General features: G+C 51.7%; 1 protein-coding gene and 4 long non-coding RNA genes across 8 annotated transcripts in view; 3 read left to right on the top strand and 2 right to left on the bottom strand.

Annotated features, from left to right (window-relative positions):
- Window positions 1-12,055: 12,055 nt before the first annotated feature.
- SDC3 (syndecan 3) lies at window positions 12,056-106,228 on the top strand. 2 transcript variants are annotated; one of them, XM_009000780.4, is made up of 5 exons: window positions 12,056-12,356; window positions 40,784-40,901; window positions 42,353-42,966; window positions 44,947-45,238; window positions 46,256-50,071. In XM_009000780.4, the coding sequence occupies exons 1-5, from the start codon at window positions 12,219-12,221 to the stop codon at window positions 46,420-46,422; spliced, it is 1,329 nt and encodes a 442-aa protein (XP_008999028.2). In that variant the 5' UTR covers window positions 12,056-12,218; the 3' UTR covers window positions 46,423-50,071. The 2 variants fall into 2 exon arrangements, with proteins under 2 accessions (XP_008999028.2, XP_035164352.1); XM_035308461.3 differs by lacking the exons at window positions 12,056-12,356; window positions 46,256-50,071 and adding an exon at window positions 105,375-106,228 and having other exon boundaries at window positions 40,842-40,901; window positions 42,318-42,966.
- On the top strand, window positions 57,611-63,545 carry LOC118155387 (uncharacterized). 2 transcript variants are annotated; one of them, XR_013519902.1, is made up of 2 exons: window positions 57,611-58,757; window positions 63,203-63,545. It is a non-coding gene; the product is annotated as an uncharacterized LOC118155387 (long non-coding RNA). The 2 variants fall into 2 exon arrangements; XR_004745858.3 differs by lacking the exon at window positions 57,611-58,757 and adding an exon at window positions 60,686-60,750.
- LOC108592549 (uncharacterized) lies at window positions 85,792-92,323 on the bottom strand. Its single transcript, XR_001912716.4, has 2 exons — window positions 92,216-92,323; window positions 85,792-88,042 (listed from the first exon to the last, which is right to left on the bottom strand). It is a non-coding gene; the product is annotated as an uncharacterized LOC108592549 (long non-coding RNA).
- LOC108592548 (uncharacterized) lies at window positions 101,090-105,684 on the bottom strand. The gene is made up of 3 exons (XR_001912715.4): window positions 104,981-105,684; window positions 102,424-102,536; window positions 101,090-101,385 (listed from the first exon to the last, which is right to left on the bottom strand). It is a non-coding gene; the product is annotated as an uncharacterized LOC108592548 (long non-coding RNA).
- A 6,607-nt stretch (window positions 106,229-112,835) lies between the features above and the next one.
- The window catches only part of LOC118155386 (uncharacterized), a 16,566-nt gene continuing 2,311 nt past the window's right edge, over window positions 112,836-127,090 (top strand). Inside the window, exons 1-2 of one of the 2 annotated variants that reach the window (XR_004745857.3) lie at window positions 112,836-112,871; window positions 114,150-114,608. This is a non-coding gene — a long non-coding RNA (uncharacterized LOC118155386). Of the gene's footprint in view, window positions 112,872-114,146; window positions 114,609-127,090 lie in introns of both variants that reach the window. The other variant, XR_004745856.3, reaches the window with a different exon arrangement.

Genomic DNA, 127,090 nt, shown 5'->3' with positions numbered 1-127,090 from the left:
TCTTTTCCCTTAAACTGTCTACAGCTAATAGCAATTCGATAAAATATATCTTTGTAAACAACAATGAAATGTTTATCTTTCTCTCCCTACCCGACTACTCCAGAATTTGGCAACTTATTTTTATTGCAATATGAGTATCAGCACAGGTTCAATAAGAATCTGCTCTTCTTATAAAATAACATAATGGGGCAAGTTCTTAGTTTGGCTTCTTCAAGTTTTTTAAATTTTTAATTAATTTATTTTTTTATTGCATTTTAGGTTTTGGGGTACATGTGAAGAACATGTAAGATAGTTGCATAGGTACACACATGGCAGTGTGGTTTGCTGCCTTCCTCCCCATCACGTATATCTGGCATTTCTCTCCATGTTATCCCTCCCCAACTCCCCAAGAAGTTTCAAAATATCAAATCTGAGATTTCTCATGCTATCTCATTATAGACAGTTTTTTTGTTTTGTTTTGTTTTGAGATGGAGTCTGGCTCTGTCGCCCAGGCTGGAGTGCAGTAGCATGATCTTGGCTCACTGCAACTTCCACCTCCTGGGGTCAAGTGATTCTCCTGCCTCAGCTTCCTGAGTAGGCGTGTGCCACCACAACGGGCTAATTTTTAATATTTTTTAGTAGAGACAGGATTTCACTGTGTTAGCCAGGATAGTCTCTATCTCCTGACCTCATGATCTGCCTGCCTTGGCCTCCCTAAGTGTTGGGATTACAGGTGTGAGCCACCGTGCCCGGCCAATCAGATAGTTTTTTAAAAACTAAAGTTCATTGATACAAGTCACTAAAGCCCCTTGGATATCACCAGAGTTTCGATTAAAGTATCATATTTTAAAATATAATAGAAATTACCATGTTACATTTCTGTAAAGATCAGGTCAAATTTAATAGAATTAGACTTATTTTGAAAAAAGGAACTATGATTATTTTTGGTAAAAACAGGAGTGATGATGTCAAAAGAAAGATCGTATTTCAGTTCAAAACCATAGTGCGCCCATTACCAAATCCTAGTTCTGTTCCTTTTCTTTTAGGGTTTGTTTTATATCTGTAAACGGAACTGAACTCTAAAACTTTCTAGTTGCACTAAAAACTGAAACTGCTCCTTTCCTAAGCCCTGCAAGCTGAAACTCAATGACTTTAAATTTTAGAAATATCACTACAACAGTTCACGCATGGACAACATTCATGCCTGCTACTATACGGGTCATGTGGAGAGTCACTGGGACACTTCCTGATGCCATAGCCAGAGGCATTCAACACCACCTACATTCCACCATCTAAAGACGTTTCCAACTCTCATCTAGACATCACCTAGCTGCCCTTCAGACTCAAAAACTAACATCATGATTTGCTCCAGATGTTAACCTTTGTTTTTCTTTTGTTTTCATAGAACAAAACCTTGAATTCTCTTCAAGGGATACAATCTGAAATGAACAATTTGCCTCAATAGTGCTCCAAAATACTTTTTGATAACTTCACAGCTTAATAAGGAGGAACTTGTGCTTTTATTGATTAAGAAATGTTGTGGTCGGGTGTGGTGGCTCACGTCTGTAATCCCAGCACTTTGGGAGGCCGAGGCAGGCAGATCATGAGGTCAGGAGTTTGAGACCAGCCTGGCCAACATGGCGAAACCCTGTCTACTAAAATTAAAAAAATTAGCCTGGTGTAGTGGTGTATGCCTGTAATCCCAGCTACTCGGGAGGCTGAGGCAGGAGAATTGCTTGAACCTGGGAGGCAGAGGTTGCAGTGAGCCAAGATTGTGCCACTGCACTCCAGCCTGGGTGACAAAGCAAGACTTCATCTCAAAAAAAAAAAAAAAAAAAAGAAAGAAAAAAAGAAAAAGAAATGTTGTTTCAGCTGAGTGCAGTGGCTCATGCCTGTAATCCCGCACTTTGGGAGGCCAAGGTGGGTGGATCACCTGAGGTCAGGAGTTTGAGACCAGCCTGGCCAACATGGTGAAACCCTGTCTCCACTAAAAATATAAGAATTAGCTGGACGTGGTAGTGCATTTCTGTGATGGGAGACTGAGGCAGAAGGATCTTTTGAACTTGGGAGGCGGACTTTGCAGTGAGCTGAGATCACTCCACTACACTATAGCCTCAGCATCACAGTGAGCTCCATCTCATAAAAGAAAAAAGAAATGTTGCTTCTATGTTAATAAGAAATTGTGGCTCAAATTTTAAAGGCTCTTTTTTTGAGACAGGGTGTCACCCAGGCTGGAGTGCATGCAGTGGTGCGATCATGGCTCACTATAGCCTGGACCTCCTGAGCTCAAGCCATCCTCCTGCCTCAGCCTCCTGAACCACAGATGGGGGCCACTATGCCTAGCTGACAAAGGCTCCTAAGAAACAGATATAAGTTTTGTGGATAGGTGCTACCTCCTTCACAGATATATATTAGCTGGTGAAATCTTGGCTCCTGGGAATCTTTGCTCCAAGGCATTTTTCAGTCCTTGGCTATTATTTTCCCTATAGTTATTGTATTCACCCACTTTGTGCATTGTATCCTCCCATCACCTCACCCTATAATCCCAGCACTTTGGGAGGCTGAGGCAGGAGGATCGCTTGAAGCCAGGAGTTCACCACCAGCCTCGGCAACAAAGCAAGACCCTGTCTTTACCAAAAAAAAATTTTTTTTTCGTTAGGTCAGTGCAGTGGCATGTACCTGTAGTCTCGGGAGGCTGAGGAGGGAGGATTGCTTGAGCCCAGGAGTTCAAGGCTGCAGTGAGCTATGATGGTGCCACTGCACTCCAGCCTGGATGACTAAGACCCTATCTCTCATAAATAAGTAAATAAATAAATGTGTTCCAGCAGCCTCTTGCATATCAAATGATTCCCATCAGGATTTGACAACCTGCAGAACTCAACAAGCCCACCACTCCAGCCTATAGTGACTATGCCATTGTGGATACCGGTGACCACAAGACCTTACATCCTAATGCAAGGACGTTGACGATGATAGCATCTACCTGACTGTGTTCCCGTGACAGTGTTAATGGTGGTTACTGAGAATATGGCTGGACTCTGATCACACTCTCAGCTTGCTTTTGAAACCACCCCTATAAACTTTGTAAAATCAACCAGGGAGGAAGAGAAGGGGGAGAAATGAAAACACACAGAGCTTGGAGCACATCGGCCTTCATGAGGTCTGTGGACTCCTTGACCTGTGTCCTCACAGCTGCGTGCAGCTATCGACCTAGAATCCCTGGGTCTTGTCACAAGATGATGGTTCCTCTTAGCTGCTCTGCAGATAACAAGTTGAACATTAGGAAGCCTTAAGTTCTCCCTTTGAGCTATTTCTTCAGGTCCTGCAAACTGAGGAAACTGCTGACTCAGCTGGTTTGAAGGACTTGACTTGTTTGAGGAACTGACTCACCCAAAAATGCAGTTTCTGTGTCCTGACAGTTCATCCCCCTAACCCCAACCCATCAATGACCCAGATTTTCTAGCCCCTCACCCTCAACAAGCCCCTTAGAAATTCCAGCCCAGAGCTCCGCAGAGGGATGGTTTGAGGATCTCCTTGCTTGGCGCCCTGCGAACAGTACTCTTTACACTTCTGCAGACCCTGTTATCTGCATGTAATGAGTCTGCTACTGTGTAGTAGGCACAGGACTCATAGTCCTGTAACAGTTTATTTGATTTATTTTTTAAGGTGGCCACGCTGTTGCCCACGCTGGAGTACAGTGGCATGATCTTGGCTCACTGCAACCCCTGCCTTCCAGGTTTTCAGCAATTTGCCTGCCTCAGCCTCCTGAGTAGATGGGACTACAAGTGTGTGTCACCTCACCCAGCTAATTTTCGTATTTTTAGTAGAGATGGGGTACACCATGTTGACCAGGCTGGTGTTGAACTCCTGACCTCAGGTGATCTGCCTGCCGCAGCCTCTTGAAGTGCTGGGATTACAGGCATGAGCCACCACGCCTGGCCCTATAACACTTTAACTTGTTAAATTAAAATGGAGACCAGGCCTGAAGAACACTAGAGCAGACAAAACCAGTTAGGCCTCATACATGACCTCAACCTTGCTTGATTTGCAAACATAAGCAAAACTTGAGCTGTTTCTTATAAAAGCCTCTATGAAAGAAAAACAGAACTTAAGCTCAACCAATCAGAAGTAGTCCACAAATTTATAATTACGTAACCGGAAACTTTCTAATGGGATAGACCAAATAAACAACTATAGTTGCAACCAATCAAATACTTGATTTTACTTCTGCTCTTATTCCATACATAATTGCCTCTGATGATTTGTCTCGGGAACATTAAACCTCTTCTGGTTTGGTGTTTCCCAGTTCATGAAGTGCTTTTCACTCAAAGAAGCTCTTTAAACTTATCTGTGGGATCTAACCATCAAAACAATTGAACTCATGGGGATAGACAGTGGAAGGATGGTCACCAGATGCTGGAAGGCCAGTGACAGGGGAGGGGAGAGGGGGGATGACAGTTAACGGTAACGACAAAAAAGAAAGAACAATCAGACCCAGCATTTGATGGTACAACAAGTTGACGACAGTCAATCATCTTTTTTTCCTCACTCTCTTGCCCAGGCTGGAGTGCAGTGGTACAATCTTGGCTCACTGCAACCTCCACCTCCCAGGTTCCAGCTATTCTCCTGCCTCAGTCCCCCTGGAGTAGTTGGGAATACAGGCACACATCACCACCTCTGGCTAATTTGGGTATTTTTAGTAGAGACAGAGTTTCACCGTGTTGGCCAGGCTGGTCTTGAACTCCCAGCCTCAAGTGATCTGCCCACCTCGGCCTCCCAAAGTGCTGGGATTACAAATGTGAACCACTGCACCCAGCCTAGTCAATAATAATTTAATCACACATTTAAAAATAACTAAAAGTGTGTAATTGGATTACACTTCCCGGTGCTCCCAGACCCCAGGGTGGAAACATGTCCTTAGACAGGGCTGGACCAGCGACTCTCAGGGGCTGAGCTGACCTGTTCTAGGGTCCCGGCAGCCACTTGCCCCCTCCCTGCAGAAACTCAGACTCTCACTTCCAGTGGGGCTAGGTGGGGTATCCCTGCCCTTCCACCTCAGGCCTGGGGTGAACCAGACAAGGAATGACTTAAAAATAGTGGTCTGGGGTTCCAGCTACTCAAGAGGCTGGGGCAGGAGGATCTCTTGAACCCAGGAGATAGAGGCTGCAGTGAGCTGTGATTGTGCCACTGCACTTCAGCCTGGACAACACAGGGAAGCCCTGTCTCTAAAAACAACAATAACAAAGGCACAGTGGTCTGCTGCGTGTGACTGTGAGCCCCAGTGCCGGGTGCTGCCCTGTGTTGCCTTCTTTACTTCCCTCTAGCCCCGGGAGCTGCCACTGACCCTAACTTTCATGGGAGGAAACTGGCCCTGGCCACTGGGCTAGAAGGGGCAGACCCAGCATTTGAGCCCGGAGTGCCCCAGGTGTCTCTTCGGAGCCAGTGCTGCCAGGGCAGCTGCTCTTTCCCTCCGCCATGGCCAGCAGCAGGGCTGCCCGAAGGGAATTCACTGTGGCTGCCGGGATCTGATCCCTTTACAGATGAGGAGACTGAGGCCAGGGGGGCACCTGAGGCCAGGGGGAGCATCCGTTCAGGGCACACAGGGGGTGAGGGCAGTGCTGGGGTGCCCCCTGGGTGCAGTCGCTTGCCTGTTGTCTGTCTCCCACCCTTGGTGGGTGTTCTCAGTGTCCAGATCTGTGCCCAGCCCTTGCTGGGTCTCAATAACTCTAGGTTGAAGTTTGAATGTGGGTCCAGCAGTCTCGAAAATCTAAAAAGCCAAATACACAAACATGACGCATTACATATCTCAATGACAGCTGTGCTCAGAGAGGGTGACCCAGTGGTCAGGTTCCACAGCCCTGGGGAAGAGAGATCTCCCCCCACAGGCCCTGGTCACTCCCATTCTCCCCCTACCCCACCTCCTAGAGGCAGCTGAGCTGCTCTAGCCTCAGGGTGAGGTGAGAAAGAAAATGTATTTTTAGGGAGGCTTATTTTTGATTCCAGGAAAATGATTCCAAATGAGCAGTTTATTCCCAGGCACGGGGGTGTGTTCCTGGAACGGCTTCTGGGGCAGTGCCCTCCTCCTGTCCTCCCCTCTCTCCTCCCCTCCTCTGTCCTCATCCAGCTTCCCTGTTCCTGCACAGAGAAGAGGGCAGGTGTGTGAGCATAGCTCCTGGGCCTAGGCTCCGCCAACGGTCATTTCCTAGTCCTGTGACCTTTGATGGCCAGGGTGGGACAGCCTGTGGGTCTGAATGAAGATCTTGCGGGGGAGGGGGCTTATCCTAAGAGCTTTGTAAACAACAGAGCAGATGGTCCAGGAGAAAGGAGTGGAAGAGAGAAAGCCCCCAGGACAAGGAGTGAAGCGACCTGGGTTCTAGTCCCAGTTCTGCCACAGGCTGACTGTGTGACCTTGGGGTTAATCACATTTCCTTTTCAGGCCTCAATTGTTTTCTCTGTGAAATGGGCAGTTAAAGTAGGCCCTGCCTGCTCTGTCCATTCTAGATCACAGGGAACAAGCTTCCAGAATGTTCTCAGCCTCATCCATGCATGATGCCAGGATGAAGCATCAAGCTGGAGCTCAGGACCTTGGAGTCTCTCCTGCTGGGTGGGGCTCAGCCACTGCAGGACCACTTCAGAGCACCCAATTCTCCAAGGCCTGCCTGCGTGGCCCAGGAGAGATGTCACCACCACCACCATGCAGTCTTTCTAGATTCTCTCTGAGAGGAGGTAGGTCCTCTCTGGCCAGACTCCCTCTGTTTTTTTCTTTGTTTTTGTGGGACAAAATCTTGCTCTGTTGCCCAGGCTGGAGTGCAGTGGCATGATCTTGGCTCACTGCAGCCTCTGTCTCCCAGCTTCAAGTGTTCTCATGTCTCAGCCTCCCGAGCAGCAGAGACCACAGGTGCCCACCACCATAGTCAGCTAGGGTTTTATAGATTTTTTTGTGGAGATGGGGTTTTGCCATGTTGCCTAGGCTGGTCTTGAACTCCTGTGCTCAAGTGATCTGCCCTCCTCAGCCTCCCAAAGTGCTGGGATTACAGAAGTAATCAGAGGTGGCACTGCCCAGCCCAGTCCACCTCTGACTTTGCTGGACTCAGGCGATGGCATCTGGTGGGGTGGCGAGATGGTAGGGTGGCGGGGTGGTGGGGTGGCGGGGTGGTTGGGTGGTGAGGTGCTGGGGTGGCGGGGTGCTGGGCTGCCATTCAGAGGCACATTTGCTGTACAATGAATAGAGCTGATGCTTCAGGGCCGCTCACTTGCCTAGCCCCTTTCCAAAGCCTTCTTCCCAACTGTATACTCCAGATCCCTTCAAACTGTATAAGCACCCCACAGAGGTGGGACCCATCTTGTTTCCACCCCTACCCAGCTTAGGGTCCCAGAGCCCTCCTCTCCCATCAAGCATCTCCTCTCCCCCACTGCCAGTCTGGTGCTTCTTTAGAAGCAGGCCCTGCTGAGGTCTACGCAGCCTCTTCCCTCCTAGAAGGCCACCCCAGGCCTTCCTCTGTGGTCTACAGTCCACTGAGCTTAAACAGAATCTGATTACTCCCCCTCCTCACACACCAGCCCTGAGGGACCTCTCAGGAATGCTATGGATAGTTTGCAAACCCTCAGCTCGAAGACCTAGGAGAGGCCCGAGTTCAAATCCTACCCTGTGCCTGGCAGCCAAGTGTCCTGGGTACCACCCTCTTATCCTACAAAGACTTTCCCAGCACACAGGGTTGTTAGGGAAGTCTGGCCCAGCCCAGCTCAGTACCAAGGGCAGGGGTGTGGCTCTGTGAGACCCTTCACAGGCCAGGTCCCTTGGGCAGGCAGGAAGCTCCCCACAGTAGAGGCCCCCTAGGTGGGGAGGCCAAGCCTTCTCACCAGTCACCCTGACCCTGCCACAGGCCTTACAGATCCTTCCTCAGTGAGATGTCTACTCACTGGGCAGCAGATGGCCTCCGAATCTCCCCAGGTTCCCCTAGGAGGACTTCGGGGTCCTCCTGATCTGGAGCCCTCTTGTCAGTTTTGGTTCCTGAGTTTTGGGGGTCACTGACCTCCAGGACTGTTGTCACTTGGATTTTCTCAGAAGCAAGCCTGGGCTGTGGCCTCCGTCCTGACTCTTGGGAAAGACTGGAAGTTGTGATGGGAGATGGTTGGGATCGGGGGGAGCGGGATGCAGATGGGGTTGGTGAGGGGAGGCAGGGACTTGTTTTGCAAGCCCTGTGATTGCCTTGAGATGAGAAAGCACTTGTGTTTGGGACGTCTGGTAAGGATCACAAAGTCCCCTCTGCCCATGGGGGACAGCACAGCACAGGGCAAAAAGCCAGGGCTCTGTCATCACATGCCTGGTTCAAATCCTGGCTACTCAATTCCTGGTGTGTGACCTGGGACAAGTTACCGAACTTCTGCGAGCCCCAGATTCCCCAGCTATAAAATGGGATGAGACAGAGAGCAAGCACACGGATGGGGCTCACTGTGTGCCAGACGCCAGTGCTGGCAGCTCATTTTGTCCTCATTGTAGCAGCCCTGGGAGGTGAGTTTCCTTTTTGTGCCCAAATTATAGGCCTGTGGGGAGGAGTAAATGAGGGTGTGCTTGGCAAGTGCTCAGAACAGTGCCTGGCAGGTAGTAAGTTCTCCATCAATCTTGGCTCTTAGGATGCCATGGGATTGCTGGGGTCCAGAGAGCTGGTCGGCTTAGCCAATCCCCTGGGGGACAGGTAGAGTCAGGTGACAGCAACTGAGCATCCACTCTGCCAGGCCGGGGTGTGCCACTCGGAATAAGGCAACTCGGGCTCATCAGAGCAACTCTGAGTTCCACTCAGATACTTGGTTAGAGCTAGGAGGCCCTGCCAAGGGCAGAGAAGGCTCTGACTGGGGTGGGGGTGAGATGGAGGGTTGAGATGCAGCCACTAGGCATGCCTTGTGGGGTTACCCAAGGGCCAGACTGCATCCGAGTATGTGTGCATGTTGGTGTGTGACTGTGAATCCCTGCAGCGACTCTTTAATTCATTCATCAAACACCTCACAATGCACCTCTGGACCTGGTATTGCAGTGTAGCTGTTGGCCTGGGTCAGGATCTCGGCTCTGGTGGTCAGCTGTGGCACCCTGCTGTGTCTCCTTTCTTCTCTGTGCGTTGGTTTTTCATCTGGAAATGGGGGTAATATCAATGTGCATTTTGTAGAGCCATCAGTACCTGGCTCACAATCAGCTCCACTTGAGCTCTTCTATGGCTACTGCTCATTTGGGACACTGAATGCTTCTACTTTTGAACAAGACAGACAGTAGAGACTGAAAGCAGGGTAAGGAGTGCAGGATGAGTGTGATCAGGGTGCCAGCAGGACAGGACCAGGCCTGATCACCCGGAGGACAACAGGAAGACTTCCCAGAGGAGGCAGTGTATATGTGTATTCTAAAGGCCAGAGGGGGCTGAGTGTTGTGCCAGGAGGGGCCAGCAGTGGGTGCCTGTTGGTGAGGTTATGGTGCTGTGAAGGGAGACCCTGACTATGTGGGGATGTGGCTCCAATGCACAAGGAGGCCTGGGGGAGGGTGACTGTGCAGATGCCCATGTGCTTGAGGGCAGGCAAATGTGTGCATTGGTGAACCCCAGGGAGACCCGGGATGGAAGGAGCAAGATGAGAAGGACCTTCCGGGGCCCAGACCTGTCTCAGTTCTGGCTGTGACCAGTGTCTTTGAAGAGCAGCAGGTGGCGCTCCTGGCCTGTCCAGGCCAAAGAATCTCCACTGCCCTGCCCCCTACCTCCTCCCTAGGATGTCGGGGAAGTGGGGTTGCTGCTTCCAGAAGTTTCAGAACTGTCAGGAACCTCTGAAGATGAGCCATGCTCACTGCCCACCTCACTCATGGAAATCATCCTAATGGTCTCCCTGCTAGATAGTTCTCTGATCCTTGAATATCTCTCAAGATAGGGTACTCACTACCTCTTTAGAACTGCTACTGCTGTCTGTGGCCAGCTGACATCTGGCTCCTCTTAATCCCCACTCTAACCCTGTCGGCCTTTGGAAGCTCCACAGGACCGGTCTGTTCCTGGGGTCTGCTCGGCCCCTCCGAAAGATGATGTTATCCCTACGTTATAAGCTTCGTCCTAGCCACCTTTGTCAAACTCCATTGCCATGGCAGGAAGAGCTCATGTAATCCTCACAACCTGGCACCTGGCCTGGCACACAGCAGGCACTCAATTTATATTTGCTAAATGAATGAATGAATGAACTTTGTGTGGTCCTTATCTCTGTAGTACAGTTGGGAAACTGAGGCTCAGAGATGTTAAGTCACACATCCAACACAACACAGCTCATAGCTGGCAGAACTGGGACTGTACCCAGCACCTGCCCGACCCAGAGCCAGAGCTCTTCAGTTCCAAGCTGTGCTACCACAACAGAAACCAGCTTCCCACCTATTGCACCCCATCGCCCTCTCCCACGGTGCCAGTCAGAATTCCAAAAAAATTGGGAATTGAATTTTCAGAGGCTGGGACCTCAGATTTCCTAGTTGGAAAGTTTCCCTGTCTTCCCTCTCTAGGATTCCTGTCGAAGGGTGGTGAGCTGGCCTTACATACCCTGCAGGGACGTGACTCTCCCTCCCTTACGGGGAGCCCCTTCTAATTCATCTCTACTTTTTGTTGAGTTGACCTTTTTCTTCTGGTCCTCCTCCCAAGGGCCCTGCAGGACAAGTTCCCCCAAACACGGAAAACCCATGGCTGGTCCCCCAGAGTCTCTTCCCCCAGGCCTGCGCCTCCATTCAGCCTGGTTTTGGTTCCCCTTTCCTCGAGGGAATTGTTACAGTTTCAACTCAATTTCATTCCTGTTTCCTCATGGCAGGCCCTAAGCTGGATGCTGGGACACAGGGGGGCCAGAGAGGAGAGTGGGTGAAGGTAGAGACGTCCAGCCAGCTGTTATCAGCAAACAACCTCTTCTCGCTGGCTCTCAGCTTCCCCATCTAAGAAGTGGAGATATTGACAGCACCAACCTGATGGGGTGCCTGAGAATCGAGATAACACATGAAAGTGCTGGGCCCCTGGCATAGGGTCAGGGTTCAAGAAATGTTTGCCTCTCCCCCATCTTCCCCCAAAACACTTGGATGGGGGTGAACCCCAGTAAGTGGGAAACACATCAATGATTAATGCTCAGTCAAAGTTGAATTGAGCATCGATGTCATGCCAAGCCCCGTGCTGGTGTTGGGGACATAGCAGTGAACAAGACAGACACAAACCCCTGCCCCCACTGGGGCTCACGTGCCATTGGAGACTTGGGTAAGTAAGTACAGTGTGGGGTGTGCCGCTGGGGATGAAGGCAAAGAGGGAAAAGGCACCGTGACCGCACAGGGTCGAAAGACCAGCAGCGGTAGAGATTGCCACTCAGAGACATACTTTTTTCATCACCCTGCACAGGAGAGTGTGGTCCCACTCTACCATGGGGGATCTGAGTCTCAGAGAACCGGGGGCCTTGCTGGAGGCACACAGATGGCGAGGAAGCAGCTGGAGCTCAGGTCTGCCGTAGCTTTTCCTCTGCAGATCCCAGTGACAGGGCCCAGAAGTGAACACCCCTATGGTGCCCTGGGGACACTGAGGCCCAGAGAGGGCCGGGCCTGATCTGAGTTCACACAGCCCCTGGGTGTCCTGGAGACGTGAAAGCCCGTGGTCTTGGATGACCTCTGGCCCACTGGGTGGACTGGCTGAGTGTGTGAATGTGGAAATGCTAGTCCAGGAAGAGACACGTGCGTGGAACCCCACGGGGCAGACTGTCAATGAAAGCGCCCCTGCCAGCCCTCCGCTTGGAGCCTGGAGGGAGCCAGGCCCCGGCCCTGGCACCCCACGCGGGACCCTTCCCTTCCCCCCACCACGGCGGCCGCCGAGGTGCGTCCAGCCGGCTCCGCGCCCTCCAGCCCCGGGCTCCGCGAGGCCGCTGCCCACTCGGCGGCTGGGCGGCTCCCTCCCGGCGGAGGCGGGGTCCGGGCCTGGGGCGGGAGGGCGCGGAGCCCGCGGGGGGCGCACTGGTCCGCCCCGCCCCGGCCCCTCCTCCCGCTCCGCCCGCGCTGGGGGCGGCCCGGCGGCGGCGGCGCACGCTTCCTGCGGGCGCGGCCGCTGTGGGCGCGGAGCTGCGAGGCGGAGCCGGGCGGCCGAGCCGGGAGCCCGCGAGCCGAGAGCGCGTCGGTCCAGCCGCCGGGCCGCGCCGCCCGCCGCCGAGCAGCCGCCCCGCGCGCCGCGCCTCGGGAACAAAGGCGCCTGCCCGTCGCCCGCGACGCCGCCATGAAGCCGGGGCCGCCGCACCGTGCCGGGGCCGCACACGGGGCCGGCGCCGGGGCCGGGGCCACGGCCGGGCCCGGGGCCCGCGGGCTGCTCCTGCCACCGCTGCTGCTGCTGCTGCTGGCGGGGCACGCCGCGGGGGTGAGTGACACGCGCCCGGACCCCTGCCACGGCCCCCCGGTCGCCGCCGCCCGCGACCCCCGCCCCGCTCCCTCCCCCCCGGGCTGCCCACCCCAGGCCGCGGTCCCCGCCGCCCCTCGCCCCTCCCCCGAGCGCCCCTCTCCGCTCCCTGACCCCCCCGGAGTTCCCCGCTAGCTGGCATCCGCGAGGACAGGCCGCCCCCGCCGCCGGTCATCTTCGTGGGGCTCATCTCTCCTTCCTTTTGGGACCCCTCCCCAGAGGGAATCCCGGGCGGGAACCCGAGCGCGGGTCCCTCTTCCCCACCCCCCCAGTGGCTCCGGGAAATGCCTCCCCGGGGAAGGAGCGGGGACCCCTGCGCTGGCCTGGGAGGCGCGGGAAGCGCCCGGCGGCGGGCTGGGGGTCGCCGTCCCGGCTGGGTGTGTCTTGGGGTGGGAGCGTGCCTGGCTCCTGCCTCGTGGGTGTGCCCAGACCGCGGCCACTTTTTGGGAATCGGGTCATTTCCCCCTCCGAGGGGAGGGTGTGCATTTGTTTCTTCCCAGGGTCTCGGCAGCCCAGCTGGGAGGGGGAGGTGGAGGTGGAGGGTGACTTGGTGAAGGTGACCTGAGGGGGGAGTGAGGGTGACCCTGTGTGTGGGCGTGTGTGGCCACCTCAGTGAGGGGGTGCGGGGACCTGTGGGGCGTGTGCAGGTGGAAGATGTGTCTGCCACATGGGTGGGTGCCAGCGTGCCCTCCCGTTGGTGGTCGTGAGAGGGTGACCCATTGTGCATGATGTGTGCCTGCGTCCGGCTGGGCCACTGTTGGCCGTGGCCGTGTGTGCCTGCAGTGGGTGAGTGTGTGTGTGCGAGAGACCTCTGTGGTGGGCGTGTGCTTGGACCCGTGGGAGTGTGAGTGTGTGTGAGTGCACACACCAGCATGTGCATGCAGGTGCTTGGGTGACCCTCGGCATGGGACAAGGACCCCTGAGGGGGACCAAGCATGTGCAGGTGGAGGAGAGGGTGTGCATGAGGTGACCCTTGAGTGTCCCTTTGAGTGATCGCAGCAGCCGCTTGGTCCCAGCTCCATCAGGGAGGGCAGAGGAAGGAAGGAGCTCATCCTCCTTTGAGGGACCCAGGTCCCAAGTGAGTTCTTGCTGGGCGTGTGTCCCGATCCTGGCTCAGGTGGGCTGGGGGTTTCTAGGTCCAGCCTCCCTGGTTAGTTCCAGGACCTACGCCGTCCTGCATCCCCCCAGGCCTCTCAAGCAACCCTGGGTGCCCAACTGGCCTCTGCAAGTCCGTTTTCTTCTTCTGGCCTCAGTGGGCCAGTCACTAAGACAGGAGGAGGACAAGCAGGGGCTCCAAGCCTACTTCTTGGATGGACAGGCCCCTCCTCAGCCTTCCCCATCTAGGGGCTGTCAGCTGGAGGGAGGGGAAGTATTGAGTGCCCACATGTGTGAAGTGCCTGCTGGCCAGGATGTCTCATTCCCAGCTCTCCCCCAAGTGGGGTGAGAGGAAGAGGTCTCTGGGAGGGATAGAGACCCAGAGCACCCTAGCAGCTGGGGTTGCCTTCTCAGGCAGATTTCTGAAAGACCATCCTTAAAATCAAAGGCTTGGGAATCGCACAACCCTGGGTTCCAGTCCTGCTACTCCCACCGATTCATGGCATGATTTGGGCAGGTCATCTTACTTCTCTGACCCTTGGTTGTCCCTCTGTGAAGTGGGGCTAATGACACCTTCCTCAGAGGGTGAAGATTCAATGAGGTGACTGACGAGTGTCCTGAGAAGGAACTCCACAGTCACATGGTGTGCTCATGAATGAAAAGGCTCAGGACAGAAGGCTTTAGATCTGGAGGACAGGTGGAGCACGGGGCAGGCCACTTCCCTTGCTGAATAAGGCTAATATAATAATTCATGTGCCACGAGGTGGTAGAAAGACTTAGTGGGAGCATTTAATAACCTCATGCACAGTAGGGCCTCTCAAGGCAGGTGCCCTGAATTGAGAGGTGTGGCTCAGAACCAGTGTTGGGTGGCAGATCAAGCAGACCCCCAGAGTATGGGCTTGGAGGCAGAGATAATGGGCGGGGCCTGGGGAAGGGCAGGAATTGGGGCTCCTGGTGAGGTGATGGGGAGTAGAGTGTCTTCCAGGCCTCACATCTTCCCAGGGGTCAGGCTGTCAAGGAGGGGGCGTCATCTTGCCTGTCCTCATCTGGCTTGGGAGAAAAAGGGTTAATAGGTGGTATCTGGTTGCTGGGTTCGCAGGAGAGGTAGAAGGCAGTGTCTGCAGCAGGAGGGACTGAGGTTAGATCAGAAGACACCCAGCCAGGGAGGCTCTGGGGTGGCCTTGGTAGATGAGCGGTGGCTGGCTCAGGGCAGGGCAGGGCAGGGCAGGGACATGATGACCCTTGGGTTGCCTGTCAGCCTATCGGTGGTGTGTGTGTGTGTGTGTGTGTGTGTGTGTGTCTTCGTGTCTTTTAGTATGGGGATAGCTGGGATAGCAGGCCTCATTCACACTGTAGATGGTGATTGTGGGGTGTGTGTGTGTGTGTGTGTGTGTGTGTGTGTGTCTTCGTGTCTTTTAGTATGGGGATAGCCGGGATACAGGCCTCATTCACACTGCAGATGGTGAATTGTGGGGTGTGTGTGGGTGTCTCCTGGCATCTCCTTTGACGAGTCCCTCTTCTGACAGACCAAGTGACCAGGACTCTGAGGGACATCTGCCTTCAAGGCCATCTCAGCTACTGTACTTAAGTTACCACTCAGAAAGTTTTGGAGGATCCTAGAAATTTTAGCTTTTGAAACATGTTCTTTTAAAAGTCTAGGGCTGGAAGGAATCTTAGATGTTAGTCTTATTAGAATACTCCCAGTGATGGGAGACCACTACTTCGAGGCTGTGTGACGTTGTGAAAGTTAGCTGACCTTTCTGTGCCTTAGTTTCCACCTCTTTAAAATGGAGAGAATGAGAGAATGGAAGGGCTGTGTTTGGAAAGCTTTTCGCCCAGTAGCTGGTACCCACTAAGTACCCAACAGATGTGGATTTCTTGTTCTTTTACAAAGTTGCTGTACTGTGTTTGGGAAGGTGGGAGGTGTGTGTGTGTGGGGGGGGGGTGGAGGGGGTGGGGGGATTAGTAGGGAATCCTTTTGAAGTCCCAGCCCCAGGCCCAGTGGTTCCTGCTCCCTCTCCACCTTGTTTCAGTCATCCCTGCTTTTCATCATGTCCCCTGGGTGACTGTGAGCCTTGGGTTGCCAGGATGAGATTGTCCTCACCAAAAAATGGAAAGTTGGGGGCCCCTGGGCTGTTCTGGGCCAGGCTCTAGGGTGAACCATCTCTCCTTCTAGTATCTGGGGGACAGACACAGGGACACCACAGGTATATGTTGCCTGTTAGCTCCAAGGTAGCACGGCCTCTGGGTATAGACACCTACTATGTGATTTCTGGTAAGGGATTTCTCTCTGTCTGAAAGTCCTTGTCTGTAAAATGGGGACAGTAACTGTGTCAGCCTCACAGGAATGTTGTGATTTGGAAATGAGCTGCTCTAGTAGACCGAGCACACCAGCTACATAGTGAGCTCTTAGGAGATGGAAACTTTCTAGGAGGGAGCATGGTTGGGGTCAGGGAAGGCTTCCTGGAGGAGGAGGGTTTTGAGCTAAGCAATGAAAATGGTCGTCACATGACACTAGCAGGCTATAGCCTGCCCTAACCCTCAGCTTTCTTACCTGTCAACCGGGGGCAAATACTTGGCTTTTAGAACCATTACTTGGTGGTGGTGGTGGGGGGGGGTGACACTATCCTCATGGCATAGTTAGGGCTTGAACCTGAAGCCTCCTGCTCTCTGCGGAGGAGTGAGCACAGTGCATCCAGCTGTGAGTTCGTTGTTGGGGGTTGGTGTGAAGTGAACTGTGCTGGAGAAAAAAAGTGAAAGAAAACAAACGAAAAACAAAAAAATGGCCTTTTGAAACCCAGTGGTTCCTCCCACCTCATAGAATGGGGCATAGAGTCCCTGGAGGGTCCTGGGCAGCAGGAGTGGTGGCAGTGGTGGGGAGAGTGAGCGGGGCTTATCCCAAGCAGGAGAAAGAGGTCACATTTCCGGAGAGGCCTGCCCACCAAGCACTTTACATGTATTGGCTTATTTCATCCTTATGATAGTCTTTTGATGTGGGCATTATTAGAACCCCCATTTTATTTTATTTATTTATTTAGAGACAGAGTCTCACTGTGTTGCCTAGGCTGGAGTGTGGTGGTGTGATCTTGGCTCACTGCAACCTCTGCTTCCTGAGTTCAAACGATTCTCCTGCCTCAGCCTCACAAGTAACTGGGATTACAGGCACTTGACACCAGGCCCGCCTAATTTTTGTATTTTTAGTAGAGATAAGATTTCACCATGTTGCCCAGGCTGGTCTTGAACTCCTGACCTCAGGTGATCCGGCCACCTTGGCTCCCCCAAAGTGCTGGGATTACAGTCATGAGCCTATAGCACCCTGCCAGAACCCCCATTTTACAGATGAGAAAACTGAGGCACAGAGAGACCTCAGTGACTTGCTCAAAGTCACACAGCCAGAAGTGGCAGAACTGGTTTGAGCTAGGGCCTCATGGGCCAGTAGGACTGGACTGTGGTCCTAAATCTACCCCCCTCTTGCTGATCTTAGGCAAGCAACTTCACCTCTCTGGGGCCTCCCTGCCACCGAGACATGTCTGCATTAGCTACTGTTTAGTAAGTGCCTGCCTTTGTGTGTGGGGTCCCTTGTCTTTTCTCACTTAATTCTCCCATAGCCCTGGAGGTTGGTGATGCTGCCTCACCATGTGGGAGGGATTGGCCAGGGCTATTCCTCCTCTACTGCTTCCCAAGGCTCTGTAGTCTGTAAAAGCAGCTACTCTGAGGGCTACTGAGGGTGTGTAGGGGTGGGGAGAGAGCTTTATAAACTGCGAAGGGCTGTCAACAAGATTGTGTGTGCGTGTGTGTGTGTGTATGCATGTGTGTGTGTATATGTTTGTGTGCATGTGTGTGCATAAGCGGGCTTATGTGTGGTCTTGTGGTCAGGGCACAGGAGAGGGGAAACGATTGGAATCTCAGGATGAGAAGGGTCTCAAAAGCCGCCATAAGCCCTGATGTGCACCAGATATCCCCAGTGTTGGGGCTTACTCTGCAGAGGTGACCAGGCCTGCCTTTAATCCCCTCTGACCTGTAGAAAGTGTGAGGAGGCCAGCCTGGTGCAGTGGCTCACGCCTGTAATTCCAGCACTTTGGGAGGCTGAGGTGGGTGGATCAAGAGGTCAGGAGTTCAAGACCAGCCTGGCCAAGATGGTGAAATCCTGCCTCTACTAAAGATACAAAAATTAGCCGGGCATGGTGGTGGGTGCCTGTAATCCCAGCTACTCAGGAAGCTGAAGCAGGGAATTGCTTGAACCTGGGAGGTGGAGGTTGCAGTGAGCCAAGATTGCGCCACTGCACTCCAGCCTGGGTGACAGAGCAAGACTCCGTCTCAAAAAGAAAGAAAGAAAAAAAAGAAAGTGTACGGGGTCCAAACCCGTGTTCCTGCTGCCCTTTCTCAGAGCACTGGTCCCACTGCAGCTAAGATTCTCTCTGGCCTGACAGTAACTGTGGCTTAGAGATGAGGTGTGACTTGCTGGGGTCTCCCAGCTGTCAGTAGTGTCAGTGCTTTCTTGATAGACCTTGAGCTTCCTGGACAGGCTTGTGACTGCCTTGTTTTCTCGCTGAACCCCCAGGGACCACTCTTTGCTTGGCGCAGGCTTGATTGAATGGTTCAAAGGAGTGAATGAATGAGGGAATAAAGGAACAAAGGAAGCCAGGACTGTGAGCTTTGGGGCCCAGGTGGGGGCTTGTGTCCTTTTCCGTGTAGGTGGGTTGGAGACAGTGAGGCTGGCAGAGTCCTGCTGCATACAAGGCGTGTGCCCATGGGCTGGGAGGCGCCAGGGGGCTGCAGTAGGCAGGCCTTCGGTCTGAGGTCTGAGTGCCAAGGCACTGCCACCACCACGTCTGGGCGGGACTGAGGGACTGTGGCTCTGGGCTCCAGCCCAGCTGCTTGGAGCCCTGTGATTTTGTGTCTCAAGGGGCAGGGTGGCCAGAACCAAGAGCTGCCCAGGGCCCAGGCCCTTGCTCCCTCCATCCCCCTGAACCCTTGTTCCAGCAGAGAGCAGGGTCTAGCTTGGACTGCCTGACCTGTCTCACTGGCCCCTCCAGGCCTCTGTGCTCCATAACATCACATCCTGGGAACATCGGGCTGGATCTTGGTAAATATTTGTTGACTGCATCGCACCCCCCCGCCCCACTTGCCTTGGCTCCCAGCCTCCCCAGATTCCAGGAGGCCGGGTAGCCTTCACTTCCGTCCCTCCTCCCACCCCCGCCATGGCCAGAGGGGTAGCCACTCCCCTCCCCGACTGACCAGGCCATCTCAGCACCAAACAGGAAGCCATGATTACAGGGGAGCCTGAGTGGCCACGGCTGAGGGCCTGGTAGCGGGGGTGGCGGGGGCCTGGACAAGTGATCTGGCCCTTTTCTTACCTGGCTGCTGTGGGTGGAGGACAGGAACCGCTTATGCTGGCCTTTTATAGCAGGTGGAGAGGGTTCTACAATCCCTATTGTCCCAGCTGGCCGAGGCCTGCCTTCTCCCCACCCCTGGCCTTGGTGCTATGTCTGTTTTGGGGTGTCCAAGTCTGAGGGGGCAGCTTCAAGTCATAGAAGGAGCAGAGATCCTGGGGCCAACTGGTTCAGGGTTGAAATCCTGGCTTTGTCAGATTCCTGCTGTGTGACCTTGGTGACTTCACCTAACCTCTCTGAACCTTCAGTCTCCTTTTCTTTAGAATGGGACCTCACAGCTGTTTGAGAATTAGTAATGTAAAGTAATACAGTAAACAGCGAAGTACTAAAGGAAACAAGGAGCGGGCTGCTCCTACAGATGTTTTTTTTCTTGCACCTGCCTTGGTTTTTGTTCTTTTCCTGTCCCTCTCTGGGTCTTACTGAACTACTGCTTGGGGATGAGGAGTAGGGTTTTCTTTTGGAGAGAGTGGGAAACTGAGTTTGAATGATCATGGATGACCAGGAGAAACCTGGGGGGTGGGGATATCCTTAGAAGGAGACCACGGGTCAGGACTCCCAACTGGAGCCAGCAGGACTTAAGCTAGATTAGAGGAGGCACTTTCCAGGGTCCGCGGTGCAGGGTTTCTGGGGCGCTGGTTCTCCAGAACTGTTGGGGAGCCTGCAGTCCATCCTGCATGATGACTCTTCAGCCCCTTCCAGTCCTGGAGCTCCAGAAACGCCCTGTTATTTGCAGCTTGAGCCCAGGACATAGTGACTGGGTGCTTTCCATTTTCCTCCCAGCTAGGGAGCACCCGGCTGTGTTCTGTCACATGGCCCTGGCCCAAAGTAGGTGACTGTTGATGTTTACACAGGACCTCAGGGGTGGAGAGTCCTAGAGAGATGGCCAGCCCCACAGCCTGACATCCCACAGCTGCTGCTCCATGGATTGGGCCTTGCCCATGGATTGGGGCTGGGTCTCCAGCCTTAGATGGTCTCACTGAGCCTCCCCACCTCTCTTGGGGGGAGGGCTGGTGGCATTCCCCTTATTTAGAGGAAGGCTCAGAGATGTTAAGCCACCTGCCAAAGCACACACAGCTGGTGGAACCTGGTGTTCATTTGCCCCTTCTCCTACCCTGGAGCCCCATCTGATCTTGTCTTCACAACCCCTGCAGAGCCAGGGTTTTCTGGGGTGGGAGTGGCACTGGAGACAACACCGACTTGGGCTTTCATCCTGCTTCTGGATGGGCCTTGGGCTTCTAGGCTGCCGTCTGGTGTTGCTGCACCCTGGAGTTAGTGTTGGCCCAGACACCCCTAGAGATTCCTGTACCCCCTGCACTGCCGGCTGGGACCCCCACCCCCCCACCCATCCTGCCCTCCCCCATCCCTGCCTGCCAGCCCAGACTTTAATGAGGGTAATTTAGAATCAATCACCAGCGGGATCTGGGAAATCTAATTGCAGCGAACTGATTGCCAATTCGATTGCGGGCACCAGGGGGCTGCGGGCAGCTCATTAGACCTGTTCCCCTCCCTGGGCTGGGTTTGAGGGGGCTCCATAGGGGATGCAGGGCCTGAGTAGGCAAGGCTCCCGGAGAGCTGGGGGGAGGTGGACTTGTTTTGGGAGCAGGGGAAGGGCATTGTTACCGGACAGAAGTCATACACTGTTCCCTGTCCAGGCCCACAGATGGGGTATAGTCTTTACCTTCTGTCATCCACCCTTTGCTCACTGCCCCCTCCTCAAGGCTGGGCTTCCATTATGGGGGTGTCTGCAGCTGCTTCTTACCTGGTTCTTGCCCTCAAGATGCTCCCTGTGTTAGGGAGATGGACACGAGCACAGATGATGACGAGGACGATGATGACAAAGATAACGGCTGGTACTTACTGGCTGCATGCCAGGTGTTAGGTGTGGTTCTAAGTACTATCTCAGTGGATCCTCACCATGGTCTGTGAAGCAGGCGCTGTGACTCCCTTTTACAGATGGGGACACAGAGGCCCCCAGAGGTTGAGCAGTGTGTCCACGGTGAGGCAGTTAGCAAGACTCTGAGCCTGGAGCCTGGGTGCTTACAGAGATGCCCATTCAGGGGCATCAGGCAGGCCGGGGTGTACATGCAGACGTGTGGGTTCCTGCATGGGTGCCAGGCTTGATAGACTGTGTTGCTCACTCAGCAGACATTTACTAAGCACCTGCTGTATAGGAAGCCCTGTGCCGGGCGCTGTCAGTGTTCAGTTGTGTCACGTGTGTCCTGTGTCTTGTCTGGCCGTGCCTTGCTTCAGGCAGCTTTATTGGTGGCAGGTGCTTGTGCCAGTGTGAGATCTCAAGGAGGGAATTGAAGAGAAGCAGGGAGGAAACCCTCCCCCTCCTCTCTGACAGGCTGAGCCTCAGCTCTGCCATGAGAAGTGGGTGGATATGGCTAAGTGACTCTCCATTCAGCCTTAGTCTCCTCTTCTGTCAAATGGAGCCAGTGATCCCTGACCTGCTGGGTGATGGTGAGGAGTGGTGCTGGGAGCTGGAGCTGGTTAAAAGGAACCTGCTGCTGGGTGACGACCTTTAATTATTATACATTCCCCAAAGTGGTTATGTCTCAGAGGTGAATCTGCCACTAGCTTGTCAAGTGGTAGTGGGCAGCGTTTTCCCTCTCTGCGCCTCTACTTCCACATCTGTTAAATGGGAAGAATGAGTGGGGTGACTCAGGGGCCCTTGTAGTCTTCAGATTTGAGGAACTGTCAGAAAGCTGAGGCCAGAGAGGGCAGGACCTGACCTAGGTTGGCCTGGTGGGGAAGGGCAGGCAGGATGGCTGCCTGGGTGGGGAGGGGAGGCCTGCTCCCTTCACGTGGCTTATCTGTGGTCCCTCTTGGGCCAGGGTAGGGGGTGTCTCTTTCTTTACCCATCACGCTGAGCACCGCCTCCCTCCCTGACACCTGTGGTGTGATCATCAGTTCCAGGCTAGCTGGGGGCTGGGCAGGGAGTCCAGTACCTTGATCCTTATCCCCTCTGTGCGTCTGACCTGCCAGCTACTTTGGCCACTGTTTGCTGATGGCCCCTCTGTGTCTGGTCTCTGCTGAGCACTAGGGACCCCCAGGAGGCTTAGCTTGGTCCCTGACCTCAGGAAGCTCTCAGTTCAGTGAGGGAGTAGGTCAGGGAATGAGAAGTTGATTTAGACCCTGAAGACTAGGAAGGCTCCATGGAGGAGGTGTGAGATCTCAAGGAGGGAATTGAAGAGAAGCAGGGAGGGAGGAGCATGTATCAGGCCATGGCAGATGGCAGCACACTGATAAGGGGACTAGGATGGGCAAAGGCTCAGAAGTGGGGAAAGTTGCAGTATATCAGAGAGCTAAAGTGCTGGTAAATGCAGCACTTCCCAACCTGGGGAGGGAGGGCCACATGTGGAGAGGGGAACACACCTCCCTTGGTGGCCAGGGGTCACTGCTCTAGGGGGCTGCCCTTTCTAATGAGAGTTTCATGCATTTAACAGAAAGTCACTGGGTGTCTCTTGGGTGTCTGACCCTGTGCCTCTGTTCTGGGGCTGAGCATTTGAACCCCACAGGTCCTCCACACGGAAGATCTTACTGGCTCACAAGGTGGGCTTTGAGTCCAAACCAAGGCATTTGGGTACCATCCTGCAGATAGAGGGTGCTGGGCTGTAAAATAGGGCCTACCCTGCTGTCCTGAGGAGGTAGCATGAGATGCCAGAGCTTGGAGGTGACAGTATTGAGTTCTGCCCCTTGAATGCCTGCCATACACAAAACACTCTCCCAGATGTCTCATCTAGAAGCACTCAATCCTTAGCCTCATGAGGGAGATACCATTGTAATCTTCATTTTACAAAAGAGGAAATCAAGGTACAGGGAGGTTAAATAACTTGTCCCAGGTCACAGAGCTAGTAAGTGGCGCAGTTGGGATTTGAACCCAAGCAGCCTGGCCTTCCACACCAGAGTCCCATCTAGTGCATAAGCACTGCTTCATGCTGCCATGTGCACTGTAGACTGGAAAGTGTGGTACCCCTCCAGGATGAACTTAGGGCCAATCCGGCCTTGCTAGGTACCTGAACTAATGTGGCTATTGTCGGGCAGGCCCTTGCCCAGGACTTCGGGCTCCTGGCTTCCACATGGGTCTGTTCTCTGCCACATGTTTTCTATCCATATGGGGCTATGGGCAGAGGCTAACCCAGGCTGGGGAAAGGTCGGACAGCTGGAGAGAATTTCAGCTGGAAGGACCCTTGAAAATACTCTTGTCCAAATTGTTCATTGTTCACTGAACACTGAGGCCAAAGCACTGATCTTGAGTCATCATGATCTCTTCTGCAACTCAGCTTTCTTATATTACATTTGGGGAAGTTGAGGCCCAGATGTACAACAATTTCCCCAAAGTAACACAGCAAGTTGGTGGCTAAGCTGGGGCGAAGAACTCTGTCTCCTGACTCCTGGACAGGGCACTATCTCCTGTACTATGTTTCTTTTCTTTTTTCTTTTTTGTTTTTTTTGAGACAGTCTCACTCTGTTGCCCAAGCTGCAGTGCTGTGGCATGATCTCGGTTCACTGCAACCTCTATCTCCTGGGTTCAAGCTATTCTCCTGCCTCAGCCTCCCAAGTAGCTGGGATCACAGGCCTGCACCACCACGCCTGGCTAATTTTTGTATTTTTAGTAGAGACGGGGTTTCACCATATTGGTCAGACTGGTCTCCAACTCCTGACCTCATGATCTCCCCGCCTCGGCCTCCCAAAGTGCTAGGATTACAGGCATGAGCCATTGTGCCTGGCCCCATGTTTCTTTACTTGTCTCTGCTCTGTCCAGAATGAAGGCTCAGCTCCTCTCACACTCCTCTTCTGGGAAATCTTTCTTGACTACCCCAGCTGCCTTTATTTCCAGTATTTCCTATGCCAAATAAATTCCTGTCAGTGCCTTCAATGCACTTCTTCAGCCTCATTCCTTTGCCTTCCCACCCTTCTGTTTTTTTGTTTGTTTGTTTTTGTTTTTGACATGGAGTCTTACTCTGTCACCCAGGCTGGAGTGCAGTGGCAGGATCTTGGTTCACTGTAATCTCCACCTCCCAGGTTCAAGTGATTCTCCTGGCTCAGCGTCCTAAGTAGCTGGGAACTACAGGTCCATGCCACCATGCCTGGCTAATCTTTTTGGAGTTTTAATATAGATGGAGTTTTACTATGTTGGCCAGGCTGGTCTTAAACTCTTGGCCTCAAATGATCCACCCACCTCAGCCTCCCAAAGTGCTGGGATTACAGGGGTAAGCCATTGTGCCCAGCCTGTACATCCCATACTTCTACCAGCGAAGACATCCTGAGCACAGAGCATACCATTCATTATACCATTGTCTTTTTTCTTCATGCCTACCCATGTGCTGTTTCCTCTTTAGGGACTGTTCCTTTATTCTTCAGTGAACTCCTACTTATCTGCTAAAACCCAGCACAGATGTCCTCTTCTCTGAGAATCCATTAATGACCCCTCCTACCCACCCCCAAGTGCAATGAGCCACTCCTCAGCCTCCTCTCTCCTGCCTCCCTCCTCTAGCTTACCAGGTGCATCTTCTACTTGTTAGGACCCTTTGCCAAGCCCAGTTCTGTTATTTCACATAACAATGTCTGGTTCCCCATAGGGTTACATTGTTACCACCTTGGAGCTCTCACTTGGATACATTGTTGCAGCTGCTAATTCCCCATTACATCATCTCCCTGCCTAACCCTCACATATGGTACTTTGTTACATTTCCCCAAATTCTGACATTGCCGCTTTGTTTCTTTTTTCTGCTTTCACACCTCCTCAATCTGTTTCATTTCAATTTCTCCCCTGTTGTCACACCTTGTCCTTTCTCCCCAGACCATGTGACCCCCCCCAAACTGGAAGAAGAGGAAAGTGGAGCCTGGCAGCAGGGAGTGGTGGGCACGAGGGGATGCAGGTTTTCCAGCCCCAGTGAGCTGTGTAAGTGCAGGCAGGGAAGGGTGCACAGGAATCTGTTGGGCTCTGTCTTTCTGGAGGGTAGATGGACTGTGGGCTTGGAGGCTCAGGTGTGGTTTTGAGGAGACTTTCCCCTCTTCAACTTCCCTCCTCTCTAGCTCCTCCTCCGTCTCCTCAGCCCCTCTCCCTCCTTCCCTGCTCCCACCCTCCTCTTCTTACTAGCTTCCTCCCCCTGCTCTGCTTCCTTAGAGGCCCTTGTCTTGCACCCTGAGTGGCTGGAACCTCCCATCTCCCTGGCTGTGACTCACCAGGGCCAGGATCTGAGGGTTCCCCTGGGGGACAGGGATCTTGAGGGCTGAGAGGGTAATTAGGGCCAGGGCTAGAGAGATTCTTGATTCTTCTTTAGTCCCTTGCCCTCCTGGCCCCAGAACTCACAATTCCCTGCATCTGTCCCTCCAGGAGCTTTGGGGGCAAAAAGCCAGGAATCGGCCTTAGCCTTGCTGTTCAGATGAGGAGACTGAACCCAAAGATGAAGTGTGGCTGTTCAGGGTCACTCAGCAGTGAGAGGAGGAACAGCTCCTGGGGTCCTGGCTGCCACATGGCCTCTGGGAGCTGAGCCCTAGCTGGATCCTATTCTCATTTGAACTGGGGAGCTGGGGCGCTTGTAGGGACATAATCTCAGATGCAGAAGGGGCTCAGCTCTATCTTGAGGGATGGGCTGCAGGGCTGCAGGTGAGGCCAGGGAATCCTTTTTCCACGTGGAGCCAAGGCTGTGTTTCTGTTTAGGAATTGGGCTTGGGTTAGGGGTTTGCATGTGCTTGCAACATGTGTGATGGTGTGTTGCTGTGTGTCTGTGCTGACGCATGGGGCCCTGGTGTCTGTGTAGGAAAAGGTGGGGAAAGGTGTTTGTAGCCTCTGCCAGGGGGATCAGGAGTCCCCCAGCTGCTGTTCCTCCCTCTGTGTCAGCTGCAGGGGCTTTCCCGAAATGCTGTGGATTAAGGAAGTTGGGATACACCCTCTCTACCTTGGGAGGCTCAGATGCATGCTTACAGATGAAGAAATGCAGACCTGTGCACATGCCCTTATCCTGTGCACACATGTAGAGACAGAGACGGGCACACAGGCTCTGCCATGTGCACAGGTACCACTCAGAGATACAGCCCTCCATGCTCACATGAACACACTCAGACCCACACAGGCATCTAAGCCGCTCCAGACAGCCCTAGGTGTACACACTCGGATGTACCTAGATATAGATACACACCCAGAAACACCCCTGAATGTGCTTGGATATGCAGTGCATGCCTGTGTACACACACACACACACACACACACACACACTCACACACTCTGCTGGGGCTCCGAGCTACCAGAATGTGTTTGTCCTTAATCCCAACTCTTAATCCCAGGGTCTAGGAGCCCAGGCCACAGGGGAAGCTGATCATCTGGCCTCATTAGAGGTGATTAAGGCAAGAGGAAAGAGAGAGAGAGAGAGAGAGAGAGAGAGAGAGAGAGAGAGTGAGAGTGAGTGTGTGTGTGTGTGTGTGTGTGTGTGTGTGTGTGTAGAGGGCCCTGGAGCTTTGTTTTCTGCCTGACCTCCGGGGACACTTCTCCACTCCCCCACGCCCCCCATCAAAAAACCAACCTTGGATTCCTTCAGAGATTGTTATGTGTAATTTACAAAACTCTGGATGCAGGCAGGCTAGGGAGTGGCAGGAGAGGGAATGTGGCTGTGTCCCTGAGGAAAGTGACAGCAGGGGTCAGAGAGGCCAGGAGAGGCGGGTCCCTTTATTTCACCCCCTGGTTGGGGAAACCCTGATCAGAGAGTCTTTGGGGCTGAGGTCTTGTGGGGATTCTCATTTCTGGGGGGATCCTGTTTCTCTGGTTATAGCATGTCTGACTCAGTGAGAACATGTTGCCCAATCAAGAGATGCCAAAGTTGGGGCCCTGAGCAGGGAGGAGGGGTGGTCGCCTGGGGCAAGGGTGGGATGGGGACACCTCCATGAGGAGGAGACACCTGAGCTGGGCATTGAGGGTGCTGGCTCCTGGGGCATTTGGAAATGCATGGGGACACTTTTGGTTTTCACAGTAGTGGGAGTGCAGCTGACACTGGCCAGGTGGGGGTCGGGCTGCTAAATGGCTTCAGTGTCCTGAACAGTCCCACTGGTAGAAAATCGTCCTGCCCAGATAGCAGTAGTGCTGTTTTTCACAAATGTTCGGTCATGGGACATGGTTGGGGGAGTTCGGGGGCAGCTCCTGGTGGGGGGAGAGGGTGTGGACCATGGCACAGAGGTGAGATGGTCTTTGTCATGCTGTGGGAGGGAGGAACGTTCCACATTCCCCAGGGCACTGTGGAGGTGCACAGAGATTGTGCCCAACCTGTGCCTTCCCCACCTTCAGCACCTCCCTCTCTTTGCCTTTCCACATTTAGAGGGATATGTGTCCTGTGTTGTCTTTAAGGGGACGGCCAAGATAAATGGTGGAAAGAAGGCGTTCGGGCATCAGCCCAGCTTGGCTCTTGGGCTGGCCTTGCCCTGGTGGAGCTCCCTCCAGGGGAGGGGGCCACACTGGGCTTTGGATCCTGCCTGGGGAAGCTCAGCGAGGTATTCCTGGTGGAGAGGGTGGGTCTACTGAGACCTCAAAGAGTTTGAGTTAGGGAAGCTACATTCAGGTGGCACATGAGGAGTGGAGGGCAGGCCTCATCCCTGGGCTGCAGAGATGGGGACAGGGCACTCAGGGTCCTTGGACCCTGTTTGGACTCTGAGCTCAGTGGGGAGAGGAGGAGCCTGTGGCTGTGTGGAGGAGGGGCTGGCAGGACACCTGGGGTATAGGGGACCTGCAGGAGGATGTCAGGGGAGGGGGCATGAACACTGTGGTTTTCTTTGGCTCCCTGCACCCCATTGCTGGGACTGAGGGGCAACGGGTCCTTGTAGAGTTCTTGGCTTCCCCACTCAGGATATCTGTGGTCCCTGCCTGGCAATCTAAGGCACTGGGAAGGTGTCTCCCTTCTTAATGGCTGAGTCTGGAAGGGGGAAGCCAAGGTAGTGAGGCTCAAGGCAGGGCCTAAGGGGTTTCAGGCTTCATACCTGAGTTCAGCCAGGCAAGCGGGGTGGGGATGCTAGAGAGAGGGCTTACTGAGGACTTTCTAGACAAGGGCCTGGTAGGTCCAGTCCAGGCCTAGTCCAGGACAGACAGGCCTCTGCCAGGGAGTAGAGTGGAAACCAGCCCCGGGCTTGGCAGCTGCCAGATGTGCTGGGTGGGGGCTGGTGCCTGGGAGCCAGGTAAAGGTGGGGCCAGGGAGAAGGGCCTCAGGGTTGCCCTAGACAGCCATGGGGACAGAGGGCAGGTGGACTTGAGTTTAAATTCAGGCGTGTTTTACCACTGGGGCTCTGACAGGCTCTGTCCCTTCCCTGATGGGGACATGTCCTCATGCAGCCACATGGTCAGAGGGTGGGGTGGGGGCATCTGGAACTGCCGAGGGCTGCAGCTGGAACACTGAGGTCAAGGGATGGAGACAGCAGCCAGCCTGGGTCTGGAGTTGCCTCCCTTCCCTGGAGTCTCTAAAGACTCTGGGCTGAGCCTGTCCTCCTCCACTGGCCCCATCTCACAAAGTGGCTTTTGAATAGCATAGAAGAGGCAGTTGCTGAGCTGGGCCTCTCCCACTTGTGGTCTTCGGAGTAAACATTTGCCTGTCCGGGGGTGGGGGCTGTGGTGACTTCACCTGGGGCTTGGTAAGAAGATGCTCAAATGGGAGAGGAGGTAAGCAGGGCCAACACAAGCATGCTGTCAGGAAGAGGAACACTGGGCTTCTCTGGAGGACCTAAACTTGATCCAGGCTCTGCTGTGTGACCCTGGCCAAGTTTCTCGTCCTCTCTGAGCCTTAGTCTCATATTCATTATTATTTTTGAAATGACAGCTTTATTGATATATAACTCACATACAGCTTGCCCATCTAAAGTGTTTAATTCAGTGGTTTTTAGTATGTTTACATAGTTGTAAAACCATCACCAGTTTTAGAACATGTTTATTACCCCAGAAAGAAACTCTGTACCCATCAACAGTCACTCCCTATTTCTCCCTGACCCCTGCAGGCATAGGCAATCACTCACCTATCTTCTGTCTCTGGATTTGCCTGTGCCAGACATTTCATATAAATGGAATAATATAATATATAGGCTTTTGTGATCAGCTTCTTTCACTTAACATAATGGTTTCAAGGTTTATCCACATTGTATTATCAATATTAGTTTATTTATTTATTTTTGAGACTGAGTTTTGCTCTCGTTGCCCAGGCTGTAGTGCAGTGGCACGATCTTGGCTCACTGCAACCTCAGCCTCCTGGGTTCAAGTGATTCTCCTGCCTCAGCCTCCCAAATAGCATGTGCCACCATGCCCGGCTGATTTTGTATTTTTAGTAGAGATGGGATTTCACCATGTTGCCAATGATGGTCTTGAACTCCTGACCTCAGGTGATCCACCCACCTTGGCCTCCCAAAGTGCTAGGATTACAGGTGTGAGCCTCAGCATTAGTTTTTTTTTTTTTTTTTTTAAATAATATTCCATTGTATGGACATACCACATTTTATTCATTCATCAGCTAATGGATATTTGGGTGGTTTCAACCTTTTGCTTGTTATGAATAATGCTAGGTGTGTGGACATATATTTTCATTTTTCTTGAATATACCCCAGAAGTAGAATTACTGAGTCATATGGAAACTCCATTTAACATTTTGAGAGACTGCCAGCCTCTTTCCTAAAGCGGCTGTGCTGTTTTACATTCCCACCCATGGTGTGTGAGAGTTCCGATTTCCCCACGTCCTCGCCAACGCTTGTGATTATCTGACTTTTTGATCACATTCATTCTTGCATCCATTCATCCCTCAAGTATTTATAGAACATCTATATTCAACAAGGCAGAAGGCCTGCTGCAGAGCTGGGAAAGGAGTTTATCCCTTGAAGAGTTGTTTAGAAGATTCCATGGCATAATATCTAGAACAACCCCACCGCCCCGCCCAGGCCCAGCACATGGTAGGTGCTTAGAGATGGGAGACAGTGAAGGAGAGGAGCTGGGGTGGCCAGGAATCATGGAGCTCCCTGGGAATGGAGGAAGAGGATAGAATCTGTGTGTGCTGACCACTTACTGTGTGTGGGAACTGGTGTCCAGTGCCCGTGACCTCGGGCCATATCATTGTTCCATTTGCAGGTGGCAGAACTGAGGCTCAGGCCAAGCAGCTTGTCCCGGGTCACTAGGCTGAGAAGTAGTCAGTCTACTGACTCCTGTTTGCTGGGTTCTTTATAACTATGGGCGGAGAGCCTTGCTTGGATCATCTTATTTAATTCTCCCAGCCCCTGAGGTCCGGGCAATTATTATGCCCATTTAGTAGGTGAAGAAACTGAGGCTCAGAGAGGTAGACTTCCTTGTCCAGAGTTGTGTAGCTGCTGAAGTTCAGTCCTGGGATTTGGAGCCATGTAGCCTAGCTTCAGAGTCCCTGCTGTATCTCCCAGGCCTCTCGAGGTGAGGGTGAGGGCTTGGATGTGTCTACTCCCTCTCTCCCTCCCTCCCTCCCTTTCCCAACCCACTGTGTTCCACAGAGCCTCATCTTGGGTCAGAGACAGTCCTAGGGACAAGTGTGGCCCTAGGCTGGCTTTTGAGGGCTCTGCCAGCCCTTCTTCCAGGAGTTTTGTCTGATGCGTTGCCCTGTGCCTCAGTTTCCCATCTGGGTGATGGTGGTGGTGACTCTAAGGCTGCTGTGGCTCAGACCATCTGAGTCTGGCTTGTTCTGTCCTTTGAAGAGGAGCAACTGAGAAGCCAGTGGGGCTGCTCCAGGCTGGGGGTGGGGAGTGGCATCTCCACTGTGTGTGAGTTTGGGCTGGTTATAAATAACCCAGCAAACAGGAGGGTGTGGGGAACCACAGTCCGCCTCCTCAGGAGGAGAGGCCTGGACACACATGCACACTTACAGACAGCGCCGCTTCAGTAACGTGTGTGTGTGTGCGTGTGCGCCCGGGGTGTATGCTCGGCATGTGTGTGGGGAGGGTTTTGGGGAGCCATCAGAGCTGTGCAGGCTCCTGAGACAGCTGGAAGGGCTGGGCTCACTAGGGCGCTGATTCCAGCAGGGTCTCTTCAGCTCCCTGGAGGAGGCTGGGGTCAGCCCAGCAGAGCTTGAGGGCTGGTGAGGTCCCTAGAGCCCCGTCACCTGGCTCCAAGTGGTTCCAAGGTCAGGCTGAGGATCCTTCTGCTCTTAGGGGCCTTCCATGTGCTCCACCAGCCTCTTCCCACTGCCACATCCCACCCGGCCTGCTCTCCCCTTCCCACTGCCATGTCCCACCCTGCCTGCTCTCCCCTTCCCGGGGCCACATCCCATCCTGCCTGCTGTCCCCTTCCCACTGCCACATCCCACCTGGCCTGCTCTTGCCTTCCCAGGGCCGCGTCCCACCCTGCCTGCTCTCCCCTTCCCAGGGCTACATCCCACCCTGCCTGCTCACCCCTTTACTTCTCCAGTCCTGAACCCCATCCTGACTCTCCACCTGACCTAACTGACCTCTAGCAAGTCTCCTGGGCCTTCTGCATGTGTGGTGTAAGGAGGCCCATTTCACCTGGCTCCTGAGAAGGTAGAGTCCAGTCAGTGAGGAGCCTGGTGCTTAGTGTGTGCTTGGTGAAGGCTGCTTTCCTCCAGGCCCTGGCCTGGTTGAGAAATGGCCAGAATGTAGGCTCTACTGGGAGCCCACTGATCTGCATATTTGCATATAATTTACATAAACATTTTATGACAAAATATGCTGGGATTAGTGTCAGTTTCTCTTCCCTCCTCCCAGCTCATTTGGAGTCCTCCTGACTGGATTTTAGAGGGACCAGAGAGGACTCTTGTCCACCCCCTGGTTTTACACACGGAGACTGAGGCCAGAGAAGAGCAGGTCCTGGCTTAGGATTCCATAGTGATTAGGAGCAGGAGGTAGGTGATGCGGACCTCTGGGAGGGGTTCAACCCACAGGGTTCACTGAACGAAGATTGGTGGAGGCTGGCTGCAGTTCCAGAAGCAGTCTGAGCCCTGGGGTTAGAGAAATGACCACACAGAGCCAGGCATTGCCGCCAGGAGCAATTGGAGAGGGAGGCAGACACATTCCTGAGAAGCCCCGAAACAAATCAACTGGCCCATTTCAGGCAGTGGTGAGTGATTGAGGACCAGCCCTGGTTTTGCAGACTGGCTGGGCATGTGGGGAGGTCATTTGGGCAGATTTGGTGGTCAGGGAGGTGAGCTTTGGGTGGGGACACAGTGTCATGTCTCACTGCCTACTAACTGCTTATTCAGCACTAGGCACATGACAGCTGGTATCTCCCTGTGTTGGGGTCATTATTCCCATTTCATAGGAGGACAGAGTGAGGCCCAGCGAGGTGAAGGGCTGTGACTAGGTAACTGGTTTGGGAGTGGGAAGCCAGGGCAGGAACACCTGACTCCACACTGGGTTGTTCTTTGGAGACTCATGGGCCCTAGGAGTGGGCAGCCAGTCCTGTTTGCTGGCAGGGACAGTCATGGAGTCTGGAGACGGACTCCTGGAGGCACCTGCTGGTGAGTCATGGGGGGGAGGGCGGTGCCTACCTGAGCTGGTCCACCTGTCATGTGAGCGTGTCTTGTCCTCCATTTCTACTAACTCCCAGGCTTTCAGGGTGTTTTCTGTGCAGGGAGCTGTGTGTGAGGTGGTGCTGCTCTCTGACATTTGCCCTGCTTTTGAGAACCTTCTGGCAGGGGCAACTGATTAGGGCTAGGAGCAGGTGTGCTCTACAATCCAAAGAGCATGGTCTTCAGGGTTCAGCTAATCTTGGATTCAAATCCTGGCCCGTTGCTGTGTGGCTTTGGGCTACTTGCTTCACCTCTCTGAATTTTGATATACCCATCTGTGAAATGGGAATGACAATCTCTTTCTGGTATAGTGTTTGAGGAGAGAAATGAGGCAACGTGCTTATAAGGAGCCTGGTACTTCGTGAGGGCTCCCTCCGTGGGGACTGTGATCATTTTTGTAAGGGGTAGAATGGCTTAGACTTCTCCAGAAAAGCGCTCAGCGGAAGGAGTCTTGAATCACAAACGGGGGTTCCCTGCATACATTCTCAGGGGTTCAGGAGTTCACGGAATGCAGGATTTAGACTCAGCAAGGCCAGAATTTAAATCCTATGTGACTCCACTGGTGGCTTAACAGCCTCAGTCTCCTCATCTATAAATGGGCACAACAGTATCTGCTTCCCAGGGCAGCCAAGTGGGTTCACTGAGATCTGGTGGGAGGGGCCATTGGAGTGATGGGAGCGTGGCCAGAGGGCCTTCTCCCTTAGTGAATGACAACATAGTGGAGGCACTGAGTCCTCAAGAAAGGACTTTCTAATTTCTTCCAGGGAGGTGGTTGGCATGCGTATGTGACATTCAAGCAGGCCCCACAAAGGAAGCATTGTGTGAGCTGTGCCAGCTTCTTGAGGACATACCCAGTGCCTAGGAGAGTGCTTGGCACACAGTAGGTGCTCAATCACCATCAGTTGTACAGATTAACCAGCCGAGTAGGTGCTGGCCAGGCAGATGGTGGGGCAAGGTACTGCAGGAAGCAGGCAGGCCTGAAGGAGCCCATTCCCGGAGCCATAAATGGTTTTGTGTGGGAGGAGCCTGGGGGTGGGCAGCTGGGAGCGGGTATGGGGGGTGGCTGCTGGGTCTGGAAACGGGGCCTCAGTGGGTGGTCCTGCTCTCAGGCACGAGCTTGGGGACAGGCATCAATGAGCAGTGTGAGTCAGGGTGGCCGAGAGTGATGCGAGAGGCAGGTGGCTGGGATTGATGGGGTGGTGATGGAGGCGTCCCGGCCCTGGGCTGAGGAGGGGGCCTGGCTTTCCCAGGCTTGCCTTGTCAGCTTCTGTCCAGGCACGGGGGACAGAGTGGGCTGCTGTAGAGCAGCCAGCCTGCACCTCACAGAGACTGGCCAGGCTGGCTGAGCCAAGAACGGGGCTGATGGGAGGAGGCAGGCGGGTGGGTGTCTGGGCACCACAGGCCAAGGTGGCCGCCAGACAGGCTGATGCCAGGGGAGGGAGCCAGGTCCTCTGGGCCCTGCCAGCTCCCTCAGAGCCTTTTGTGTTCATTTCCTTTCCACCCCACTTCCAGTTTCCTTGCAAGGTTCCTCACCAACATTCTCAATGGGGTCTCTGCAGAACCAGGGGACCCAGGAGTTTCACAGACCAGAGAACACCATGGATGGAGACTCAGGGAGAACGTGCCCTCGCTAACAAGAAAAGTGCGATGGGATTATCCTAGAAATGCAGGCAATTCTGAAAGGTCCCGAGAAGAAACTAAAGCTGCCTGTAATCCCACCACCGAGAGAGAGCCTTAGGGAACCTTTAGTTATAATGCAGCATTTAGAAATTCACTTTGGTAGTGAGTTCATTAAAACAGGATCAAGTTCTACATATTTTTTGTAACCTATTTTTTAAACATAATGGTGATACCCATATTAATAGCCAGCATTTACTGAGCAATTTGTTAATGTGCGAACATGCCCAGCCTCCTTCTGTAAACCCCACGAGGCGAGTACTCTTATCTTTGTTTTACCAGTTAAAGCAGCCTGAGAGAGTTAAACATCTGCCCAAGGTCACATAGGAATTGAGAGAGCCAAATGCATGTTCTTATCAATAGCTATCCTGTCCGGCCTTCCAATGATCAATGTGTACATTTTCCCACATCCTTCAGTATTCCTTGAAACAAGTAAAAAAAAAAAAAAAGCCTTCTGTCTGACATTGGTGTCTTTTAATAACCTGATTTGATGGTGTAGATTTGTGAGAACGCAATTGTTGACGGCTGCATGGTATTCCATGCTGTGGTTGTGCCTCGTTTATGTAACTTGTCCCCTGTCGTTGGGTATGTATGTCATAAATGACATTGTCCTGGATCCCCCTGACCTAAGGACTGAACTTGTGGGAGCCCAGAGTATCAGAATCAGAAAGAGCCTTAGGCCACCAAGCTGGGTTTTTCATTTTGCAAATGGGGTAAAGGAAAGGCAGAGAAGGGGGAAGAGGATTTGCCCACAGTCTTGGAGACTGTGGGCGCCTGACCCAGAGCTGCTGCCTGCTCTCCTGTTGGGACTGGGGTGGGATGTGGGTGGGGGCAGGTGCCATTATGGGAAAAAAGGGATCCTGGCGGTGGGGGTGGGGGGATGGTGAGAACACAGGGCTGGATGGACGACTGGCTGGAGGTGACAGGGGAGATACAGGCTTGGGGTAGAGAGGGCCCTGCTTCCAGGATGTCTTTGCAGAGGAGTTGGCTGGGATGGGACAGGCCCAAAGGGAATGTTTCTTGCCCTCTGAGCTGCCTTGTAGGTGGGCGGGGGTGGGGATAAGTTCAGTTGGTGAGAGGCTTGAGTGCGTAAGAGTTGGGACCAGTGGGAGGGTGTGTGTCTGGGCTTGGTGGATTTTTTGTGGGAGTCCATAGTGTTCAGCTCGGCCTTCTCTGGCCTCCCCATTCTGCTGCTCCTCCCTAGGCCTCTGCTCTCTGGGCTTGGGCTCTGTGGCCCCTTCCCCAGCAGGTGCAGTCCTCGTGCCCCTCATCTCCAGCCACAGCAGGTGTGGGGCTGCTGGCTTCCTGGCCAGGGCAGCTGTGGCCGGGCGGGGGTGGGGACTGAGGCGTCCCCCTCCTGGTCCAGGCTCCCCATTGTGCAGCCCCCTTGGTTGTCTTGCTGCCCGGAGCCTGGCCCCAGCCTACATTCTTGCGGTGATGCTCTGGGTCTCCGGGGTGGATCTGGTGAGCGTGAGGGGCACTGAGTTCTCACAGGACTGGGAGCTTTTTGGGGACGGAGGCTGCAGGGATCCAGAGGGCCGTGCTGAGACGCCCTCCCTCCCTGCTTCAAGGAACTAGTCATTAAGTCGCTGTGTGTCTTTGGCCAACACTTTACCTCTGAATGCTGTGTGGCATTCAGACATAACCCTGCCTCTCTCTTCTCAGTGGATGTGTAAGCAAGGCTTTCCCCGCTCTGTGCCTCAGTTTCCACATTGGTAAGAGGGGAGAGTTAAAATCATTGATCCCTCAAGTTGCGGTTCGAGGTGGGAAATGCAGGCCGTGGGAATACAGACAAAGCCTTATGCAGCTCCGACTGTGCATGCATGATCTCACGTGATTCTCACAACTGCTCTACGAAGTATCATTGACCTCATTTAAGCAGACAGGTTCAGAGAGGTTAAGTAACAGACACAAAGTCACCCAGCGAGAAAGCAGAGCTGGATTTGAGTCCAAGACTGTCAGAACCTAAAGGTGGGTCCTCAACCCTTACTCATGTCACCTTGGGTCACCGGGAGAGTGGGGCCTAAGTCTGGCTAATTAGGGGAAGGAAGCTCGGGCAGGACTAATTACACTCGATTTTATTCTTGGCTTTTGCAACACGATTAGCACTGCACAGGGGTGCCGGGCTCCTGGCCCCCAGCCAGCTGACCTAATTTGTGTGCCTGTGTCTGTTAACTTGCCCTTTCCCCCCATCCAGTCTCTCTCTTTCTGCCTGTCTGCATACTCCCCTGCTGTGTGGCCTTGACAATGCCACTTAACCTCTCTGGGCATTCACCGTCTCATCTATTGCATGGATGTAGTTACCCTCATGAGGAGGGTGAGGCTTACATGAGATAAGGACTTGGAAATAATAAGAGAAATTTTAACATAAACTAACAGTCACCACAGCTACATTGATTGATTCATTTTTTGCATGGCATTCGGTCCTGTGCTCAGCCCCTTCCCACAGCCGTGTTATGAGCTGCACAGTCTTATCGTCTCTATTTTACAGATGAGAAAACTGAGGTTTGCCTGACAGCCAATGGGCAGAAAAAGAGGGGCTGGTTCCTTCTGCTTTGCCTCGGTGCTGACCTGTTTCTCTAGGAAGGCTCATGGTGGGGTGGGGGCTGGGCACGGGAGACCCCAGACTCTGGAGTGGGTTCTGAGGGAGGATGGGGTGGGAGGGAGCTACATATCCCCTGCACTAAGGGTGAGTGATGAGCGGGAAGTGAGGAGACTTAGCTGACATCCAACTCATTCAGACCCTCACCCATCACAGCCCTGACCAGTGCTCCTGGGATGGAGGGGGCTGGGCAACCTGGGAGGTGACCTCCTTGCCCCTGGCCCAGGGAACCTCCCCAGCAGCTGCACTAAAACTCTAGGAGAGGATCGGTGGGAGTGGTGCAGAGTGAGGGGGCCTGTGGGTCACTGCTGGGTTTGGTCCCTTCTGGGTTGGGGGCCTGAGGTGCCTCTGTGGAGTGAGGCTATGGGTTATTTCAGAAGGGTATGGTGACAAGGGGACTGTGAGGAGAAATGGAAGTGGGATGTCAGTCCATTAGGAAGGTTGCCACATTTCATCCCGACGTGTGTGTGCACTTGTGTGTAGCAGAAGGAAAGTGCATGTGCGCGCATGTGTATGTGGAAGGAACTGGATGCAGGTATTGTGGGCCTGTAAGTGGCGTGTGAGGTGGGGTATAGTCTGCTGGGGCGGCTTCAGGGAGGGACAATAGGCCGCTTACATGTGGAGCAGGATGTTGGGAGTACTCTGTGTGTTGGGTCCTGTGCTCAGCCCCTTCTCCCAGAAATGCTATGAGTTGCACAGTCTTATCACCGTCATGTGCTGGCGCGTGGGTGTGGATGTTGTGCGGGTGTGGATGGCTGTGGGTGTTGCTGAGCTGATGTCGTGCAGGGGGTGAGGGGCAGCTGCAGGGCACAGATGTATGAATTCAGCCCTGGATGAGCAGTGGGTCTGAGTTGGCCCAGGAATGTCCAGGACAAGGGTTTCAGAGGCAGAGGAACCATGCTCACCTTTGGATTCTAACCTCTGCCTCAGATCCTGCATCTGTGGAATGGGGATGATCAAACCCTGGGCGGTTGTGATGCTTAAAGGAGGCTGCACAGGTGACATGCTCCCAGCGCCTGGCCTGGGGCTAGCCTTCAGCAGCAGTGGGCAGAGGTCTCTAGAGGGCCTTGGGAATGCTCAGCGGCTCTCCTGGGACTAGATGCTCAGACCTTCAGGCGCCATTGGGGGAGCCACTGCTTGGTGTCCCCTCCCGAGATTGGTTGTGGCCAGAAGCTGAAGGTTCCGTGCTTCCACCGGGCACAATCACTGTGTCTGGAGGGTGTGTGGGGTGCAGCCTAGAGGGAAGGTTGTACCCAAGTTGTGAGACTCATGTCTGAGTCAAAGGATGCACCTGCCAGGGGCGATCCCTAGGAGTGATGTGTGTTTAGGGAACATACGTGTTCGTGGTGGTGGGTCTGTGCTGTGGGCTTTGGTGAGGTGAGTGTGGCGCATGGGGTCAGGAGAGTTTGCTGAGGTTTGTCGGGGCATCCGTGGGGTATGTGGTGAGGAAAGGGGTGTGTGTGCCTGTGAGTACCCTGGGGGCAGGTGTGTGTGCAGTAGAGGTGAGGTAGATGGGTGTGTGCTGGTGTGGATCAGGCTGAATTGCCTATAGGCTGTGGTGAGTTTACACATTGTGGTGGGTAAACAAAATTGTGTGTGTGTGTGTGTGTGTGTATGTGTGTATCGGGGTGCATGGTACATGCATGAGGATGTTGGGCTGTGTGTGTGTGTGTGTGTGTGTGTATCAGTTGCATGGTATATGCATGAGGATGTTGGGCTGTTGTGTGTGTGTGCGCGCGCATGCTCGTGTGTATGTGTGTGTATCTATTGAGGTGCATGGTACATGCATGAGGATGTTGGGCTGTCGTGTGTGTGTGTGTGTGCGCATGTGTGCGTGCACATGAGTTAGCATGTGCTTGGGGTTTTGGAGGCCTCCTATCAGGCATTGGGGGGAGTTGTGTTTACCTGGAGGGGGCACAGTGAGGGTCAAGGAGAGGCTGGCAGGGTCCTGGGGCTTTTGGATTCAGTTCTCCTTTAAGGGAATGGCATAGATAATAATGCTTATTATGCATGGATTATGCAAATGCAGAGGTCGTTTGGGGGTCAAAGGCTGCTTGTCACCCTCCTCCTCAGGCATTCCGTGACTCCTAAGGCTTTCGCTGCTGCCTCCCAGGCTCCATTCCCCACCCTCACTTCTCTGTGCCCACTGGGAGTCACAGCTACCAGCACCCTTCAGTAGTGTTCCTGCGAGGGCCTCACGGAGTCCTGGCACGCATACCTGCAGGTCCCAGGTGTCCATGCATTAAGTTCCTGCTGAGCATCCCAGGTGGGCTCAGGGGTGACTGGGTTATTCCTCCCCCTGCCCGTCCTGCAACCTGCTTGCTGTTCTGAAAGAATGTGCTCTTGGACCCAGGTTTGGAAAATCACTGAGGTGGCCCCTTCCCCAGCTTGCCTCATCAGCGTGAGGCTAAATTAGGACGTGCAAGTTCTCCCCCTCTGCCCTCCACCCTTGCCTTCTCTTGCTCTTTCCTATCTGCCAGCACACCCTCCCTGTCTCTGCCCCCTCTGCCCCCGGCCTCCCTCTGTCCTCACCTCTCTGTCCCTGTCTCTGTCTCCGCCTCCCTCCTCCCTTTCATCCTCTTAGTTCCCCCATGATCTCTCCCTCTCTTGCACCCCCCATCTCTGTGGGGAGCTGCAGCTCCTGGTCCTTAGCATAGAGAAGATGGTTGTCATGGTAACGGTTGTCATGTCGATGGCTACTGAGCTGGGGATGAATAGTATCTAGGTGAGCGCTACCTGAGTGGAGGCTGATGGGTTTGCAGGAGGCTCGATGCTTGTCTCTGATCAGAACCACACAGCAGGCCCTGCTCCCCCTGCCCCATGCATGTCGCCGTTTGTACCCACAGGCATGCCGACACAATGCGCCTCTGTGGCTGCCTTTAGGTGAGCATGTGTCAGTGTGTGTCTGTACACGTGCTGTGTCTCTGGGGTGTGTCATTTCAAGGGTCTGTGTAGCTTAGGGGCAGGTCTTTGGGTTTGTGCAGGCTTTTCTTGGAGCAGGAAGTTAGGGGCTAAGTGTCACTGGTCACCGAGGAATCTTGGGGACTCCCTTGTTTTAGCACCCACATTTACCTCAATTTGGGGCTTCCAAAGACCACAGACCTCTTAGAATCCCTCCTCCCAGCTTAAGGCCTCCCAGCTCCTGCCCGGCCTGCCTGGAAGGATAGATAGTGAAGACAGCCCCAGGCAGGGGCAGGAGTGGAGCTGGGTCCCTGCTCAGTCCCCATGCTTCTGAGTGACTCAGGCTGCTTGCCAGAGAGCTGGAGGGAGCAGGGACTCACGGTTGGTTGGCTCAGGTTGTGGAGGGGAGTGGCATGGGGAGCTCTAGCTCCTCCATGCTGGGCATTTGTCTTTTTGGGAAGAGAAGACCTGGCGGAAAGTTGGGTCCTACTGCTCGGAGCTCCTGGAACATCTAAAAAGGAGGAAGACCCAGCAATTCGTCATGGGAGCAATTACACTAACTGTTCCACTCCATGACTCACTGGTAGAAAGTAAATACTGATTAATTCATTACTTCGAGACTATGCGTGTGTATGCATTTGGTGAGGGGCACCTCCTGGCTGCCTGCCCTGGCTGGGCTGGGCAGGACTCTGGAGCAGGTGGTCGAGACTGGGGATATGAAGACAGGATTGAGATCCCCACTCTGGCTCTGTATCAACTCCAGAAGCGGGGGGACATCAGTGTCAGGGGGTGAGAGGCTGGTCCCCAAATGCAGTGCTGGTCCAGCCCCTCCCCTGCTCACGCAAACCCCAGGGCTCCCCACAGCCAGTCCAACATTGCAGATGCTTAGAGACCACCTCAGACCTACTCAACCACTGAGTTGAGTTTTCACAATATTCTGATATGCAGTCAGGATGAAAAATGACCAGTTTCCAAGAGAAAGTCATCAACCAGACACTGAAAGCCTTCTGGGATGGGGCCCCAGGTGACCTGCCTCTGCCCCACCCCTGCCCTGTGAATTATTCACACACATGCACTTTCCTTCCCGGTACACACAAGATCTCTGTCACCCACTTGGATGTCACTCAGCCCACAAGGGCACCTGCCACCCCTCTCGGCACACCCAGGCTGCCAGTCTTGGGTGTCGAGCCCTGTGTTTGCCTCTTCCTTCCCCAGGCCCAGCGCTGGCGCAGTGAGAACTTTGAGAGGCCCGTGGACCTGGAGGGCTCTGGGGACGATGACTCCTTTCCCGATGATGAACTGGATGACCTCTACTCGGGGTCGGGCTCTGGCTGTAAGTACGCCCTCCCTACCCCTGCCTGGGGGCAGTGACCAGTCTGCATCCAGAGCCTACTCTGAGGAGCCCACAGGGGCTTGCTTCAGTGAGGCGGGAGCACATTACTTTATGGGTCAGGCAAGTTCTGGGGCAGGATCCCCAGAAAAGAAGGGCAGACATCCTTCTGGGGATAGAAGATGGCCTGGGAGGACCTCTGGGCCCCAGCCGCCCAGCTCTCCAGGGGCTCCTGTCTGCATCTCTGTGTGTGCCGCGTGGCTCTCTCTGCAGACCTTGCTTGGTTTGGGTGGTCCCCTCAGGTCCAATAAGCTGTGGCCAATGGTGAGGTTAGGGCAGCAATGGCACAGGGTGGGCAGGTGCTTCAAGCAGTGCCAGGGATGGCCCTGCCCTGGGGAAGAGGAGCCAGGCCAGGTGGGTCTAGCAGAGTCTCGGGAGGGAAGGGTGCTGGGAGCCCCACTCTGCCACTTAGCAACTGTGTGCCTCTCGGTGCTCCCCCCACTGAGTCCCTGGATTCTTACCTGTGGATGGTGAGAAACACACTTTCCTCTCAGTGCCTCTAGAAGGGTTTGGGATAGGAAGTTGGGATCTGGCACAGAGGAGAAGCTCTCAAAACAGTAGCAAAAAGAAGGCAGCTGAGATTGGGCCCAATGATGGCATGGACTGGCATCTGATGAGATGTACAGAATCTGCATGCCACAGAGCTGGCTCCCCAGAGCTCTCGCCCCTGCTCTCCCCTCCTCAGCCCAGTCCTTTGAGCTTCTTCCAAGTTAATCTTTGTAAAACCCATTTCCGTTGGGTCACATCTCTACTCAAAAAACTCCCCGGCTCCCCTCCCTCCTGCCTGGTTCTGAGCCAGGGAGCTGGCTGTGGCTTCTCTCTCCCCCAGCCCCCACCCCTCTTATCTCATTTCCTCTCAGGTTCCTTCACTGTCCTGGCTTTGCATCAGCCAGATTGCCCAAGCAGTTCCCTTGTAGCAAGGGCTTGTTCTCCCTCTTAACCCTCTGCCTGTGCCTCTGGGGGAAGCCCTTAGTGTACCACTCCTTCCTTGAGCTCATGATAGGGGTGACTTTGGGGTCTGACTCTTCCCAGAATGCCACTCCTGTGCTCCCCTGCAAGCCCCAGCAAGATTTGCAGCCAGTAGCACTTCAGTTGCTCTGCCTAGATTCAACCTCACAGAAGTGTAGCCTGGGTGAGCAGGAATAGTCAAGGAGGGCTTCCTGGAAGAGGTAGCCTCCAGAAGAATATTTGACTTGGCAGAGAGAAGTTGGGGAACATCAGCAACTGGCTACCTCTGGCCAGGCTGCGCCTTCCTCCTTTATCTTTTCTGGGAAAATTGAGCAAAGAGAGGGGGTTGGGAGCTCTAATCTTGATGGCCATTGCTTACCTGGGATCCTCATGCCCCTCACAACCACCCAGCTCCCTAGCTCTCTCCCTCTCCCCCACCCCCTCAGACTTCGAGCAGGAGTCAGGCATTGAGAAAGCCATGCGCTTCAGCCCAGATGTGGCCCTGGCAGTGTCCACCACACCTGCAGTGCTGCCCACCACGAGCATCCAGCCCGTGGGCACACCATTCGAAGAGCTCCCCTCTGAGCGCCCCACCCCGGAGCCAGCCACCAGTCCCCTAGAGGTGACAGAAGTCCCAGAGGAGCCCAGCCAGAGAGCCACCGCCGTCTCCACCACCATGGCTACCACTGCTGCCACAACCACAGGGGCCCTGACTGTGGCCACAGTGCCTGTCACAGTGACCACTGCTGCCCCCAGCACCCCTGCAGCACCCCCTGTTACAGCCACCACTGCTGTTGTAAGGACCACCGGCGTACAGAGGCTTCTGCCTCTTCCACTGACCACAGCAGCCACGGCACGGGCCACTACCCCCGAGGCGCCCTCTCCCCCCACCACGGTGGCTGTCTTGGACACTGAGGCACCAACACCCAGGCTGGTCAGCACAGCTACCTCCCGGCCAAGAGCCCTTCCCAGGCCAGCCACCACCCAGGAACCTGACAGCCCTGAGAGGAGCACCCTGCCCCTGGGGACCACTGCCCCTGGACCCACAGAGGTGGCTCAGGTGAGGGTGTTGGGAAGGGACAGGGAGGAGGGCAGGGGGGTGGGTCAGGGGAGGGATGAGGAGGGAGGAAGGAGCTGGGCAGGACTGAGGACCAGGAGACTGTAGAGATGAGCCAGACAAGGTGGGGGTGAGGGGCAGGACCAACGGACAGATCAAATGGGGAGGGAAGAGGGACAGAGGTGGTTGGATCCTAATGGGACAGGACATTGGTGGGGAAGGAATTGGGTGTGTGCAGTGGTGACAGGGAGGGCCAGGCCGTGTGTTCTGGTGGAGAGCATTAACTCAGCGATCTGGCAGCTGGATTCAAATCATTCTGCTGCCACTTCCTACTTAATGGGACCTCAGGCTGGTCCCTGATCCTTTCTATACCTCTGCTTCCTCATCAACGGAAAGGAGAAAACAATAGAATGTGTATCATTTCATTGTGAGCATGAAATCGCCTGACATATCCGCAGTGCTCCTGACATATCTAACAGCCCTGGTGATGGTAGACCCACTAGGTTCTCAGCTGCTGTCATCATCACGGTTGTTATTACCATTGGTCTAAGGGTGGTTGAAGCAGGGTATGTGAGTATGCACCACTTGCCTGGCGGAGGGCTGCCTGGATGTGGCTCAGCGCTCAGCCCACCCCTCAGGCTGTTAGCCTCAGCTTCACACCCACCCCTTGGGCGGCACCGTGGTCATCTCATTTTACAGGTGAGGCAACTGCCAGTACACAGGGAGGAGAAGCCACTTCCCAAGGCTCCCCAGCTAGTGGTGACAGTCAGGATTTGAACCCAGGCAGTTGGTACCAGAGCCTGGCAGTCTCGCAGGGCCGGGGCTGCATGTGTGTGTGTTTGGGATATGATGGACGGGGTGAGGGATTGATGGGAAGGGGATGAAGATGTTAGGACTGCCAGGGATGGATGGATGAATCCCAAGGACATGAGAGAAGTGGCCTGGTCCCTGCTGGGTACACTGAGTCAGATGGAAAGGTACTAACAGGGCCTGGGTGCCAGAGCTCCCTGCAGCTGGCCTCACCAAGGAGGGCCCTTGGGCCATGGAGCTGCCTTAGGGTCAATGTCAGCCCCCACCCAGTCCAGCAGGATGCAGGCCCTTCCCTTGCCTCCTCATGCAGCTGGGAAAGCCTGGCGTTTTCACACAGACTTGGCCAAGCAGGAAAGGGAAACAGTGACGTGGCACGGCGCCCAGGAGAAGGCGCATGGAGCCCAGGTTGCGGGAGTAGCCACGGTGCACACGGTGGACACTGGGGCATGGCTGCAGCTTCTTTTCAGCCTGGACACCAGATCCACCCTTTCCATGCCCACCTGCAAAGCAGCCATGACCCTGCTCCGATGGCTCCCACAGCCCCCACTTTGGTCTCATGATTCCCAGTTCTGATCCTGCCTCCGAGTGGTGGGAGCCCCAGAGATTGGCAGTCACTGAGCTGGTTTCCTGGACACCTGCCCCTGACACCATCATACTCTGCAGGCTGTGGTCTTAGACTGGCCTCCAGGCTGCAGGACGTGCCCCTGCCTCAGGCATGGACCAGGACCAGGCCCAAGTTGACAGCAGCTGCACCCAGCAGTTCCCAAACAGCTTCTCGGCAGGAATCCCCTGAGGATTGTTACTAAGGCAGCTGGAGGGGACATGATGGGGACAGGATGTGGCCGAGCAGGAACAGAGGCAGTGTGGTAGTAGTTAGAAACACAGACTCTGGGGGCAGATAGATCTGAATTTTAGTCCGTCCCCCACTTACTAGCTATATGTCCTTGAGCAGGTCATTTATGCTCTGAGCCGACTTCCTGCTCTGTAACCTTGGGGCGTTGTTACCCTCCTTCGTGGGGATGCTGCATAGCACAGGCCTGGCATGCAGGGAGTGCTAAGTGTTAGCCCCAGGGCAGTAGGATGGTGGTGGGGGGTTATGCATGCAATTGTGGTCACCCTGTGGCGGGGGGGTGCTGCAGCCTGACTCCTGCATTCATGCCACCCTCTCTGCAGACCCCAACTCCGGAGACCTACCTGACCACAGTCCGGGATGAGCCAGAGGTGCCAGTGAGTGGGGGGCCCAGTGGAGACTTTGAGCTACCAGAAGAAGAGACCACACAACCAGACACAGCCAATGAGGTGGTAGCTGTGGGAGGGGCTGCGGCCAAGCCGTCACCTCCACCTGGGACACTGCCCAAGGGTGCCCGCCCAGGCCCTGGCCTCCTGGACAATGCCATCGACTCGGGCAGCTCAGCTGCTCAGCTGCCTCAGAAGAGTATCCTGGAGCGGAAGGAGGTGCTCGTAGGTGAGGCTTGGGGTCTGGGCCAAGGGGAGCCTGGGAGGCAGCTAGCTGGGCCTCAGTTTGCCTCTAGGAACCCAGAAGGGAGATCAGGGCGTGGTTTCCTAGGAACCAATAGGAAGGAAAGCTGGGCACTCAACCCCCCAGGACCTGCCTTCTGGCTCCTCCCCTGACTCTCCTCCTTCCCAGTATCCAACCCTGACTTCATGTCCACCTCTAGGTCTTTTCCTCAGTGCTCTCTGACCCCTGCGTGGACTTTGACTTTGATCCCCGCTTTCCTGGGCTGCACTGGCTGACCCCTGCGTGGACTTTGACTTTGATCCCCGCTTTCCTGGGCTGCACTGGCTGACCCCTTGGGACCTTACTTCCTAGATGCTAATCTCTGACCCATTGTTCAGCTTAACCTTCCCCAATTTTTGACCCCAGTCCCTGTGGACTTGCCCTGGCCGCATCTAGGGAGTCTCTGGACTCCTGGTCCAAATCCTGGCGTTGCGCTCAGGCAAGGTACTTCACCTCTCCAGCCTTCCTTCCCTTCATCTGTAGATTGGGGTTAGTCATTTTGCCCTTAATCAGTTCTAAGAGGCACATCTGTTCACATGTTAATTCTTCTGTAATTGGGGTATATCATATTTCTTTCTTTCCTAGCAGTTATAAAATATTGAGGCATCTTATGACTGATGGCATTTTAAATTTGCTGAGGATCTCAAATGACCCCTTCCTGATAGGGCTGGGATGAGGGTTCAGTGAGTTAGTGTGTTAGGTGATTAGAACGCAGCCACTGAAGTCCTATAAATGGTAGCCAGTGCTGGGAGTAGTAGTATTGACTCCATCTCCACTCCGACTCAGATCCAGGACTCCCAGCACTCTCCTCACCCTGGTCCCTGTCCCTGAGGACCCTCTGCCCTGGTTCTACCCTGCCTTTAGGCCATGACCTCTCTGCCCTCTCCCTCCACAGCTGTGATTGTGGGCGGGGTGGTGGGTGCCCTGCCTTTGGGCCGTGACCTCTGCCCTCTCCCTCCACAGCTGTGATTGTGGGCGGGGTGGTGGGCGCCCTCTTTGCCGCCTTCTTGGTCACACTGCTCATCTATCGCATGAAGAAAAAGGATGAGGGCAGCTACACACTGGAAGAACCCAAGCAGGCAAGCGTCACATACCAGAAGCCTGACAAGCAGGAGGAGTTCTATGCCTAGTGGAGCCGCAGTGCCTCCCTGCAGCCTCAGCACCACCCTGCCGTCCAGTCCCCAGCCTGGCCCCACCAGTCCCAGCCTGGGACTGGGCCTGGAGCCTGGCCCCAGTTCTTCTCTGCCCTCCCTCCCAAGGCCTGCCCAGGCTGCCAGCCTCACACAGATCTTCCCTGAGGAACAGGGGCTGCTGCCATCACTACAGACTGTGCCCTTACAAGCTCAACTCTTGTTCCCCTCATCCCTGCCACCAGTCTGGGGCTTCAGGACCTCATGTCAGATGGATGGGAGGAAGGAAGCTCCTGATTGACTGGTGGAAAAAAGAGTGGGGCTCGAGATGGGCCTGAGCCCCAGCTTGGCCCCTGCAGAGCTCACTAGGATCTCCATTTTGGGGCAGAGAAGGACTCAGGCTGGTTTCGAGGACAAACATTCGTCTGTCCTTGAAATCACATAGACACTGCAACCTCTGGCATCTATCCCACAGCCTCTCTCTGCCTGGGTGAGAGGGTGTCCCTTGTCACCAGCCTGTTTTGTCCCATCTTTCTGGGGTTGCTGAGTCTCTCCTCTTGCCTGCCAAGTACACATGCATCCCAGACTTCATTTCTTTCTGCATCTTCCCCTACAGAACAGCTTCCTGAGAGTGCCGGGGCAGCCACTGGTGACGAGAGGCTGCTCTGCTGTCTCTCCCATGAGGGGACTCTGCACGGACATCATTGCCCACACTGTCACACATATTTTCATGCAGTCACACACCAGACAAAAGCATGCAATGACAAAACCAGACACAATCCTGACTGCCCAGCCAATCAAGACATATCACAGGACACACACGTCCCTCCAAGAATGTTATCCTCTCTCATCACTTACACACCCCCAGACTCTAAGTACAGTGCAAGTCACTAGTCATGGTCCGTGACAGTGACAGTGTGGCCTCCTCCTGCCCCCAGCACACCTACACTCTGGTACCACACACATTGTCTCCTGCTTTCAGGCTCACTGGGGGAGGGTGGAATTGAGCCAGAACAATCAGCCCATATTGGGTCTCCTGGAGTTGTCCCGTCATACTCAGTCCCATGCCATGGTGCCCACACCAACCATATGGCCACCGACCCCAGCTGGTGTCAGACACAATCCCGTGTGGATGCACAATCTCATGCCACATGACCTGCTCTCAGTGCTGGAGGGAAACAGGCCCTTGCCTTTCCTGGAAAAAGTGTGGGGCCACAGCCCTTTCAGGGCATTGCATGCAGGTGGGCCTGGCTTCACCCCTACCTGCTTCCTCCCCACTGCAGTTGGCAAAGGGGGAGGTTTGGGGCCAGCCCTTCCACTGGCTGGGAGCCTGGGGGCTCCTCTAAGGCTGAGGAAGGAAATTTGACCCCAGACTGTGAGGGGCTCTTGGGTCTTCCAGGACGGAAGACCCAGGGCAGGGAGGGGGCATGTGGTTGGGCTCCTTCATTTCCCTGTTACCCCTTCCTGCTCTGAGATAGGGGGCTGACTCTGCCTCCCAGGACACAAGTCTCCAAAGTGCCTGTGAGGGCGGGCCCTTCGCACCCTCTGCCCTCTGCCTGCCAGGCCAGCCTCAGCCCACCTGCCCGGGGCCCACCCTGTGGACATCCCCTCACCTATTTGGCCAAACAGTTCTGACTGCAGCTTCAGGGCCCATGGCTGGAAGCAGCCCCTGAAGATGCCTCAGGCCAAGGGCAGGGTTTGAGGGATGAGACCAGGTAACAGTGGGGGAGGTGTTACCTCCTTTGTTACCTAGCAAGTATTTTAAGTGTGGGGTCACAGATCTTTGGGGAAGGGTGTGCTTGGCAGGGGGCCTCCTTGAGCCAAAGGGATAGATGTGAGTTGTGATTGGCTGGCACTCACACCCCCACCCCTCACCCACAACCCAGATTCAAGTCAGGAAGGCAGGTTGTATTTCAGGGCCCTTTTCAAGATGCCCTGGCAGCAGATTTCTGCAGGGTGAGGGGTAGCGGAGTGTAGGCAGTGAGGGTGAGGTTCTGGGGGCTGTCTGTTCCCGGCTGGACTCCATCTTCAAGTCCCAAAACCCTCCTTCTCAGGGCCCAGAGGCTTGTGAGGAAGCCAGGTGGCCCCAGCCTTAGAAGAGTGGGCATGGGGGGCCCCCAAGATCTGGAGGAGGTGGGTTGGCCTCAGTCATCTTTGGAGCAGAAGGGCTGGGTCCTAGGAGCAGAGACCACAAGACTGTCTCCCTCCTCCCTGGGGTGCTGCTGTCTTGGGGACTACAGCTCTGGTGAGACGGCCTGGGCAGGCCGAGGCTGAGAAACCAGGGAGGAGAGAGGAGAAAGGGCTTGGGCCTCCAGCCCCAGAAGATGCTGGCCCCTGGGCGGGAGACTCAGCAGGGAGTGCAGCTTCTGTGTAGGGCTGGAGCCTGGAGCCTGTGGCAGGGGTGGCCCCAGTCAGCCTGGTTCCTCGCATTCCCAGGGGTTGGCTTCTGATTTGGGGCTTGAGCCCCAAATGCTATCCTTAGCATTTGAGAGAAGAGGCCAGGGGCCTTGTTCATGGAGCGGGTACTCACCCAAGGCAGATGTCCAGGCTTTATCCTTGTGAGCTTGAAGAGTCTGACCAGCCATATCTGCCCTGGCTGGCCTGACCAAGGCAAGGCAGTCCGAGAGAGAGTTCAGTGAGGGCAAGCTGGGGCTCTCTGAGGTGCAATGTGGGTGCAGGGTCCTCATGTGCCCCAGCCCCCACCTGTGATAGGGTGTCCTGAGGGGCTTTGGCATTTGCCGGAAGCACAGCGAGTTCCAAATGAGAGGGAGCTTGTGTGGCTTGTGAGCCTCTGGGGCCCTGGCTGCCAGAGCACGAGGAGGGCCGGGACCTTGAGAGCCCAGGCCCTGTCTCCAGAGGGCCAGATGGGGGCCTCGCCTGAAAAGCTGGTTCCCTTGATCTCTGGAGGTATGTGGGTGGCAGCCAGGGCTGGGCAGGGCTTAGGCTGTGTGGGCCAGACCCCCCTGGAGTTGGCAAAGCTTCCTGTCAGGCCTCCAGGTGGGGGCCCTTGGACACAGGGAGCAGACCCTTAGCCTCACCAGGAGTGGCTGCCTCCCAGGTTCTCTGAATTTCTTCTTCCAGTAACTGCAGCCCTGGACTTGCCTCCTCAGGCCTCCTGCCTGTAAATAGAGGCCCACAAACTGTACAGATTTACAGAGGCATCAAGACTGGCCCTGGGAGTCACCATCTGAGGGCCAGTGGCTCCAGCATCCCCAGGTGCCTGCCTGGCATCGCAGTGCCCCTGGCCTCAGCGTGGCAAATGCATGTAAATATTTTTTGTAGGCAGCGTGGCTCCAGAGAGCCCCCTGAAGACAGTGTCCCTCCCTCCGGTGAGTCCTCTCCTGTACAGAACTGGCCTGGGGTGTGTGCGGGTCTGCTGTCCCTTCCCCCAGGCCTTCCCTGTCCCTTCTCTCCCCTATAACCTGTTTATTAACCATACCTGTCCTGAGTTCATGGCCAAAACTTTAAATAAGGAAAAGCAAAGGAAAAAAAGACAGTGGAGAAAAGAGACCAGGGCACCTGCCCCGCTGCGGGTACTCACCTGAACCAGCCTTCTGAAGGAACTGGCTTTTTTGTTTTTGTTTTTGTTTTTTTAACACTTCCCGTGCTGTGCCCATTTATAAGAGGAAATAAAATTAAGCTGAAATAATGTGCCGTGTCCAGAGTATGAGATAAATATGGTCATTTGGGGAGGGCAGCCCGTGGCTGCACCCTGGGCCCCAGCCATCTGCCCCCGTCAAAGAAATTGAGAACCAAGCAGGGAAAATTGACTAACAGCTTCTCGTGGGAACCATTATGGTAAAAGCTGCTGTTGGTTGAGAGCATTCAGGAAACCACAGAGCTGCTGCGGTGAGGCTGGGGTGGGGCTGTGGTTGGGAGGGGACAGGCAGTGGTGAGAGGGGCCTGTGCTTCACCACCAGGGGAAGAACTCTGGCTTTAGGCCACAAATAAAAAATCTTGGGACCACAGGATACCAGAATCGGAGTAGCCAAGACAGAGCCCCAAGGCCCAGGACCTCACTGTGGGACCTCAGACAGTTTGACACCTCAGTGCCTCAGTCTGCACGGCTATAAAGTGGGGTGAAGGGGCCAGATGCCACTGGGAGGTCCTCATAGAGGAATGAGCCAGTGAGACACCTGCTATGATGTGGGGGGTTGATTTACCTAGATTCAAAGCCAAGCATGCATGGCTGTTCATGCAGGGAGCTTCAGAAGGCAATGCCCGTCTTCTGAGTGCTGTCAGCCTCCTACCCTTCTCCCTCCTACCCTTCTCCCCCATCTCGAATTCTAGTGATGTGATTTTATTTTCAGCTTGGAGGAGTAGAAAGAGCATTGTCTTGAAGTCAAGCAGACCCTTTGCTCTATGTCTCTGAGCCTTGGTTTCCTTGAAGGCAAATGGGGACAATAAGGTTGGTATTTGGAGGCATGAAGCATGGCAGATATGCCATCTGTAGCTGGATTTATATTCTTCTCTTTGCATCACCTACCTCATACCAGGCAAACCTTTATCCAAATCCTAGCTCTGTCAGTGACTAGCTATGTGACCTTGGGTAAGTGATTCAAACTCAGTGCTCAGTTTCCTCACCTGTAAAATGGGGGCAATACTAGTACTGGCCTCATAAGCATAGTGCTTAGGACTGTGGCAGGCATACAGTAGGTGCTGTACAAATGTGGGCAATTATTACTACTGTTGTTGCTATCATTATTACTGTTATTCTTATTTGCAGGGCCCAGCACAGTGCCTATTGATTGAATCAGTGACACTGAGCTTGGGTAGCAATCAGACTATCAGGGTCAGCTCTAGTGTGAACTATGACTTAGGCTTAGGCTTGTTAGAGCGAAGGGCAAGAGCCTGCACGTGGGCTGGGTGCTGCATCTTGGAATATTTCCCTCTGGGCCCCTCACCCAAGATATGAGCAACAAAACCAAGAGGGAAGGAGGAAGAATAGCTGATTGTTTCCTGCAGCCCAAGAGTCACAGCCACCCGGCCCAAGCTGCCCTGAGAACAGAGTGTGCTCAGCTTCCAGGGCCACCCACCCTGCCTCTGCTGGCCTGAGGCAGGGCTCAGGGCCGACGAGGATCCAGGTTTATCACCACCAAATAACCAGTAGGGATGAGAGAGGGCAGACGGCTAAAGGAATGGGTTGAGGCACTATGCCAAGTACCTCATATTATGTTAGCTCATTTAAGCCCCAGGTCTGGGCTCCTGGCCTGTTTTTGCAAATGAAGCAACTGAGGCTCAAACAGCAGAATCCCAAAGCCCTAGAGCAACTGGAAGGTGCAGTGGGATTCTGCTGTCTCCTCCCTGCCACGAGCTAGCTGTGAGGATGGGCAGGTTACTAAGCTTCTCTGAACCTCAACTATATCATCAGAACAACAGGAGCACTTGGTGTTACTGAAATGCTCTAATGGTGCATTAACACATGCCATTTGTGGGGTGCCTTCCAATTAGCATCATTCATTCATAGACTATTTAATTCTTGGGGACAATTTTTACCCCTATTTTATCATAAACAATGTGTTTATGATGAATACATTGGCCCTATCAGCAAAATCCACACTGTGGGACACTCTGTAGGAAAAATGACCCAGTTTTTTCAACAAATAAATTATAAGGAAGACAAAAAAAGAGAAAGAGATGGAGAATTTATAGATAAGCTTAAATGACATGTTAACCAATCAATATGGGAACCTGATTTAGATTCTGATTCAAACAAATTATATTTTTAAAATGCCCCAGTTGGCTGGGCATGGTGGGTCACACCTGTAATCCCAGCACTTTGGAAGGTCAAGGCAGGCCAATCGCCTGGGGTCGGGAGTTTGAGACCAGGCTGATTAACGCAGAGAAACCTCGTCTCTACTAAAAATACAAAATTAGCCTGGTGTGGTGGCCCGTGCCTATAATCCCAACTACTCAGGAAGCTGAGGCAGGAGAATTGCTGAAACTCAGGAGGCGGAGGTTGTGGTGAGCCGAGATCATGCCATTTTACTCCAGCCTGGGCAACAAGAGCGAAACTCCGTCTCAAAAATCAATAAAATAAAATGCCCCAGTTATGACCTAGGAAGAACTTGCCCTGGCTAACAGTGAATGACACCTGTATGCCCCCAAACCCATGCCCGTTCCTTACAGCATGCCAGTGAGACTCTTTTCAGTATTTCCAGCAAGACAAGATAAAGGTGTAGACTTGGCTTTGGCCAAGCGGAGGCAAGTGGAAATTGAACACTGAGTGAATGAGTAAAAACTGTGTATATATGCACACACATACAAATATATATGTATATACAGACTGAAATACTTCATACACATATGTATGTGTGTGTGTTTTTTAATATGTGCATACATATATGTGTATACGTGTATGCATGTATATATTTTTTGAGACAGGGTCTCATTCCGTCACCCAGGCTGGATTGCAGTTGTGTGATCATGGCTGACGGCGGCCTTGAGCTCCCCAGGCTCAGGTGATCCTCCCACCTCAGTCTCCCAAGTAGCTGGGACTACAGGTGCTCACCACCACATCCGACCAATTTTTGTATTTTTTGTAGAGACAAAGTTTTGCCATGTTGTCCAGGCTGGTCTCACACTCCTGGGAAGTGACCGAGTGAATATTTGTTATTAAGCATTGCCAATGCTCTTAGATGTGATAATGATCCTGTAGTTACGTTTTTAAAATGCGTCCTTACCTTTTAGAGATACAGGCTGAAATATTTGTAGATGAAGTGACAGGGTGTCTGGAACTGGCTTCAGAATAATATGGGGAGGAGTGGGTGAGGGAACAGAAGTACGATGGGGCTTGAATTGATCATTATCGATGCTGAGCGATGGGCATGTAGGGGCTTCATTCTGTTATTCTATCTACTCTGAGTTTACATTTGAAATTCTCCATACTAAAGCACTTTAAAACAGAAGAAGCCAATTCCTGGAGGGACACGGGGAACTGCCTGAGGTTGCACCCCCAGGAAATGGAGAGCTGGGCCCCCTGCTGCAAGTCTAGGCCCCGGGCCATTCCCCCAACCCCTGCCTGGGAACTCCTGCCACGTTCTACTCTCCTTGGCTTTTCATCATCCACTGCCAGGTAGTCAGTGCCTTCATGGGCCCTGTTCCCCCTCCTTTTATGAAAACTGACTTCCATGAGTGGCTCTGTTGAAATAATTTGCATGAAATTGTCATGACTGACGTGGCTTCAGCTATTTCCGTCCTCCAAAGGTGTTTGTTCATTGCCAGAGAAAGTAGCAAAAGCAGCCCTTCCCAAGTGAGCCATGTGTTTTGCTCATGAAGCACCGTTCAGGAAGTCCTTGGCCTCACTTGCTGTTCATTCACATCAGTGCTGGGAGATGGGCTGGCTCGGGATTACTCCTCCCACTTCGAAGGACATTAGATTTGTTCATCACCATCCCCTACCCTCAGTGCCTGCCCCTGTCCATTTTCAAGACTCTGACCAAGTCTAGGCCTTTATCTTGTCTTGCTGGAAATATTGAAATAGAGTCTTACTGGCATGCTGTAAGGAAAGGGCATGACTTTGGGAGCATTCAGGTGTCATTCACCGTTAATCAGGGCAAGTTCTTAGGTCATCCTGGGGAAGCCCCTTCACCTCCCCTCTACCCACCGAGCCTTGGCTTCCTCCTCTGTGTCACGGGCACAGTGATGATGGCTGCAGAGAAGACTTGTGGGGACCCAAAAAGTGGGCAGATCTAAGTGTCCAGCACAATGACTGACATGCAGCAGGTGCACAACACTAAAAATGAAGATATGAAAGATACTGCAATACAGTCATGCGTCACGTAATGTGTTCTGAGGGATGCATCATTAGACGATTTCACCTTGAGTATATCTAGTGCCCTTAAACAAACCTAGGTGGGATAGCCTGCTGCACACCTAGGCTCTGTGATACAGACCATTGCTCCTAGGTTACAAAGCTGCACAGCGTGCTACTCTACTGGATACTGTGGCAACTGTAGCACAGTGGCATGTAATTATGTATCTAAACATATCCAAACATAGAAAAAGTGCAGGGGGCTGGGCACAGGGGCTCATGCCTGTAATCCCAGCACTTTGGAAGGCTGAGGCAGGAGAATTGCTTGAGGCCAGGAGTTTGAGACCAGCCTGGGCAATATAGTGAGGCTATAAATAAAAATAAAACTTTAAAAAGTTAGCTGTGTGTGGTGGTATAGTCCTGTAGTCCCAGCAACTCAGGAGGCTGAGGCAGGAGAATTACTTGAGCCTAGGAGGTCGAGGCTGCAGTGAGCCATAATTACACTTCTGCACTCCAGCCTGGATGACAAAGTGGGATCCTGTCTCTAAAATAAATAAATAAATAAGAGGTATAAAAATACTGGATAAAAGATTTAAAAAATGGTACACATATATGGAGCATTTGCCATGAACAGAGCTAGCAGGACTGTCAGTGCACACTGTACACACTACATTTATACAATGTTTTTCTTCAATAATAAACTTAGCTTACTGTAACTTTTTAAAAGTTTTATAAACTTTTTATTTTTTAAAAACTTTTTGACTCTTGTAATAATGTACAGCTTAAAACACATTGTAGGCCGGGCAAATTGGCTCATGCCTGTAATCCCAGCAGTGTCAGAGGTGGAGGAGGGCAGATTACCTGAAGTCAGGAGTTCGAGACCAGCCTGGGAAACATAGTGAAGCCCTGTCTCTAATACAAACACAAAAATTAGCCAGGCCTGGTGGCACGCACCTGTGGAACCCGTGGGGTGGAGGTTGCAGTGACCTGAGATCTTATCACTGAACTCCAGGCTGGGTGACAGAATGAGACTTCATCTCAAACAAACAAACAAAAAACAAAAAACCCCACGTTGTATATTTTATTAATTTATGTCCTTATTCTAGGTTTTTTTTTTTTTTTGAGATGGAGTTTTGCTCCTGTTGCCCAGGCTAGAGTGCTATGGTGTGATCTCAGCTCACTGCAACCTCCGCCTCCTGGGTTCAAGCAATTCTCCTGCCTCAGCCTCCCAAGTAGCTGGGATTACAGGCACATGCTACCACACCTGGCTAATTTTGTATTTTTAATAGAAATGGGATTTCACCTTGTTGGCCAGGCTGATCTTGAACTCCTGGACTCAAGTGATCTGCTCACCTTGGCCTCCCAAAGTGCTGGGATTACAGGCATCAGCCACCTTGCCCTGCCCTGTGCTAGACTTTGTGTGTGTGTGTGTGTGTGTGTGTGCGTGCGTGCGTGTGTGTGTGCGTGCGTGCGTGTGTGTGTGCTACACTTTTATACAACGGGATATGCAGGAGGTTGGTTCACACCAGCATATGATGTCACCAGGTGGTAGGAGTTTTTCAACTGCCTTATAATCTTATGAGATCACCTCTGCATATGTGATCTGTAGTTGACTGAAACATTGTTATGTGACACATGGCTGTAATAGTAACAACAGAAGACATGTGTATTGGACGGGTGACAGGCATGCTCTAAGAACTTTTTAATAGAGTGAGGCCTTTAGAATAGTGCCTGGCATATGGTAAGCGCTACATGAGTGTTTATTAAATAAAATTATTGTACATGTAGTAGCTTATTTAATCTTTACAAAATCTTGAGAAGCAGTAGGTACTCATTAGTCTCATGTTTACAGATGAGGAAACTGAAACACAGAGACTTCCAGATGCTGAGAATGTAGGTGAGACAACAGTACAGTCAACCTTGACTTCTTCTCCACCTTCACCTGGCAAACTCCTATGGATCCTTCAAAACCCTACTCCAACATCACCTGCTCTGGAAGCTCCCAGTCGTTGGCCAGGATGAACTCTTAGACCTGGACAACAGGAGGAGGAAGGGAAAGGAGGGCATGAGGGAGGCTGGCTGGGTGGGAAAGGTAGGGGTGAGAGAATAGAGGGATGCAGGCCTTTGGGAGACACCCTGGGTTGGCTCATGGGAAGTGTGTGAGGGGAAGTCCTTGGTCCTTCCTCCCGGCAGAGGCGCCTCTGTCTTGTGGCTTGCCCTGCAAAGGCCAGCTGAGCCTCCAGCTTCCTTGAGGTTGGCTATGTGGTATGCAAGTGAAAAGCCCCTCTCGGGCCAAACTGACCTGATTTGACTCCCGACTCTTGTTCTTACTGGTAAGGTGATTCCAGCCAAGTTATTTGACCTCATATACTTGGCTGCTTATGGAAATAGAAGGGGGATAATTGTAGTATCCACCTTGTAGAATTACCATGAGGCTTCATTGTAAATTCAAGGTACATAGGAAGTGCTCAGTAAATACTGACTTGGATGATCCAAGGCATCTTGGATTCTTGGTGAAGCTGCCCTCTCTTTTCTCTGGATTCCTGCTGTGCTTAAGTCTAAACCGCACAATTCAACCCAACATTTGTGACTGTAACAATGACTTTTTATTAGGTGTTTCTACTGGGCAGGCTGTAGGCCTGGTCCTTTTTACACAGCATCATAAAGACCATCATAACCCCATGGGGTGTATACTAGTAATATGCCCATTTTACAGATGAGAAAATAGAGGCCTCTTTGAAAGGTTAAAATTGTGTCTAAAATTCCACAGCAAGCACATGGCAGAATGAGGATTGGAACCCAGGCAATCTGACCTGGAGCCCATGCGATTCTTTCTAGTTTGTTAGTGTCCCAATACTGATGGATACCTCCTGTGTGCCAGACTCCATGCTAGGTACCAGGGGAATAAAAGACATGCAATCCTGGCCCTCAGGGAACTCACAGCCTGGCATGGGGAACACAGATGTGAAGGAGGAGGGCTGGACCTGATGTCTGCGCTGATCTGCTAGAGGCTGTTTTATTTAATCATATTCTAACGATTATTGGGCATATGGTCGACACAATAAATAATGCTCTCTCTTCCTAAAGACAAGACAGACAGGCTTCTAGAGTGAAAAAGTAGCACACAAAGCACAGCTTTGACATTATTTTTAGGCTTCCAGAAAATCTAAAGTTGTCAAATACAAGCATTACTGACGTAGTGATTAATCGGTTAAGGTTCTTAGACAATCCCTGCACTCTTGGCATACAGAGGGAGGGAACAACTCACTTTGGGCCTTCCTGGAGTAGGAAATATTTGGTTTACGTTTTGAAGTCTATGCAGGAGTTCTCTGTGAAAAGAAGAGAGGCAGATACTCTAGAGGACAAAAATGAGAAAAGCACCCTTGCATATCTGGGGAATGATGGAAATCAAGTAGGGCTGGAGTATTCAGCTCATGAGGGTGGGGATGGTGGTGAGGGGAGGAGGGTGGCTGGGCCTTCTGGGTCAGAAAGAGCCTTGACTGTCATGCTCAATGGTTTGCTGTTTCTCTTACAAGCAGTTGATGTGTGTGATGTGTGTGTGTCTGTGTGTGTGTATGAGAGAGGGTGTGTGTGTGTGTGTGTGTGTATGTGTGTCCCATGGAGATTTTAAGAGAGATATGGGGCTGGGCACAGTGGCTCATGCCTGTAATCCCAGCACTTTGGGAGGCTGAAGCGATGGATGACCTGAGGTCAGGAGTTGAAAATCAGCTGGGCCAAGGCGAAACCCAATTTCTACCAAAAAACACAAAAACTAGCCGGGCATGGTGGTGTGTGCCTGTAATCCCAGGTACTTGGGAGGGAGGCTGAGGCAGGAGAATCACTTGAACCCAGGAGACAGAGGTTGCAGCGAGCCACGATCATGCCACTGTACTCTAGCCTGGGTGACATATTGAGACTCTGTCTCAAAAAAGAAAAAAAAAGGTGGGAGAGATATGGTCAGATTTGTGATTTGTACAAATGACTGTGGCAGTCTGCAGGGAGGCAGGTGGGAGGTTGGTGGCAGGGCTGTCAGTTCTCCAACCAGTCTCTAAGGCCCCTGGGGTCAGCCCTCAGAGCCTGCCCCCACCAGCACTGTCCATGGTGCCAACACACATCATTGCAATCCCAGTGGGCTCCCTGGTGACAGCCTAAGGGTTGTGTGTGTAGTTGGATGGGCAAGGGGACTCTCAATGCCTGTGTGTTGTGATCAAGGGTCTCAGCTGCTCTAGTCTCAGAAGCCCTGCCCAGGTGCCCATGTGTCTGGAGGGCAGATCCCCACTTCATCTGGCCAGGCTTTAATGCATGGAGTTGAGGCAGAAATTGAAGCCAAGCAGAAAGGATGGGGCCTGAGTTGGGAAGACGTGAATACCGCACTTCTGAGTTTGCTTCTATAGAGTGTGACAAGGCCATATTTGTGTTCCAGGAAGATCACTCTGGTGGTAGCAGAGCAGACAGACAGGAAAGGAGAGTTGAGAGTCTCTGAGCCCCACGTGAGCCCCCAGTGCCACACAACAGGACTTTGGAGAAAGAGGAAATACGGTGGGGTTGGAGTAGAATAACCAGGGAGGCCTTGCTGGAGGAGGTAAGACATGAGGGGCTTGGAGGATTCACAGAGGGAGAGAGGCGTGTCAGGCAGGGTGAACAGCATAGGCAAAGGTAGAGAGGTTGGAACCACCTGTAGTTAAGAAAAAGTGGGAAGACTTGCCCTTCTGTACCCAGTGGCCCCCACCTCCTCTCCATGGACCTTCTGAGCAGGGAGGGGGCCTGCTCTGTGACCGAGCTCAGCTGCACCTCTGGGTGTCTCTGGCTGAGGGAGGGGGCAGGCTGGGTGCGGCTTTGAAAGGTCCTTCCATTGTGTGTGAGGCCCAGCCAGAACAGAGGAGGCGGGTGCACAGAGCCCTTTGTCCGCCAAGTTACCCACGACGTGCTCTGGCACTCTCCACGGTCCTCACTGACCTTAGACTCAAGGCCGTGCCATAGAGACAGGTTGTTCTGCCTTGGCTGGCTCTGATGTCACAGTAGAGGGAGGGGACAGGGGCAGGGGTGGACAATGGTGGGATTCAAGGCTGACCAAGGGCTGACAGACTGCCTCTTGCCCTTGAGGTGCAACGAATCACTAATTCATTAAGTTCTTTAACCCCACAAGCTATAGAATGATGGAACCTTCCAGTACCTGAGAATCCCAGAATAATGGACTCTTTCTAAGATCGTGGAAACTTTCACAATAGACTCTGTGGGAATCAGAATTCTATTCTATAGAATAACAGAATCTTAAAAATCATAGATTTTTAAAATATCTGCCTTCTGGGTTTGCTGTGAGAATAAAATGAAATAGTACATGGAGGACGGGTGTGGTGGCTCATGCCTGTAATCCCAGCACTTTGGGAGGCCAAGGTGGGCTGATTATGAGGTCAAGAGATTGAGACCATCCTGGCCAACATGCTAAAACCCCGTCTCTACTAAAAATACAAAAATTAGCTGGGTGTGGTGGTGCATGCTTGTAGTCCTAGCTACTCGGGAGGCTGAGGCAGGAGAATTGCTTGAACCCGGGAGGTGTAGGATACAGTGAGCCGAGATTGTGCCATTGCACTCAGCCTGGTGACTCTGATTCAGAAAATAAAAAAATAAAAAAAATAGAAAAAAGAAATACTGCATGGATCGCACATAGAATAAGCCTGGAATGTTGTAAACGCTCCCTAAGTGTCAGCTCTTTTCCCCATTTTGAGGAAACCCAGGCCCAGAGAGGTGATGTGACCTGTCTAGGAACACACAGCTAGGAGGTGGTGGCACAGAACATCAATGGCTTGGAGGGAGCCCCGGTGGCCGGAGGGCCTCTCACGCTGAGTCCCTCATGGCCAAGCCAGCAGGTCTGTGTCTGAATTCAGGTCTCCAAGGTGGGGGTGAGTGTGGGAGGGTGAGAGCTGGGGGTGAAGTGGGAGACCGGAAGAGGGGGCCAGGGCTCCACTGGTCCCTGTGTAATCTCTCTGGGCCTCAGTTTCTCCCTTTTTTTCTTTTTTTTTTTGAGATGGAATTTTGCTCGTTACCCAGGCTGGAGTGCAATGGCGTGATTGTGATCTTGGCTCACTGTAACCTCCGCCTTCCAGGTTCAAGCAATTCTCCTGCTTCAGCCTCCCAAGTAGCTGGGACTACAGGCATGCACCACCACACCCAGCTAATTTTTTGTATTTTTAGTAGAGACAGGGTTTCACCATGTTGACCAGGATGGTCTCAATCTCTTGACCTTGTGATCCACCCTCCTCAGCCTCCCACAGTGCTGGGATTACAGGCATGAGCCACAGTGCCCCAGCCCCTTTTTAAAAGAGAAATAGTATTTCCCTTCCTACTTCCACCCCTGGGGAGTGGTGAGGCTGCCACCCTGGTTGGGCTGCCCTGTGTGTTCCTGAGTAAGTGACATCACTTCTCTGAGCCCATGTCTTCACTGGTGCAATGGGGAGAATAAGGACTGAATCAGCATGAGGATTGACTTGAGGAGCTAATACCCTTTGAAGCAGTGTTAAGCAGACGCTCTGTACATTTGGCTCGCAGCTCTGTTGCTCCACAGGTCAGTGATTGGGGTAAGTCTTATAACCTCCAGTTACTTCAGTTTCCACAGCTGCAACATGGAAACACCAGGAATGCTCATTTAGATGATATGGGTTAATACAAGTGGAGTGAGCACTTAGAACTGTTCCTGGCAAGTGGAAGTGTTTAGCAGGCTGCCACAATCATTGTTTACCACCTAAGGCTTAGTCATTGTGAGCAATTATTATTAATGGTCAGCAAAGAGCTTGCAAAGTGCTGCATAATTGTGTGTGTGAGCACCTGCGTGTGCATGTGTGTACAACGGTGCTTATTAAAAGCAGAGCCTTCGGCCCAGAGTTGAGCCGTGTGCCTGGAATTGCTGCTGCTTCTGGCGGCCTCCCCAGGGACTGGAGTGTAATGAGTGTTTGCAGAACCCCCCGCCAGGCAGAGATGAGAGGCACAGAGGAGCCAGCGCTGGAGCCAGGCGGCGGCTGGGAGCCCAGTGTTATTATATTAATGAGAATCAGGGTGATGATTACTATTAACGAGATTAGTCACCAGGGGGCCTCCCCACTTCCCCAGGCTTTGCCTATGACAGGGGAGGCAGGCAGGCATTCTTTGCACCCACCTCTGTCTTCTCTGTCTCAGGAGAAGGGGTGAGGATTCCCTGGTGCCAGACATGAAGCCAATCCCCTTAGAGCCTTGTCTCACTATATCTTTCCAAGCCCCTGGGATTACATATTGGCACACCCACTTTACAGATGAGAAGTCCGAGCCTCAGCCTCTTTCTGACCTGGAAAAAGGTATTTTTATTGCCCCTTCATGTTACCTGCAAACATGTATGGTGAACCGAGCCCTGGCACTTTACATGGATTAATCTTTTAGTCTTCACAACAATCCCATGAGGACAGTGCTCTTGTTAACTCCTCCACATGGGGAAACTGAGGCACAGAGTAGTTAAGTAACTTGCCATCTGTATCACAATATCTCCTGCCTTCCAGCAAGCCCCTCTCTCTCCAGCAGTCAAAGTGAAGGTGTTATTTTTCAACCCTTTGTTATTCTCTACATAGCAGACCACACCCAGGGCTCTGCTGTCAGATGCTTGTGGGCAGTTTTATGCTTGTCTCTTGTCCCCACAGACCCCTCAGTCAGGCCACCTTTGGGCATAGATGCTTAGTGCCACCTGCCATGCAGAGCTGAGGCTGCCACCTACTCACTCATGCCACAAACATTATCCTGGCCCTTCTTGGGGCCAAAATGTCAATCCTTTTAGATACATTCTAAGAAGTCAGGTTCTCATTTAACTTGTAGTGGACAGCTACTCTGTCCAGCACTGTGCCTGGCTGGGGACTCAACAATGGGAGAGACAGACCTGACCCTGTTCTCATGGAGCTCCCAGTCTCGTGGACAAACTAGTACATGGCATATACGTAGTGACAGTTGTTCTGAGTGCTTCAGAGGAAGGACGGTGGTCTGTGGACTGTGCGGGGTGTGTTGGTGGGGGGGAGAGTGCTGTTGGAGTGAGGGAGGAGTGAGGCAGGGAAGGGCTCCCTCAGGAGGTGAATTTAAATGAGAAGTAAAGGCGGAGCAGGAGCTAGACGGTAACCAAAGGGAAGAGCATTTCTGGTGGAGGGAACTGCATATGAGGAGGTGAGACTCCCAGGGGAGTCTTGCCGGCCTAATCAGCACACCATCAATGCTCAGGTGTCTCCCCAGGCCCACAATCATTCATTCAATCAATCATCACTTATCTAATTTAAATAGTTCGTTTACGCATTTTTTCATTCATTTATTCTGTATTTCCTAATGCCCATCCATTTCAGGCTTGATATTGGGTGGGGGGACCCAGAATTGAATCAGTTGCAGTCTCTGTCCTGAGGTTGCTTCCAATCTAGGGTGGGAGATGAATTCTTCCTTATACATGACACCATGTCATCAATGGACACGAAGACTCTTCCTCTAGACTGGGGTGGTGGTCAAGAAGGGCTTCCCAGAATAGAGGTCATTTGAGCTGAGTCTGTTTTTTTGAGACAGTCTCACTCTGTCGCCCAGGCTGGAGTGCAGCAGTGTGACGTCTTCTCACTGCTGCCTCTTGCCTCCCAGGTTCAAGCGATTCTCATGTGTCAGCCTCCTGAGTAGCTGGGATTACTGGCACATGCCACCATGCCCAGATAATTTTTGTATTTTTACTAGAGATGGGGTTTTGTCATGTTGGCCAGGCTGGTTTCAAACTCCTGATCTCAGGTGATTCACCCACCGTGGCCTCCCAAAGTTCTGGGATTATAGGTGTGAGCCACCACACCTGGCCTGAGCTGAGCCTTTATAAATGAGCAGGCACTGAGTCTTTATAAATGAGCAGGCACTAGGCGTTATAAATGAGCAGGGAGGTAGAAAGAGGGAGGTGGGCAATGGTGCACAGCATGAGCAAAGATATGAAGGACTCCAAATGCTAGGCTGAAGCAGAGACTGATGGCTTTGTAATGGTAGCTGTTTTTCCTTTCATAGCAATAACACACGGCAGCTTGGAAGAAAGACTACATTTCCCAGCCTGCTTTGCAGCTAGGTGGAGCCATGTGACTAATGTGGCCAATAGGATGCGAGTAGAAGTGTAGGTTTTCCCCCTTGATCACGTAAAAGATAGTGCTGTGTCTGCCCCGTTCCTTTCCCCTTGCCATTGGCGGAAGGTGCACGCTGTCCCATCTTGAACATGTGAATGAGGGCAACACGGAATGACTACAGCTTAACAAGACGGAAGGAACTTGGATCCGCTATGCCAAGGAGCACCAGCCATTAATGGTTGATATGTAAATGATTATATGAGGGATAAATAAACTTCTCTCTCCTTTAAGCCAGAGTTATTTTGGGTCTCTGCTTTAGAAGCTCATCCTATATCCTAGCTAATAACCAGACTAAAGGCTATTATCTCCTAGGGCACAGGGAGCTGTTAGAGTTCTGTGGGGAGGGTAATGACATTGTCAGATTTGCATTTTTGGAAGCTCTCTCTGGCCACAGAATGCACGATGGGAAGGAGGGGATAGAAACTGGAGGCTGAGAGACCAGAGCAGGGGTTGATGCTTTCAAATGTGGCAGAGGTACCCAAGCCTGACCCAGGACAGGCCAGCCCTATTGGTGCCTGCTAACAGAGGGAGGGCCAGGTTCCCTACCCAGGCCTAAAGCCAAGCCTTGTGTGCTGCCTGCAGCCACTGTCTCTTCCCATTACTTCCAGAGCTTTCAGCCTTCAATATAACCCAGAGGCCCCTCTTGTGAAATCTGAACTTCAGCTGTTACTAGAGCCCAGGACCACCCCTTCTGGGGAGGGTTGGTGATGCAGGGCTGAGAGCGGGAGGCAGGGGCTCTGGAGGATGGATGTGGGGAAGAAGGAGAGGTAGGTGGGACAGAGCCTATGGTGGGGAGGGGGCTGGGTAGGTGATGATGATGGGGCAAGGACAGATGGGAGACAGAATGAAGAAGGGGTCTGCTAGTCAGGTCTCTTCTAGGTTTTGGTACCAGATCAAACCAGAATACATGAAAAATGGGCTGCACTGGGCCAAGGGTGGTGACTCATGCCTGTAATCCCAGCACTTTGGGAGGCCAGATCATGAGGTCAGAAGTTCGAGACCAGCGTGGCCACCATGGCGAAACCCTGTCTCTACCAAAAATACAAAAATTAGCCAGATGTGGTGGCTGGCGCCTGTAATCCCAGTTACTTGGGAGGTTGAGGCAGGAGAATTGCTTGAACCTGGGAGGTGGAGGCTGCAGTGAGCTAAGATCAGGCCATTGTACTCCAGCCTGGGAGACAAGCGTAAGACTCTGCCTCGAAAAAAAAAAAAAAAAAAAAAAAAAAAGGGCTGCCCAGGCTCTCACCCTGGCAGGAACAGGATGGTGGTGGCTCAGGCACACCTGGATCAGTTAGGACCTTACCCTCTCCACTCTGTTGGCTTCTGTCTCTTCCATTCCAGGCAGCCTCCCTCCACGCCACGGGCGGGAGGTAGACATGGCCACAGGCAGTTTGGGGTCACATTCTGTCAGTTTGTCAGACAGGAGACCCACAGCCTCTCTCTTCCAGCAGCCACATGTAAAATCCCAGGGGTCCTAGGATTGTGCCCGCCACAGGTAATAAGGGAGAAGAAAGTTCTCTAAGAGAGGAAGAATTTTTCTGTTACCTAGAGAATAGGGATAGGGTTTCTGGGTGGCCAACAGCCATCAATGCTGACTGTACCTATGGAATAGAATAGGGGACTCATGGCAGGATGGCAGACAATGGCTGGAGATGGGAGGAATGATGGGGAGGACCTGGTCCAGGGAGAGGCTGATAGGTGCATGAGGTGTGACCTTTGAGCACACTCCAAGACACGCCCTGCCCCCTCTTCCTCTCTCTGGTCTTCTGGGTCTTATTTATTTATTTATTAGAGAAAGGGTCTCACTCTGTTGCCCAGGCTGAGTGCAGTGCCACAACCACAGCCCACTGCAGCCTTGGACTCCTGGGCACACATGGTCCTCTGGCTTCAGCCTCTCTAGTAGCTGGGACCACAGGCATGCACCACACCGCCTGGCTAAATAAAGAATATTTTTTGTAGAGTCAGGGTCTTGCTATGACTGGTCTTGCCCAGGCCGGTCTCCAACTCTTGGGCTCAAGCGATCCTCTTGCCATGGCCTCCCAAAGTGTTGAAATTATAGGCCTGAACCATATCCAGCCTAGGCTCTTTTCTAAAGCCTCTGTCACTGCCTCTGGGAAGTCCTTCCTGATCTCACTCCCATCCAGCAGGGCTGGTTGCTCCTTCCTCTGGGCCCAGTGTTTCTGCTGAGGCCCTCTCTTCAGGTACATCTCACTCTGCACTCCAGTGAGGGACCCGTATAGCTACATCCTAGGCTGGGAGCCCTCGGGCGTGCGCTGCCTGCCTTTGGTTACCACCTCCCACTCTGGCCTTCCTCCCTGGGCTTTGGTCCCATCAGCTTTTGGGTGTCTGCATGTGTCTCTGTGTATGTCCTTGTGTGAAGGCATGTTTGTGTGTGTGTGTGTCTGTGCTTACGGGCATGTGTCTGTGTATACATATACATCTATGTACCCAGAAGACTGTGGATGTGTGGTGTGACTGTGACTGTGGATGCTTGAGTATATGCATATGTATCTGTCTGTGTGTCTGGGTGGGGTCTTTGTATATGGATTGTGTGTGCCTGCCTCAGTGTGACTGTGTATAGGAAGGTCTGGGGTACTCCTCCCGTCTGGGACTTAGTAATATTGAGGTGTACACCCACAAACACATGCAGATCCACACAGAGTTACAGATCCACATGAACACACACACACACACACACACACACACACACACACACCTGTCTCCCATCACCCTGCCCAGGGCTGGCTCTGGATGGGGCTACCCTCCAGATGGCTGGCTGGGGTGGATTCCCGGGGTTTCCCCTCCCCACATGAAAATGTTTTCCTGTGCCCAAACAGTGGCTAAGAGCCAGCCTCACCCTGCAACTTCTATTTCCACTCCTGAGGCCACACCTCTGACAGCAGGATAGCAGTCTGGCCCTGCAGGACAAAAGTTTTGGAAAACAATGAGGCATTGGAGCCTCATCCAGCTGTCTTCCCTCTCAGAAAGCACTCCACGAGCACCGCAGTCTTCTAGCCAGGGCATCGTAGGGCCACCATGATAGGTATTTACATTACTATACCCTGCAGGTGCTGTGGGGCACACCCACAGGGTGGGGAAGGCAGAGGGAATGGCCCATCATTTATCAGGTAGATCCTGACATACCCCCAAAAGTTTATTCATTGCTGTGTCCCCAGCTCCTAGTGCAATGCCTGGCACATAGTAGATGCTCCATAAATGTATGTGGAGTGAATTAATGAAGGAGGGCATTACTAGTCCATCTCACAGACATGGAAACTGAGGTTCAGAGAGGCAATCTATTCAACAGTGACCAAGGGACAGAGACAGATCTGGAACCCAGGAACTGTCAGAGTATTGAGCCCCACTTTGTTGCACTGTATGTCAGGTTTACTCAAGCTGAATGGGTGAAGTGTGAGCTCACTGCTGGGGACCTGGAGGTCATCCATACCCATCTTCACTGCTTATTCTAAGTCTCAATTTCCCCATCTGTACAATGGGTTCAATGACAGCATATCAGGTATGAAGTCACAACATTGATGCATAAGAAGTGTAACTTTCTTTTTAATTCTGACCTGGATTTCTATTTTGAGCCCCCATTTTGCTGAGTGTAGCAGAAACATAATCTTAATCATTTTGGGATCTTCTACCTGGGGATTATGTCTAAGTTGGGGAGTTTGGGCAGAGAAGCTTTTGTAGTGGCAGGCACTGGGGTTGGAGCTGGCCCCCGTTGAGATGCTACCCCTCCTTTGTGGCTGGCACTCAGAGTCACAGCTACACTGACTTTTGTTCCATCCCAAATCCGTCCAGCTCCAGCTCTCTCAGCCCCTCCCAGGTGCATTGAGTTTGTTCTGGACCTGGGTGTATGCTCCAAGTTGAGCCCCAGCACTTAGCAAATGTGACCTTGGCGATTCTCCTAACCTCAGTTTTCTTATCTATAAAATGGGAATAATAATTGCACCTGCTTCGCAGGGTTGCATCATCAGAGTAAATAAATTAATCCACAGCGAATGCTTAAAACAGCACCAGACACACAGTCGCTGCTCAATAAATGTGATCTTAGCTCTTACAGTACCTGTCCTGTTCTGGGAGGCCCAGCTCAGGATGGGGCGGGGGCAGGGCCCCTGCTCTCAGGTCACCTCTACACCTGCTAACTAATGAGGACATCCATCTAATGAGGACAGACACGGTCACCCAGGCTGGGGACTGTCCTGGTGATGAGACAGCACAGGCGGGTGGTCTGCACACATGCAGGGCTGCAGGCGCCATAGCAGGGCCTCAGCCCACAAGCCCCTGATCAGTAGCCAAGTCAGAGATAGCTTTCTCTCTGGGGACCACCTCCAGGTGCTCCCTGCCACCCTGCCCAGTCTGTGGTGCTGGAGGAGGGTTTCTTCTGTACTAGCCTGACCCTGTTCCTGCCCTGCTCCCATCCCCTTCCATGTGCCCCTTCACCTGCCAGGGTCCCAATCAGAAACTTTAGTGTGGCCTTCAGGGCCCTTCACAACCAGGCTTCAACCTGCCTTCCCACCTTCTCTCCTTCATCTGTACCCAGCATCCACTTCCTGTGGCCCCATGTCTCACTCCTTCCAGACTCCACATCGGTGCTGTTTTCCTGCCTGGACTGGGGTCCTCTCCTCCACCTGTGCCTCTTAAAATGTAGCCTCTCCTTGGAGAGCCCTGGCTGGAGGTGATGTGTGCAGCCACGAGCAGGCAGGCTCAGCCGTGGGAGGAACAGAGGCAAGGGTCAGGCGGGACCTCCTGAGAAAGATGCTTGGGGACAGCTGCAGCAACAGGCAAGAGGACAAGCAGACATGGAGGTGGGTTGGTGGTGTGCACTTGAGGGCTGCTGTTCAAGAGGCAGGAAGGCTATAGAGTTGAGAGCTCCAAGCCAGACGCAGTAGGTTTGAGGAGTGCTGTAACTTTCTAGCTGGTGACCCCAGGCAAGTAGCTAAACCTCTCTGAATCTGTTTTCTCCTTTAGATAAGAATAGGTGATAAGAGTAGGTGCAACCTCACAAGATTGTTATCAGGACAGAATGAGATATTTGTTTGGTGTCTACACAGTGCCTGGCATATAGCAAGTGCTCAATAGATATGAACTGGGCAATAGATATCAGCCTGGGCAACATGGCAAAACCCTGTCTGTACAAAAAATGCAAAAATTCGCTGGGCATGGTGGTGTGCACCTGCCTCGTGCTTGGAAGGCTGAGGTGGGAGAATCGCTTGAGCCTGGGAGGCGGAGGCTGCAGTGAGCTGAGGTTACACCACTGCACTCCAACCTGGGTGACAGAGTGAGACCTTGACTCAAAAAAAAAAAAAAAAAAAAAATGGCTCTTATTATTAGTGCAGCCTTTGGGAGCCCTCGGGGGCATGAGTCAGGATTTCAGACCCGGAGGAGCTGGGCACCAGGCGGACAGTCAAAGCTGGGGCTGGTCGCCTCTACTGTCGGAGGACTTTCTGGGAGTTTGACTAGGGGCTGGACGGTTTAGATAAGAATTACCTGTATGATCCACACCACATTCACAGCAGTGTTGTGACTCTGTTCCCCAGAAAATCAAGCTCACATTCTAACCCCTGCTGCCTGTGATTGTGACCTTATTTGGAAATAGGGTCTTTGCAGGTGTCATCAAGTCAAAACGAAGTCACAGTGGATTAGAGTGGGCCCTCATCCACTGACTGATGTCCTTCTAAGAAGAGGGACATTGGGATGACGCCTAGACAGAGGGAGGATGAAGATGGGGGCAGAGATGGGAGGTGTGCAGCCACAAACCAAGGAATGTCAAGATCATCGAAGCTGAAGAGAAGCATGGACCTCATTTCCCCCAGAGCCCCAAGAAGGAGCCAACTCTGCCAAAAATCTCGTCTTCAGACTTTAGGCCCCAGGACTGAGAGATTTAGATCTGTCATCTGAAGTCAACAAGTTTGTGGCAGTTTGTTTATGGCAGCACTAGGGAACTAACATGATCTCCATTTCATGGGTGAGGAAGCAGAAGCTCAGAGAGGTTAAGTCACCAGCCTAAGGCACACAGCCAGTAAGTACCAAGGTCAGGATTTGTACCTGGGGATGCAAGGCCTTTGCTCCTAGCCCATGGCATGTCAGACTGGCCATATTGAGTTACAGCTGTTTGTGCCTAGGTTTTGTGGAGTGGTTCTGTCTGGTCTCTGTGTCCCCAGGGACAAGTGTCATGAGGCTGGACAGTGGGAACATGTTAAAGACAAAGGGGTTTTGCAGGAGACCCCAAGCCTCCTTCCTCAGGGAACCAGCCAGGGAGGCGACAGTGGCTGAGGATCACATCTAGGTCATCAGGGCACCAGAGGGTCAAGCTCCAGGCTCTGACAGTGTCTCAGGGGCCCTGACTGAGAGTCCACTGAGTGCCAATGTTTTCAGAAGACTCAGGTTCTAATCCCAGCCTTACTTCTCACCAGCCTTGTAACCTATGACCTGGGGCAAGTCACCTCACCTCCTTGGGCCACAGTTTCCTCATCTGGAAAATGGGCAGGAGGCTCTCAGGGCTGAGACAAGGACAAGGTCAAAAAGCAGTTTGGGAGCAGCTGAGCTGGAGACAAAGGGTGATTGTCGCTGGTGCTTTTCTCACCCACACAGGGCCGCCCCGCCCGCCCGGGGAAGATGACGCAGGGAAGGTTGCCCCAGCGACAGTTTCCTTCTTTACAGAGGGGAGCTGTGGGGAGGGGAGGGGTGGGCTGGACACAGTGGCCCGGATTCCCTCCGGGAAACAGGAAGTCCCTGCTGCCCAGGTCACTGCCCCGGTTGCAGGAAACCAGTTGACTCTGTCCTCTCCTGTCCCTGCTCCCAGCCCAGCAAGGGATTCACTGTCCTGTTAAGCCAGGTCCAGTTTCTGAAGGCAACTCTCAGACCTGCTGGGCCCCAAGAGGGGAAGGCCTGCCTCCAGTCACCCAGGACTCAGAGGCGCACAGAAGCAGAACTCAGGACTCGTGGACTCTCAGAGCTTAGCATGGCAGCGGTGCTGATGGCTTTGTCTCTGCCTTCCTGTGAGACTCTGCTCAGCACCCTACAAGTATCAGCCTGTCTAGTCCTCCGAACCCTATGGGGCAGCTCCATGATTACCCCTATTTAAAGATGAGGAAACTGAGCCAAAGGGTTGTCCAATAGCCACCCAGGTCACACAGCTGGTAAGGAGCAGCAAGATTTGCACCAGGTAGGCAGAGCTGGATAAAGTCCCATAGTATCTGGCCCAGTTCTCCCATTTTTAAATGGGGAAATTGAGGCTAGAGAGGGGAAGGGACATGCCCCAACCACACAACAGCTTAACGGCAGGCCGGGGCTGACCTCAGGCCCCCTGGGGTGGACCCAGTTGCTCGCCACCATCTTCATTTTTACTTGTGGAGCCCAGACTTTCTTCAAGGTGGCAAGACGCCCCGATTAAAAAACCAAAACTGTGTTTCTCCCCATCTCCCTGGTATATTGGGACACGTTCTAGCCCATGCGATCTGAGCAGATTCACTGGATGTCTTCAGGAGAGTCTTTAAAGGGAGGCCACCCAGCTGGGGTAGGCTTTTGGCTCCTTGCCAGTCCCCTTCTTCCTGCCCAGAACACAGGCAAGATGCTGGCACCAGAGCAGCCTCTTTGTGGTCCTGAGGCCACGAATCTGAGGAGGAAGCACCAGGTGGAAGATGGCTGAGTGGAGGTGGGGAGGGTGCTTGATGGCTTTGGGGTGTGCTTCTCCCAGGCAGGGTCTGCCTTCTGCTGGACTTCGTGTTGGGAGGGAACACCCCTCACCCCTCTTTGATTTAAAGCTCAGGGTTTTTCTTGTTTGTTTTTAATTTTGTTGCTTGTAGCTGATGTAATTCTTCCTTATTTGTGTCTAGATTGTCTGATTCTTAAATTTTAATCAAGTTGGTGTTGCAAGAACCCTGAGGAAATATCTAGTTGATTTTCAAATTCTGTGCATCTGTGCTTTAGGGGAGCCGTAAAGCCAAAACCACTGATTCAGACAACAGATGTGTGTGCCTACCTCTCAGCTTTCCAGGCGTTACAGGAGGACCTCATGTCCTTGCTTACTAAAGAGAAGCTCTGTTTTTCTGCTGCTAAGAAATGTCTAAAAGCCACATCCAGTCAAACCATTCTGGAGACAGCAAGGAAAGTGAGGCTCAGAGAGACCATGGTGGACTGAAGCTGAGGACAGCAGGGTGGGGTAAAGGCACCCCACAGTGCCTCGTGTGGAGCAAGGGGCTGGCAGGCGGGAGGATTCCTTCTCAGGTGGCATCCAGTCCCCTGAACACAGGTGCAGACAGGGAGTGCCTGTGAGGTGCCTGGATAGAGGAATTCACTGTGACTGTTATAGGAAAGGGGTCCATTCCAGACCCCAATGCAGGGTTCTTGGATCTCGTGCAAGAAAGAATTCAGGACAAGTTCCTACGGTAAAGTGAAAGCGAGTTTATTAGGAAAGTAAAGGCATAAAGAATGTCTACTCCCTAGAGCAGCCCCGAGAGCTGCTGCTTGCCCATCTGATGGTTATTTCTTGATTATATACCAAACAAGAGGTGGATTATTCATGCCTCCCCATTTTAGACTGTATGGGACCACTTCCTGACATTGCCATGGCATTTGTAAACTGTCACGGCACTGGTGGAAGTGTAGCAGTGAGGACGACCCGAGGTCACTCTCAATGCCATCTTGGTCTTGGTGGGTTTTGAGCGCCTTCTTTACTGCAACCTGTTTAATCAGTAAGGTCTTTATGACTTGTATCTTGTGCCAACCTCCTATCTCATCCTGTGACTTAGAGTAACTTAACTGTCTGGGAATGCAGTCCAGTGGGTCTCAACCTCGTTTTACCTAGTCCCTATTCAAGATGGAGTTGCTCTGGTTCAAACGCCTTTGACATGACTGGCACGGAACACAGAGCAGTGAAGTGGGAACATGGGTTGAGACGTCCCTGTCACTGCATTCTAGACCCCGGGCTCAGTGATGGGGGTGCACTGGCGAGCAAGACAGACTTGACCCCTGCTTCACAGAGTTCTGGAAGGTGCTCAGATGCAGGGTGCTCCATAAGGGAATGGCCTGCACCTCTTTCCCTGGTGGAGCCATCATGGGAAAAACCTTTAACCAGGCATTAGGCACCATGTCTTCTCATTCCGGCTCAGCCACTGCCTTGCTGTGTGGGTTGCGCCCCATCTCTGCCGTCTCTGGGCCTCTAACGTGGCTGGGGGAAGAAGATGGGTGAGGTTCTCTCCAAGGCCTCTTTGTGCACTGACATCCAGAGAGTCTGGTGTAACAGGAATGATAGATATTTTTAATGTACCTGTGTGTTTCTGAACTGCTTTTATGCCACTTTTCCTTTTCAGCCACAGGCATCCAGGGTCTTATAGAGCAATAGGATTGGGGATCAGGAGTACAAAAGGAAAGAATTGATGTTCAGCTTTTGACGGAATAGGATCCTGCAGTCTTTAGCCAGATAATGGTCTTGAAAGCCAGGCTTTGTTGAGAGAGGGGAAAGGCTTTCTAAGTCCCCAAAGCCCTCTTTGCATATCAAGAGCCCAGCCTGGCAGACTCCGAGATCATAGGAGGAGTGTGGAGAGGATGAAGGAGATGGAAAGGGAAGTTCCCACTGGACAAGATGAGCAAGCAGAGGGTCTGCCGACACAGTGCGGGAGACAAGGATTCTGGTGAAGAGGGGCCAGGGAGAGGACACGTGTGGGTCCCAAGGAGAGCCCTGAGGGCCCACCCTCCTGGGCATCTGCCCCTGGTGGGGATGAGACCACAGATACTAGAAACCCTGGACAGGGTCCTAGAATATCCACTTTGCCACTTACCCAGTGTGGGGAAGGAGTTGGGATTGCAGGGGTGGAAACGCAACGTGAGTAGAAAGAGGGAGCTGGTTAGGTGAGGCTGATTGGGTACTGTGGGGTCCTCATGACCTGTGCCAGGTGACCCAAAACTCCAGACTGCACCTGGGATTAAGAGGTCAGCAGAGCGGGACACTTTGTGGCCAGGGGGAAAGGGGAGGAGCTCCCGGGGCCACAGTAGGAAAGGCCGGCTCAGGACCAGGTTGGTGAGACCTGGTCATGGAATGCATGGCTGATGGAGCCAGTGGGGACTGTGGCCAGTATTGAGAGGAGAAGGAAGAGGGGCCCTGAATGGGTGCTGTAGGGGGCCAGGTGTGTAACACAGCCACAGGAGACCCCACCCACTGCTCCCAGGAGACGCCCAGCTTTCTCCACCTGCCTCTTCCCTGGCTGCCATATTTGGACCTTGAGAGCTTGTTGGAAGGTTCCAGAAGAAGAGTGCAGCTACTCATGTCCCCTTGACTGAAGAACGGTCCTCCTGTATCGGGGATGGTTGTCTTCTTAGACTGAGTTTGAAGCTTCGGGAGGAACATGCAAGGGTGGCGGCGAGGGAGGAAGGGGACACCCGCATAGTTAGCCAGATCAGCTGAATAACCCTGGCAATCAGGGGGGTGACAGATGTCGCAGCCAGATCACCCACACATTTAAGCTGCCATATTTGGAAGGACAAGAAGGAGAAATCTTGAAACACTGAGCATCACCCCAGGCCATGGTGTAAACACCAGAGAGACCATATTAAACAGGAGGGACAGAGCCCTATTTAACTGGTGATGAATTTGCCAAGGAGTCCCCTCTTCTACCCCAGTGCCCCAGCAGTGGGATGGATCCTGGAGCGCCAGATGAAATCATGTGTAAGAAGTATAAGGGAGGCTGGGCACGGTGGCTCACGCCTACAATCCCAGCTCTTTGGGAGGCCGAGGTGGATGGATCACGAGGTCAAGAGATCGAGACCATCCTGGTCAACAAGGTGAAACCCTGTCTCTACTAAAAATACAAAAATTAGCTGGGCATGGTGGTGCGCGCCTGTAATCCCAGCTACTTGAGAGGAGGCGGAGGTTGCGGTGAGCCGAGATCGCGCCATTGCACTCCAGTCTGGGTAACAACAGCCAAACTCCATCTCAAAAAAAAAAAAAAAAGAAGTATAAGGGAGCTACATTTGCTCTTGTGCGTCTGGATCCTAACGTTTAATTCTGAGCTTCCTATGTACCAGGAGAAGGGTGTGCGCATCTTCACCATCTTCCTTTCCTCCTCTTTGGGCAGGTTTTGCTTTGCCAGTTATGTGGGTAGAGGCTGGCAGTAAGGGTAGGAAGCACTCAGGTGCTATCTGCCTGGTCTGTTAGGAAGTGTTGTCATGTGTTGTTTTATTTGATTGCATTAAGGATAATGATTCCTACCTGGGGGTAACCGAGGCTCAGAGAGGGCAAGCACTTTGTCCAAGGTCACACAGCAAGTTGGTGACAAGCTGGGATTTGAAATTGGATCCTCAGCTTCCAAATGTCATGTGCTTCTCCCTCACGCAGCACTCTGGGGAGCGTGATGACGATGTGATTGATGATGGTGGTCATGAGGGCATGCTCTACTTAGGGACCCTCCCAGCATGTGACAGGAGGCATCTACAGTGATTAGTCAGGGCCTCATGGGGGCTGTCTGCTGGCTTCTGGCATGTCATAGCAGTGGCTTCTGAGCCATTACTCTTCCTGCACTGTGTGAGGGGGCCAAGATGGAAAGCTTCAAATATGCCTGGCAAAATGATGTGTTAGAAAGGATATGCATCTCGTGCCAATTACTATGTTGGAAGAGAGGAGAGTCTAATTTTCTACAATTACCTTTATTTATCAACTTCCGAGTGAAGTGTGGTAATGAAGTGTCTCAGGAGAGCCGTCTGGGGTTGGAGATGGTCTGTGCTCTGACAGGTATCCCAGTCACCATGGGAGGAGAGACCAGCCTGTGGGGGCATCTGAGGAGTGTGGGCAGGGCCTTGGGCTGGCTTGCAGGGGGCTTCGAGTCTGTCACACCCCCGTCCTGGTTGCATGGAGAGCTGAGACTCGGTGTGCACCCACCCTGTGCTTGACGCCGTGCTGGACTTTTTCACACGTGCTGCGGAGCTCCTTCTACGTCACAAATGACATACCATTTAATCCTCCAAACAGGGTTGACCAAGGCGTCACTGGAAGTCTTCCTCCAGGTGGATCAAATGACTCTGTGTGCCCCCCCTCCCCAGCCCTTGGTGGGGTCTTTACTGTCCTAAGGGTTGAGCTGTCGAAAGCTGTCTTTGTCTGAACTGAGATTTCTGCAAAGACCAAGACAGTTTTTGACTCATGTTGGTATCCCCTGGGACAGAACCTCCTGAAGTCTTTCTAAATGTTTGTGAATGAGTGACAGATCAGGAAACTAAGGCTCATGAGGGGTTCAGTAACTTGCCCAAGAACAGAGAGTTAATCATTCTCAGAGCCAAGAGTCAATCTGTTTGAGAGCTTTGTCCTAATGAGAGGAGGAAGTCCCAGGGCTTTGAAAAGCATACAGGACCAAGGATAAGCTAAAGGCATTGTCACCATCATCACACAGTTACATGTCCACAATAAAGAGAGGACCTCTTGGATGCATCAGAATATGCATTCAGTGAATGAAAGAATGAATGGGCACCATTTTATACACTGGTGCTGCAGAGATCCACGAGATATGATCTCTATGTCGAGGAGTGCTCAGTTTAGCTGGGGAGATAGATCTAGAAGGACACTGTGACACGTGCAGTAAATGCTGGGCTTCAGAGTCCTGTGTGTGGTCCTGACCTGGGTGGGAACCCAGAAGGTTTTCCTGGCATACTTGACACATAGTGTGGGTGTTAGCAGATGAAGGACAAGGCAGGAAGGAATAAATAAGCCAGGGAGAACAGCCTGCGCAGAGGCCCGAGGGGAGGGAAGGCTTGGAGCAGCAGTGCCGTGGGTAGTACCGCAGTCGGAGCCACAAGTGAGCGAGAGGAAAGGAGAGGGACAAGAGGATAGATCATGAGAGGTATTGAGGATAAAGAGCGGAGGAGGTAATGGGGCATGGTGGTGATCTCAGGCCTTAGGGAATATCCCAAGGAGAAGCAGAATTGGAGTTGGAGAGCTGAGATCATTTGTCTCTGTCCAAGAGGGCACCAGAAGCTGCAGGATGTGAGGTTGCAACCCTGGGCTGGCCCGGGCCCAGCCTGCTGAGCCAGCTGTCCACTGTCAGATCTCAACCTGCAAGATCCTGAGGTTCCCAGTTGCTGACCTGCCCTGCCAGATCCAGTGGCACAAGAAAGGAGGAAGCAATTGAGGTTTGCTCAGTTTCCTATAGTCCTTCCGCAAGCCCTTGGCTGGCTCCAAAGAACAATGCCTCAAGACAGCGTTTTGCAGCAGGATGGTTGGATAGGACAGAGGTCAGGTCTCCTTTGTATTTGTATGTGGGCTGCTGCCTGGCCACAGCGCATGCATGCCCAGCTGTGGCTGAGCTGGCTGAAGGAACTCAGGAGGACTCAGCATTTGTTGAGGACATACTGGGGGCTTCACATGGTGCTGGGCGCTTTCATACATTATCCCCTTGGATCTTCATAGCAGACCCACTAATGGCACTCTGTTCTTCTTTTGTAGATGAGAAGGCTGCTCAGGTGGGTTATGGGGCTGCCCATGGAAAGGGAGCTCATGAGAGGTGGGGCCAGTATTTGGACTCAAGACCCTCTGAGTCCACTGTGCCAGGCTGTCTTACCTGAGCATCTTTACAGACCAAACATTTCTCTGGCAGGGCAAGGCCCTGCACAAGAGTCAGGGGGGCACAAGACTTTACAGGTGACAGGCACTGAAGGCAGATAACAGCCTTGACAAGTGGGACCAGGGCATGAAGTAGAGAGGGAGCATGAAGCTTGGAGGAAAGTACTGGAAAAGCTCAGTTGTCCTCAGCCAGTTCTCACCTTGAATGTCTTGGAGTGAGTGTTCTTCAGAGGAAAACAAAAATACCACTGTTAGTCCTTTATATTTAATATATGTGGATATGTATATCTCCATGAATTCACTCCTAACCATCTACCCTCACATGTCTCACAGATATCCATCCATCCATCCATCCATCCATCCATCCATCCATCCATCCTTCCATCCATCCATTCATCCATCCATTCACCCACTCATCTAACCTACTCAAGAATCCACCCATCCACCCAATTATCCATCCATCCACTCATCCATCCACTCATCCATCTATCCATCCACTCATCCATTCACTCATCCACCTACCCATCCATTCATCCATCTACCCATCCACCCACCCATCCACCCACCCATCCACCCACCCATTCATCTGTCCACCCATCTACCCACCTACCCATCCATTCATCCATCCACCCACCCATCCACCCATCCACCCACCTATCCATCCACACACCAACCCATTCATCCACCCACCCATCCATCTATCCACCTACCCATTCATGTACCCATCCACTCATCTACCCACCTACCCATCCATTCATCCATCCACCCAACTATCTGCCCATACATCAATTCATTCATCCAGATGCCCACCCACACACATTGGTTAAGTCAGTGGTTCAGTGACAAGCTTCAAGGACCCAGGCTCTTTCTACATGTTTGCTGTCTGGTTCTGAGATTGTCAGGCTTATGTCCTCTCTCTCATCTCCTCATGGTTGCAAGATGGCTGCACCATCTCTGTGCATGTTATCCTCACACATTAGTGTTCAAAGGCAGAAGAGGGAATGTCTCCTGTTTGTGTTCCTTTAATGAGGAACATATTCCTGGAGGGTCCTCAGTGGACTTTCCCTCATGTCTCCTGGGTCAGAATTGCATCCCATGGCTATTCCTAAACAACTCTGTAGCAAGGAAAAAGATGGTCTTGATGGCCTTAAACTAAACAAGATGTATTGCCTGTGGAGGGGCTTCTCCTAAGCTGTCGGAGACTGGAATAAAATTGGGATTCATTTAGCAAGGAAGAAGGCAGGAGAAGCGGGGGGTGGCTGTTGAGTAGGCAAATGTGGCAGCCACTCCTTCTATCTTCCATTCACTCATCATCCACACAGCCATTCATTCATCCATGCAGCCCTCATTTATCCATCCATGCATCCATTCATCTATCAAACGTTTATTGATGCCCACTGTGAGCCAGGTCCTATGCTCTCGGGCTGGTGAGAGCTCACAAGAAAAAGATCTCGTTAGGGAGAAATATGGAGTTTCCCATAATACCCTGATAACTGCTTTATTTAGTCACAGTAAGAATAATATCTGAGGATCGTGCTGTGCATTGCAGTTTGCAAAGATCTCCCAGGACCACTCCTTCATTCCATACAGGTTTATTGAGCATCTGCAGCATTCCAGGCAGAGCTTTTTAGTTTTACAAAGTGCTTTTTCCTCCATTTGTCAGAAGGATCCCTCCAAAGTCAGAGACCAAATGTTTTCTAAAGGCAGGAATGAAGCATCGCTTGGGTCTTCCTCAAAACCAAGAATCCTCTGGGACCAGGATTCGTGAGGGGCTTCTCCCTGGGGGAGGCAGAAGTGTTTTCCAGAGACAGGGATAGGACCCTAGACTTTCTAAAACAGTAGACTGTGTGTGTACCAGAGCTTGTGATTGGCCGTTGTTCAGAGCTGGGGTGGGGGTTTCACAGTCCACCACAGGGCGCCTTCTAAGCTAGGCATGATGGAATTGTCGCTTTGCTTAGCACCAGGGGGGCATCTCCACTAGTTCCAAGGGTGCAGGTTTTTTTCTGTGCCAAACCAGGAAGTGTCGTGGCCAGCCCTCCAGGGACTATGAAGTTATAAATGTAAACTTGCCCTTGATACAGATGCCTCCACCTGAGTTAAACCCTCTAGCCTGTTACTAGTCTGCGCAACATCTTAGGACCTCCAAAGTCACCATGATATCCCATCAAAACTACCCCTCAGCCCATGTTCCATCTTGTGTAATGCCTGTAAACACCATTTCCATTCACGTGTCAGCTAGAAAATGGGCCTTACCTCCCAGGTGATCAAATTCTAGGCCTCCCAGATGGGAGGAAATGCTTTAAATATATACATGTTATTAGAGCTATCAAGATATTGTCTGGACCTATTCGGCCATTAGGAATGTCAGTTTTTCAGAACATTCTTGCCTTTCATGTCCTCTTAAGTCTTTGAGTTGACCTTGTTGGTTTAGAGAGGAGTGCCATAAATCAAGTGACAAGTGGTTAGCCATGTGCATGGCTTGAAGTCCTCCATGCCCAGGGCTTTGGGAGTCCTTCAGACCCCTGAGCTGTGATTTCTCAAGACTCAGGACCTCAGAGTCTTCCATATCCGGGGTTTCAGAATCTGCCACAGTCATGGATCAGAGCCCTCCATTCTCAGGCGACTAAAACAGTAGCATGATGGAGCTGGCTCCTTCTGGCAATTGTAGGAGTTAATTGCAGGCATCCTCTTCCAAATCTGCTTTCAGTGATGTCACTTTGGTAACTCGAAGTCAGCCATGGTGGGAGGGGAAATTGGCAAACATCACCAATAAGCAGCTCCTCTACTCCTGCCAAGGGCTTGTTGTTAAACATTTGCCAGCACACACTGGGCTCAGACATCCACAGGTTTAGGGGTAATTTGCCACAGCCAAAGTGCAATGGGTTTTCCTGATTTCATGATGAAATATTTTCTAGATTTTGGAGCACTGTATTTTCTAGAACCCTGGGCAGAGTATTTTTTCTAATCACAAGAGAATGTTTCCTACACCTTGGAATGGAGGGTTTTCCAGAGCCCTAAATAGAAGTTTTCCCAGATCTAAGAATACAATTTTCCAGAGCTGGGATTGAGAGTTTTCTAAAGCCAGAAACAGAAAATAAATCCTGGGGTCCACAAATCACTAAGCTAAAGGGAAGAGTCAAGCTGGGAACTGTTTAGGGCCAACCTGCCCCCCCATTCTATTAAAAGTCACCCCTCTGCTCACTGTGATAAATGCATATCTGATTGCTTCCTTTGGACAGGCTAATCAGAAATGAAAAAGAATCCAACCATTTGTCTCTGATCTCTCTATGACCTGGATGCCCCCTCCCCGCTTTCTGCCTTTGCTTTGAGTTGTCCTGCCTTTCCAGACCAAACCCATGTTCATCTTGCATATATTGATTGATGTCTCATGTCTCCCTAGAATGTATAAAAGCAAACTGTGCTCTGACCACCTTGGGCACATGTCACCAGGACCTCCTGAGGCTGTGTCACAGGCTTGTGTCTTCAACCTTGGCAAAATGAACTTTTTAAATTAACTGAGACCTGTCTCAGATTTTTGGGGTTCACAACCCCAATTCATAGTCATAGAATTTGCCAGAGGTAGGCAAAGAAAAATTTCAAGATGAGAGATCATCTGTCGTTCCAGAGTCAAGAATGGCATCTCCTTCAGAGGCAAAGGATGCTGGTGTTTGGGCAGTGTCACACTTCAGGACTTCCATTCACACTGAGACCCCGTGAGACCTCTCTCTCCTTCCAGGCAGAGTGTGAGAAATCTCACAGGGTCTCAGCTGATAAATCAACCCCCAAAGATGATCAGGTTCTAGGCCCCCAAGGTCAGAGTGAAAACTCACTGAGTGATTTTACTACTGTAGACAAAAAAAGTCTGCAATTAAGTTATCTGCATGAATCCTCTGCATGTAAAGGACTCCAGGGTCTCTGTGGTGAACCAGCATTAACCTCTCTTCTTTTCATCTTTATGTTGGTAATTTCTTGATAACTTGTTATGTGCTCTAAATAAGTAGGAGTCAATAAACCTACATCACAAACAAGGACTCTGGCATCATCAGAATTACGCTTGGATCCTTGGACAAGTTACTTGATCTGGGCTTTAGTGTCCTCGTTTGACACATGTGCAAAGTTCCCCAGCATGGAAACTAAAAGGTAGTTTTCTTTTTTTTTTTTTTTCGGTGTGAGACAGGGTCTCACTGTGTCACCCAGGCTGGAGTACAGTGGCACGATCTTGGCTTCTGCAACCTCTGCCTCCTGGGTTCAGGCAGTCCTCCTACCTCAGTCTCCTAAGTAACTAGGACCACAGGTGCATGCCACCACATCTAGCCAAGTTTTGTATTTTTTGTAGAGACAGGGTTTCATCATGTTGCCCAGGCTGGTCTTGAACTCCTGAGCTTGAGTAATCTGCTCTCCTCAGCCTCCCAAAGTGCTGGGATTGCAGAGGTGAGCCATTGTGCCTGGCCAGAAACCTTCTAATAAATGTAAGATACAGGCCAGGTGCAGTGGCTCACGTCTGTAATCCCAGCACTTTGGGAGGCTGAGGCCTGGTTGGTCACAAGGTCAGGAGTTCGTGACCAGCCTGGCCAACATGGTAAAACCCCATCTTTACTAAAAATACAAAAAATTAGCTGGGCATGGTGGCAGGTGCCTGTAATCCCAGCTACTCAGGAGGCTGAGACAGGAGAATTTCTTCAACCTGGGAAGTGAAGGTTGCAGTGAGCTGAGATTGTGCCATTGCACTCCAGCCTGGGCAACAAGAGTGAAACTCTGTCTCAAAAAAAGAAAAAAAAAATACCAAAATTATCCAGGTGTGGTGGCACATGCCTGTAGTCCCAGCTGCTTGGGAGGCTGAGGCAAGAGAATCGCTTGAACCTGGGAGGTGGAGGTTGCAATGAGCCGAGATCGCGCCACTGCACTCCAGGGGCAACAGAGCGAGACCCCATCTCAAAATAATAATGATAATAAATGTAAGATACAGTAGAGGCAGTGAGGAGGAGCAAGGCCTGGCCCATTGGGACTGATAGTACCTAATAGGGTGCCATGGGAAGGCCTGGCTTCCTCCTCTGACCATCAAGTTTCCACACTATAAAATCAAGGGTTAAAACATGGATGACACAACTAATATCCACATCTGCTCAGACATGTACTAACAGTCTATGAACTGAACCTTGACCTTCAGAAAGCTGCCCCAAAGCCAGTCCTTTGAGCAGGGAGAGTGGAATCATTTCTCAATATCTACAATGACATCCTTTGTTGAAGGGGCTAGGTGAGTTTCTAATGGGGTAAATATAGTGACTTGCCCAAGGCCCTGGAATGGAAGACATCTCTTGGCAAATCAATCATCCTCCCTGGAGACTTCCCACACAGAGATGAAAAACAAATGGGAAATTAAATGTTCCAGTGACAAGAGAGAAGCGAAGCCTTCCTTCTCTCTCTGAGAAGCGCTCTGTGCTGGGAAGGGAAGTACAAGCATTCCACCACGTGAACTGAATCTGTTCCTGAAGATGTGTTGGAAGGAAAAAGTTGAGTCTATGGCATTCCAGGCCCACCCAAACTCCCAACCAATCAACTCACATATCTCAAAAGCATTGTTAAACACCCATCTAGCAATCTTTCAAGGATTTCTGCCTAAAACAAAACATTTTACATGGAAGTAAATTTAAAAAATTGTTATTTTAAAATCACTCAGTAACTTAACCCTAAACAATCAGTGGCTAGGTTTGCGTGCCTTGATATTATTCAGTATAAGACACAAAGGGGTTTTCTGTCTGCAACACTGTGAAAAAATACCGCAGTGTAAATAAACAAGTGGATCAATAGGTTAATGACGTTCATTATGAATCCATCTGAATTGGATCTGGGCTGGGAGGGCCTCCAGGTCTCTGGCTAAAGCAAGAAAAATGTATGGAAAGTAATTAAGAAAAAGACCTGATCCCCACAGGAGAACAGCCGAGATTCACTTATAGCACATGCTGCAACGTCCCACCTGGATTTGAGTGCAGTGTGAATGCTTCCAGCAGCGACCACGTGTATAGTAATCACCACACAGTCTTTTATTTGTTTAGTATGTTCGGGGCAACATTTTGCTTTGTGTGTAAGCATTCAGATGTGAGAATTCAGCTAGTGGGGATGATTACAATGACTTACATTTCAATCAATATTTAATTTCTTAAAGTTATAGATCTTAGAATCCAGCTCTTGCTTTTCCTTTTCCTCTCAACTTATGGATCTTTATATTTTATTTATGAACTTAGTAGCTTTTTTCTTATAAAAGCAAGATCACATTTACTTGTTCATTGATTCATATTCAATTAACTGTTAAATCTGATAGATTAAATTCTCATAAACTTTTAATATAAACATTTAATTAAGCAAATTCCTTTAGATATTTCAAACTACAATTACAAATTTAATTTAGCTGATTCAAACACTTCAAACACCTAACAAGGGAGACTTACAAATATGATGAACAAATTATTCCTAAGCACTTAAGCAACTTCTGTAAATCTAATCACACATATAATTTGTTGCTTAGATTTTGTTTTAAATATTATAAAAAGCAAGCAGAAACTATATAAAGCAAATTAACGATTATAAAATTTCTTACTGCACCTGTAAACATGACTTATACAAAAGTATCAATATTATGCATTTATTTCTTCATCATCTTGTTGTGGTAAAAGAAATATATGTGCATGGAGGTATTCATTTCTCACTCCAGTCAAGATGAACAAAGTAGTATTATCTTGCATTTAAGCTAAGGCTACTTGGTAGGATGCTTGGGTCCACGACATGGGTGGGGTAAATTTATTTGGTTGAATCCCGAAGATTAAGCCATGGGACACCAGTCCAAGATCCTGGACCAACAGAGGCCCCAGGCTGGGAGGGCTTCCCAGGCTTTTGACGGGTTGGCTTCCATCATGTGGTGAGATTCTATCAGTCATGTCACTGGTACTTTCTAGACTCTCGCTGTTTGCCCGAGATTTAACCAAAAATACATGTTTTGATTTTTTGCATCCTAGATCCTTTCCTTGAAATGACCAGTCTCTTGACTCAATGAGGGGGATTCCAAGCTACTGGGTTTTACTTCATTCCTATACAATGGCCCCGTTGTGTAATTTCTTACATTAAAACTTAGTGTGCTCAAGTCTCTTGCCCAATTTTCTACAAAGTTGTCTTTTTCTTACTCATTTGCAGGAGTTCCTTATATATTCTGGTTGTAAGCTGTTTGCCAGCTATATCTGTTGTAAATATCTCCTTCCAGTCAGTTGAGACGGAGATTTGGGGCCTCTCCTCTGAGACTCAATCCTCGATTACAGGCTTGAGATCTTTTCTTGAATGTCCAACAGGCATGCCAGAATTTATATGGCAAGAATGAATCTCTCATTTATGGATTCTCCATCTTTCCACTTCCCACTCCTTTTTTGAAACTCTCTCCAAATCAGAAATTGGCACCATTATTCATCCAGTTGCCTAGCTCCATTCTTTTAATCATTCTTTGGAACACTTTTTATATCGTAAAACAGAAATTATATACAGAAAGTTATGAAAATAAATGCATAATTTAACAAGTAAAGATAAATGCTCATGTAACTACCATTCAGGTCAAGAAATAACATTGCCAGAACTCAAAAACTTCTCATAAATCATATATATATATATATATATATATATGTGTGTGTGTGTGTGTGTGTGTGTGTGTGTGTGTGTTTTGCCTATATACGTATACATATATATTTGAACTTTGTATTTATGGAATCACAGAATACTTATTTTTTACATCTTTCAATATTATCCTTGTAATTCTCATCCTGTTATGTGTAACTGTACTTCATACATTTTCATCGTTGCATATTACTTCACTATACTATGTAGTATGCCACATTCTACTCTTAATGGATATTTATGTTGTTCCAATTTCCAGCTATTATTATTATTACTATTTTGAGATGGAGTCTCCCTCTGTTGCCCAGGCTGGAGTGCAGTGGCGATCTCGGCTCACTGCGACGTTCGCCTCCCGGGTTCAGGCGATTCTCCTGACTCAGCTTCCGAGGTAGCTGGGATTACAGGTGGGCTCCACCATGCCCTACTAAATTTTGTATTTTTAGTAGAGACAGTTTCACCATGTTGCCCAGGCTGGTCATGACCTCCTGACCTCAAATGATCTGCCTGCCCTGGTCTCCCAAAGTGCTGGGACAGGCGTGAGCCACTGTGCCCAGCCCCAGTGCTTCCGTACTTCTAAAAATATTCCTACACATTTTAATGGAAACACATATGCCTGAATTTGTTTAAGGTATATACTTAGGACTATAATGGCTGGTCACAGAAAGTTTTCAGCTTTCCTAGAAAAAGCCAAGCTCTTTTCCAAAGTGGTTGAAGCGTTTTTTTTTTTTTTAAACTCAAGTCAGTATTAGTAACCTATCTTTTTCTCAGGATTTATCTATTTCATTTAAAATTTCTTTTTTTTTTTTTTTTTTGAGACGGAGTTTGGCTGTTGTTACCCAGACTGGAGTGCAATGGCACGATCTCGGCTCACCGCAACCTCCGCCTCCTGGGTTCAGGCAATTCTCCTGCCTCAGTGTCCTGAATAGCTGGGACTACAGGCGCGCACCACCATGCCCAGCTAATTTTTTGTATTTTTAGTAGAGACGGGGTTTCATCTTGTTGACCAGGATGGTCTCGATCTCTTGACCTCGTGATCCACCCGCCTCAGCCTCCCAAAGTGCTGGAATTATAGGCGTGAGCCACCGCGCCCTGCCTAAAATTTCGAATGTATTGGCATGCAGTTTTCATCACGTTCTCTTCTTTCTGATGTCTGAAGTATCGGTGATGATGCGCCTGCCCTTTATTTTTGATATTGTTTGTTTGCACCTGTTCTTTATTATTCTTGGTCAGTGTTCTCAGGGCAAAAGTGGCTTCTGTGATGTTTTCCTCTCTGGGTTCTTATATATTTCCTTCTAACTAGCCCTGGTTGTTTTTTACTATCTTGTTAGCCCTTCGTTTATTTGAATAAGTTTTAAAAATGTTATCAAACATCTTTATTTGTATCTGATGAGAGGTACGGTCTCAAAATCAGAGGCCTCTGATTCTGGAAGTCCATGGTCAAGATTCCTCTTTCTCTCATGTCCAATCCATCGGAAGTCCCATCAGCTCTACCTCTAAAGCAGATCCTGATCATGCCCACTGCTCTCTAGCTGGCATGCTGTTATGCCGTATTTCACAAGTGCTCTCTTGACCCAATTTTGAGATCTGGGCTAAACACTCTCAATTCCTCTTAGTGGGCACTTTGCTGAGTCTGCACCCCAACCCCTTTCCTTACTGGGCTCCTCCTGGGTTACAACAATACACCCAACTCCCAGGGATTCTTTGCTATACATCAAGGGATGAACCCTTCTTCCTTGGGTCTGTGAAATCACTCAAAATTCCCAAACCACAAGAAGCCCCTAGACCTGCTAACCCCACTCCACTTGCCAGACAGAAACTACCTCCTACATTCTAGCTTTCTGTTCCCCTGTCCCAGGGTGTAACGCCCTACATGGCCCTGCATGGCAGCTTTCTCCCACTTGATGCTATAAGTAATAGAGTTCTGCTTTTCATCTCATCAGAGGTCAGTGAGTTTATCCTACCATCGTCGGACCCTAATGTTATAACAGTAAGCCCCCCACCCCCAGCTTCAGTTTGTCATCTCCAGCTTGAAGTCTTCAACTAGCCGCCTCTATCCCTCCTTTCTATTACAGCCTGCTAGACTTCATCTGTCACAGAGCTCAAGTCATAAATCACATACCTTCCCTTCCCTGAATAAGATGCTCTTATCATTGAAATCAGACTGAAACTCAAACTTCTTCCTATGGCTTAAAAGGCCCTGTATGGCTTTGCTCCTGCCCAGCCTCTCTGACCCCATCCACTATTCCGCTCTTGTTCAGTCTGCTACTCCTAGTTCTTAGAACATCTGGCACATAGTAGGTACTCTCGAATCTTTGATAAGTGTCAGGTAAACAGAAACCACTCTAGGTACTTCAGACAAAATGATTTAATTTAAGGAATTGGTCATAAAAATGTTGGAAGTACCAGTGAAAAAGGAATGTGGTGTCATTTTGGGCTCACAAGTCTGTACTCCCCATCAATGCTGCTCGACTATTGCCATCGCCATTGATAAAAGTTAGGAGCTTGGACTCTGTCTGATAGGAGTTCCAGGATCTCGCATGGATACATTCCATTGCCAGAACCCAGTGGAAATCCAACTCGAAGGATGTCGGGGAAATGTAATTTTTAAACTTCAGCGCTGGTGATTCCAGGAGGAATGGAGAAGGCCTGGGATGGGGTATGGGCGATTGGTTCAGTAAGAAAGGCCTTTGAATAGCCCTGGCTTCAGACCTCATGGGAATTTCGTCATGTGCCCTCTTTTTTGCCCCGATTCTACTTGTCCATGTTTCTGTCCAAAAAGTGGTTTGGCCAGGGTCCATCATTCTGCACATCTTGGCCAGGATGCCTCACCTTCAGGCTCCATGAACTATGCTGGGGTCAACAGCTCTCCATGGGGAGAACAGTCTCCATTTCCCCAACTCTTGGCCTCATGCACTGCAGAACCAAAATTAGTTCTCCCTGTTGAACCCAGAACCTCACCGAGCTGCTCATGTAAATGAAATTTGAACAATTCTGGCCTCCAACCTGTGACCATAGAACTCAAATCTAGCTCAGGTTGCTGATCAGAACAGATGTCACAGCAACCGTTCCATGCTTCCTCTTATCTTCCTATCCCTCCAACCCATCCACATTTCCCCCTCCTACTCCAGAAGCCAGGAATGAAGATTATTCCAAAGAGTCATCTAGATACAGGGGCACAGACACCTCCACGCCAAGAGTTTGGAGGAGTTAAGGTATAGTCTGAGCAAAGTGACAAAGAGGAGTCGAGAGGTTTTAGCCAGGATCTCAAAACTGGGTCAAGAGAGCACTTGTGAAATATGGTATTACAGCATGTCAGCTAGAGAGGCCCTTCAGATCCCTAGAGAGTCAATCTTTTTGAGCCAGCGATGTCAAGTCCAGATCCTGGAAGAAGAGTATGGACAGTCAGTCTTCCAGACCAGTCAGGTGGTCCTCCACCTTCACAGAGAATCAGCCTTCCAGTGCCAGGCGTAGAGTTCTTTTGCTTCACAGTCAGAGTGTCTTCCAGAAATGGGATTGGATAATCTGGAGCCAGGGTGGCAGAACAGAGCAATATTAGTGAGAAAGGGTCCTCCAAAAACAGCCTGCAGAATTTCAAAACTAGGAGCAGAAAGTCCTCTGGAGCCATGGAGTTTTCCCTAGAGTTAACAATGTTGTGGGACTATAAATGTCTCTGGAATATTTTCCAGAGCCAAGGACAGAGAGAATTCCAGAGCCAGATACAGCACAACTTTTGGCTAATCAACAGTCATAGTGTTTTCTAGAGCTAGAAATAGAACCTCTTGAAGATGTGGGATAATCCGTTTTTTTTGTTTGTGTGTTTTTTTTGCCATAAAGGATGGCATCTCTTCCAGTGCTGTGGGACACTGCCCTTCCTCCATCAAAGGCTGGAAAAGGCTGTAGAGCACTGTGCTGTGGGAGCCTCTGGTGGCAATGAAGTGAATGTAGTTGATTTGTCCTTATAGATGTCACCCACTTGGCCCTTTCCACACGATATCTTGAATCTATGACCACTTCAAGATCCACAAACTCATGCAGAGGTGTCATTAAAACATACTCTCACCTGCAACCCCAGCACTTTAGGAAGCTGAGGTGGGTGGATCACTTGAGGTCAGCAGTTCAAGACCAGCCTGGCCAACATAGTGAAACCCCATTTCTACTGAAAATACAAAAGTTAGCCAGGCGTGGTGGCAGGTGCCTGTAATCCCAGCTATTCAGGCGGCAGAGGCAGGAGAATCGCTCGTACCCGGGAGGCAGAGGTTGCAGTGAGCCAAGATTATGCCATTGAACGCCAGCCTGGGCAACAGAATGAGAATCCATCTCAAAATAAAAATAAAAGTAAAACATACTTTCCTGTGTTTCCTTCTGAGGACCCTCTACTCAGAGAACACGGGTGGTGGCACCTTACTCAGAAAATGTGCCGAAGCCTAGCTGGGAAACCAGTCTCCTAGCTGGTTCTCTTCTAGACCCGCAGATGGGACATAGCCCTTTGACTCCTACTGCTTTTAGAGGAGCACTTTCACACAACAGAGCAGGTATGTAAAGCACCGATGTGCAGAAGAGTCCAGGTCCTCTCTCGTTTTCACCAAGTAGCAGATTCGCCTCTTCTTGTTTTAGTGATTATATTGGCAAATCGCTCTGATGCCCACAAGCTCCAAATACACCACACTGAGCAGTCTTAGAGTCAACACACTGCTATGCCAAGAACGTGGGCCTTGGAACCTGACAGGCTTGGGTAACACGGTGTGATCTTGGAGGAACTACTTTCTCTCTGGACCTTTCAGATAGGAATAACAATGCCCACCCTGCAGGGCTGTCATGAATGTTTAATGTAACAACATGTGAGGCCGGGCATGGTGGCTCACGCCTGTAATTCCAACACTTTGGGAGGCCAAGGTGGACAGATCATGAGGTCAGGAGTTTGAGACCACCCTGGCCAACATGGTGAAACCCCGCCTCTACTAAAAATACAAAAATTAGCTGGACGTGGTGGTGGGTGCCTTTAATCCCAGCTACTCAGGAGGCTGAAGCAAGAGAATGGCTTGAACCCAGGAAGCGGAGGTTGCAGTGAGCCAAGATCACCGTTGCACTTTTGCTTGGGCAACAGAGCAAGACTCTTGTCTCAAAAAACAAAACAAAACAAAGCAAAACACAAACAAACAAACAAACAAACAAACCAGCATGGGAAGGCCCTAAGTGTGTCCTGGCTAGAGAAGATTCTAGTTACTGTTCAATTGCAAGACAGACCAGATTTGGAAAAGTGCAGTGAGGGGGAAACCGGGTGCCTAAAATGACTCTGCTTCTGCTGGTCGACCCAGTTGTGTGACTTTGGGCACTTACTTGCTTTCTCTGACCCTCAGTTTCCTCATATGTCAAACTAAAGGTTGAATAAGAGGATCCTAAGGGCACTGCCAGCTCTGACCGCTGAAGGTTCCTTGATTGGAAGATCTGAATGGAGTCTTTTGACATTTAAGAAGCCACTCAATTGTCCCATCTTGGCTCCTTGGGAGAGGACATCTGTAACCACTGCATCAAGGATTTCTGTGAGTTTGATGGAATTCAGGTGGTATCATGACAATCCAGGACTCTTGTCCCACCATCTCCTTTGTTTTGTGTTTTTCCTCGAGAGAGTATGTAATGAGTATGTGTACCAAATGAGAAGTCAAGACACCACTCTGTGATGAGCGAAGCAAACACCAGGTAACCCGAAGCAGGGCTGTGCCATCCTGGAGTCCCAGCCAGCCCTCTCTGTCCCCCTCCAACACTCATGATAATGTCATCACTATAGCGGATTGATTGGGCAGTTACACGTGCCAGGCAACAAAACCTTATTTAATTCTCATAACAACCCAGTGATTGCACTATAATGACCCCACTTACCGAAAATGGGCCTCATCAGTCTTCAGAAATCTGACCCAACAGATAGGCAACTTTTGCTTCCTGCTGAGGGATAATAGGAGGGGCGGACATAGTGGGGGGGGGCAGCCCCAATTTCTAGGTGGTGGCTACAACGTGACTAAAAAAGATGGGAATCAGGTGCATGGAGGTTGGGAAGGAAGGGTAGAGGCTGGGAGGGATGGGTGGAGGCTGGGGCAAGGGTCATGGGGAGGGGGGTGATGAGGGTTCAGATTTGTGGAAGTGTACTTGGGATGAATGGGATGAAGCTCTGTGCTGAGTGCTGGGAATGGAGATGAATTACAGTGCGTGTGTGTGTGTGTGTGTGTGTGTGCACGCGCGTGCGTGTGTGTGTGTGTGTGTAGGGGGTGGGGAGATGTGAAAAGAGATAGACATCTTTTCAATGCAGCATGACTCTTGAAACACAAGTTGAATACACAAGCTGACACCAATATCATATGGAAGGAGAGTGATGATCCTATCTGGTTGCCAGGAAAGCCCTCCCAGCCTCCCAGGTGAGCTGGTGCCAGCTCCACAGTCACCTGAACTGTGGCTCCACGTCCTTTACACCTCCTCCTGAGTTTGGGTCTCTCCATCTTTACTCCAGCTAGGGGCCTCAGTCCCCCCTGTACTGCCTCTCCCCAGTCCCTGTAATGACTGCTCTCCTAGTCCCCTCCCCCACATCCTCCACACAGCTGCAAGAGTGGAGATCTTCCTAAAATGCAAACCTAATCATAGCCCTCTCCCCTTCCATCAACCAACTGCCTGAGAATGTGGTCCAAGATGCCTTAGCACGGCATTCTAGTCCTTTGGGATCTCATTCCTGCTTCCCCCTTCAGCTTTACTTTAAACTTCTCCTCTTCTCCAACGCCCCCAACCCCACCATCTAATTTCCTACCTCGAGTGTTCCTTGCTTTTTACTGCCTCCAGTCCTTGCACAGACTGTCCCTTTTGCCTCGAATCCCTTCCCCACCCTTCCTCATCTGGCTCTTTCAGGTCCTGGCTCTGTATGCCTTTCTCCCAGCAGTCCCCCTGATCTGGTAGGTTGAGTAGGGACCCCTCCTCTGTGTTCCCACAGCCCCCGTGCTTGCTCTCTTTTAGTCCTTACACACTGCCTTGTCATTTTCTCCTGGAGTGCTTGCTTGATCAGACTGGGGGAACTCTGTGAGGGCAGAGGGGGAGGTGGACTCATCTTTGCCTCTCTAGAGCCCAGCGCTGCATCTGGGTGCTGGAGGGTGCTCATTGCTGTTTGCAGGATCTATGGATGGGTGTGTGTTTCCAGGGTGTGTCGGGGGGAGGGGTGGTCTTGGCAAGGGACTGTGGGCCAGGTTGAGGGAGGGGGCCGAATGGGCATTTTTACAGGAATTCCGACTCCTGGGCCAGCAGGAGCTGGGCTTTCCCCTTCCGGTCTGAGTAGGGGGTCTGTGGGGCTCAGTGGAAGGGGAGAGGTCCCTGAGCCCCACCACAGCCTGGAAAGAGGTGTGGACGCGTCTTTCCCTCCCAGACCTTCTTCCGAGCATCCCTCTGCAAGGCCGGCCTGGGCTGTCATAGCAACAGCCCGCCCCGGAGGGGACACCGGCCAATGGCAGCCGGTTCTGGTGAGGTAATGTCCCGGTCTGGAAGCCCATTGGCTCCGCTGTTGCCTGTGTCCGGGTCCCGGCCTGAGGTGGGAGCCGCGAGGGGGAGGACGGAGTGTGCGCAGGGAGCCAAGCCGTCTACACCGGTGGCGCGATTCCTCTCCCTGCGCTGCCCCTGGGTTCTGGGCGCGCTGCCTCTGTCCTTCTCTCTCTCTGCGTGCCTTACCTGTCCCTGGTTGTCTCGGTCGTTTGGGCGTCTGTGTCCCTGACTTTCTTGAGGTCTCGGTGACCCCTTCTTCCTGCTCCTGTCTCTGCTCCCGGAGTCTCTGACTCTGAGTGCGCCTCCCCGTCTTGTCCAAACAAGGGCGCAGTGAGAGTTCCTTGACTTGCAGCCAGAAGGTGACTCACTGCTTCAAACCGCAAGGCCGCCCGGCCAGCCTCCGGCACCTTCTTCCCAAATCTGTGGGAAGCTCTGGCACACACACAGGCCGAGGGATTGAGACCCCGAGAGGCCCGGGCCGGCCTTGCCCTGGTCGGCTCCCCAGACCTTTGTTCTTGTTGACTTGTTGCCCAGTCAGGGAAAGGCAGGACAGTCTGGGCTTTGGGGAAGGGAAAGGGAAAGATTGAGAGAAGAAATGGGCATGAGCTTCCGCAATGCCAGCAGGGGAGGTTAGACAGCTGGAGGGACTTGCAGAAAACGACAAAGGCTTAGGCACTGGACCGAATGAATGAAAAGGGCATTTGGACTTTGCTCTACCCACCCCTCTGTCTGTCCTTCCATCAACACAACACACTGATGCCCATCAGTGCCAGGTTCTGTGCTTGGCGATGGCTGAGTCCCCTGAGCGACTGGAATCACAGCCCAGTCTGGGAGGCAGAGACACAAATCATGGGTTTCAATGGGATTCCAGAAGAAGGCAAAACTCACCCGGTCAGGTGGGTGACTCAGGCAGGGAAGCTTTGTGGAGGAGGTGGTTTTTGGGCTGGTGTTGGGGAGGATGGCCAAGAGCTTGTTCAGATCATTCTGTTCGGGGCACAATGACAGACCAGTCTGGAAAGATCGGGGCGCTTGGAGGGCTCAGGAATGTGAATACCTGCATGGGGGAGTTTGCACTTCAACCCAGGGGTGGTTTGTGGCCACCCAGGGATCAGAGCAGGGGAGAGATGTGGTCAGGGTCGATTTTGTGCAGTCATGCCAGTGACAGATTCTTGGCTGTCTTGCTCAATGCCACACCCTAGCCAGGGTAGAGTGGCAGGCCCACAGGAAAGCGTGAACTGAAGGGAGAGGTTGTTGTGACGGATGAAGCCTGGATTGATGAGGTTGCCTTCATGTGGTGGTAGAGGGCAGGGGAAGGGTTGGGTTCAAGAAAAGTAAAAGACAGGAGGAACCAAGGGCCCTCCTGGTTTACCGGGGTTGCGGGGGTGCTGAAGACGAAGCTGCCTGGGGTAACACCTGTGTTTCTGAGGGTTGGGGGAGAGGGAATATGGATGGGGCAGATTTCAAGGGAAAGGTGGTTAGGTCAGAGTTGGAGCCTCCGCTTCTGAGATGCTTGTGAGACCTCTGGGCAGGGCCGTTCGTGGGAGAGGTCTGGGCTAGAGTGGCCTGCATAAAGGTGGCTGAAGCCATAGGTAGACATGAGTTGCTTCAGAACCGGGACATTTACAAGCAGGTTTCTTTGGTAAGGGGGTTCTTCAGAACCCCAAGGAGACCTCGGTAGGAGTCAGAAGTCCTGGCTTGGTGGATTCTGACACTGGCTTGCTGTGTGATCTTGGGCAAGTCTTTCTTCTCTGGGCCACTGTCCCCTGATCTCTTAGCAGAGCCTCTCAGAGGTGGAGAGGGGCCTGGACCACTTCTAGGTGTGTGTGTGTGTGTGTGTGTGTGTATGTATATATATATATATATATATATATATATATATATATATATATATATATATATATGTATTTTTGACCCAGAGTCTGGCTCTGTCACCCAGGCTGGAGTGCAGTGGTGTGATCTCAGCTCACTGCAATCTCTGCCTCCTGGGTTCAAATGATTCTCCTGACTCAGCCTCCCAAGTAGCTGGGATTACAGGGGTGCACCACCACACACAGCTAATTTTTTATTTTTAGTAGAGGCAGGGTTTCACCATGCTGGTCATGGCTGGTCTTGAGCTCCTGACCTAGTGATCTGCCCTCCTTGGCCTCCCTAAATGCTGGAATTACAGGTGTGAGCCACCGTGCCCAGCCTTATATTTCAAGGTCTCTGGATATGTTAAAAAAAGAGAGACGTGCCCCTGACAGGGTAACAATAATCGTGGTTATTTACTATGTTCACATTTACACATTAACATTATGAACAGACACAAGGATTGTAAGGATAATGTCACTTGGTGGTTAAAGTCCAGACCAGAATCATGTTGGGAAATTAGTCCCCGGTTCTGGCCTTGCTGGTTGCTTGGAGTAATTACCTCTTTGGATAGAGAAGCTGCCTGGCTGGGGGTAGAGAAGGGGTGAGGGTATGTGGAGGCTGGAAGGAGCGGGGTCAAGACTTAGGTCTGAGCAGGAGCTCGTAAGTTCTTGTTCTAAGCCTGGGCATTCATGCCCCTCTACTATTCCTACCAGCCCCCAACTTGGAGTCTTTTCTCCAGGAGCCATCAGAGGCCATGCCAGTCCCAAAGCAGGCAAGAGCACTGTGGCAGCTCCTGCCGCACCAGCTTCCTCTCCTGCTCATCCCTCAGTTCCTCCAAGATGAGAGCATTAGATGAGCTGGGCCCAGGCTCTGCCTTTAACTCACTCCTGGGCAGGTCACTGCCTCTCTGAGTCTCAGGGTCTTGACATCTCTGTGTCCTCAAGCTGCAGCCTGTTGGCTGGCACCAAGTACGTCCTTAGTAAATGTTGGTTGAGGTGGAATGAACGGTGAAGTGGTTTATTTCACTGGAGCATGGTTGAGGGAAGAGTGGTAGAGAGAGATCATGCTGTTGGGGGTGTCGAAATAAGATCCCGCCTGCAAATGTTCTTCGGAAAAGGGGAATCGAATATTTTAAAGTCAGCATTGTATCATTTGGCCCGATGCCCCTCAAAGGCTTCCAGAGCAAAGAGTAGACACAAAGTGAGTTTTTCTCCCACTAAACATGTTTTAAAATTTCACAAGAACTAATCATAAATACATTCTGCTTAGCCCAGTGGTCAAGAACTAGGACCTAGCCAGGTGTGGTCAGGAGTTTGAGGTCAGGAGTTTGATACCAGCCTGGTCAATATGGTGACACCTTGTCTCTACTAAAAATACAAAATGAGCGAGGCATGGTGGTGTGTGCCTGTAGTCCTAGCTACTCAGGAGGCTGAGACAGGAGAAGCAGTCGAACCCGGAAGCAGAGGTTGCAGTGAGCTGAGATTGCGCTACTGCACTCCAGCCTGGGCGACAGAGTGAGACTCTGTCTCAAAAAAAGAACTGAGGTGGGCGTGCTGTTTTCAAATCCTGGCTCCATCACTTTCTGGCTGTTTGACCTTTGACAAGTGACCCAACTTCTTTATATATCAGGCTGAAATGTAAACTGCAAATAACACCATTACGCATCTCATGGGGTTGTTCTGAGGATTTCATGAAGTGTTAGATGTAAAGAATTTAACAAAGTGCCTGGCCTGTGTGAACGTTTCAGAAATGTTAGCTTTTATTACTGTTAGCAATGATAGAGCTTTCACAAACCCCTCCCCACAGGTGCCTACTCTTAGCATCTGGTGGGTGTGACGGACGCTACGGCTGGGGTGGGGGGGGCGGGGGCACTCTAAATCCACGTAGCTCTCCCTTCCTCTACTTGGGGCAGTGGTGCTCAATTTGGGCTGCACATTAGAATCAGCGGGGAGCTTTGGAAACTCCCAATGTTGGAGCTGTAGCTCAGAATCTCTGAGAGTGTGATCCAGGTCTCAGAGTCCCCCTCCAGATCAATGCCAAGGTGCAGCCACAGCTGAGAACCAGTGATCAAGGGCAGCGCTCCTCAAAGCCTGGACTCCAGACCAGCCGCATCAGCATCACCTGGGAACGTCTTAGAATGCAAATTCTCAGGCCCCACGCCAGAGCAGCTGCAGAATCAGAAACTCCAGGGGAGTGGGGCCAGCAGTCTGTTTCAACAGCTCCCCCTCCCCTGGGGGCTAAAGCTTGAGAACCAGCCATCTAGCAGCTGAAAGGACAATGCATGCTTTTTAGAAAGCCACTGCTGTAAACTGCATTCTGTTATTCGCTGTCTGACATGAATAGGGACCAATTCCTGCCCCCTAATAACCATACCTTTTGTTATCCTCGGCTGCTTTATATGTATTCTCATATTTAGACCTCAAAGCAACCTAATACCAATCACTTCCCCTCCATTTGCTACAATGAGGAACTTCTGTGACCCGTCCAAGGCCTCATAACTAGTTACTCCAAGGCTAAATTCCTCTGACCTTTGGCCAAGCAGAGAAAGAATCTTGGATTCTGTTTGAGACCCTTGTCAGTGGAGGGGCTGCAGGTCTTACCCTTCCTCTGGGAGACCCAGCCACTCCTCCGTCCAGATGCTGTAAGGAAGCAAAGAGGTGTGGGGAAGGGAACACTCTTTGAGATCATTAGTTTTCTAAGGTATCCCAAGAAACATCTGAAAGTTGCAGACTCAAAGGTTAGAACATGAGGGGAGATGCCTCCCAGGGGTCTCCTGCCCCACAAGTCGGTAAGAAACTGTACAGCGCTTGGTGCAGCACCTAGCAGAGTCAACACTCCCAAACATTAGCCACCGTTGTTGTGAACCACACACGATTACTGATAAATGTAGATAACAGGGTATTATTTTATATTTACTATTCTTTATTATTGCTTTACTTATACTTTTGTTGTGGTAAAAATACACATAACTTAAAAGGTCTTTCATCTTGTAAGTTTTTCCATACAACTTCCAAATATAGATAGTGCTACTGGCACAGCTGAAATGCTAATGCTACCCTAGTTACCAGGTGGGGCATATGGAAGGACCACTGGCCATGGAGTGGGCCAGACCTGGGCTTAAACCTCAGCTTCATCGCTGATCTCCGGGGCTGCGAGCCTTTGGTTTCTCCTCCTTTATCTGGGAAGCATATGACAGAATGTATACTTCTCTGTAGACACGAGGGTTTATTCTTGTTGAGGGAGTTGGTGGCCATCCGATATGAATGAGGAATCAAAGCCTGTACATTCTCAGCCTGAGACAGACTCCCCGCCTTCAGATGCCTGGACCAGACTCATTTCTTGCCTTTTAATAACCAAACGTGGAAAGGCATCCACCAGGAACATGCCTGGCCTCTCTCTGTTCCTCCCTGACTCCCGCCCAGCGAGCTGATGGGTGAGTGTGAGGTGAGGGACCTGCTCAGCTTGCCTCCCACTGGGCATAGCCTGTGTCCCCAGTGCAGCCTGCCTGCAGAGGGGCTTATGTTCTGGGTGGTTCTTCGGTAGCAGCTGAGGTCAGCAGGCTAGCTTTGCCCCTCTGGGGAGGTCTGTGCTTGCTCAGCACTGCCAGGAACAGAGAGGATAAGTCTAATTCAGGGGTGGGGGTATTCACAAGCCCATTTGGCTAAAGCTGCCTCCTCCAGGAAGCTTTGTCTGTGACATCACTTCATGTCACTGGCTTTCCAGCTCACCTGAGCATAAGCCAGATTCCTCGTGGCAACCCACAGAGCACTTACCATCTTGACCCCGGTCCCCTCTGGCCTCATCTAACCTTACTTCACCTGTGCCCCTCCCTCTCACTTCATTCCAGTTACACGGGCCATGCTGATTCTGGGCTCCCCAGGCTGGCTCCTACCTCACGGCCCTTGCCTGGAATGTTTATCCAGCAGATGAATATGAATGCATGACCATACTTAGCCACTTAGTTTTTTTTTTTTTTTTTTTGAGACAGAGTTTCACTCTGTCACCAGGCTGGAGTGCAATGGTGCAATCTTGGCTCACTGCAACCTCCGCCTCCTGGGTTCAAGCAATTCTTCTGCCTCAACCTCCCAAGTAGCTGGGACTACAGGCACCAGCCACCATGCCCAGCTAATTTTTGTATTTTTAGTAGAGTCAGGGTTTCACCATGTTGGCCAGGATGGTCTCGATCTCTTGATCTTGTGATCCACCCACCTCGGCCTCCCAAAGTGCTGGGATTACAGGCGTGAACCACTGTGCCGGGCTGCTACTTAGGTCTTAAGTATCACGCTCTTGGCTTCTTGATTGCAACACCCCCTTCCCCACACAAACCCCTTGACATATCATTCCCTTTTCTCCTTAGCACTTATCACTAATACAGTTTATTTCATTTATTTACTTTGTTTATTGTGTCTCTCCCACCAAAATAACCACTCCATGGGACTAAGGGTTGTTTTTTGTTGTTTTCTTTTTTCATTGCGATATCCCCGGTGCTTAGTGCAGGCACATAGAAGGGGCTCAGTAAACAGTTGTGAAATGAATGAATGGAGCTGGTATTATTCTGCCCCACCGTCTGACTGTCACCCGTATGTTCCAAAGTCAGGAGGGGAACTGGGATGCCACTTTTTGAGTCCCCTCACATTCTGGCTGTGCCCAGGTCAGTGTGGCTGAGTAGACACAGCGTAGTTTGGGCAGTGCATCCAGAATGCCTGAGTTTAAATTCCCATTGGAACACCCTCTTAGCTGTGCTTCTGAACCGCTGTGTGCCTTGTGTCCCCATCTGTAAAGTGGGGATGATGAGATCACCTCCCTTATAGAATTATTGTGAGAGTTGAGGAAGAAATAAAGGTACAGTGGCTGGCATAGGGCAAGTGCTCAGTAAATGTCAGCTGGCATTGATCAGCTTCATGGTTTGGAGGAGGTGACCACTTCCCCTGCCTGCATTTCAGGATGGGTTGGAGACCACGGAGACAGGGCATATGGCCTGGCCTTGTGGACTCTGATGCCCAGGATGAAACAAAGGGGCTGGGGGGCAGTATCTGAGACTCAAGCCTGGGCCAGGGAACTCGAAGGGAGGTGGCAGCAGTGTGTGGGTGTGACAGTCTGTAGCTGGGCCTGCTCAGCAGCAGTGGGGGCAGGGATGCTGTCTGCATGATCTCAGGTATCCAAATGCCACAGGTGCCCTTGGAGACCTGTGGAGAGGTAGACTGGTTGTCTGGATGGTAACCTGGCCTTTCACTTCCCCTGTTCAGTCCCAGGATGATGAGACCATGAAGGGCCATTTCTTCACCCCTCACCTGCTCCATAAACAGCACAGAGCCTCAGGGGTGGGCTCTAGAGGGAGAGTTAGGGAAGCAGTGGGATCATGGGCTGGTCCCCAGGACATGGACCGTGGTGACCAGGAACATCTTTGCACTTTCCTGGGTCAGTTTTGTGTGTGGTGTGTGTGTTTGAATTTGTGAGGACATGGGTATATATATGTGTTTGTGTTTGCATGTTAGAGCATTTGCTGACAGACAGACAGACACACACACACACACACACACACACACACACACACACACACACACGAGCGCAAAGGCTGGCCCTGCTGTCAGGAAGCTCTCGGGGAATCTATTCTCCTTCACAATGCTTGCTCTCCGATGTCAGGCTGGAAATGTCAGCTCTGTGCTGCGTGCCAGTCCCTGCTCTGAGTAGGGAAAGCTTCATGCCTCTCAAAGACCCTACTCTGAAGGACATGGACAATGCCAGGCCAGGACTCCTAGCAGAGGGGAGGGATTAGTATAGGGGTTGGGGTCCTGAGTGTAAGCTCAGGGATAAACCAGGCCTGGCAGGGACTGGAAGTCCACTCCCCAGGGGCAGAGAGGCAGCACTCACTACACATGAGAATAATCTGTGACATTTATTACATGCAAGGTGTGCATCAGGCACCTCATGGACATCACCTTACTTTTCAGATGAAGAAACTGAGCCTCAGAGGGGTTTGGAAACTTACTGAAGATCACACAGCTGGAAGATGGCAGATGAGGACTGACCCATGGAGCAGGAAGTAGAAGCTTAGAGAGGATAAGTGGTTTATTTAGAGTCACTGGCATGTTCATGGCAGAGCTGGGATATGACTCAGGCCTCCCTGATTCCAGAGCCTCTGCCCTTAACACCACCACACCCCTCAAGCTCGTGGGTGAGCCAGACACCTGGGGGATGTGTGAAAGGTGGTCAGAGGAGGGAAGGACTGACTCTGCCCAGAAGGGTCAGTGAGGCACGGAGGACAGCTGGGAGTGCTCCAGGGAGACGAGGATGGGGGAGGGCATTCCAGGGGAGAGAAGAGCAGGAGCAAACCACAGAGGCGTGAAATAGGGCGCCACGTTCTGGCAGTTTATGGCTGACCCATTGAGCAGGAAGACAACCTCCTCTTCTCTCTGCCCCCACCCCCATCCTGGTTCAGAAAGCCTGATTGTCCCCACTTCCCTCCACCCTGCTCCTGCAGGCTCCTGGGATATGGACAAGAAAGGAGCTTGTCTTCCCTGGCTCTGCTGGAGTCCTGCCGCGGAGGTTTGGTTACCATGGCGACGGGCTCCATGGAAACTTGCAGCCGGCCTTTTCCAGGATGGGCCTGGACCCCAGCCCACCTGCTGATGCATTGCATCCTCTGGCCACAGAGTCCCGAGGAGGTGCCCGGGGGTGGTCATTCAGCTGCCCGAGCACCCACCCCTTCACCGTGTCGGGGCAGGGAGAGAGTCCTGAAGGGCAGCAGAATGGGATTCTGGCATGCAGGCCTTTGGGTGGCTTCAGGATCCTGCAACAATCCAGGACGTGGAGACCCACATCCTCTTATATTTAGACAAATTGGGAGCAAGTCTTTACATGGCTGCTACTCAATGTCCTGCCCCTTCTGTTTCTGTGTCCTGGTCTGTTTCGGCCCTGGTGCTGCATCCTCTTCACTCAGTTTCTCCCTGGTCCAGCTGTTCTCTGAGTTCTGATCTGTTCACTCCACCACATGCACACCATGCCTCAGGAATGCCCGGTTTCAGAGGATTGCCAGGCTATGGCCATGAGGCTTGCTTTCGGACTGGCCTGGGAGGGGACCCTGACTTGACACTTGGTAGCCACGCAACCTGAAACAAGCTACTCCCTCTTTCCCAGTCTTGGGTTCCACATCTCTAAATACGTGCTTTATGGGATTGCTTGTTCATCCAACAAACGTGCTTAATAATATCTGCATTTATTGAGCGCTTTTTATTTGCACTAAGAACTGCACTTACATCATCTCATTTTATCATTATGACAACCCCATGACACAGGATCTTTATTCCCAATTTGTTTGGCACAGCCACTGAGGGGAAGAAGATGGAGGACCCTGTCGAGGGTCACACACGTGTTGGAGCAGGAAGGCGAACACAGGTGTGTCTGACACCGAAGTTGCCCTCTTCACCACTTCATTATTTGGTCAGTTAATTTTTATCGTGCACTGACAATGAGATGACCTGGTTTCTGCCCCGATGGAGCACCTACTGGGGGAGATGGGAAAAAAGAGCAAAAATAAATACAACGTGTTATGAATAGAGCGTTGAGATAGATAGAGCATGATGGGTGGAGACGATGCTCAGGGGCAATCCCTCTGAGCAAATGACACACAAGGATGAGAGGTCCGAATAATGGGAAGAGCCAGACACGAGAGGGAAGAGAGACCCAGGCAGGGACAAAGGCCTTGTGGTGGGGACGGGTTTGCTGTGTCCTCAGAGGGGCTTGGAGGTGGTGAGTGAAGGGGAGAGAGGCCTGGGATGAGCCAGGGAGGCAGGCAGAGGCTTGATCACGCAGAGCCTCATGGGCCGGGATAGGCGGCATGGTTTATTCTAAGGGCAGTGGACACCATCAGAGGGTGCTAGGCAGGAGAGTGAGTTGACCTGGCATGTGAGAAGCAGCTGCCTCTGCATGCTGTGTGGGGAGTGGGTAGCAGAGGGGCATGATGGGGCCAGGAATACATGAAGTCTCCTGGTTGGAGATGGTGCTGGCCATGGCCGCGGAGGGAAGCTGCTGAGCTTGACTGGTTTGGACATAGAGTAGACAGACCTTGCTGAGGGACTTGTAAGTAGTGGGTGGGGAACATGATGCAGAAAGCAGAGCTCCTCGTTTCTGCCTTGAGCGACCAGGTGGTGATGATGTTTCTTACTGAGATGTGGAGACTCAGGTGGTGCTGGTGGTGGGATGCTGGACAACTGGGTTTTTGTGGGGAGAAGATCCAGAACTTGTTTTGGGATGTGCTGTGTCCGAGAGGCCTGAGAGACAGCCGAGTGGAGATACTCAGGTCTGGAGTTCAAGGAAGAGGTCCGGCTGCAGATACGAATTTGGCTATTGACAGTGTAGACATGAGAACTAAAGCCATGGAGCTTGGTGTGATCAAAGGAGGAAGTGCAGATGCAGATGGGAGGATAAGAGGAAGGGACAGGAGAGGCGGGGAGAGGAGCTGGGAGGAGAAAAGAGGAAAAGGAAGAGAAGAAAGAAGAGAGGAGGGGAGGAGGGCTGTTGGAGCCAGGAACACCTGTGCTTACCTTTTACTGGTGTGGGCGGTGCTTCCAGCGTGCTGAGCACACCCCGAGTCCAGGAGCACTAGCCTTGGAGGCATGGGCAACAGCAGGGACTTTGCCAGTTTGGCCACTAGAACCTGTGTGGGGACAGAAGAGGGTGCTTTGAGGGGTCCAAGGAGGGGCAGTCCTGCTGGACTGAGGGTGGAGGCCAAGGCTTGACAGATGAGTTCCTCATAATGAGGAAGGAGAGAGAAGGAGGGTGTGGAGGTGATGGGGTGTGGGGTTCGGATGGTAAGCAATGTGCAGGAAGCAGGTGGGGGGATGTCGAGAGATGAAAAAAGCAGACATTCGGGGCCAGGTGGATGCGGATACAAGCTGTGGCCCAGAGCAGGAGGCAAGAGGCAGCTTCCTTCCCTGTCCCCATCCTCATCCTGGTAGGAGCCTGGGCTTCCTGGAGACAGCCTGGGGGCTTACACCAAGCCCTTGTCTTAGCTGAGCTGCCTGACTGACCTGGTAACCATATGGCCCCCAAGGGAGACAGCACATGTGGGTCCATGCAGGTGCATCAGGGGCAGGGATATGACTCTGTAGGTGCCTGGAAAGTTCTGGAGCCTTGAAAGTTCTGGACTTGGAGACACTTATGAGCTGTGGGCCTTGGGCAAGAACAACTGGCTGCATGGCACCTCGGGGTCTCACCTGAGCAAGGGTGATAAAAACATGTGAAATATACCCTGCCAGTCCCCAAGCTCTGCCCAAGTGTGAGAGATTATTAGCGCTGCCCAGGCTTTGAAACGCTGTGTGGAGGGTGACCTTAGTTTTATTGAAAGAGAGAGAAAGAGTCAGAGACAGAAAGAGTTGAGACAGAGAAAGAGGAAAACAAGATGGGGATGGACAGGTAGAGACAGAGTCGGAAAACAGGAACAAGAAAGATAGCTATGGAGACCGGGTATGGTGGCTCACACCTGTAATCCCAGCACTTTGGGAGGCCGAGGTGGGTGGATCACTTGAGGTCAGGAGTTCGAGACCAGCTTGGCCACACGGGAAACCCCTTCTCTACTAAAAATACAAAAATTAGCCTGGCCTGGTGGCAGGGGCCTTAATCCCAGCTACAGTGGAGGCTGAGGCAGGAGAATTACTTGAACCTGGGAGGCAGAGGTTGCAGTGAGCTGAGACCATGCCACGGCATTCCAGGCTGGGCAACAGAGCAAGACACCGTCTCAAAAAAAAAAAAAAAAGATACAGGAGAGAAAGCGGTAAAGAGACAAAGGCACAGAACTAGAGAAATAGGAGACACAGGCAGAGTAAGAGAGAGATAAAAAGTTTGAGAGCAAGAGAAGGAGAGGGAGAGACAGAGACATGGACACAGAGAGGTGGGGTGCAGCAGATGTCATATCTGGGCAGTGAGACTGCAAGGATTTTGACTTTCATACATTTGCTCATATTATTTTCTGATTTTTCTCTATGTCTACTTAAAATAATTATCTTTAAAAAATGGTTCCTAGATGTAAATTGGGTTTTAGAAACTTTCTGCAATTTGGAAGTATCTATGAAAAGCTTTACAATTTGCATACAAATTGACCCAGAAATTTCTCTTCTTAGAATGTATTCAAACCAATAATCATGGATGTGCCAAGGATATGATTGCAAGGATGTCTTGGAGTTTCTAATAGCACCCCCCAAAAAACCTTCAAAAATGCCAACAAACAAACTCCCTTACCTAGATGTACAAAATACTTGAATAAATAAAAGAAGGTCCATTCACAGAATGGATTTCTAGATAGCCTTTAAAAGGATGAAGAAGGTAACTTACTGGTGTGAGTATTTATGACATATTAAGTAAATAAAAAAGCAAATTTAAAAAAGGCACAGTATAACTCCATCTTGTTAGGAGAAAATCTGTCTGTATGTGTGCATAGAGAAATACCTGCGATTTTGGTCTCCAAGGTGCTAGGTTTGTTGTGCAACCGTAAAAACAGCTAAAGTTATTTCCAGTGTGGGCTGTGCATTCAGCATTCTGACACATAGCTGCTGCTGGTTGCTTTCCTGTCTTTTGCTGTCCTCAGAGGAAATGGAGGACAGCTGCTCATGGCCCAATGTGTGATAATCCAGCATGATTTTGATGGTCATAATTAAATCACACCTCATCCATGTCAATTCATGCAGATAGAGCCCAGCTATTTTTTGTTAACCATCCCACAGAGGCTATAAGCAGATGCCACCCATTCAGAAAAACAACCTCTCAACTACAGGCTTTGTGACAGTTTCACTCCCTTGGTAGTTGCAGATAGAGGTTTAATATCTTTTTAGATATTGACTCTGGGGTTTATTCACTGCAACCAGGAGAACACCATTAACAGGGGTATCAGGAATGCCTACTCCAGGTAGGGCATAACTAAAAGGTGAGATATAAACCTCAAGACTCAGGGCTGGGCGCAGTGGCTCATATCTGTAATCCTAGCACTTTGGGAGGCTGAACTGGGGGGATCACTTGAGGGTCAGAAGTTCAAGACCAGCCTGGCTGACATGGTGAAACTCTGTCTCTAATAAAAATACAAAAAAATTAAAAATACTAAAAATTTACCTGTTATTACAACACCTTCCCGACATTTCAGATTTACTTACAGTCTCATTTCATTCCAAAAAGAATTTGACGTGGTTTGCCAAATTATATGAATGTAATAGGGTAGAGATAATTGAGGAAATCAGGATGAAGGAAGGCCAAGGCTGTGTACAAAGGACGAAATCAGTGACGTCAGTGAAGAAACCGCATGCCTTAAAGTTCTGAATATTTACAGGTGGGGACATCAGTTTTGCTTTGATCTTTCTAGCAGACTATTTTCAGCATTTAATATGATCAAATATAGAGCAAAATGTAAAGGAATATAAACTTTAGGCAGACACGGTTCCTTTTCTTCTAAGTTCAACTGTTATTATTGTCTATGCAAATAAAGCTTGGCTTTTCTTTTAAACCTCAGGGAAATGGATCCTTCTCTCACACCTGCAATTTCTAGCCAGTGGAAAGTCGATAGGCTGTTCACTGACCACAGCGGCGCCCCAGCTTTATCTCCTGCGTCTATGCACCACGAACGGAACGCAGAGGGAGGCTCTGTTCTCAGGCTCACGTGCGGATATCTTCTTGGTAGAAGGAAAGCAGCCCTGGTTATATCAGGGAAGGCTTTAAACTTCCTTTCTCCAGCTCTGTCCAACATTTCCAGTTTCATCTTCTCGGTCTCCAAACAGAAAAGATTCTGCTGTACCGCTGGTCTCTACCCAGATCCAGTCTGTGCCCACTGTGAGGATGATGTTATTCCAAGTGAGATGTTACCTTGGCAACCAACTTACCAACTCACTCAATTAACCAGCTTCCTCTCTGTAATCAATACTCATTAACGCCGAATCACTTCTTCGCTTTGCCTTGCAATTTCAACCACTCATCCGAGTCAATCTGTTTTTTAATGGTGACAGTCATCTCTCCTTTGGAATATGGAAACTCGCTTGAACCCAACAGAACTCCTCTCCCTGGGGCCTCTGAGGAGGCTGTCATCCCAACTCATGCTCACCTAAGGAAGTCCCAGCTGATGATCTTGGTGGCGTTGGCAGCGGAACCTCCCCAGTGGCTTCCAGCAAGTCACTGGGGCCTTACCCACAATGGAGCTGACGAGGAGGAAGGTGGCACCTGCCATTCAAAACCATAGAGACAGCTTCTATGCACCCAAGAGACTCCTTGGAGGCTCCAAGGGAGAAATACTACCATGTGATGGTTAATTGTAGACTGATGTGGTTTGAGAACAGAGAGAAAAGAAATGAATTATTAAAAACCAAAACAGTCTATTCCACTTCCCACTCTGCTTCTAAGGCAGGGGATGGGGGGTGGTGGTGTAATTCATGTCTCAGGGAGATAGAATTCTACACAACTTCCTTTGCTGCACAGGGCCCAGTGGGAGATGAGGGGGACAGTGGGTATTCTGGAGGCTTTGCAGGTGTTCTGGAGCTGCAGCTTCACAGGGGACCTGGAGTGGGTGGCCTTTGGTAGAGCAGGAATATTCTGTGGGTCTCCAGAGGCTGATAAGAGAGGAGAAGGAGGTTGAGTTCTAAGGAAGCGGAGCCCTGAACGCAGGGAAGGCAGGCTGAGCACTAGGGTGGTGTAAAGACTTCTTGTGGCCCTAAACTTCATGAGAGTCAGCTATGTACACACGTGCCCTGGGTAAGCGGTGTTGGAGATAGATTTAGGGATGCAAGGAAAAGAGGCCTGTTCCGCCATTGGAACGTGATGCAGACAGCAATATAGCACTGCTGGCTGGCAAGATGACCCACAAAAGGAAACAATTAATTAATGAAAAGCATTGTCCTAGGCACTGGAAATTCATTAGAAATTGAAGCAGAAAGATCCCTGCTCTCAAGGGCTCGAGTTCTAGAGGCAGAGGCAGAAAACAGGCCAGGAAACAAATGAATAAGCACTTCAGGTATGCTGAGTGCTGTGAAGATAATGACTCAGAGAGAACCTGGTAGGCGGCCCCTTTAGATGGTGCGGGTCAGGGGGCCTCTCTCGGGAGCTGCCGTTTGATTTGAGCTGAGAGCTGAAGGATGAGGAGCGGCCAGCTCATGAGAAGCCTGGGAAGAGTGCTCCAGAAAGAGCAAACCCCAGCTGTCCTGGCCACGCATTCATTTTCTCCACTAGAAACGTATGCTCTCTACTCTGAGTGCCTTTCCATTGACTCCAGGCTCTCTTAGGGGCCTTTCCTTTTTTTTTGAGATGGAGTCTTGCTCTGTTGCCCAGGCTGGAGTGCAATGGTGAGATCTTGGCTCATTGCAACCTCCACCTCCCAGGTTCAAGTGATTCTCCTTCTGATACAGACTCTGTTTCCAGCCATTAAAAACACTCAGCTTCATTGGTAATAATAATAATAATAATAAAACCAGCATACCTATGCAATACCATTTTCCTCTTGTACATTTAGGGGATTAAAAAAAGTAACTGGTGAGGATCTAGTGAAACATCTCTCTTATACGCTGCAGGTGGAACTCTGAACTGGGAACCCCTTTGAAAGCAACTGGAAAATATTTATCAAAGGCCATAAAAATGTTCCTATTTCTGGAACCAGTAATCTTATTGGGAATCTGTCCTAGGGAAATAATATAAACTATGGAAAAATCTGTGCACAAAGATGTCCAGTTGAACGTTATTTATAAGAATGCAAAGTGACACTGCTTCATTGTGCAATAACAAGAGAAAGGTTGTGATGGGTTAACCCAATGGTATATGGGGTCACCATGAGAGCCGACACAGCAAAGCTGTGTCTTTGTAGTCACATGAATCTTGGCTCAAATTCTGACTCTTCCGGTTTCTTTTTTTCCCCTCTTCTTTTTCTTTTTCTTTCTTTCTTTTTTGTTTGTTTTTGAGATACAGTCTCACTCTGTTGCCCAGGCTGGAGTGCAGTGGCGTAATCCTGGCTCATTGGAACCTCCACCTCCCGGGTTCAAGCGATTCTTCTGCCTCAGCCTTCTGAGGGGCTGGGATTACAGGCTTGTGCCACCACACCTGGTGTATTTTTGTATTTTTAGTAGAGATGGGGTTTTGCCATGTTGGCCATGCTGGTCTCGAACTCCTGACCCCAGGTGATCCACCTGCCTCAGGCTCTCAAAGTGCTGGGATTACAGGTGTGAGCCACCATGCTTGACCTGACTCTTCCAGTTTCTGCTGTGTGATCTTGGTCATGTTCTTTAATCTCACGGGGCCACCAGGCCTTAGTTTCCTCACTGAGAGCACAAGTATATAATTCATCTTATTTTTCATGAGCAGAGAAACGTCATTTCCATGAAGAGCTAAGAAGCGCTCCATGCAGCAGGTGGTCAGTGCTCCAGTGACCCTCCTCCCCCACAGTGACAGCTCACCAAGCACTTTTACTTCCACAATCTCACGCAGTCTTGACAACCTCAGGACAATTATTTCCACTTGGCAGATAAAGAAACTGAGGGTCAGTGAGTGCAGAATAAAAGTCAGCCAGCAGTTAAAGGGATACTCAGGACTTGTCCCCAGGGCTTCTGACCTTTGCATGTGCTGTGGCAAACTCTTCTGCAACTCCTAGGCATCCTTCAAGGTCCAGTTCAAACATCACCTCTTCTAGGGAGCCTCTCCTGATACCTCCCTGTCTGTGCTCCATGGCACAGGGAGGCTTGTGATCTGGAGGCATGCATGGGGCTTTGGTAGAAAGTTTAGCTCCAGATTCAAGGCCCAGCTTCCCCCTCCCCACCTCCTGAGAAGATGGAGTGGTGATCACTCCGGTTACATCTCCCTCCTGATTTAAGAGGGTTTAACTTTCTTTGGTACTCAGAGAGGGTGGTGAGGTTTAAAATGAAGTCGATTCTTCGAAATGACAGCTGCCCTTCTCAGCATGGAGGACTCTGGAAATGGCCTTTGTGTGAACCTGTGCCATTTAATAGAGCATGGCCTCGGGCCTCAGTGTCCCTTTCTGTCCGGTGGAGTACTTCCTCGGAGGGTTGTCGGGGATCGCATGAGTTAATTTATCTAGCGCTTTCTTCACAGTGACTACTGGAAGCGTGGCACGAATGTGAGCTATTATTTTCATTAATCTTATTACTGAAGGGCGCACTTCGCGCGGGGTAATTGCCTGTTTACTGAGAGGCCTCCCCGGGCCGAGCACAGGGCCCTGGGCAGGGCCTGGCACTGAGCCCGGCTCCGCAGAGCTAGGCGAGGGGAGGAAGAAATGAAGACGCGTCCCCCGGGAGGTGATATTTGAGTGGGGAGAAGACGGAGAGGCTCCGGGAAGGGACCCGAGGCCGCGGCCAAGGCTCTAATGAAATGCGCGGCAACGGCTTCCGGGGCGCGCCCGGGGGAGCCCTTGGGACCCCCTAAGCTGCAGCTTAACCCCTGCGAGGGGCGGCGAGGGGCGGCAAGCGGCGGCCCGGGGTGGGGGCGGGGGCGGGGTGAGAGGCGTCCCGGAGTCCGGATCCGCTGGCTGGGGAGGGGCGGGTGTCTCCTGGAGGGCCCCAGGTTCCGGTTCTGCTCCCTGCCCCCCCCCCCGTGCCCCTCTCGCAGCCTGGCCCCGGATTATTTACCCCAATCCGACCTCACTCCTAGCCTGCAGCTACGACCCTGGGTCAGGAGTCAGCCAGCCCTCATTCTGGTCCGGATCCAGCCTCTCACCGGCCGAGCGACCTTGGGGAGGGCACTGAACCTTAGGCGCGCAGGGCCTCAGTTTCCCCCTCTGCAAACTGAGAATAATCATAGCGCACGCCTTAGGGTTGTTGTGAAATTAAGTCAGTTAGTTCAAGGGCGTAGAACAGGTTCACAGTAAGTGCTCAATAAATATTGGGGGTTGTTTCTTTGATTGGCATCTTAAGGACATATTTGAGAGTCCTTTGGGGAAGGTGCTGAGCCTGGTGCTGAAAGCACCGGTTTGAATCCTGTTCTGTCACTGTGTGTGTGACCTCCGGGAAGGTCATTTCCGCCCTTGGAGCCTCAGTGTCCTCATCTGTAAGATGGGAGAATGTCCATGTTTGACAGTTGTGCAGATGAGGAGTAAAACCTGGGTGCTCGTTTGAGGAGCCAAGCGCGATGCCACCCGCTCTGTGTGCTCTACTAAACTCATGCAAGCCTGGGCACGGCAACCCCTTGGCCATTCCTTTCACTTACAAACAGGGGCTTATGGGTTTGCTCATAACTGGCTTGAGGTCCCACAGCCAGAACATGGGGCAGCTGAGGTGGGAAGGGAAGTCTCTCTGGTGCTGTGTGGCTTCTCCCAGCAAAGGAAAGAATGTGTGTCTGTTTTGTCAGCCACTGAACTGGGCAGGGCTTCAGGGAGAGGCTGGTGAGCCCAAGGCCCCTGTGAGAGTGAGGCAGGGCAGGCGTGGCCGTGAGCTCGGCAGAGGGCAGCCTTGACCTGAGCTCTCTCATTTCTGCTTCTTGCCTGAGCGGCCTTGGACAGCTGCTCATTACTGAGCCTCAGCTTCCTCACCGGGTACCTCCTGCTTCCCTGGTTATCTTTGCTGAGGTCCACTCTAGAAACAAGGAGTTTATCAGAGAGACTCGGGAGCCAGGTGAGGGTCTTGCTGGCAGAACACCAGCACAGGTCAAGGTGTGAAGGTGTGAATTGGATGGAGGATTGGCGTTGGAGGCTCAGAATGGCAGGAGTAGGGATGGACTTGCAGAAGAGGCTGGAGAGGCAAACAGGGGCCCGTGTGAATGGCCTTGATGATGAGCGAAGGGCTTGGATTTTATTTTGTGGCAGCCTCTGAAGGCTGAGTGTTGAGTTAGGGCTTGGGGCATTAGGTAACTCCACCCTCAACATCAACAAGAGCACCGGTCTCCCACTGAGAGCCTGCACCTTGCCCAACACTTGATGAGTTTCATTTAATCATCCTCAGAACAACCCTCTGTCTCAAGTTGGCACTTGAATAATCACCATTTGAGTCACAGAGAGGTTAAGGAAGTGGTCTGGGGTCACACAGCTGCTAAGGGTGGAGTTGGGATTTGAAGCAGGATGGCCAGCTTCAGTGTCCGCACCCTTAATCATTTTCCCCTTTTGCTTCCCTATGTGGCCAGCCCTGAGCACTAGCCCTTCCAGGGCGGACTCTAAGAAGTCTCAAGGTCATGCATGGATCTGTCGGTCTGTGTCCAGCCGATTCCTGCTTTGTACCTGGGCTCTTGGGCCTAGGCTGACTGATGGCACAGCTTTAATGGAGTGGCCTTGGCTGCTGAGATGACGGGGAGGGGAGCAATTTCTCAGAAATCCAATAAGTCGAGTGACTCAGTGTGTGGGCAGCCCCCTTCCCACCCCCCACCTCAGCTCTGGTCTCAGCTGACTGAGGTCATGGGTCATGGTCACCCCCACCCCACCCTCTACCCCAGCCTGCCCCAGCCTGCCCCAGCCCCTCCTTCCTGGCTGGGGTCTTGGGAGTGTAGTCTGAAGACTGCCCCCAACCTTTCGCCTGAGTCCCCCATCAGGTGCAGCCTCCTTAGTCTCTGCTTTCTGTCCTGGCCCTGTGCCACCCTCCTGGACCCTCTGTCTGGGTCATCTTTCCCAAAGGCAAATTGGATCTTGTCTCTTTCCTGCTCTCTGCTGCCCCAGAGGGAGTCCCAAATCTCCCAGACAGTCCAGAAAGGTGGTTGCCATCATCTCCCACCCACCTTCCCAGCTCTGTGTCCTGAAACTCCCCCAGGCACAGTCAGTAAGCATCTCCTTGTGCCTCCAAGAGTCTCTGAGCTTCTGTAACTAACTGCTGTCCCCGCTGCTGGGAATGTGCTTCCTCTCATCGTCATGGTGAAATTCTACTTAGCGTTCAAGTGCCTCCTCCTCCTGAAAGCCTTCCCTGATTTCCCCTGGCGGGCCCAGTTACTCCTTCCCGTGTGCCCCCAATGCCTGGTTTGTGCTGGTATTAGCGGTGATTCCATTGCATGACAATTATTTGATTAGTTTTCCCCTCTCCCCATCAGACTTTGAAAACTCCTCTGTAATATCCTAATAGCTGCCATCACTTACTATGTATTAGATATGCTTACTATGTACTAGATACTGTGCTAAGACTTTACCTGCTTGATTTTCAGTTTTTCTCAACAGCCCTAGAGGCAGGCACCACGCTTGTCCCCATTTTACTGAGATGAATGGAAGCACAGCCAGGTGAAATGACTTGCCTGAGGTCATACAGCACTTAAGTGGCAAAGCAGTCTCTTCAGAGGTAGCCTCTTAACCAGCCCTCTCTGCTGCTTCATTCTTCCACACTCAGGCCCCCGGCACAGATCAGCCGTGCCCAGAGATTTGCTGAGTGAATGAATGAGCAGGAGACCTCCCACAGCCAGGTGTCTAGATTGGGAGGTTTAAGGGAAGGGAGCTAGCATAGAGTGAGCTCGTGAGTGTGACAGGAGTGCCCCCAGCAGCCCTGGGGCCCTCATACCGTTATAGATTGAGTGTCGCTAACAGGAGAATCTGAAATCTAAGATACTCCAAAATTGGAAACTTTTTCAGCACTGACATGATATTCAAAGGAAATACTCACTGGAGCATTTTGCATTTCTGATTTTCAGATTAGGGGTGCTCAACTGGTGTAACACAAATATCCCCAAATCCAAAAAGGTTCAAAATTCAAAACACTGCTGGTCCCAAGCATTTCAGATAAAGGATACACAACCTGTATCTCAGTTTACAGATGAGGAAACAGAGTCTTGGAGTCCTATTAAAGGACTCGCCCAAGCCCAGAGTAAATTGGTTCCAGGGGCAGAGTCTGCAAGATTCAGAGTCCAGGTTGGGACAAAGGTCTGGGGGGCCCTCTGCTTCTGGAGCAGAAAGAGAGGCTCCTTTTATTTCACCAAAGCTCCCCCTCCAGAGATTGGGGACATGGCCTTGACTGTTGTCAGGGGGCCAGGGAAGGGCATGGTCAGCACGTTTTCAAGTAAGAATGCAGCGGAAGCCTGGTGAGGAGAGGCCATTTGGAGTGTCTGCTGGAGGAGGGAGAAAGTGAGTTTAAGTCGTGGGTAAGAACCTGGGCTTTGGAAGTGGACAGTGCTCAGTTTGAGTCCTGCCTCTGTTATCTGTTAGCTATGTGACCTTGGGAAATGCCTTAACCTCTCAGAATCTTACTAACCTTGTCTGTAAAATGGGGATACTATGCCTCACATCAGGCTTTACTGAGGATCATAAACTGTAGCACCCAAAGTGTTAATACTTGGCACATAGCACTTTGTAGATATTACTGTTTATTAGTAGAGTCCGACTTAGGCTAGAATTTGGGTGAGGCTGAGTTGATAGAATTTTGAGGGAACACCTCTGCCCCAGGCTGCCGGTCTGTTTGGGACCTGTCTGCACTTGGCTGTGTCTCAGGATCACCCAGAGGACTCTGCTAGGGATTGGGACAGGACTGAGCTCAGAGCTGGGGCTTGGGTCATAGCAGAATGAAGAGTGCAACAGACTGGAGTTAGAATCCTGGGTTTCCCACATATTGGCTGGGCTGACCTTGGACAATGTACTTGCTCTCTCTTTTTATCTTTGTTTTTTTGAGACAGGGTTTCCCTCTGTCACCCAGGATGCAGTGCAGCCGCCTGACCGTAGCTCACTGCAGGCTTGACCTCCTGGGTGTAGGTGTTCTTCCACCTCAGGCTACAAAGTAGCTGGGACTACAAGCGCAGGCCACCATGCCCGACTGTTTTATTTTTTATATTTTTAGTTCGAGGCTATTCTTGAACTCCAGAGCTCAAGTGATCCTCTCGGCTCTGCCTCCCAAAGTGTTGGGATTACAGGCATGAACCCCCAAGCCTGGGGCCACCGCTATCTTTAAGCTTCAGTTTCCCTCTCTGTAAAATGGGGGTAATATCACCCATCCCAACAAGGAGTTTGGTTAGGATTAAGTAACATCATGGTGCCAGCCCTTAGACCTCAGCGAGTGTTTTATTTTTATTTTGTTTTTTGTTTTTTTGAGACCGAGTTTCGCTCTTGTTACCCAGACTGGAGGGCAATGGCGGGATCTCGGCTCACCGCAACCTCCGCCTCCTGGGTTCAAGCAATTCTCCTGCCTCAGCCTCCAGAGTAGCTGGGACTACAGGCACGCGCCACCATGCACAGCTAATTTTTGTATTTTTAGTAGTGACGGGGTTTCACCTTGTTGACTAGGATGGTCTCGATCTCTTGACCTCGTGATCCACCCGCCTCAGCCTCCCAAAGTTCTGGGATTATAGGCGTGAGCCACCGCGCCCGGCCGTGTTTTATTTATTTATTTTTAATGATTTTCCTCCCCAGCAGTTTTCCACGTCAAATTATTTGTTTCTGGAGAACGACCACGTAGCTGCTTGTAGCTGGCTTTCTTCCGTCCCTCCATCCACCCGCGGTTGGTGCCTGCAGGAGTCAGAGCTGACGCGGGCACTGTGGATCCAGAGGCGGCAGAGGAGAGGGGTCAGGAGAGGCCGCTCCGGGCTGACGTCCCTGGCTCAGTTCTGCAGGCCGGCTGGGGCGCTGCCTGTCCGAAGGCACAGAGGCCTGCCCGTGGAACTGTGCGGAGCGCTATGCAAATCGTCATGGGTTAGGGGTAAAGCAAAGCCCCAGTGTTTCCAGCATTCTTCCCGGCCCTGCCGCCTGCCTCTCCGGACGCGGACCTCCTGCAGACGAAGCGCGGGTGCCCTCTGCTGGCCTTCCTGCCGACTGCACCTTCTACTTTGGGGACTCCCAGCCCCCGCGTCTGTGGGAGGCAAATGTCCAAAAAAGGTGGAGTATCTAAACTGGAAAGACCCTCAGAAATCATCCAACCCCGACTTCCCGATGGAGACGTGAGGCCCTGTGTGGAGCAGGGAGCTTGCTCTGGGCAGGAATTCAGGTCCCTGAATCCAGTGGAGGCTGGGCAGTCAGTGCCTGGGGTAGGGAGGTGCCCAGGGAGGGTTCTTGCCGCTGAGCTGCAGCCTGCTGGAGGTGGGATGGGGGATGGAGGGTGACTGCGGAGAGCAGAGGGGGTTTCAGATTCTCAGCCCCTTGCCCCATCTGGCTGGATCAGTCATGGGATTTCCTGTTTTGTCTTGGAGCCGCGACATTGCAACCTGATAGCCATGGAATAGGAGCTCAAGATATGTGTGTGTGTGTGTGTGTGTGTGAGTGTGTGTGAACGTGTGTGAGTGTGTGTGAGTGTGTGTGAACGTGTGTGTGTGAGTGTGTGTGAGAGTGTGTGAATGTGAGTGTGTGTAAGTGTGTGAACGTGTGTGTGAATGTGAGTGTGTGAATGCGTGTTTCTGTGTGTGAATGTGTGTATTTGTGTGTGTAAGACTGTGTGTGTGAACGTGTGTGTGTGAATGTGTGTGTATTTGTGTGTTGTGAGTGTAAGCGTGTGTGTGTGTGTGTGTGTGCCTTAAAGGGAGATGTTGGCATCAATCATAGGTGTTGTGGGCTGGTGACATCACCCCTCTACTGCCCTGATCTTCCTTTAAAGCCCTTCCTTTCTCCACTACTAAGTCCCCAGCCGCTGCCACTGTCACCTGGCCCTTGGTTCACCAGCAAAGGTGGTGGTGGATGAGGGGACATGAAAGCAGGAAAGACCCTTACTTTTAGAGCCCCCATAGAAGACAGCCATGGGTGCCAAAGCTAGGATGGGCTCAGAATGGGCGGGCTTCATCGGCCATCAGAAGTGGGGCCGGGGTAGGAGAGGCAAGATGAGGACAGCGCTCAAGCTTCTGGCCTAGATGATGGGTTGTGCCCGGGTGGGATGAGGAGCTTGGGGAGACCACAGCCACCTGATGCCTGGAAGCTCATTCCCTGTGAGAGCACCCTTTCCTGTCTCGTCCTCCGGCAGGGCTGCTGTGGGTGTGTGTGCACGTGTGTGTGCATAGGCACTGTGTGTGTGTGCTGTGTATGTCCATGTCCATGAGCTGGGAGCCTGGGTTTACTAGGGACGGGGGCCTAAGACTGGGAAGAGGCCTGCCTGGGCTGGGAAGTGACCCTTTGTCCCAGTACGGGTCACATCAAGGCCTGTAAGACTGCAGTCTGTTCCTGGTTGATGATGGGGTGGGGGCTGGCTTAGCCTGGCTTAGGGTGCAGGGAGTTCCAGGCCTCCACCCATCTTCCCCAGCATGGGGCCTTAGGCAAGTGTCTGCCTCTTTCTAAGCCTCAGTGCCCTCATCTGACAAACGGGACAATGCAGTGTAGATGCCTGGAGAGGGCGAATGAGGCATTGGGGAGGAGTGCTCAGGGCCGTGCCTGGCAGGCACACCGTGGGCTGAGGGTGAAGAGCGGAAGGTAATGTTATTTCTTAGCTGGGTGCTCTGTGCTTGGTAGTTGGGCCCCATCTCCCTCTCTGATTTTATTGCTCCCAGGCCTTCCTCCTCACTCTGCTCCGGCTGCACTGGCCTCCTTCCATGCCTGGAGAACACTGGGTTCATTCCCGTCGGGAGCCTTCACAGCTCTTCATGGCTCTTCCTGCTGCTGGGTTTGTCGTTACATGGCAGGTTCCTTCTCAGCCCTCAGGTGCCTGCCTAATGTCACCTCCCTGCAGCAGCCTCCCTGACTACTATAGTGAGGCACCTACTGTGCCTCCCTCACCCTCTCCCTCTCTCCCTTCCTCCCTTCTCTGTCTCTGTCTCTTTATTTCTCTTCCCTTCCTTCCTTCCTCCCTTTCTCTCTCTCTTCTCTCTCTTTCTTTCTTCTCTTTCTCTTTCTTGCCCTCCCTCCCTTTCTTTTCTTTCTCTCTTTTTCTTTCTTTCCTCTCTTTCTTGCCCCTCCCTCCCTCCCTCCCTCCCTCTCCTTCCTTCCTTCCTCTTTTTTAAAGACAGGATCTTGCTCTGTTGCCCAGGCTGAGTACAGTGGTGCAATCATAGCTCACTGTAACTTTGAACTCCTGGATTCAAGGGATCCTCCCACCTGAGTCTACCAAAGTGCTGAGATTACAGGCATGAGCCACCATGCCTGGTCCCTGTTGTCTGCGGCACTGTTGTCGGAGCAGGTGCTGCTGGAGGGTGCATAAATGTGCATGTATGTTCACCTATGTGCTCACATATGTGCCTGGACATTTGGGGAAGATTGAGGCACTTTCTAATACTGTCCTACACCTGCCGCCACCAGAGCCTGAGTGACTTGCTGACTGTGTGTTACCCCACCCCCTCTCTCAGGCTGTGAGCCTCTTCAGGCTGGGGACCTTGTCTCTTGTGTTCCCAGCCATGTCTCTGGTGCCTGTAACAGTGTCCCACACATAGGCCCTCAATATTTATGTGATTTATGTGTGGACTGTGGAGAGGCTTCTAGTGCATGGTAATTTGGAGCCAGACGACCCTGGCTTGAAACCCACAACCCTGGCTCCATCCCTCATTGGCTATGTGAGTCTTACTGGGCCTCAGATTCCTCATCTGTCAGATGAGGCTAAGGAGAGTGACATCACAGCGGGTTGTTAGGAACCACGTCGTGTATGCCAGGAGTGACGGAGAACAAGAACCATGCTGGCCTCATCAAGCCATGACCGGGCGCTGCTCTAAGACTTCTATTCCTTTCAACCTACTCCATCCTCATAACCGCCTTGTGAGGGAGGATTATGATTATCCTGTATTACAGATGAACACACTGAGACCCAGGGAAGGAAGTCCCATGCCCGGTGATGACCGTGACTCCCCAGCAGTGCTGTAGACGCAGTAGCTTTTGAGGGTCCAGCCAGTTTCCTCCTTGGCATTAATCAGTGCTCAGGAAGGACTGGAAATCAGGTGATCTGAGCCCTCGGGCATCTCTGTGCTGACTTGCTGCGACCCCAGGGGAGGCTGTACCCCTAAGGCCCCCTCTAGAGCGGCATTTGTGCACGTGCATCATGAAGGCATGGGGCCAGGTTGTGGTGGGTGGTGGGGGGTGTGCAAACTCCAGTGCCTGGGGTCAGGCAGGGAATGGGAGAGGGCAGTTGGAACCAGGAGGGCTGGATGGAGCTGGGCAGCGGCCACTCAGCTCTGGCTGATCATGGCCAGGCGGGAATGCACGCCCTATTGCCAAATCTTTGAACTTTTCAAGAGAAGCAGAGAATTTGGATTTTTAAATGTGAAATCTGATTTTTAAATGTTGGCAACAATTTAAAAAGAAAGAAAGAAAGAAAGGCACTGTGTAGGCCAAACAAAGCTCATTTGTGGGTTGCATTTGAGCTCGTGGCTGTCACTTTGCTATCCACGAGATACTCAGTATCTAGAGGCCCCTTCCTGTCCCTGGGCCTTTGATAAAAATGACTCACACCGTTAAGCACTTACTGTGCACAGGGGCGGGTGTGATGTCATTCAGCTCTCTCCCTACCGCCTTACCTGCCATGTAATATTTCCCTGCCAGGCAATGTTGTCATCTTCATTTGATAGGTGGGCAAACTGAGAACCAGAGAGGTTAAGTAATGTGTCTAGGATCACACAGCTAGTAAACGGCGTTGCTGGGGCAGCCTTGCTGAGCAGGGCTTTCCTGCTCCAAAGCTCACCCGTGTAACCATTTTCCCATACTGCCACAATGAACTTGACCTCCTACCCTCCAGGGCTCCCCCATGCTGGCCCCCTGGGGACTCCTGCACTCACTGGCTGACCGCAAGGTTCATCTAGCATAGTCTTAGTCCAGAAGGAGGGATGACCAAGGCAGGTGACCTGATTTTGCCAGGACTCTGGGTTCTCCTCTCTCCAGGTCCCCAGGCTGCCCAGGGGATCTGCTGGCCTGATGAGAAACCTGCTGAAGCAGCACCAAGGCCATGGCCCCCTCCAGCAGCCCAGCCACAGACTGGAGGAAATGTCTCCTCCTTCTGGAAATCCTGGTGGGGAGCCGGCCAGTCCCTGCATCAGCCATGCTGCTGTCCAGGTTGCATATTTCTCCAGCAAACTTTGCTTCAAACTAGGGCTGAAACTCCCCCAGGTGTCTCCAAGACCTCATGTGTCCAGGCTCAAGTGGGTGCGTGGCTCTGCGAAGGTCACTGTGTGTGAGGGTGAGTGTGCCCAGGCGTCTGTGTCTGGGTAGAGGAAGGCACATTGCCTGAATCTGCACGGTGGCCTTAGCCGTCCACTCGGGGGACAGGGAGCTGTCTAGGGACACTGATGTCAGAGCAGGTACTGCTGGAGAGTGCATGAATGTGCATGTATGTTCACCTGTGTGCTCCTATGTGTGCCTGGACCTGTGGGGAAAGATTTAGGTTTTTTGTTTGTGTTTGAAGTCTAATTATTATGCAGCAAAATGTGCAAATCTTCTTTTTTTTTTTTTGAGATGGAGTCTCGCTCTGTTGCCCAGGCTGGAGTGCAGTGGCACGATCTCAGCTCTCTGCAACATTCGCCTCCCTGGTTCAAGCAATTCTCCTGCCTCAGCCTCCCGAGTAGCTGGGATTACGGTGCCTACCACCACACCCAGCTAATTTTTGTATTTTTTAGTAGAGATGGGGTTTCACCATGGTGATCAGGCTGGTCTTGAACTCCTGATCTCAGGTCATCCACCTGCCTAGGCCTCCCAAAGTGCTGAGATTACAGGTGTGAGCCACCATGCCTGGCCACGCCCTGGTTTTTAAAGTGGCAGAGCCTAGGATCCAGAGAGGAGACTGCCCTGGTCTCGGCTGCATTGGCCTGCCCAGGTCTTGGCCTCCTTCAGTTCTAGCAGCAACTGGGTGGGATATGAAGGCACTTTGATCATGCCTTCCCATCCTCGGCCCCCTGGGCACTGTCAGCTCCCAAGCAGGAGGCAGTGTGGGGCCACGAAGAGATAGCTGGCTTTGCAGCCACGCAGGGGACTTGAGGTCGAGTCCCGGCTCTGCCACTTATTTGCGGAGTAATTCTGGGCAGATGGTTTTGCCTCTCTGGGCCTCAGTTTCTTTCTCTGTGAATCGGAAACAGTAATAGGACTAATTCCTAAGAGTAGCGTGAGGATTAATAGTAGTAACGGGGCTCATGATAGCTGCCGGACTTCGAGGGTTTATCACACGCCGGATGCTGTTACCACATTGAATCATCGAAGCAGCAATATAAGGCGTTGATTGCCACTCTCCCCATTTTATGGAAGAGAAAACCGAGGTTCAAAGGGCTTAAACGGTTTGCTCAGGGTCTTCTACTAGTAAATAGTAGTTCCTGGATTCCAGCCAGATCTATCTGACTCCCAAACCCAGAATGCTTAACCCAGGAGGGTTATTCAAGATATTTAACAATTGGGCTGGGCTGGGCCTGGAGCCATCGGAATAGATGCCTGCCATAAATAAACCAGCCGTATGCGCTCCCAGCCCATCTCATCCATGACACTCGACTGTGTTAAATAGGATTAATCCAGGAAATGAGATTACAGATGTCAAGCAGCTTGGAGAACCATGAAGCACTCCGCAAGCGCGGGTTTCTATTTCTTCTCACATTGTGGGACTGGAGAACTGGCCTGTGAATCAGGAAACCTGGGCTTATGTCCTGGCTCTGCCATGAACTTGCTGGAAAGCATTGGAAAAACGTTTCCAGAGTCAAATGTGAATAAGGCAAACCTGCTAAAGAGAGGGTGCTCCGTGAGTTCCCATCGCTCAGGCCCCTGCACGTGCTAATTACAAACAGCTATGAAAGCACAGCCGGGCCTTCAGCTGGGCCAGGGTGTTAGAGCATTGAATTAAGGGAGGGCACGTTAGGGTTCTAAGAAACACCTGAAAACAGAGTGTATGTATTTGATGTGTACAACTTGTCATATTTAAAGCGTGCAACCTGCTGAGTTTTGACAGATGTACACGCCTGCGAAGGTGCCCCGCACTCAGTACACCTCACCTCTCCATCTCTCTCCACTTCTCACTCCCTTTAGCTGCCCATCCCTTCCTCCATTTCTCCACTCCCTTTCCCAGCAGTGATTTGTTTTCTCACCCCCAGATCACTCTTCCTTTTCTAGGGGTTTCTGTAATTGAAAGCACAGAGTATTAGACTTTTTTTTTTTTGTTAAGACAGAGTTTTACTCTTGTTGCCCAGGCTGGAGTGCCGTGGGGTGATCTTGGCTCACTGCAACCTCCGCCTCCTGGGTTCAAGCGACTCTCCTGCCTCAGCCTCCTGAGTAGCTGGGATAACAGGCGCCTGGCTAATTTTGTATTTTTAGTAGAGACGGGGTTTCTCCATGTTGGTCAGGCTGGTCTCGAACTCCCAACCTCAGGTGATCCACCTGCCTTGGCTTCCCAAAGTGCTGGGATTACTGGCATGAGCTACCGTGCCTGGCTGAGTATGAGACTTTTGTCTAGCTTCCTTCATTCAGTGAACTCTTTCCTGAGATTTATCCCTGTTGCCGTGTGCCCCTTTTCATTGCATGGATATACCACAATTTGTTTTTCCATTCACCTGTGGATGCGCATTTGGGTTGTCTTCAGGTTTTGACTATTCTAAGCAAGTGGCTAGGGACGTTCATGTGTGCCTGCCTTTGTGGACATGTTTCTGTTTCTCTTGGGTAAATCCTCAGCAGTGAAAGGGCTGGGTGGGGCAGACCATTTTCCAGGGTGGCTGTGCCTTCCCACTGGGGTGTGTGAAAGTTGTTGCTGGTCCCCATCCTCACTGCAATTGGTGTGGCCGGTCATTTTCATTTCGACTGTTCTAGCGTGTGCATAGTGCCACGCGGAACAGCTCACACCGCAGTGTGGAAGCACAAATGGTTTCTGATGGTCTGTGATGTGTGGGGAGGAGCTGATGAACAGTGGGATGGAGAGCAGGAGGGGTGGGTGCTGGTTTAAATTATGAAGCACCAGAAGGCACCCACAGGGAGACAGATTGTGTCTAAGATGTCAGATAGAGCTTTCTATCTTTGGGGACTGCCCCATGATAGGATGAATTTTCTTATGGAGTAGTGAGCTTGCCATTGCTGGGACTGGTCAAGTCTTTGAGTAGCTGGTGAGACTTGTGGGGTTTGGATTAGATTTCTAAGGTGGTTCCTCTGGGCCCGCGTATTTTGGCTTCTGTGGTTCTAGGAATCATCAGGTGATAAAAGTCTCATTACCAGTGTCAGCATTCATGTCTGTATTAATCTGGCTCCACCCCCACCTCCTCCAGCTCCTGGTGTGTCCCTCTCCCCTCTCAGGTGTGTGGTGAATCCTGAACCCCCCTCCCACGGCTGCTGCTGCCTCCAGTGTCTCCAACAGGGCCCTGCCCCAGCCAGGTCCTGCCTCCCAGGGCCCCCATGTTCTCAGTCCTCTGCCACTTCGGGAGCTCACTGCTTGCTGGGGAGAATGGGGATGGGCTCCTCGAGGGTGGGTCCCCTGGCAGGGCAGCATGGACCATCTTCAAAGGAGCTCTCTCTGCCCACACTCAGCCTTCCCACCCAGTCACTGCTGGAGTGGGTCCTGGTACCAGGTGTCAAGATGTGTCCAGAACCAAGAGCCCCTCCATCCTGGGCCCCTGCCACTGACTCTCCCTTGCTACCCACTCTCTGCTTTCTCCTACAGGGCCTTTCCTCCTCAGCTCCTGGCAGTTCTGTCTGGTTTCCATTAGGCCCCTGCCCCAAGTCAGCCAGACATGTCATACATGTGCCTGAGCCCCAGCCATGCTGATGTGCAACTGCCCTTTGCCCTGTGGCCGCCCAATGACCAGGAAGATGGTTGCGCGTGGGGGCTGGGTGGTGAGTGTCACCCAGCCTGCATACTGCATGTGCGCAGATCTCAGATCTGGCCCGGAAAGGTCCTCCATGACCCAGCAGAAGGAATCAAAGGCAATTTCTTTTGAAAGGAAGGCTTTCTTTGAGACTATGTTTACCCTACTTGATTCTTTTATTTAAAAATAGGCTGGGCACGGTGGCTCATACTTGTAATCTCAGCACTTTGGGAGGCTGAGGTGTGCAGATCACTTGAGGTCAGGAGTTTAAGATCATCCTGGCCAACTGGGTGAAATCCAGTCTCTACTAAAAATACAAAAATTAGCTGGGTATGGTGGTGTGCACCTATAATCCCAGCTACTTGGGAGGCTGAGGCAGGAGAATCACTTGAACCCAGAAGGCAGAGGTTGCAGTGAGCCAAGATGGTGCCACTGCACTCCAGCCTGGGTGACAGAGTAAGACTCTGTCTCAAAAAAAAAAGGGTAGAGCATATCCACTTTTGAAACCGGTTTTGTGGAACAAGTATTTTCCATGTATGTTAGCCAGCCTCTAACGTGGCTCCCAGTGGTCCCTTCTCCTGGGATTTGTGCCTCTGTCATCCCCTCCAACACTGTTCCAGGGTGCATCTGTGTGACAGATAAAATATGGAAGCACTGATGAGGTGTCACTTCCGAGACTGGGCTATGAGAGATGCTGCGGCTTCTGTGTTGTTTTCTCTTAGGTCATTTGCTCTGCAGGGCTAGCTGTCCTGTCCTGAGCAGCCTTACTGACAGGCCTGTGGGGTGAGAAATGTAGGCTTCTCCCCAACAGCCAACAAGAAATGAAAGCCTGCTGCCCACAGCCCCGTGGGGAGCTTGAAGGCAGAGTCCCCAGCCCAGTTGAGCCTTTGGAAGACGGAAGCCCTGGCTGACGTGCTGACTGCAGCCTCCTGAGAAACCCTGGGTCACAGCCACCCAGAAAAACTTCTCAGCTCCTTTGTGACATAATAAGTGCTGTTTTAAACCACTGAGCATGGGACTAATTTGTTATTCAGCAATAGATAACTAATACATCCAGCAATTACGTACTAGGATTTGGGACGTCAGTCATTTCATCCTGCCTTACCCCACCCAAAATACCGGGAGCCTGCTGTGCTATGGAAAGCCCTCCTGGGCCAGCACAGCTGATAGGACTGGGGGGCGGTCACTCGATCAAAGCTGAGCTAATTCAGTTGTCCCTTCCAGAAATTCTTTGTCTTTTCTCCCTGCCCACCCTCTCTTCCTCCTTCCCTCCCTCTCTTCCTCTTCTCCTCTTTCTCTTCCTCATTCCTTCCCTCTTTTTCTCCTTCCCTCCTTCTCTTTCTCCCTCCTTCTTTTTCTTCCTTCCTCCTCTCATTTTCTTTCAACAGGAGGAGAAGTTGAAATGAAACAGCTGTGAGGTTGAGCTGGAGCAGTGGGTAGGCTCCAGGGATAGAGCAGTGGGACTGGGTTGCAGAGAGAGAGAGAACTCTGCAGCCAGAGAGAAGCAGGGGGATTTGTGGGGTTGCGGAGACACGTGCTGCTGAGGACCTGCTGGGCTTTGTGTATCTCCGTGCTGCTTCTGGCCGTGGAACTCTGGGACATTCCTCTGATGCTAAAAATCGTTCTTTTGACATGGGCTTTCATAAGCCTCAACTTTTTCCCATCAAATAATCTTAAGACAATAATTTTTGAAGGCCACATTTTTGAATAGACACAGAACGTCCCATAGAGTGGGCCTGCCTGAGTTTGCATAACCATTTCAGGTTATGCAAACAGCCTGGTTGGATACTTGGGTAAGTTTCAATTTCTCTCTGTTATAAACAATGCGCTGATGAACATCTTTGGCACTCAAAGCTTTTCTCACATCTCCAGTTACATATCTCTAAGAGGTCTTTCCAGAGGTGGGAGGAGCGTGTACCTTTTTAGGCAGTAAAAGTACTCTGCTAGATGACTTTCCAAAATCATGACTCCGACATGCCCTCCAGCAGCAGCCTGCGTTATTCCCGTCACTGGCCCTCGCTGGCATCAGGTTTCTCTCGCTGTATTCTCCTGCTGTTAGTCAGGCTGCTGTGAGCCTGGCCCTGTGCTACTTGCTTTGAGGGGGGGATACTCAGGGGCCGCCCAGTCTGGGCAGCAGCCACGCAGTGCCAGGTCTCTGGGGTCTGAACAAGTCAGCAAAGATGTATGTCATTTTAGTTAGAATGAAGTGGATTCTAAACACCACTTAAGAATACATTAATAATGGTGTTGGTGTGTTATTCATCTTGAAGAAGTGACAGATGTTTCCCTCAGCAAAATGCTGACGTGGGAAAGTGAGTTGGGAGTTAGGAGATTGATGAGTTTCTTCCAAGGGGCTCACTGCCTTCTCACCTGGACAACCTCTTCCCTGGTCCCCTGCCTGTGGCTCCAGCCTCTACACTGGTGACTAGTTCATCTTCCTGAGGGAGTCTGGGGAAGCAGGATGGGTGCTGGGTTTGGAGTTGGGTGGTGAAGATCTGGTCTGGGTTCTATCCCTGAGCTCCTGGGTGTGGGGATCAGCTTTTGTTATCCCTGTTCTTGGACCAGCACTCCAATTTTCCTTTAGGATCCCACCCTCTTCTCAGTCCCAGGGTGCCACATGGGGCTGACACTACCCCGCCGCCTCAACCCCACTCCAGGAGTAACACATTATCCCCAGGCATGGCCACTGAGAGTCCTGCAGACCCATGGCAAGTGTTTGTCGAAGGGGAAGCATGTGTCCGAAGGAAAGCCTGGATCCAACCACACCTGAAGCTCATTCTTCAACATCCTGGTCATGTGAGCCGAATCCCTCCTCCTTTCCAAAAAGGCAATCTGAATCAGGTGCTTGTCATTTGCAAACAAGAGTTCTGTCTGAGACACGGTGGGAACTTGAATAAGTCCTTTGTCTTCTGTGGGCCTCAGTAGCCCCGTCTGGAAAACGAAGGGTTGGATTATCTGAGGTTCTTCCCACTCGGAGGCTCACAGCCCCCATCCGGGCCACTTGACTCACACATTGAGGGGGTCGCAGGTGGACAGGCTGGCTGTTGTGGAGACTCAGTTGCTCTGCGGCCTTGCCAGGAGAAACCTCGGTGGGCATACTCTCCCCAGAACTCCACAATGCTGCCTTGGAATGGAAGCTGTGGCTTAGCAGGCACCCCTGGGGGTGGGGGAGGGTCTGGGGGCATATTGAGATTCCATCCTATGACCAGCAGTGAGGTGTGCTGCCCCTGCTGTATCTTTCAATGGCTCCCAAGTACCTTCAAGGTCAAGTCTTATCCCTTTAGATGGGAAGAGCAAGACTTCTTATAGGGCTTAGTGAATATTCAATGAGGCTGGGCACAGTGGCTCATGCCTGTATTCCCAGCACGTTGGGAGGTAGAAGTGGGCAGATCACGAGGTCAAGAGTTCGAGACCAACCTGGCCAATATGGTGAAACCTGGTCTATACTAAAGATACAAAAAATTAGTCAGATGTGGTGGCAGGTGCCTGTAATCCCAGTTACACAGGCAGGTGGAGGTTGCCATTGTACTCCTGGCTGGGTGACAGGGTGAGACTCTGTCTCAAACAAACAAACCAAACAAACAAGCAAATAAATATTCAATGAATGAATGAATGAAAGGAAGAGCAAACACATTCCCTTCTGACCAGGCTCCCTGCCTGACTCCACAGCCCTAAACGCCCCAGGCCTGGACCCTCGTCCTTCTGCTCTGCACAGCACCACTCCCTGCCTCCTCGGACATGCTGTGTCCTTTTGCGCCTCTGCCTTGTTATGCTGTTCCCTCTGCCTGGAGCATCCCTTCCCGCCACCTGCCTGGCAGGCTCACGTAGCCTTCAACACTCAGCTCAGCTCATTCATTCTCAGACTCAACCAGTGTTTCTGGAACCCCTCCTGTGTGCCAGGCATGACCTCTGTGCTGACATTGAACAGGAAAAGGTGTAGTCCTCCTCCTCAGGGAGCTGCCTGCTTGTGGGAGGCCACCAGCTGGGGAAGCATGAGATGAAGGAAAGTGATCTGGGGGAGGAGGTGGGGAGTCCTGTGGGGTGCTGTTTTGGGGTTCCCTGATCCAGTGATATTTTGATGTGAGGGAGTGAGCCTTGCAGGGGTAACACGAATGCACAGGCCCTGAGCTGGGAGCAGCTTGGAATGTTTGAGAACTGGTGAGGAGAGCCCTGTGGCTGGAGTGAGGGGCGAGGGGCAGGGGAGGAGATTCAAGAGGTCACAGCAGAAGGCTCGGGGGCAGCTGCACACTTGCTGGCTTTTTACCCTGAGTTGGGGGTTACTGGGAAGGACTGGACGGGAGCATTTTGAAGGGGACAAGGGTAGAAGTTGGCGGGTTGAGGCTGGTAGCAACAGGAGCTGTGGAAGGGGTGGGATCCTGGGCCTGCAGGCGTGGGGTGTCGGAGAAACAGGGTGGAGGATGAGCGAGGGGGCATCATTACCCAAAGAGCTGGGGGTGCCGTGAAAGCATGTCTGGGGCAGGGGCCGCCCACCGGGGCTGAGTTTGGGCTATGAGATGCTGTCACTCAGCTGCGTGGACTCCTGGAACTGAAGGAGGATATAGGAGTTTGTGCTCTGGGGAGAAGCTGGGGCCGGAGGGGTGGGTCAGGGAGACAGAGGTGGTGGGAGCCAGAGACTTCGTGGATCATCTAAAGAGGGAGTGAGGGTGAAGCACAGGACCAGGGCCTCCCAGGAGGTCAGGG

Source organism: Callithrix jacchus, chromosome 7 (assembly GCF_049354715.1).
Source record: "Callithrix jacchus isolate 240 chromosome 7, calJac240_pri, whole genome shotgun sequence".
NCBI lineage: Eukaryota > Metazoa > Chordata > Mammalia > Primates > Cebidae > Callithrix > Callithrix jacchus.
Note: the sequence above shows the minus strand (reverse complement) of the source record. Positions and strands in the feature narration are given on the sequence as shown.

Excerpts from the sequence above, each read along its gene's own strand:
- SDC3 (XM_009000780.4), top strand. The coding sequence starts at position 12,219 with ATGAAGCCGGGGCCGCCGCACCGTGCCGGGGCCGCACACGGGGCCGGC. Across the intron at positions 40,902-42,352 it reads CTCGGGGTCGGGCTCTGGCT|ACTTCGAGCAGGAGTCAGGC; the intron begins GTAAGTACGCCC and ends CCACCCCCTCAG. Across the intron at positions 45,239-46,255 it reads GCGGAAGGAGGTGCTCGTAG|CTGTGATTGTGGGCGGGGTG; the intron begins GTGAGGCTTGGG and ends CTCCCTCCACAG.